The sequence below is a fragment of the Hypanus sabinus genome, chromosome 25 (genome assembly GCF_030144855.1).
Source record: "Hypanus sabinus isolate sHypSab1 chromosome 25, sHypSab1.hap1, whole genome shotgun sequence".
NCBI lineage: Eukaryota > Metazoa > Chordata > Chondrichthyes > Myliobatiformes > Dasyatidae > Hypanus > Hypanus sabinus.
The window spans coordinates 16,833,016-16,936,119 of NC_082730.1; the positions used below are offsets into that span (position 1 = coordinate 16,833,016).

The following is a 103,104-nucleotide window of genomic DNA, read 5'->3' on the forward strand; positions in this document are numbered from 1 at the left end:
CTCTTTTAATCTAATCTTTACAAAGTTTCATACAATTAACCTCAGCTGTACGTGGCATGAAGCTCCACAACTGCACCTCTACAGCCTATCTTTATGAATAGTTTTCAATAAATCACTCAAAATCAGTTTTATATATATATATATTTAATAGATATGGGAACTCAGTTCATTAAAATGTGAATCTTTTAAAATGCAGCATTTCTAAAGGGGACATGAACTCATGTGAAAAGCTTGGTACCACCATTGAATCAAGGTAGAAGGAACTTTATCAGAAGCATAGCAATTAGTGCGATGCTATTATGTATCGAGCGTTGTGGAGTTCAATTCCATCACCTCCTGTCAGAAGTTTGTACGTTCTCCCTGTGAACAGGTGGGTTTCATCCAGTTGTTTCAGTTTTCTCCTATCCAGACCAACCAGTTAGAAGATTAATTGGTCATTATAAGTTGTTCTGCGATTAGGCTAGGGTTGAATAAGTGAGCTGCTAGTCAGTGTGGCTCATTGGGCATTGCATCTCTAAATAAGTAAATAAAATAAACCTCAACTAGTTTAACTCAGCCCAACACACCTAAAATAACACATCACTGTATAAAAGGAAGGAAATTTATGTAGCTGACTGTGTCTGAAGTCTATGAAATTATTTCAGTGTTCATATCCAGTACAGAACAAGCCAAGTTTTGTTGCTTTTAGATGAACAATTAGTGAACTTTGCATACATGGTTGAGGGATGAGGTTGGTGGTGTATATACTCTAGGAGACTGCACATTACAACGGATCATTGATAGGATACAGAGCTGAGCTGAGAAGTGGCAGAGGGAGGTCAGTCTGAAAAAGCATGAAGTGTTATACTTTAGAAGGCCAAAACTGAAGGCAGAGTACAGAGTTAATGGCAGGTTCATTTCCATAGATCCCTCAAAGTTGCTGTGCAAGTTGATAGGGTTGTTAAGGAAGCGTATAAGATTCAAAGTGCATTTATTACCAACAAATGTAAGTATTCTACAATCTTGAGATTTGTTTGCTTACAGGCAGTCACAAAGCAAGGAATCTGAAAGAACCCAATTAAAAAAAAATAAGACCAACCCCAGTGCCCACAGAGAAAGAGAAAAAAAAACACACAAAGCAAATCTTGCAGACACTAGAAGTGAGCAACAACAACAGCATTCCAAACCAAATTGAGTCCGTAGATCCAAATCGCTGGAGTAGGCCCAAAACCTCGGTATTCAGTTCATCATATTAGCAAAGGCTGCAAAGTTCGCAGACACCAAGCACAGCAGCGGGGAGCAGTCTCACAGCCTTTTAGTATATTTGCCTTTATTAGTTCAGAGACGGAGTTCAAGACCCATGAGGTAAGGTTGCAGCCTTTTTAAAGCTCACTCTTCGAGTATTGTCTTCGATTTTGGTCACCTCATTATGGAAGAATGCGGTTAAGAGAGGTGCAGAGGAGATTTACCAGGACACTGAGGAGATTTATCGGGATGCCACCTAGATTAGAGAGCATGTCTTTCGAGGAAATGTTGAGCAAGCTGGGGCTTTTCTCTTTGGAGTGAAGGAGGATGAGAGCTGACTTGATAGATGTCTACAAGATGATGAAAGGCATTGGATTAGTGGATAACCAGCGCTTTGGCTAGATGAAAGGCTAGTAAGAGAGGGCATAAATTTAAGGTGATTGGAGGAAAATGTAGAGGGGATGCCAAAGATAGCTTAGTGGTGGGTTCGTGGAATGCCCTGTCGGAGGTGGTGGTAAAGGCAGATACATCAGGAACACTTAAGTGACCCTTAGATGTGCATATGAATGAAAGAGAAGTAGAGGGTTACGTAGGATAGAAAAGTTAAGATTGATCTTGAAGTAGGTTAAGAGGTTGGCACAACGTGACAAGTACCTGGTGTGCACCTGGATGACAGAGCGGAGCACCAACTCAGACGCTATGTGTGTGAAGGGCCAGAGTCGCTGCTGCTTCCTGAGGAGACTGCGGTCCTCCGGAGCAGGCAGGCCTCTCCTTCACATCTTCTACCAGTCTGTTCTCGCCAGTACAATCTTCAATGTGGTGGTGCGCTGGGGCAATGGCATCAACGTGACTGATGCCAACAGGCTCAATAAACTGATCAGAAAGGCTGGCTCTGTGATAGGAGTCAAACTGGACACACTGGCGACCGTGGCAGAACAAAGGATCCTATGGAAACTCCTGGCAATTCTGGACAATATTTCTCATCCTTTGCATGCCTGCTTGGCTGAACAGAGGAGCACTTTTAGTAATAGACTTGGATAAAGGTGCTACTCCAAAGAGCACTATATGAGGTCATTCTTACCCATGGACATTAGGCTCTATAATGAGTCAACCTATAGCCGGGGAAGAGATGACCCCCTCCTTTTAGACTGTTTGAGATAACTTATTTTTTATTCTTTCTACCTCTCTTCTAATATTTATATCTGTGCACTTGTAATACTACTGTGACACTGCAATTTCCTATGGGATCAATAAAGTATCAATCTATCTATCTATGACAAGTCAAATGGCCTGTATTCTGTTTTATTTGTTATACAGGTATATGATCTAATTTGTTATATATGACCGTGCTTTCGGTCAGCTGTCATATTATCTTCTTTGAGTTTTACAACTTTCTGAATTATTTTGTTACATTATTTTAAATACGGAAAGTCGTTTGTTGCTGTGTTCTGACATTCTCAGACTAGGCTGCACATTTCTTGCATTCTTTCACTCTGTTCCCAGGCCAAGTTTGTCACTGCAGCTTCACAATGAAATATTCAACTCAGCTTTGGTGATACCACCGTTTTAACCATTGCCATGCCACTGTGTTCCATCTATCGCAGTAGATCCCATCAGTTTGCGAATGTATAACAGTTACCTAGGCCACAATGGAACTGAATTTAGTCAGCTCCTTCATGGGCACTAGCACCCGTAGTATCCAGGACATCTTCAAGGAGCAATGCCTCAAAAAGGCGACTTCTATTGTTAAGGACCCCCATCACCCAGGACATGCCCTCTTCTCATTACTACCACTGGGGAAAGTACAGGAGCCTGAAGGAGCACACCCAATGATTCCCCTCTACCATCAGATTTCTGAATGAACCCATGAACACTACCTCACTACTTTATTATTTTTGCACTAGCTGCTTAATTTAACTATTTAATATATATACTTACTGCAATCCATGGTTATTTCTCTATTATTATGCATTGCATAGTGCTGCTGCCGCAAAGACAACAAATTTCATGACGTAAGTCAGCGATATTAAATCCGATTCTGATAATAGAATCCTAGAATAGAAACTGACCAAAAGATGTTGATTTGGTCCCATGTTTAAATGTTGAGGAATCCCATCAGATGATGGAACCTGGACCCACAAACTGGGGGAATTCAGCATCTCTGACAGGAAAGTAACTATCGATTTTTCAGGCCAAAATCCTGCAACAAGATGTAGATAAATTTTGGAGTCACCTGGGCAGCCTGGGGTCCCTCTGTCAGACATATTCCCTTGGTCCTGCTCTTCCCTCTCCCACCATCGTTACCAGTCAGAACTGACTTGCCCTCTCTTTTTCCCAGTTCTAATGAAAAATCTTCAACCTCAAATGTCATCACTTCTTCTCAACTTATTGTAGCTGCCTGACCTGCTGAATGTTTGCAGCAGTCTCAGTTCTGTTTTGGTATATACACCCAGTCGCCATTTTATTAGGTACTAGCCATAACTAATAAAGCAGCCCCTGAGTGTATGTTCATGATCTTGTGCTGTTGCAGCCATTCCAATTCTAGATTCGATATGTTGTGCGCTCAGTGTTGCTCTTCTGCACAACCTCTGTTGTCACGCGCCATTATTTGAGTTACTGTCGCCTTCCTGTCAGCTTGAACCAATTGAGCATTTTCACCCTTAGAACAGCCATTCACTGGATTGTTGTTTGTCATTCGCACCATTCTTTGTAAACACGAGAGACTGTTCAGTGTGAAAACCGCAGGAGATCAGCAGCTGCTGAGATGCTGAAACCATCCATCTTCAACAACTAATCCATGGTCAAAGTCACTTAGATCAAACTTCTTCCCTATTCTGATATTGAACCTCTTGACTGTGTCTCTATGCTTTTATGCATTGAGTCGCTGCCACATGATTGGCTGATTAAATATTTGCATTAACGAGCAGGTGTATAGGTGTACATAATAAAGTGACCACTGAGTGTGGTTGAGATTAAGAGCACAGAGAGACACCATTCATTCAACAGGTCCTTGTCGATACGGTCCCATCACTTCCACTCAGCTTATCTGCTTCAGGTGATAATCAAAGTTTCCGTTAGTGCATGAAATGTTAAGCAACATTTGGAAATAGCTTGCAGTTGTTATAACGGATCAAATTCAAAGGTTGCACCACATTGTCATCTTGTGCACGTTGTTAAATACTTTTGACAGGAAATGCCACGTAGTTACTCTCCTTCCCTTCAGCTTTGAATGCCATCCACTTGAAAATGGGTGCTGGAAAGACAGGAAGATGTCAGCTGGCAGGATGTCAGCTGTACTGGTGATGGTGACTGACCTTTATATTGTTATTGTGTTAGCAAAATTACTCAACTGTTTGCTTCCAGCTGGCTGTAGCCAACAATTATCAAGCTCAATAAGAGTGATGGACTTTACTCTCCATTCATACTGTTTCAGATTCTAGGTAGTTTGAACTTAGAATGTACGTCGAACAATGCAGCAAAGGAACAAGCCCATAATATCCGTCCCCACCTTGATACCAGTACAAACTAATCCCATTTTCTTGCACGTGCTCTACATCCCTCCATTCCCTGCTGTTCCCTAATGCTTATCTAAGCTCATAGGAAAATAGAGTGCTATGCGGTAGAGAAAGTCTAGACAGTTTCTAGAGTAGGTTACATGGTTGGTACAACACTGGGGGTTGAAGGGCCTGTAATGTGCTGTAGATTTCTGTTCCTATGCTTCATCAGTAAAGTGTTGTGGGGTAAGGGCAGGGGATTGTGGATAAGAATTAATGATTTGGTAGCATAATGCAGCTTCTATTGAGCTTGTTGATATGCTTACCGACAGAACCACTCGAGGACAGATGCCATAGCGTCTGGCCCTGACACACCCAGAAAATAATGACACTTTAGTCAGAAAACAGTCTCTGGATTTCAGATTGGCACGCAACGCTATTGTCCCACAGACGTTGGTGAACAAATGCCTACTCCTTGGTCTGAATACACCACTGTGCAATTAGTGTTGGACTTCTGGACCAACCAGCCTCAGCTAGTCAGGATGCACAAGTGCTCCCCTCTCCCCATCACCCTCAACGTGGGTATCCACCAGGGATGTGCACTGAGACATGAAAAGGCAGCTTACAGAAAGCAGGTGGAAGAGCTTGAGGCCTGGTACCAGGTAAATAACCTCTTCCTTAAAGTCAACAAGACAACAAGACTTCAGGAGAACTTAACCCACTTATATCTCCCTTCATATTGGCAGCAGAGAAGTGGAAACTGCAAGCCTTAAGACTCCTGGAAGTGCACATCACACACTAACTGCTAAGGTCGCAGAACACATTGTACACAGTCAAGAGAGCTGACCAATGCCTTCGCTTTCTGAGGAGGCTGAAGAGAGCTGGACTACGCACATCTGTGTTCACATCATTCTACAGATGCACAGTAGAGAGCATCCTAACAAGCTGCATCACTGCTTGGTGCAGAAACTGCCCTGAAGCGGACAGGAGCACTCCACAATATGTAGTCAAAGCTGCGTAACACATCACTGGTACCAGCCTACCTGCCATCAAGGACATATACACAGAAGTGTGTCAGAAAAGGGGTGGTAACGTCATGAAGAATCCCACCCACCCTGCTTATGGACTGTTTGTCCCACTCCCTTCAGGGAGGAAGCTATGTTGCATCCATGTCCAGACCACCAGACTCAAAAACAGTTACTTTGCCCAACCAGTAAGGCCAATCAACATCTGCACCCACTAACTGACCCCTCTACACGCCCCCACCACCATCATTTCCTATCAGAGTCACCTTATGTACAGACTCTCCTGTGCCTAGCATCACTTTATGGACATAAAATCAATCTATGTTTATAAACTATCTTATGTATTTATATTGATTCTGTTTTTTATTACTGTGTTCTTATTGCATTTTTTGTGCTGCATTAGATCTGCAGCAACAACTATTTCACTCTCCTTACACTTGTGTATGAGAAATTACATGAAATAATTTTGTAACTTGAATCTTGTTCTCAAGCCTGTGAAAGGTCAGTACACATTGCTACAGACACTCACCCCAAAACACATACAAACAAGCTAAAGAGCTGTGAAGAAACCCTTAACTCCAGACCAGAGATACCAGGCTTGAAATCTGTGTGTGCTCAAACACACGTAGATTTTTGTTTTCCACTTAAACATGCACACAGTAGCCGGTTTGTTAGGTATACCTGTATACCGGCTCATTAATGCAGATCAGCCAATCATATGACAGAAACTCAATGCATAGAAGTATGTGCAGACATGGTCAAAATGTTCAGTTATTGTTCAGACCAACATCAGAATAGGGAAGAAACATGAACTAATTGACTTTGACCATGGAATTATTGCTTGTACCAGGCAGGGTAAAACTGGGAGGGGATGCCCCTTTTCTTTCTTCCATGCCCTTCTGTCATCTCCTATTAGATTCCCCCTTCTCCAGCCCTGTACCTCTCTCACCAATCAACTTCCCAGCTCTTTACTTCACCCCTCCTCCTCTCCCGGTTTCACCTATCACCTTGTGTTTCTCCCTCCCCTCACCTTCTAATTCTGACTCCTCACCATTTCTTCTCCAGTCATGCCGAAGGGCCTCGGTCCGAAATGTCACCTGTGCTCTTTTCCATGGATGCTGCCTGGCTGCTGAGTTCCTCCAGCATTTTGTGTGCGATCCTAATTCTGAAACTTGAAGGGTGAAAACAGGATGGGATGTTCAGAGCCCTAACGCAATGGCAGACAAATGTTTATGAGATAACTGTGATGTTCCCGGGGTCTCTATTTTCAACAAGCATGCTGTGTACCTGTCTCTGATCCACACTTGTGTGAAGTGAGGACAGAATGGAGAATTCATCATAGAAGTCTAACTTAATTTCGTATGGCTACCTTGATAACTTTATGAAGGACGTTCCTCAACTTCTTGCTGAGATCAGGGTTACATAATCTGCTCAGTTCTGAATTCCCATCGGGAGTGAATCTCTCAGATCATCCATGATTCCTGGTTTTGAAACAGCTGGATGACCTCTTTAATACACAGTCCTCTATGCACTGCTCAAGTCTGTGACAGTGAAGACATGGTCATCTAGTTGGGCTGCCGAGTTCTTAATGATGGACCAGTCTACCAACTTGAAGCAGTCTCATAGAACCTCATCTGTTTCCTCAGACCAGCAGACTATAGAACACCGAACCTTACAGCACAGTGCAGGCCTCTCAGCCCTCGATCACCTTTCAACCTACTCTGAGACCAGCCTACCCTCCCACACGGCCCTTCATTTTCCTATCATCCATCCGCCAAATCTTAACATTGTTCTGCTGAACGTTACCATTTTTGGCTCTTCTACACATTGCAAAATGTATATTGAGGCTCCCTTCCTTTTCCGATGTTTCCACATGGATTGTCTCCTTGATCTTCATTAATGGAGAAAGAGCAGAGTGAGTGACATGTCAATAAGTCAATTCTTCAGTGTGTTGGGCTGGAAAAGCTCAAGATGATGGAACTCCGACACTAGAGCTGAGAATGATGGAGGTTCTCAGCAAGGACAGGCAGCATCACTGGGGAGTGAAGAAGACTCACTGCTTTGAGTCATGGAACCTTCATTAGAATTGGGAAAGAAAACAGGTGATTTAACATGTAGAGGAGAGGATGGGTAAACTGAATGGGGGGGGGGGGTGAGATTCAACTAAAATTATAACCAGCACTGAGCTGTCAGGTTGGAGATATATCTCTACCAAAGGAGGTGTAAGGCACTCCTTCTCTCCGCTAGCCTGCTTGTCATCCTTGGTCAAGGTGTAGTGTCTGCTTAGCCCTCCGAACAGGGTGACAGAAAGCTATGGGAGCAGGTGGTGGATGGCTTTATGAGGAGCTGGTGCATATCACGAGTCCGGCTATGCAACTGCTGATGCCAGGCAGATAGTCTCTGAAGAGTATTGGTCATGGCTGGGGTCACCTGTCTTGTAAACACATTGCCCAGAAGAAGGCAATAGCAAATCACTTCTGTAGAAAAATTTGCCAAGAATAATCATGGTCAAAGACCATAATCGCCCATGTTATATGACACAGTACACAATGAATGATTGAACTGATCAAATCTGGCATCAACAGCTAGCTTCTTCCCCCTTCCTTTCCAGTCCTTCTGAAGGACCTGGCCTGAAACGTCCACTGTTTATTCCCCTCCATAGAAGTTGCCTGACCTGCTGAGTTCCTCCAGCACCTTGTGTGCACTGCTCTGCTCTTTCAGCACCTGCAGGATCTGTTGTGTTTCTGGTCAACTACAGGAGAGCTCACCCAGTCTATCAAATACAGAACTGAGGAAAGGCAGTGGTCACACAGAAGTGCCCCATTGTTTTCTTGTGAACACTACTTATGCATGCAATGTCAACACTGGAATGTGTCGCAATACTTGTGGGCTGTCCCCAGCACAAGGTTGTCAATACAAATGGTGCATTTTACTATCTATCTCAAAGGAAGATTCATGAAAATGATTCCAGGATTGAAAGGCTTCTCATATGAAAAGCGTTTGATAGCTCTGGGCCACATTGAAACCTATTGAATGTTGAAAGGCCTCAAAAGAGTGGATGAGGAGAAGATGTTTCCTCTGCTGCGAGAGTCTAATACCAGAGGACATAGTTTCAGAATAGAGGGGTGTCCTTTTAGAATGGAGATTAGATCCTTGATTAGTCAGAACATGAAGAGATATGGAGATAGGGGCTGAGAAGGGAAAAGGATCAGCCATGATGAAATGGTGGAGCAGACTCGATGGACCAAATGGCCTAATTTTGTTCCTATATCTCATGGCTTTATGGTCTTATGGCTTTTCAATGTACACATGACAAAGAAACTTGAATCTTGAAATAGTCCTGTTTCGTTATTTAATGCCTTAGATTAATACTGCATCATAAGCCCTCTGCTGGTATGAAAACAAATTAATATTAGCCCAGAGAGAAAAGAAAGGAAACCTCATCACATGTCAGTAGATGACTGAGTCAAGATCTCGACTTTAGATCAATCAAACCAATAAACTCTTGGCAATGACTTGAGAGAGAAGGAAACAATTAATGTTTAACTAGGCTCCTGAAAACATTAAGCTGAACAAGTATAAAAATATTCAAAACTATTTTGAAATAAAGGAAAGCAGTAGCTATTTTTTTGCACTATAGCAGTGTTTCCTTTGGCAGGTGAGGGGATTCCAGGATGTTGGCTGAGGGACATCTCCTTGCTCAGATATTAAATGAACCTCACCCTCGCTCTTTGAATCAGCAACGTGGGAACTTCTGCATCCTCCCGAGGGGGTGGGGAGCATTTCAGCTGACATTCCATACGTCTGGTAATGCTAGTGCCACTCAGTACAGCACTGAGGTATTAACTTGGGATTAAGTGCTTAGCTCTAAAAATCATGTTCATAGAGTCATAGAGCACTACGGCACAGAACCAGGCCCTTTGGCCCATCTAATCCATGCCAAACCATTACTCTGCCCATTCCCATCGACCTGCACCTAGACCATAGTCCTCCATACTCCTACTCTCCATGTCCAAATTTCTCTTAAGTGTTGAAATCAAACACATATCCACCACTTCCATTTGTTCCACTCTCTCAACAACCTCTGACTGAAGAGGTTTTCCTCATCTTCCCCTTAGATATTTCACCCTAAAACATGTTCTAGTCTCACCCAACTTCAATGGAAGAAAAGCTTGCTTGCATTTACCCTATCTATACCCCTCACCATTTTGTTCCTCCCGGCCTTGAGGAAAAATTGCTACCAACGGACCCAAGTTGACATCCTATCAGAATCCACCAGAATAAGAAAGGCAGAGTGTGAAAGTCATTGGGGGAGCACAGTAAGAGAATGTTAGAGCAGGAAAGAGAAAGTGATGGACTGAAGTAATTGAGGAAGAGAGAGAGGAAGGCAGAGGGGGAAGGAGAGGGAAAGAGGGAGATAGAAAGAGATGGGAGAAGGGGAGAGAGAGAGAAAGAGGGAAAGAGAAAGTGAGAGACAGGAGGGGGGAGAGAGAAAAAGAGAGATGGGACAGAGTGGATAAAGGAAAAAGAGATAGGGGAAAGAGACAGAGAGATATAGAGTGAAAGAAAGAGAATAAAAAAGGAAATAGCATGACAGGAAGGGAAAGATAAAGCAAGAACAAGATAGGAAGAGTGACAAGGAAGATATCCAGACATAGAGTAAGTAAGAAAGAGAAGACTGTGAGGAAATAAATCCAGAGAGACTGAGAGAATATGCAGCAATACACACAAAACGCTGAAGGAACTCAACAGGTCAGGCAGCATCTGTGGAAGAGAGTAAAGAGTCGATATTTTGGGCCAAGACCCGTCTCTTGAGAGAATATGGTTTGAATTGACAGGACATTTCAGTGACTGTGTAACATCCACATCGGTTTAGGAGGTCCTGTCATTTTATAGCCAATCTTTTGTTTTCATGCTTCAGGGCTCTTGTTCATTGACAGTTGAAATGATTTGATTCAAAATAACATCCAATTATCTGCATGCAGCAAGAACTCCTGAAATAATCTATCTTTCTCAATATGAGTCATCAATGAACAAAATGTCTACAGGCAATGCTAGAAGAAAAGTCTGAACATACAGTATCCAAGGATGCTGAATGCAAGTTTCCAAGCCCAGGGCATGATCTGTGTCCAACAGCATGTTGGGTGACTCCATAGCCTTCTCTTAGAATCAGTTGTCTCGTGGCCAATGCAAAAAGTACAAGAAGGTAGAAGTAGAAACTAAGGAGCTCAGTGGACAGGATTCCATGGTCACATGGTGTCCCTGAATGTCAGAGAGCAGGGAATCTGTGGTATGTTACTTTATTACCTTTACGTGGAACTAATAGTCCAAGTAACACAGTAGGGACAATAGAACTCAAAATATTGGGCTTTTATTTATTTACAAGGACAACACTGGCAGCGCCAACACTTATTATAACTGGTTGCATCATCGTCCAGCATGCACAGGCCACTGTACAAGATCAGAAAAAGCTGCAGAGGGTTGTAAATTCAGCCAGCCCCGTCACAAGCACTGGCCTCCCCAGCATCGAGGAGTAATGCCTCTAAAAGGCAGCATCCATCATTAGAGACACCCCTCACCACCAAGGACCTACTCTCTTCTCATTGCTACCATCAAGGTGGAGGTGCAGAAGCCTAAGGACACAGACTAGATGTTTAGGAACAGTTTCTTCCCACTCGCCATCAGATTTCTAAACAGACAATGAACCAACCATCTCACTATTTTTGCTCTATTTTGCACTGCTTATTAACAGCACACACGAAATGCTCGGAAGTCAGGCAACATCTATAGAAAGGAATGAAGAGACAGCTTTTCCAGCCAAGACCCTTCGTTAGGACCTTTCACAACATATGTCAGTGATAATAATTCAGATTCTGATTGTCTACTCTAATTACATTTGGGGCTGCTCAGGGTCAATCTCTCCACTGTGACTCTCAAATTACATATAAATGTGAGCAGGTGTTTGCAAGGGAACAGACTTGTATTCTGATGGTTGAATGAATGCTTGATATTCCTTTTGCAGGACATAAAAATATGTAGCAGATATTTTAGCCAGACTGCTTTCTGCAGCTCTTGTCATCATATTGTAGAAAGGACGTGGTTTCACTGAAGAGGATGCAGAGATTTACCAGGATGTTGCCTGGTATGGAACACTTCAGATGTGATGGTGATCCAGATAAGCTGGTTCTCTTATCCTCAGCTTGAGGAGAACCTGACTGAGGTATCTAAATTCAAAAGGGTAGATAGTTGGATCATTTTCCCCACAACAGTGATGTCTAAAACCAAAATGCAGAGGTTTAAGTTGAGAACTAAGAAGATTAGAGAAGATATAAGGAAGAATATTTTCACACAGAGAGTAGTTGCAATCTGGAGCCTGTTGCCTGAGAAGATGGTGAAGGCAGGTACTCTCACAACATCTAAAAATTATCTGGAAGACCACTTGAATTGGAATGCTGTGGGCCAAGTGTAAATAATGGGATAGTATAGGTGGGTAATTAATAGAGTGCTGAAGGATCTGTTTCAATTGTGTATGACTTTGCATTGATGACTAACTCAGGAATCAAATACGATAATGTGCCGTACGAACATGGGCGATTGTTGAGGGTAACAAAGGGGGTCCTGATGATGCAGAGACTTCTGTTAACACTGAAGTACACACAAAATGCTGGGCAAATTCAGCAACCAGGCAGCATCTATGGAGAGGAAAAAGCAGTTGACGTTTTGGGCCGAGATCCTTGAATCCTGATGAAGGGTCTTGGCTGGAAACATCAACTGTTTATAGTGCTCCATGGATGCAGCCTGACTTGCTGTGTTCATCCAGCATTTTGAGTGTGTTTCAGTCTTAACAAAAGTCTCTGCAACATCAGGTCCAGCATTTTTGAGTGTGTTGCTCTGGATTTCCAGCATCCACAGAATCTCTTGTGATTAGGTCTTACTGACACAGAGTACAGTAATTCCAGCAGGCGAGTGAAATGGGAAGATTAGCTCTGGACATTTTTGATGCACTGAAGTAAAGGTTGGTGCATTCGATCATATGATAACACTTGCTACTGCTATATTAAATAATGCTGATATCATCCAAGATCTTGATTACCCTTTTGATATAATTTCATTATATCTAAGATTAGAAGGAATATGATTGGATACTTGCTTGAATAAAGTTAATTAATATCTGATGTATATTTTGATATGCCCCAAACAATTGAATTGTTTGTAGAAATGTGTCCACTTTTGTAATGTGGGAAACTTCGCAGACAATTTTCATATGAAAAACTCCCATAAGTACTGACAATGGTCAGATTAACACACACGAACAAAATGCTGGAGGAACTCAGCAAGCCAGGCAGCAATCTCTTGTGTTTATGAATGGCCAGATTATTTCCTTTGCAACTGGTGAGTGAGGGGTAACTTTTGACCCTGAACTCTTGGGATGACTTCCACTACGTTTCCGTGGATTATCCTTGGGAGGTATGACAGGATAGGTGGATTCTTGATTTAAAGTATCACTCTAGGGATAGAACCTCTAGCCTCTAAGAAATACACCGAAGAGTTATCTTAGAGTTTCATGCTGAATCAAGGGACAAATGTTACATTAAGACACAATATGGTCCCTCACCGATTTCGCTGACTGATGAGTCATGGGAAACTGAAACATTGAGACCAGAACACCAAGACAGCAGGCAGTGTGTTTGATCATCGTTGGCTGCTGTTGGAGGAAGGCCCTGTACTCAAGCGATCTCTCGCTCTCTCTCTCTCTCTCTCTCTCTCTCCTCTGATGCGAGGGTCCTGGATAAGCGACGCGGAAGATTGTAATATCGGAACAGCGAGTTGCAGGTCTCCGCTCTCACTGTTGCAGGAGCAAACCGTCTCTCCCTCGTGGAAGAAAGACAGCCTGTTTGAGATACTGAAGTGCTGGTTTGTGAACTACCATTTGATGGGCCCGGATCAATGGACTCTTTGTTGCTTCTGCTGCTGGTTGTATGGTGGGTGCTTTTGCAGCTGTTAGTGCAAAGAGAGAGGGAAGAGGGACTTCGGTGCTTCAAAGCTTCTGTGATTCTATGGGGTTTCTATGTTTCATGGATATGTGTGAAGAGGACAAATTTCAGGTTGTATGCTGTATACACACAGTATGTATACTCTGATATTAGAAGTAATTAGAAACCTTTGAAACGCTCTGCATTTCGAGAAGTTGAAATAAACATCATATAAGCACCTACAACAACTGTGCTGAGGGGTGGGATTTGATCGATTTCCCTGTTTATCATATTCATTTGCTCATGTGACTTTATACATAGTGAGCTTAACAAATTGTGAATGAGATCCAATGGTTTCTGCAGCACAGAAATCAAGGAATTGTTTAAGGTACAACAGACTCAGATTGAACAATGATGTCTTGGGAATTAGTTTGCTTTCCTCGCAGACATCTACAGAGACTTATTTTTCCGGAGTATTTTATCAAAAAGATTTTTAAAGGAGTTGACAGTGTTCCCTGTTGTTCTTGATAAAAACAGCACCAAGTTATTCAGGAGAGAAATGAGGAGATATTCTTTGAAATTCTCCTGTCCTCAGGCACCCCACCACGTTTATAAACAGCTGGGAGTAAATATCCAGTTTCTATCCTCTCTTCCCTTAGCAATCTTGTGGGATAAATTAGATAGCTGATCCAGATCTAAGTTTTCTAATATAATCCTCTGTAGTAATATTTCTCTTAAATCTGGAGAGTTTGTGAAGCTATCTAATAGAGGCATTTGAAATCATAAAGGGAGCTTTCAGACAAGCAGATTGATAGAAACAGTGTCCTTTGGCAGGAAGTCACAGAATGAAGGACATAAGATAAATGTGAAGAACAAAAAAACAAATGTGAGATATTTTACATGCAGTCAGTTAGAAAGTGAATGCAAAGAGGAGGGGAATAACGGGCAGGTTCAATCTTGAATTTCAACAGGGAATTGGTAAGTATTTGGGAGATGCAAGGAGATGCCTATGGAAGGGTATGGATCATATGCAGATGGAAGAGATATCGTTTAATTTGGCATTTCTTCAATACAGATATCATGGTTTAAAGGGGCCTGTTCCTGTGCTGTATTGTTCTATGTACTATGGCAGGGGAAAGAAACTAACTGGATTATAGAGCTAGAATTGTCTTGATGGGCAGAGTGGCCTCCATCCATAATGTAGTACTCCTGTGCACTACATTATTTATTTTTTATTTAGAGTTAACAGCCTGGTTACAGGCCCTTCTTGCCCAACAGGCCCACATGGGCCATTTACACCCATGTGACCATTAACCTGCTAATCCATGCATCTTTGGAACGTGGGAGGAAACCAGAGGAAGTCCACGTGGTTACAGGAAGAAAGTACAAACTCCTTACAGAGAGCAGCGGAATTGAACCCGGGCCACCGTGCTGTTACATTAGCTACTCCACTGTGCTGCCCTATGATGGTGTGGAACTCTTCTCCCGCCAGAGCAATAGAGCTGGCTCAACTAATCTTGCAACTTGAAACTGATAGTTATTTCCAGCAAAGTACAAGGGGTGATTGATAAGTTCGGGACCTAAGGTAGAAGGAGTCAATTTTAGAAAACCTAGCACATTTAGTTTTCAACATAGTCTCCTCCGACATTTACACACTTAGTCCAGTGGTCGTGGAGCATACGGATCCTGGACCTCCAGAAAGTGTCCACAGATGGGTTACATGCACATGCAGTTCAACTCGTTGAGTGATTATGCAGAAAGTTGGAAGTTAATAGCTCATCTCCTTCTACCTTAGACCACAAACTTACCAATCACACCTGATGTTATTATCTGATAATTAACTTCAGACTTTCTGCATAATCACTCAAAGAGTTGAACGGCATGTGCATGTAATGAGAACTGTATACCTCACCTCCTTCTGCCTTAGGCCACAAACTTATCAATCACCCATCTGTGGACACTTTCTGGAGGTCCAAGATCCGTATGCTCCACGACCACTGGAATAAGTGTGTAAATGTAGGAGGGGAGTATGTTGAAAAATAAATGTGCTAGGTTTTCTAAAATTGACTCCTTCTACCTTAGGCCATGAACTTATCAATCACCCCTCGTATATTAAGTGGAATGAGTCCTTGATTGCCCATGTTAAATGAATGAGCCTTTAGTGTCTGTACATCGTACTCTGCTTCTGTGACTCATTCTTCCATGAAGTCAAATCTCATTGAAGGAGCACTAGCTGGTAGCCAGCCAGCGTGCATTTGGCACAAGTAACCAAGTTCAATTGTCTACCTCCAGATCCACGACGTATAACTGGGGACACAAGAATGTGCAGCTGCTGGAGTCTGCAGTGATAAATGAGATGTTGGAGGATCTCAGCGATTCAAGTGACATCTATGAAAAGGACAATTGATGTTTCAGGTCAGGACTTCTCACCTAGAAGATGGGGGGGGGGGGGGTGGAGAAAGACAGTGTAGAGAGTTGAGGGGAAGGGGAAGGGCCACAGTGACTAAGTGATAGGTGGATCCAAGTGAAGAAGGCCAGTAGCTGGCTGGAGGAAGGGTTGGTCATATTGGATGGAGGCTGGGAGATCATACTGGGAGACGCCACAGGGTTGTAGATTGTGGAATCTGATAGTGGAGGAAGGTAGAATTAAATAAGAGAGGCAGGAATGAACGGAAGGGGTTTGGGTGATGTTTCGATTGAATGGGTGGAGGAGGGGGGGAAGAGACAGGGTGATGAGAGTCTGGGTGAAGGTAGTGCCTAGAAGTGCCAGGAGTGGGGTGGCATGGCAGCATAACACTTTACAGCACCAACGATCATCGTTCGGGGTGCAATCCCCTGACACCGTCAGTAAGGAGTTTGTAGGTTCTCCCAAAGATCACCTGGGTTTCCTGTAGGAGGTCCAGCTTCCTCCCACATTCCAAAGAATGTAGGGGTCAGGGTCGGGGTTAGTAAGTTATGAACATGCTCTGTTGGCATTGCAAGTGTAGTGACACTTGCAGGATGCTGCCAGGAAATCTTCAGACTGTTTTGGTCATTGATGCAAAACGGCACATGTCATTGTGTTTTGGTGTTTTGGTGTACATGTAATAAGTAGAGTTAATCTGTATCTTCAGTGAGAACTGGGTGGATCAGATGGAGTGAGAAAAGGGACAGAAGAGGGGCAATTTGACTGAAGTTGAAAAATTCAATCTTCATGCCATGATACTGTAGACTACTCAAGTGGAATATGAGGTTCAGTTCATCTAGTTTGCCTTTAGCCCACCCTGGCAGCAGAGGAGGCCAACGCCAAGGACTGACTGGTCAGTGTGGGAATAGGAAATAGAAAGAAACTGATATAAACTGAGATCTCCAGAAGGCCGTGGCAGACAGAGCATAGCTGGTCAGTAAACTGGTCACCTAGGTTGTGCTTGGCCTAACTGATGTTGAGGAGGCAATAAACGGACTTGTGGGGTTAGATTAGTGATCATCCATGAGCAGATTGTATTTGGGAGCTGGCTATTCTTGTTCCTATGGAGCCTGAGTGAATGGGGAAGGTTGCGAATGAAGCCTGTGCATGGAGAGCGGAAGGGACGAAGCTTTGAAAGATGCCTGCTTCCTCCAATTCTAACTGGTTTTGGCAACACTGGATATGAAAGCTGGCCCAAAATGGAAGAAAATAACTATTTTTCCTCTATCCTTGGAGTATGCGCCAAATTTTCCCAAGGAAAGTCTAGCCCAAGCAATCCCATTCTAGACTGGTTTAAATCGCTCTGGCGAAGCCTATCCTATTGTTCTTGTAGTCAAACTCAGTGTAATATCGCCCGATGAAGCTGGCTCCTAGGATCCACAGCGGGCCCCTGGGTGGGGGAATGTCAAGGCCACTGAAGCAGACGGTGCACACTTCCTCACCAAACTCTGATTCCTGTAAACGAGAGAACCTCAGATTAGACCTGATGTTTCACATCACGTGTGGTTTTCAACATTTTTAAAAACACAACTTCTTTTCTGTAAATGAAGTGAAAACTTTCTAGAACAGCGCACACATGAAGTTCTGGGGGAACTTAGGCAGTCGGGTAACATCTATGGGAACGAATAAGCAGTCAGCGTTTGGTGCCAGTACCCTTCATCGGGGCTGGAAGGGAAGGGAGAGAAGCCAGAATAAGGAAGACGAGGAGGGAGCAAGCTGGAAGGTGATAAGTGAAGCCAGGTGAGCGGGGGGTGATGAAGTAAGAAGGTGTTCAGTGAAAAGGTAAAGGGCTGGAGAAGGAATCTGATAGGAGAGGAGACTGAACCATGGGAGAACAGGAAGGAGGAGGGACACTGGGGAAGTTGAGGAGAAAAGCTAATGGGGTGGGGGAGGAGTCGGTAATTGAACAAGAGGGAAGGGAGAAGTTGAAGAAACTTTACTAGAAGTTGGAGAAATCAGTGCTGATGCCATCAGGTTGGAGGCTACCCAGACGCAGAATATAAGGTATTGCTCCTCTGACTTGAAGGTGGCTTCATCAGACAGTAGAGGAGGCCATGACAGACATGTCAGAATGGAAATGAGGAGTTTCCCCAGCACCTGCAGGATACTTGGTTCTTGTGATAACTTTCTAATTTGCTGTCAATATTCCGCCCTGTGGGGAGGGAGGTGGAGGGAAAGCACATGACATTCCCATGTTTAGGAGGCTCAACATATACCTCATGTTCATGCTCTGAGATCACAATACAGGTGTCCCCCGTTTTTCGAACGTTCGCTTTACGACAGCTTGCTGTCACAAAAGACCTACATTAGTACCTGTTTTCGCTAACCAAAGAGGATTTTTGCTTTTACGGAAAAAAGACGCCCGGTCTATACATGTTTTTACCCCAAGAAAGACTACCATGACCGTGAAGCCGTGTGCAGGCAGTTGTGTGCACATGTGTGTACGTACGTAGGCGTGTGCGTGCCGATTTTTTTTCTCCAAATCAATTTTGTCTCACTGTCTTCCCAATTTTGATAAGTGAAACTACACCGTACATACAATATTTCTGCTTTATATAGGCTGTATATTTATCATTTCATTCCTGCTTTTACTATATGTTCATGTTATTTTAGGTTTTATGTGTTATTTGGTATGATTTGGTAGGCTATTTTTTGGGTCTGGAAACACTCAAAAATTTTTCCCATATAAATTAATAGTAATTGCTTCTTCGCTTTACAACATTTCAGCTTATAAACGGTTTCATAGGAACACTCTACCTTTGGATAGCGGGGGAAACCTGTAAGCGTGACTGGAAAATGCCCAAAGCATCGCCAACATCCAACACAAATTCCTTTTATATACGGCCTTCTGAAGGGTGGTCAGACAAAAATGAACCAGAAGCACTTGGCATAAAAGGACAATGACCTTGAATTTGTACCAAGTAGTGCAACAGCATAATATGCTGCACAAGAATTTAATCCAAGTTCTAATCAGCTATTTTGTCTGCTGCTAGTACTCTCCCACGTTCTCTGGCTCTAATAGGCATATGACATCTATACAAGCATCACTGAAGAATCATGAGAAAAAAATGCTAAAATCCACACACACAAAATGCCGGAAGAACTTGGCAGGCCAGGCAGCATCCATGGAGGGGAATAAATAGTCGCCGTTTCAGGCCGGGACCCTTCATCAGGACGAGCATTTTGTGAGATCCAGCATCTGCAGATTCTCTTGTGTCTAAAAACCCATACCACCTGAATCTGCCAGTTTTCAAACAAGAGAAAATCTGCAGATGCTGGAAATCCAAGCAATGTGAACAAAATGCTGGAGGAACTCAGCAGGCCAGGCAGCCTCTGTGGAAAAGAGTTAAGTCGATGTTTCGGACTGAGACTCTTCAGCAGGATGGATGCTGCCCATCCTGCTGAGTTTGTCCAGCATTTTGTGTGTCAGGTTTTGCACCTTTTACACCAAAAATAAGGGCAATTATTACTTAAATCCAATCATGAAGTGCACTTTGACAAGGGTGTATGGGGGAGATCCTTATTGCTATATTAGTTGCTGTTCCTTTCTGCACCTTGTTTCGCATTGGGCGACAACCTTACCCTTTCTTTAACCATTTGCTATTATTTTTTTATGAGACCGAGTTGCTAGCTCGACGCTCAACCCAGCATGGATGGAAAGTGTGAAGGGAGCCAGCCAGGTTCGAACCGGGGACCATTCGCTTTAAGCTCCAATGCGGCTACCACTATGCCACCAGCTGGCTAGTTTGCCGCATTGTTATTGGTTCATTATGGTCGTGTGTACTGAGGTACAGTGAAAGAAAGCTTGGAGACTGAAGGTCTGACCTGGAAGCTGGAGGACTGTCTGTTTGTTTGTGTGGGTGATTGGGAGGTAGGAAAGGGGCTTGCTCCGCCATTGCTTGCTGTGTTGTGTGCTGTTTTGCGGAACATTGTGAATACGCACTGTTGGCACCAGAAATTGTGGCGACGCTTGCAGGCTGCCCCCAGCACATCCTTGGACATGCTGGTTGTTAGTGTGAATGACAATTCTCAATGTGCGTTAACACTCACATGTGATAAATCAATCTGCATCCGAATTGGATTTGTTTGTGTGCAGACCAGAAAGATCATGCCATACCCAAGTGCATCGAGGTGGTAAACAGTAAAATGGAAAATGCAGCATATGGTGTGTTGGCCTGCACTATTTGAGGAACTGAGTTCAGTGAGGTAATGTTACAGCTCTATAAAACCTTGACTAGACTACACTTGGAATATTGTGTACATTTCTGGTCACCTCATTATAGGAAGGATTTAGAATCTTTCGAGAGGATGCTGCCTAGATTAGGGAGCACGTCTTATGAGGATAGGTTGAGTGAGCTATGGCTTCTCTCATAGGAAGATGTGAGGTGAGTTGATAGAGGTGTACAAGTTGATAAAGAGGCACAGACTGAGTGGACAGCCAGAGATTTTTTCCTATGGCTAGTACCAAGGGGTATAATTTTACAGTGATTAGAGGAAAGCGTAGGGGGTATAAAAAGTAAGTTTTTCATACAGAAGGTGATGAGTACACCAGGGTGGTGGTAGAGGCAGATACCTTCGGAGAGTTTAAGAAACTCTTATACACGTGGATGGTAGTAAGATGGAGGGCATTGCAGGAGGGAAGGGTTTGATAAATCTTAGAGTAGTTTAAAGGGTTGAGATTACATTGTAGGTCAAGGGACCCATACTGTGCTGTAGTGCTCTATAAACACAAGAAATCTGGCAGGTGTTGGAATTCCAGAACAACATAACTCAAATGCTAGAGGAACTCAGCTGGCCAGATATCATCTATGGAAATTAACAAACAGTTGACATTTTGGGCCAAGACCTTTCATCGGGACTGGAAAGGGAGGGGGAAGGTGGGGGCAGAGGAAGAAGGATAGCTAGAAGGTGATAGGTGAAGCCAGGTGTGAGGGAAAGGTAAAAGGCCAGAGAGAAAGGAAAGATGTAGTGCACTACATTTGGTATTCTGTTCCAGCATCTACTGCTTTAATGACACCAACCAAATTTCTTGCTAAGTACCTCCATCTTAATTCCTTCAGTGTGTGCATCCAAAGTACTTCTGAATCTTAGTCAGCACTTAATGCAGGAAATATAACAGCCAGTTCTCTCACGGTGAGCTCCCATGCGTACAACAATGCGATAATGATCTCGTAATCTTCAATTATTGGGGTTAAATTGTGGTGTCAATATTGACCCATGGCCCATGAACAACCGCCTTGCTTTTCCTCAAAGTGAGTGCCCTGGGTTCTTCTATATTCACTTGGTTTAACGTCACATCCAGACGTAATTTCAGACCCTAAGACCCTAAGATATAGGAACAGAATTAGTTCTCTTGGCCCATCGAGTCTGCTCCGCCATTTCATCATGGCTGATCAATTTTCCCTCTCAGCCCCAGTCTCCTGCCTTCTCCCCATATCCCCATAAAGTGAGCTCACCTTCACAATATAGTCTTCACCCTTCATCAGGAAGTTCTTTCCTCCCAGGTTAAAAGAAATATGAGGCAAGATTTTGATCTGGTCGCAGTTCACAATGTACTACATGGGAAGGAAAGAGAGGGAGGTAACTAGGTTAGAATTAGAAAGCCTCAGTATAACATTCGTCCCACTTCCTTCCTGCTCTAGCCAACCCAGGCTTCTGTTCCTCTCCATCAATTGCAGAAATTGTTATTTCCCAATTCCAAATGCTCCACTTCATTAAAGCTAAATGAAATAATATTCATAAATTTGCAAATCTAAATCTAGTTCTTATTCTCTAAAATGTTGATGGCTCTCCGAGTTTTCATTTATTTCAAATCACACACACTTAAAAGAAGTTTTCAAGATGTCCTGGTGACTCTCTTCAAAGTTGCTGGGTTTCTTTCATCATTAGCTCCTTCTATTTTTGTAGGTGATTGATTGTGCTAACGGCTATGCAACCGTGCAGCCCTTTAGTTTGAACTACATCAGCTTCTGAACTATTAGAACAGCCTTCATTCTCAAGGTCTGGATTAGCCTTCATTTCTTTATTCATTCACAGCTGAGAGTTTGTAAAGCTCACCACACATGAGATGTTTGACAAACAGATAACGGTACAAAATCAACCCATAAACCTCTACCCAACATCTCACTTCATCAATGTTTCCATTCCTTTGTTCACCTACCATATGCAGCTAGTCCAGATCAACTTCAGTGCATTACTTGTGAAGCCAAGCACTCGGTTTAACTTCAACAAACTGCATGCGTGTTGAAAGTGTTTTATTCTATTTATTTTCATTTAGAGATACAGCACAGTGACAGGCTGTTCTGACAGCCCTTTGCTGTCTAATTACATCTAGGTGACCAATTAAACAGAGAGGAAAACATAGCATCCCAGAAGAAATCCATGCAGTCACAAGCAGAACATACAAACTCCTTACAGACAATGGTGGGATCTCATTTGGACACATCATGGCCTGAATGATTTCCTGGACTGCTGCTCAATGCAAAATAGCCCCTTGTGAGTAACAGAGGATGCAGGAGAAATCATTGGAAGGAGGAAGGAGGAAGGACTGGATGAGGCATTTAAGGAGGGATTGGATCTGAAGGTCTACACACTTATGGAGAGATACACCTGGATCTTAACTTTCAGCACATGGGGTGGATTGGAGAGTCAGGAGCAGTGTTCCCCCTAAGGTATGTGCGCGCACACATCTTCAGCTACTAGTGCACAAAAGAATTTAAACTGCACACAAAAGGTTGTCACCCTTTACTTCATTAAGTACACTTCATGGTCGCACACAATCACGCTTCCTTTTCCGGTTTCTGATGGGGACGGTGTTGACAATGTGGAGCTTGCGATGATTTGAAGGCAGATTTTAGAACTGGCTTATTTATATTACTTATTTTTAAGCAAGCAAATCACACATGGATGGCATGCGAAAGCTCCAGTGAGAAAGTCCTTCATTTCCCACCTCAGGCCTCCTATGTATGCTTTATGAGAGTGCAGATGAACGAGAGCAGGAACGATCAAATCCTGAGGAGTACGAAGTCCTTATTAGACCATAAGATATAGGAGCAGAATTAGGCCATTTAGCCCATCGAGTCTGCTCTGCCATTCAATCATGGCTGATCCTTTTTCCTCTCCTCAGCCCCACTCCCCGTTCTTCTCCCCGTAACCTTTGATGTCATGTCCAATCAAGAACATATTAAGCTCTGCCTTAAATACACCCAACGACCTGGCCTCCACAGCTGCCTGTGGTAACAAATTCCACAAATTCACCACCTTCTGACTAAAGAAATTTCTCTGCATCTCTGTTTTAAATGGACACCCCTCTATCCTGAGGCTGTTCTCTTGTCCTAGACTCCCCCACCACGGTAAACATCCTTTCCATATTTATTCTGTCTAGGCCTTTCAACATTGAAAAGGTTTCAATGAGAAACCCACTCATCTTTCTAAATTCCAGTGAGTACAGACCTAGAGCTATCAAACGTTCCTCATATGATAACCCTTTCGTTCCGGAATCATCCTTGTGAACCCCCTCTGAACCCTTTCCAATGCCAACAAATCTTTTGTTAGATGAGGAGTCCAAAACTGTTCACAATACTCAAGGTGAGGCCTCACCGGGCCTTATGAAGCCTCAGCATCACATCCCTACTCTTGTATTCTAGCCCTCCTGGAATGAGTTCTAACGTGGCATTTGCCCTCCTCACCACAGACTCCACCTGCAAGTTAACCTCAACTCCCAAGTCCCTTCATGTTTTTGGATTTTCTCCCTGGTTAGAAAATAGTCTGCACATTTATTTCTACTACCAAAGTGCATGACTATGCATTTTCCAAAATTGTATTTCATTTGCCACTTTCTTGCCCATTCTCCTAACCTGTCTAAGCCCTTCTGCAACCTACCTGTTTCCTCAACACTACCTGCCCCTCATACAATCTTCGTATTATCTGCAAACTTGGCAACAAAGCCATCTATTCCATCATCGAAATCATTGATATACAGCATAAAAACAAGCTGTACTAACATTGACCCCTGCAGAACACCACTAGTCACTGTCAGCCAACCAGAAAAGGATCCTTTTATTCCCACTCGCTCTTACCAATCAGCCAATGCTCTAACCGTGCCAGTAACCATCCTATCATACCATGGGCTCTTAACTTGGTAAGCAGTCTCATGTGCAGCATCTTGTCAAAGGCGTTCTGAGGGTCCAAATATACAACATCCACTGCATCCCCTTTATCTATCCTACTTGTAATCTCCTCAAAGAATTCCGACAGGTTCATCAGGTAAGATTTTCCTTTAAGGAAACCATGCCAACTTTGTCTTACCTTGTCCTGTGTCGCCAAGTACTTCATAACCTCACCCTTAACAACAGTAACCTTCTCAAGGGCTACTAGGGATGGGCAATAAACGCTGGCTTAGCTGGCAAAAAACTCATCCTGCAAATTAATAAATTTAAAAAAACTCACTTTTCTTCCCTCACACCCTTCAACATCTGGCACATGGCTAGTGTCTTCCACAGGAAAACTGATGCAAAATACTTATTTTGTCCATCTGCTATCTCCTTGTCCCCCATTATTATCTCTCCAGCCTCATTTTCTAGTGTTCCTATATCCATTCTCATCTCTCTTTTACTTTTTATGTACTTGAAAAAGTTTTTACTATCCTCTTGGATAATGTTTGCTAGTTTGGTTTCGTATTTCATCTCTTCCCTCCTCATGGTCCTTTTAGTTGCTCTCTGTATGTTTTTAAAAGCTTCCCAATTCTCCACCTTCCTGCTCATTTTTGCTTTGTTTCAAGCCCTCTCTTTTGTTTTTACATTAGCTTTGACTTCCCTTCTCTAGCATGGTGGAACTATTTTGCCGTTTGAGTATTCCTTCTTTTTTGGAATACATCTATCCTGCACCTCCCTCATTTTTACCAAAGACTTTCGCCATTGCCAGTCTGTTGTCATCCCTTCCAGCATCTCCTTCCAATTTACTTTGGCCAACTCCTCTCTCATACCACTGTAATTTCCTTTATACTACTGAAATACTGCTACGTCAGACTTTACTTTCTATCAAATTTCAAGTTGAATTCAATCATATTGTGATCACCTCCTCCTAAGAGTCCTTTTACCTTAAGCTACCAAATTGCCTCCAGTTCATTACTTAACACAGGCTCAACAACAAACTGCTCTAAAAAGCCATCAGGTAGGCATTCAACAAATTCACTCTCTTGAGATCCATTACCGACCCGATTTTCCCAATCGACCTGCATGTTAAAATTTCCCATGACTATTGCAACATTGCCCTTTTGACACATCTTTTCTATCTCCTGTTGCAACCTGTTGTCCACTTCCCAGCTATTGTTGGGAGGCTTGTATATAACTGCCATCAGGGAGTTACTCTTGCAGTTTCTTCATTCAATCCCCAAGGATTTAACACCCTCCAATCCTATATCACATCTTTCTACTAATTTGATGCCATTCTTTATCAGCAGAGCAATGCCAACCCCTCTGCCTACCTTCCTATCTCTCTGGTACAATGTGTAAACTTGGATATTCAGTTCCCAATTACAGCCATCTTTCAGCCACAATTCAGTGATGTCCACAACATTATATCTGGCTATCTGTAACAGTGTAACAAGATCATCCAATTTATTTCTTATTCTGTGCGTTAAAATATAACTCTTTGAGTACTGTATTTGCTACCCAGTTTGATTCTGCATCCTAATGTACTGATACTCACCCTGCTGGCTACAATTTTGTCCTATCATCTGCCTGCCATTTCTGACAGTCTGACTGCATGCCATCTTTGCATTTTTACCATCCATCCTATGCCGAGTCCCCTCACTCCAGTTCTCACTCCCCTATCAAATTAGTCTAAACTTTCCCCAACAGCTCAAACAAACATGCCCGCAAGAATATTGGTCCCTTCAGGTTCAGGTGGAACTTTTGCATAGGTCATATCTCCCCCAGAAGAGATTCCAATGATCCAAGAGTCTTAAGTCCTGCCCCCTGCACCAGCTTCTCAGCTATGCATTAATCTGCCATATCATCCTATTTATATCCTCATTAGTGCATGGCACAGACAGCAATCCTGAAATTATTACCCTGGAGGCCCTGCTTTCTATATTCTCCTCTTTGCTTTGCCTTTTTATGTCGTCGGTACCAATATATATCAATATATACCAATATATATCATCTGGCTGCTCTTCACCCCCACCCCCCAAAATGCTGTGGATGTGATCCAAGACGTCCCCAATCCTGGCACCTGGGAGGCAACATAGCATTCGGGTGTCCCGTTCATATCCGCAGAATCTCCTGTCTGTTCCCCTGACTATTGAGTCCACTATCACTTTGACTGTTCTCCTCTTCTCCCTCTTTCCCTTCTGAACCACAGACAGTGTCAGTAACCCAACCTCTGTGGAATTCCCCTGGGAGGTCATCCCCCACAACAGTATCCAAAGCGGTATATTATTGAGGGGAATGGCCACGGGGGAGCTCTGTACTAACTGCCCATTCACATCCCCATTTCTCCAGTCAGTCACCCAGCTACTCGCCTCCTGCAGCTTAGGGGTGACTACTTCCCTGTAACTGTGATCGATTATCCCCTCACTCTCCCGTAAAGCCAAAGGTCATCCAGCTGTGGTTCCAGATCCCTAACACAGTCTTCAAGGAGCTGCAACCGGATGCCCTTCATGCAAATGTAGTTCCCTGGGAGACTCTGGGTCTCCCAGGACTCCAACATCCAGTATGAAGAACACACAATGGCCATTTATGACACTTGGTACAGTAAGAGAGAAAAAAGGGAACCTCAACAGAAATTCTCCAGAGCCAACGCCTCTTCTGGGCCAAAGCCTGACTCTCCTTTTTTCACCAGTGGCCTACTCCCAACAATGGCCGCCCCGCCTGTTCCGTCTGTACTTTTAAACAAGTGTCGCTGACCTGTGAGAAACCTCGTCTCTGCGGCCTGCTCTCACCACTGACTGGGCTGCCGGAGCGAGACCAAACGCCTGCGAAAGTCTCCCTTTTTGAACAAGCATAGCCGATCTCTTGACAGTGTTTTGCTAGCCATTAAAATGAATACCCCTATTTATAAAATTCAGTGCGCACATGTTGTTGTCACTGGGTAGAAAATTGCGCAGTAATAGATTTTTGCACACACTGATCATTACAAACTAGAGGGAACATTAATCTGGAGATATATTCATTTAATGATGGCATTCTAATGCAGTTCCAGTTTGTACTGCAGGATCAGCTCTGAATATTGCTCTGGGGCTCTCACTCAAGCTGTTACCTAAACAGCAAGCCATCAACCTGAAAGTTGTGCAGGTTTTATTCCTAGCTAACTATAAAGTTCAAAGTAATTCTATTATTAACGAACTTAAATACCACCTTATTCTACCCTGAGTTTTATTATCTTGTGGGCATTCATAGTAAACAGAAAGAAACACAATAGATTCAATGAAAAGCACACATGACAGAGATGGACAAACAAGCAGTGTGCAAAAGACAACAAACTGTGCAAATACAAAAAGAAAATAAAATAAGTAGATAAATAAATAAGCAATAATATCGAGAACATGAGCTTTAGAGCCCTTACAATTGAGTCCATAGGTTGTGGAATCAGTTCGGTTTGGGGTGAGTGAAGTTATCCCCACTGGTTCAGGAGCCTGACAGCTGAGGGGTTATGAATGTTCCTGAACCTGATGGTGTGGGACTTGAGACTGTTGTATCTTCTTCCCGATTGCAGCAGTGAGAAGAGAGCATCGCCTGGGGTTCTTGATGAAGGATGCTGCTTTCCTGTGACACTGCTCTATGTAGATGTGCTTAAAGAAGGGCAGGGCTTTACTCATAATGGACTGAGCTGTAGCTGCTACTTTTTTGTAGGATTTTTCATTCAAGGGCATTGGTGTTTCCATACCAGCTTATGACGCAACCAATAAATGTACACTTCACTAGAAGTTTGTTGAAGTTTTAGGTGATATGCCAAATCTCCATAAACTTCCAAGAAAATAAAGGCACTGCTGTGCTTTCTTTATAATGGTAGCTACATGCTGGAGGTAGGACAGATCTTCTGAAATAATAATGCCGAGGAGTTTAAAGTTACCGACTCTCTCCACTTCTGATTCCTTAATGAGGATTGTTCGCCGGTTTACTCCTTCTACTGTCAATAGTCAGCTCTTTGGATTTGCCGACACTGAAAGGTTGCTGTTGTAGTCACCACTCAGCCAGATTCTCTATCTCCCTCCTATATGCTGATCTGTCACCACCTTTGATTCACCCAGTAGCAAACTTAAAATGAGGCATTGAAGCTATACTTGGCCTCACGGTCTAAAGCAAGCAGAGCTGGGGGCTAAGCACATGGCTTTGTGGTGCACCTGTGCTGAGGGAGATGTTGTTGCCAGTCCAAACTGATTGTGGTCTGCAAGTGAGGACATCAGGGATCAAATTGCACAATTGCACATTGAAGCTTAGGCCTTGGAGCATGTTGGTTAGTTTTGAGGGGATGACAGTGTTGAATATAGAGCTGTAGTCAATGAAGAAGAGTATCCCAATGTATGCATCTTAACTCTCCAGATACATTCCTCAGAATTTTCTCAGCTGTTTTTTGAGTCCCAGTATGAAGTTCAAAGAAAATTTTATTATCAAAATACATATATGCCACCATATACAACCCTGAGATTTATTTTCCTGTGGGCATACTGAACAAATCTATAGAATAGTAACTATAACAGGATCAATGAAAGGGCAACTAGAGTGCAGAAGACAAAAAACTGTGCAAATGCAAATATAAATAACTAGCAATAAATAACTCGAACAAGAGATAACAAGATAAAGCGCCCTTAAAGTGTATTTAGTGGCTGCGGGAACATCTCAATTGATGGGCATGTGAGTATAGTTATCTCCTTTGTTCAAGAGTCTGATGGTTGTACGGTAGTAAATGTTCTTGAACCTGGTGGTGTGAGTCCTGAGGCTCTTGTACCTTCTACCTGATGGCGGCTGTGGGAAAACAGCATGGCCTGGGTGTTGGAGATCTCTGATGATGAACACTACTTCCCTATGACAGCATTTTATGTACTCACTGGCTAGAATGGGAGCAGGAAACAGCAAAGGAGGTCCTTTGTGCTAGCACTTTGAAAGGACTTAAATAAAAATAGAAAATGCTGGAAACATTCAATTGGCTGCATCAGTGGAAAAAGGAACTGGTAGATTTTCAGCACTTACTAAAGGTCCTTGACTCAAATGTTAAGCATCTTTTCCCTGGATTGGAAAGTTTAGAAAGATATGGGCCAAACATGGACAGATGGGCTGAAGGATGCGGAACCTGATGAAAAGTCACAACCTAAAGTGTTGACTGTTTATTCCTCTCCATAGATGCTGCTTGACTTGTTGAGTTCCTCCGGCATTTTGTGTGATCTGTCATCAGAGACCTCCACCATCCATGCTCTCTTCTCACTTTTGCCATCAGGAAGGAGCCTCAGGACCCACACCACCAGCTTCAGGAGTAGTTATTACCCCTCAACCCTCAGAGGTGACAACGCCACTCAACTTCACTCATCCCAGCACTGAACTATTCTCTTTCAAGGACTCTTCATCTCATGTTCTCGATGTTTATTGCTTATTTACTTGTTGTTATTATTTTGTTTGCGGTTACTGTGAATGTTCACAAGGAAGTGAATCTCAGGGTTGTATACAGTGACATATACATACTTTGATAATAAATCTTCTTTGAACTTTGAACTTGAACTTTTTATGTTGCTCATGCTTTCAGCACGTGCAGAATCTCTTGTGTTTATGGACAAATGAGTAGATAGGCATCTTGGGGTCAGCATGGATAAGTTGGGCTGAAAGGCCTGGTTCCATGCTGTATGACTCTATAACTCTTCAAGTCTCCTTCTGTTGTCAATGACGTGCTTGCTAGGCAAAGAAAGCACAAGAGAGATACGCCCAGGGCAGGGATGGCATTGGTTAAACACAGACCAAGGCTTCTTTCAAGTTGTCTTGCTACTGGGAAACATTTCATTATCTGCATCAAAATGTCATTACTCTTTGCAGCCCTGTTTACAATGTTACTCCAAATAAAATAAAAGCAACAAAGTATTTGATATTTTAATGCAGAACTGACTTCTGCTATAATAACCCTGCTATTTGGATAAGCCATGGCATTCCATTGGCACTGGTCTGGCAAAACTTTTCAGAATGCAGCTGGCTGATCGTGCAAGCTCTTCCCCTCCTGTGTTCCGGACAGACCCGTGGTGACCTGTGGTTCTGAAAGATCACGAGCAGAAACTCAAGCTGAAGATTGCAAACCTTCAGTAGATTCAATGCTAGGTTTTCTGAGCAGAAACCTTCTACAAATAGTGCCAATTGTAGGACTAAACTGAAGCTCTAAATTGGGTGTAATTATGTGAGCAGTGGGAAAATTATCCCTCTTGTGTTTCTTGATCTTGCTGCTGGAGATTCAGTGTCACATGACCCTTCCACTTTGATCTGGCCCACGCCTTCATTAACACTTGCCTTTCTAGGGAGCTTCCTCTTCCTTGCATCCATTTTACAGTTCAGTGTTATGAATATGCTACGGTGATGGGGTTAATACTTATTCTTGATGTTGGGGGGTTGTTGTAAGGTGTGGGGACGTGAGGGTCAAGGTTCCTGCTGCTTTGATGTGGCCCACACCTTCATTAACCTGGTCCAACACTACTTGCCGTTACGGACCTGGTGTGTGCTGGGATGCATCATCAGTGACCATTGCATTTCAAATCAGGGATGATAATAGTTGATACCATCCAGACCTGGAGAGTCAGTAGACGAAGCAAGGCTCTCTATGGTCAGAGACACGAAACAGAGGGTGAACGTAGCAAAAAAGAACAGAAACAAAGATGGACAAACAGGAAAGTTTTAGATTCAGATAGGAGGTTAGATCAGATGAGCTTTATTTGTCACATGTACATTGTAACATACAGTGAAACGTGTCATTGGTGTCAAACTAACTCGGTGAGGATTGACCTGGAGGCAATTCACATGTATCACCTGCTTCCAGCGCCAACATAGCTCATCCATAACTCAGTAACCCTAACCATAGGTCCTTGGAATGTGAGAAGAAACAGAGGAAACCCACATCGTCAGGGACAACATACAAACTCTTTACAGACAACGGCAGGAATTGAACCCCAGTCAGTGATCGCTGGCGCTGTTACGCAATTGTGCTAACTACTACGCCACCCTGCTGCCATGGGTTCAGTTCCAATACTCAACAAGTTTTGAACGAGCCAGGACAAAGCAGCCTGCTTGATTGATGTACCATGCACCACTCGACACGTTCAACCCCTCCACTTCTGTTGCACTTCAGCTATAGTTCAGTAACTTGCCCAAGATGCCCAGACAACATCTTCCAAACACACACAACCTCTGCCACCAGGAATGAAGAGGATTTTAGGAGCATTGGAACACCACCACCTGCAGATTCCTCCTCTAGCCACACAGTACTTTGAGTTGGAGATATATCACCATTCTCTCATTGTTGCTAGATCTAAACACCAAATCTTCCCTGAGAAAACCATAAGATATAGGAGAAGAATTAGGCCATTTGACCCATCGAGCCCACTCTGGCTGATTTATTTTCCCTCACAACCCCATTCTACTGCTTTCTCTCCATAACATTTGACACTGACCAATCAAGAAGCTATTAACCTCCTCTTTAGGTATACCCAATGACTAGGCCTCCTCAGGCGTAAGTGACAATGAATTCCACATGTTTACCACACTCTGGCAAGTGGAAGTTTCTTCACCTGAAGAATGGTAGCAGTTCAAGGCCCACCACAAAAGCCACTGAGAACTGGCAATGGTTACTGGCCTTACCAGAACATCCAGACTCCATTAATTAAATAAAGAAATAAGTAGACAAATTGTGTTTTCATGCATGATTACTACAAAAATATTCTCATTGGTCTTGATTCTCTGTAAAATATAAGACTTCATTGTCAGATATGTTCACCCATGCCAAATTAGGAATCCAGATGAAAGGAACCACATTTCTGAATCATAACTAATAATCTGTCACAGACACAGCTTCTGAGCATATGATCTCATACATCTATTTAGGATAGCAAATGTTTGCAAATGCTAATGATTTTTTGCATATTTACTGACAAGATGAAAACAAAAGAGCCTTCGTCTATTTTGGTTGAAGTAAGCGCTTCACAGCTTAGGTAGATATTTTTAAGCTTCCACCTATGAACAACTATTACCCACCTACTCTGCAAGTGGCTTTCTAACACAAGATTTTCTTAATGCCATTGCAGTCATGATTAAACAGAGATGGAACACCTATTCCTGACTCAAGACATCCCAAAGTGATTCATGCCCAATTAAATACATTTAAAACTGTAATTTTTCTTGTAGTATAGGAGGGCAGCAGACGGCCTCATACCCACGTGAGACAGGGACATGCCTGTCCTAGCATGCGAAGTCAGCTCCAGCGGTCGAGGCGGATGAGATCCAATGCCATGAAGGCAGATCTGCAATGCTCCATGGAGAGTGAAGGGCATGACAAGGCACAGACTGTGTCACGGCGAACCGCTGCAACCCAAGAAGATCCCAGTCTGTGGCATTTCTTAATAACACTGGACCCAGACTTCTGAGGTTGACAGAGTGGAACGGCCAGAGCGCAATGGATTTTCCACTTTAAGAACTCTAGTCAGACATGATGGACGACCACCATAACAAGATGTAGCATGTTAATTGTAACACTAGTATCAGAAATGGTGAATGTGAATCTACTGGATAATCATAACAAAAAGCCCTGATGTCCCTCAGGAAAGGAGTCCGCTCACCCTCAACTAATCCGGATAAGCTTATTTATGATGTCACATCTATCATTGTAATTACAGCGTATTTTAACTGCGAATGAAATGGCTCAGCAAGCTTAAGTAGGGATTGGGGAATGTAACAATAAAGGTGAGGCAGTGCAGTAGCGTAGTGGTTAGCCTAGTGCCAGTCAGCGACCCGGGTTCAATTCTGCAGCTGTCTGTAAGGAGTTTGTACGCTCTCCCTGTGGTGACATGGGTTTCCTCTAGGTGCTCCAGTTTCCTCCCACATTCCAAAAATGGACGGGTTCGTAGGTTAATTGGTTACATGGGTGTAATTGGGTGGTGTGGACTTGGACAGGAGGGGCCCGTCCCGTGCCATAAACGCTAAATAAATAAATAAATAAATAAAGGCCTTCTTTTCAATCTCAAACATCCTATAAAAATATTAAACAGTAGCCATACTTCTACATTATTTAACGCACAAAGTATTCTTTCTTAGGTAAGGTGCCAGAACTGTTCACAGTACTCCAAGTGCGGTCTGACCAATGCTGTATAAATCCTCAGCTTTTAGATAAAAGCATCGTTTCTTTTATATTCTAGTCCTCTTGAAATGAATGCCAACATTGCACGGCCTTACTTACGACCATTGCAACCTGCTTTATTCTTTAAGGAATCCTGAACTAAGACTCCCCAAGTCCGTTTGCACCACCTCTTACCATTTAATTTAAAGCCTTATCCACTGCCCTAGTTACATGATTTGCCACTGGTACCAGCATTGTTGGGATGAAGATAGCCCCATTGGAAGATTATGGAATTGAAAAACTTACTGATCTAATCAATGACATTTATGAGACTGGAATAATACCAGAAGAGGTGAAAAAATCAGTGTATCACTCTTCCTAAGAAACCTGGAGCAATAGAATGTGAATTACATAGGACCATAAGTTTAATGAGTTATATCACCAAGATACTTCTAAGAATGTTGATGACAAGAGCTAAAAGTAAGATACAAGCTGAAATAGGTAAAGAACAATGTGGTTTTGTGAAAGACAAAGGTACGAGAAACGTGATATTGGTGTCAAGGATACTATCAGGATGAGCTATTCAAGTGCAAAAAGACTTGTTCGTTTGTTTTATAGACTACACTAAAGCATTTGATAAAGTGAAGCACAATAAGTTATTTTGAAATATTACAGGAAACTCTAGATCTAGATTTGAAAGACCTCTGCATAATCAGTAATCTGTACTGGGATCAAACTGCCGCTGTAGGAATAGATGGAGCAGTGAATCAGTTTACGAAAATCGAGAGAGGTGTTAGACAAGGATATGTTTTCTCCCCTGATTTGTTTAATGTGTACGGGGAGACAATATTACAAAAAATAAGAGACATCTTGGGAATCAAAGTTGGCAGTGAAAACATCAATAATTTCAGATATGCGGATGACATTGTTTTAATTGCAAGTCCGGAGGAAGAACTACTGAACTTAATTGATATAGTTGTTGAAGAAAGTGCAAAAATGGGTCTATCTATCGATTGCAAAGACAGAATGTATGGTGATATCCAAAAAGAAGGAGAATCCTATCCGCAGGCTGAGAATAAATGGGGAAGACATAAAACAAGTACAGAACTTTTGCTACTTAGGAAGCTGGGTGACATCAGATGGCAGGTGCGGCATGGACATCAAGAGAAGAATAGGGATGGCAAAAGACACATTTACGAGGATGAAGAGTATACTGACCAACACTAAACTAGGCATGACAACCCACCTCAGAGTACTGAAATGTTACGTTTATCCAGTTATGTTATATGGCTCAGAATGTTGGACAATATCTAGTAACATGAGGAAACGAATTGAAGCAGCAGAGATGTGGTTTTTGAGGAGGGTGCAAAGAAAAGCATGGACAAAACGAATATCTAATGAGGATGTCATGAACAGAGCAAGCACAAAAAGAGAGTTAATGTATGAGATCATGAAAAGGCAATGAAACTTCATTGGACGTGATTAGGAAAGAGGAGTTAGAATGCACAGTAATTATGGGAAAGATTGAAGGGAAGAAAGCAAGAGGAAGGCAGAGACAAATGAAGGAGACAGCAGCCAGAGAACTGGAAATGAATACCAATGAATTGATTTGCTTGGCCTGAAACAGGCGTGTGTGGGCCATGGCAGTCAAAGCTCAAATCGGGCATGGCACCTGATGATGATGAGACTTATCCACCCTGTGTCAGTTTGCTTATGGCTCAGGTCACGGTCCTGAGACTATTACTTTTCTGTTTCTATGTTTTAATTTAGTCCCTGGCCGCTCAAGTTCCCTCAGCAGAACTTCTTTCCTTTTCTACCTACATCGGTGGCTCCCACTTGGACCAAAGCTATTGCATCTTACCCCTCCCACTTCTAATTCCTCTGCAGTTCAGATGAGAGATGCCCCGAACCCAGGCACCTGACAAACAACGCAACCTTTGGGAATTTGATATTTGTGATAGAGAAATGTGTTCATTTCCCTTTCCCCTTTCTATAGTATCCCCAATTACAATTACATTTCCCTTGTCCCTCCCCCATCGTGAATGGTTTCATTGTGCCACAATTTGGTTGCTCATCCTTCCTATAGCCCCCGCTCTCACCCACACAGGGGGCAAGACTTTCAGATCTCTTGGATGAGTTCGAGGGCTGAGGTTCCTCCAGTACTACCTCTTGGATCCCCCTGCCTGCCTCACTCACACTCATACCCTCTTGTCCTGACCGCAGACCGAATTTGAAGCAGCTAATCTGATGACTGTGGCTGCCGTGAGCTACGCAGTATCCAGGTAACCCGCCCCCTCCCTGATGTGCCACAGGGTTCAAAGCGCAGATCCAGAATCAGCATTGGGCTTATTATCACAAACAGTAGAAAATCTGCAGATGCTGGAAATCCAAAGCCATACACACAAAGTGCTGAGCAGGTCAGGTGGCATCTACAGAAAAGAGGAAACAATCGACATTTCAGGCCGAGAAGAAGGCCCTCCACCCGAAACACTGACTGTTCACTCTTTTCCATAGATCCTGCCTGGCCTGCTGAGTTCCTCCAGCACTTTGTGTGTGTGGCTTTGGGTTTATTATCACTGTCTTATATGAGGTGAAATCTGTTTTTTTTTTGTGTGGCAGCAGTACAGTAGAAAAATATAAAATTACTATAATTTACAAAGTAAACATAGTGCATAAAAACAGAATAATGAGATAATGTTTGTGGATTCTGTAATATATGGATCTATTTATTTTAGAGCAGTGACCCCCTTTAGCACTAGGTATCGATCTGTTGTCTGCATATCTGCTGTTGGCTACATATGTGCATTGTTCTCTCTCTCTGTCTCTGTCTCTCTCTCTCTCTCTCTCTCTCTCTCTCTCTGTCTCTCTCTCTGTCTCTCTCTTTCTCTCTCACTGCAATGTGAATACACCAGTTAAAGCCATCTCTCCCATGCGTGCTTTTATTTAATATATAAGTAGCTGGGCACAGACACAACAAATTGGCGAGCAGTATGAACCTGAATGTCAGAAAATATATTGAACTGCACTGACAGCTATGGGATGAAACTGTGAACGTTAAGCAGCACGAGAAAGCTGAAGGACCAGTGAATAACAGTGAAAGACGCACTGAATTTAAAGAGAAATTAATGTGGTGATGGTTTCAGTCGGGAAAGTGGACAAATTTGATAGCAGTATTGTGGTGAACTATGTGCCTGTCTGGACACGCCCCCTGCTGACTGCTCCTGTGGCTCCTCCCACAGGCCCCTGTATAAAGGCGATCTGAGGCCTGACGCTCGGCCTCAGTCTCCAGGACATTGTATGATAGACACTCACTCCTGGTTCCTTCTTCCAGTCAATAAAAGCCTTACGTCTCAGTGTGAGTTATTGATGGTGCATCAAGTATTGAAGGCTGGGAGTCATATATCTAGAAGTTCGAAGAGTATTGTAACACAGACAACATGGAGGAGCAGAAGAAAGCCCCTACACTTCTTAGCTTATTGGGTGCAAGGGTGTCCAGTCTCTCGCGCAACCTGATAACCCCTGAAAAGCCAACAAGCAAGACATTTAATGAAATTGTTACAATTTTACAAAATCACCTGAGCCCTAAACTGCTGACAATAGCTGAGAGTTTTAGATTTTACAATAAGAATTAGTCAAAAGATGAAAGCCTTTTTGAATACATTGCAGAACTATGCAAACTTTCCCAGTACCGTGACTTGAGAGATGGATTTACTGAAGCATTAAGGGATGGGCTGGTATGTGGCATACATAGTCAAAGCACTCAAAAGAGGCTACTGTCCGAAAGAGACCTAACACTAGAACGACCATTGACCATTTCAATGTCATTGGAGACTACAGCAAAGGATGCAGCAGAATTACAGAAAAGCAGGTTAGAATGTGAAATATACAAAATGTCCCTGAATGGTGCAAAAAGCCAAAGATGTTGTCAATGTGGCAATTCCTCCCATGATGCAAATGTCTGTTGGTTCAAAGAAATGTCTGCAGAAAGTGTCACAGACAAGGTCACATAGAGAGTGTGCAAGGCAGACAAAAAGCACAACAGAATGGAAAGCCTCAAACACAAAATGAAGCAAAAGAATAAAGTGACCGAATCTGAAACAGAACCAGGCAACACAGAGTATGACAAAGGTGAGCTGTCTAGAATTGCATAGTATTACTGAAGCAGATCACAAAATCATATGGATCACAATAGATGTGTTTGATGCCAAATTGAAAATGGAACTAGAAGCGGGGTCAACTTTGTCTATAATTTCAGAGGATGACTACAACAGACTGTTTTCTAAGATAGCATTAGAGAAGACTTCAGTGATGCTAAGGACTTACACAGGTGAAAATGTGTCTCCCAAAGGTAAACTGAAAGTAAATGTGACATATGGAGGCCAAGTACATTTAGAGTTTTATGCATTGGAAAAGTGGAGGTCTAGCAATTTTCAGACATAAATGGTTGAGAAAAATCCAACTAGACTAGTGCTCAGTCTAAGCTCACCAGGCAATGGCAGCCCAATGGTAGCATTAACCAGAGACTGGAACAGCTGATTAATTCTAATGAAGGTGTTTGAGAAAGGGATTGGCAAACTCAAAGGCCCGAAGGCTAGAACTGAACTGGATGAAACAGCAATACCGAGTTACAATAAAGCGCGTCCAGTGCCTTACATCACTTGCTGCAGATGTGGTCACCAGGAACCACAATAGGGTCCACCAGCTCCCACATCATATAACTGCAACACATCACCTAATCCCATGCCCCTACTTGATTTAATTAGCTGTAATTGGTGTCTTTTTATATAATTCCTACTAAATAAAACATTAAATAATTCCTATTAAATAAAAGAATGGCACGGTAGCGTAGTGGTTAGTGTAATGCTATTACATCACCAGCAATCAGTGACTGGGATTCAATTTCCCAACGCTGTCTTTAAGGAGTTGCTATGCTCTCAACCATAGCCACATAGGTTTCTTCCAGGTGTTCAAATTTTCCTCTCACATTCCAAAAATGAAAGGATTATGGTTAGTAAGTTGTATTCATGCCCTGTTGCCGTCTGAAAAATATCAACATTTGTGGGCTGCCCCCAGCACATAGTTGGATGGTGTTTGTCTTTGACACAAATAATACCTTTTACTGCATGTTTCTCCTATGAACTCACTTTCAAAGACTCTTCATCTCATGTTCTCGATATTTATTGCTTATTTATTTTTTAATATTATTATTTTTTCTTTCTCTTGTATTTGCACAGTTTGTTGTCTTTTGCACCCTGGCTGTCTGCCCTGTTGCTGCAGTCTTTCATTGATTCTATTATGGTTATTGGATTTATTGAGTATGCCTGCAAGAAAATGTATTTGTAGGTTGAATATGGAGATGTAGATGTACTTCGGTAATAAATTTACTTTAAACTTTGACCTTTGATGTACGCGTGACAAATACAGTAAAAGCTAATCTTTTATCCTTAAGTTTAATCTTTATGTTGTCAGTAACCTTGTTTAAGTCTCAACTACAAGCTCACTAAGCAACTAGTCCATTTGAGTAGTTTAAAGATTAAGGGTCTCACTTGGTTTCCCTTTCCCCTGAAAGCCTCAAAGAGCCACCCGTACAAAGCTGCTCAATTTGTGCTTGTATACTCCCCAGTATTAATCACTCACGTCCGGAGTGGGATTCAAATCCACAATCTTCGGAAGCAAAGATACAGAAAGCAGCACATGAACTAACAACGACCAATGCAATCCTTACCTGTCCCTCTGCCAATGACGTGGCCCCAATGGCATTGATTATGGTAGAGACAGAAGCTGCTGGCCCAGTGATGTAGGAGGAACCGGTGTCGACAACAGCCACACACCCTTCACTGCACAGTGTTAGCTCCCCATCGATGGAAATTCTGGAGGACAAAAGGAAAACAGAAATGGATGCTGTGTAACTTCCTGTCTACTGAAGACGATAAAGTGAAAGTCCTACTGTCAGTAATTAAGGAATTCAGAAGTTGGTTTGTGGGGGACTCTGCCATTCATATTATTTGTGTTTCTGGTTACTCTTTCTTTTATTGCTATTTTGTGTGATTTTGATGGGGCAGACTGGCTCTGTGGCCTGCAGTCAATGAACAACAGTGCTAAATTGAACTGAACTGAACATTCCCGTTTCAAGGATTCTGCAGTTTGACGTTTAATATTCTGTGTGTTTGCTTATTTTTTTTTTGTCTTTTGCACGATTTGTTCTTTTTTTTACACATTTTTTCTTTGAACAGGTTCAATGGCATTTTTTTGTTTCGTCTCTGCCTGCAGAAAGATGGCTCCCAGGATTGTACACTGCTTACATGCTTTGATGATAAATGTACTTTGAATCTTTGAATGCGCAGACTGAAAACATTCCTTCACTACAATGTCCCTGTAATTACTAACAAGAATAAAGAGAGGGATGAAAGGTTTAATGTGGTTAACACCATGCTTGTTGGATTTGGCTGGCAAAGTAAATGAGATAGTTGTTGTGGTGAACTACATATACCTGTCTGGACACACCCCCTGCTGACTGCCATACATGTAAATAATTAGTGGGGGAGGGGGAGATAGCCTGAAAAGGCGCAACTTATTAAGGCCACCCGCCCCTTTGAGCGACTGAGTGTTGACTTTAAGGGCCCCCTTCCCTCCACCGACCGCAATGTCTACTTTCTCAACATTATCAACGAGTACTCGCGGTTCCCCTTTGCCATCCCCTGCCCCAACACCACTACCACGTCTGTCATAGCCCTGCGCCAGCTCTTCACTCTGTTCGGATATCCCTGCTATATCCACAGTGATAGAGGGTCCTCCTTTATGAGTGACGAGCTGCGCCAGTACCTGCTGGCTAGGGGCATTGCTACTAGTAGGACCACGAGCTATAATCCCCGGGGAAATGGACAGGTGGAGAGGGAGAATGCCACAGTGTAGAAGGCCACACTTTTAGCCCTTAAGTCAAAGGGTTGTTGGTCTCTCGATGGCAGGAGGTCCTCCCTGAGGCACTCCACTCTATCCGCTCCCTGTTATGTACGTCCACCAATGCCACCCCTCACGAGCGCCTATTCTTTTTTCCCAGGAAGTCTGTCACTGGGACCACCCTACCAGTTTGGCTGACGTCCCCGGGGCCAGTGCTGCTCCGGAAACATGTGAGGAGCAATAAATACTCCCCGCTGGTCGAGAGGGTTCACCTTCTACATGCGAACCCCCAGCATGCTTATGTGGTCTTACCTGATGGGTGGGAGGACACAGTCTCCGTCCGCGACCTGGTGCCCGCAGGAGCAGCAGACCACTACCCTGAACACTCCACAGTAACTATGAACCCTGTACCTGAGGTGACACCGCGCACACCGAGCCCTACACAGACTCTTCACGACACTCCTATACCAGGCGTCTCGTACGCGCATATACCATGTGCACATGCATGAGGGATCACTGACGCCTAGTGGGCTGACACCTCCAGTCAGACCGGAACCAGCACAACCACCGTCTCCGGTGCAATCACCACCGGCACCGGTGCAATCACAGCTGGTGCTACGTAGATCGCAGCGACAGATTCGACCACCTGATAGTCTTAACCTGTAAATATACCTGTAAGAAACTTCGCCCCATGGGGACTCTCTTTTAAAACAAAGGGGGGGGGGGGGTGAATGTGGTGAACTACATATACCTGTCTGGACACGCCCCTCTGCTGACTGCTCCTGTGGCCCCTCCCACTGACCGTGGCTCCTCCCACAGACCCCGGTATAAAGGCGATTGAGGCCTGAGCCCGGCCCTCAGTCTCCAGGATGTAGTATGGTGGTCAACTACTGTTTGTTCTTTCTTCCAGTCAATAAAAGCCGATATCTCGCCTTCACGTCTCAGAGAGAGTTTTTGATGGTGCATCAACTGGTCTCCCCAATGATCTTCCACACCCCCTTTCTGCACCTGCTGCTGTGAATGTCCTCGATGGAGGGAAGTTCACATCCCAGATGTGCTGGGCTGTCCCTACCACTCTCTGCTGTGCCCAGCGATCAAGGTTGGTGCAGTTCCCGTACCAGGCAGTGATACAACCAATCAGGATGCTCTCAATGGTGCCCCTGTAGAAGGTATTGAGGATCTGGGGGCTCATGCCAAAAAGTGGCAGGAATTGAACCCTGATCTTCCGATTACTGGTGCCGTAAAGCGTTATGCTGACTGCTATGCTACCATGCCTTCCCCCCACCCCCCTCCGGAATGCTAGTACCGTACCTACTTCCACCACTATTCTGGCAATGCACTCCAGCCACCTACCATTCTTTACATTAAAAAACTTACCCTGCACAACTCCTTTGTAATTTACCCCTCTCACCTAAAGTTATGCCCTTTAAAATATGATATTTCAAGTCTGGGAAAAAGAGATTCTGGCTATCTATCGTATCCATGTCTCAATAAGGTGGCATCCATTATTAAGGACCCTCACCAGCCAGGTCATGACCTCTTCTTATGGCTGCCATCATGGAGGAGGTACAGGAGCCTGAAGACACACACTGACTATTTTAGGAACAGCCTCTTCCTCTCTGCCGTCAGATTTCTGAATGGTCCACGAAGCCACGAACTACCTCACCATTCTGCTCTCTTTTTGCACTACTTAATTATTTTTAAAATATTTCTTATTGTAACATAGCATTTTTTTTAGTATTGCACGGTACTGCTGCTGCAGAACAACAAATTTCATGACACGCGTCAGTGATAATAAACCTGATTCTGTTTCAAAAAGCGGGATGGGAAGAAAAGCTTCGCAATGCAGGAAACAACACACACAAAATGCCAGGGGAGCTCAGCGACAGGAGAGGAATGAACAGTCAATGTCTTGGGCCAAGTGCCTTCGTCAGGACTCAAGGCTTTCAGCAGCTGCAGAATCTTTTTGTGTGTGTTATTACTGCAGGAAGTATCCCCGATCTAGTACTCACAGTGACAGCACAGTCAGTGATGGTTTCCAAGAGGGCATGGGGTAGACTTCAGGGGTAAAATAATTATCAGGGTTACATATTGAGAATGGGGTGGATGAGGATAACTGGTAAGAGACTGTATTGATGGACCTGTGCTATAACAGATCTATAGATCTGTAACATTTTGCTAGAAAGGCTCACTAAGGTCTGAAGCAGAAACATTTACAGAGACTGTAAGGACAAAAGCCTCTATCTTTTGAAGGATTACCTGTTGATTCAATGGATTGAATTGGTGACAGCATCAAGGATTTTATTATATTATATAGGATTAAAATGGGAAAGGCATATTGTCAACAGTTATTTCCTTCCTCCATAAATGCCTTTATAACTATAGAAAAGCATATTTTAACGTAATTGGAACGTCACTGTAGTGTAGCGATTAGCATAATGCTATTACATGCCAGGGACCCAGATTCAATTTCTGGCACTGGCTGTGAGGAGTTAGTACGTTCTACCCATGATTTTGTGGGTTTCCTCCGGGCGCTCCATTTTCCTCCCATGTTTCAAACACATTCCGGTTAGTGGGCTAGTTGATCCCATCGGCGTAACTGGGCAGTGCAGGCTCTCTGGGAAGGAAGGGCCTGTTACTGTGCTGCATCTCCAAATGAAAATAACCAATGCCTTCTGAGGCACACAATCCATTCTGACCAGGTTATGCAGTTAGCTAAATAAAAGAGTTACAAAGTTAAAAGTCAAAGTTAGAGAGTGGTAAGTATAAACCTTCTTTCCTTTGAGAAATGGCGTCATTCAATTGTTAACTACACATAAAGATGTGAGTACAGACTCCAAGTGCATGACTCACCCTCTAATCCTGATTTGCCAGTGACCTGTCTTGGTCAGCTCCTGATAGTGGAACTCTCCAGTGTAATAAGAAGGGTCAGTGCCCCCCAGGATAACCTCACCGCCCGGAATCTCATGGGAATCTCTGCGTGAATCAAGAGCACAGGCAAAGTTAATAAAGACCCACGAGATAACAGGAAAGAAGAAGCCGAGGGAAAGGTGGAGAGGGGTGAAGGAAATCTTAGAACAAAGAACATACATCACACAACAGGCCTTTCGACCCACAGATCAATCCAACCCTTCCCTCTGACATGGCCCTCCATTTTTCGATGATCTATGTGCCTACTTAAGAGTTTCTAAAATACCCCTAATCTATCTGCCCTCACATACGTTCCAAGCACCTACCACTCTCTGTGTAAAAAAACTTGCCTCCGCTATCCCTCCAGTGCTTTCCATCAGCCACCTTAAAATGATGCCTCCTTTATTAGCCAATTCCGTTCTGGGAAAAAGTCTCTGGTTATCCAGCCGATCTATGCCTCTTAACATCAACGTATCCCACAAAATCAACCACTTCCCTTTGGATGGTGTCTGGTCATTCATTCTGTCCAGGACTAGCCATTACGTTGACCAAACTACACTGAATAAGGATATCTAATTTAGGTGATACAGGTGTAACTCTTAGACATAACCCTAAAGGTTTTAGCACAGTCATAGAGTGATAGAGTGCAGAAACCAGCCCTTTGGCCCATCTAGTCCATGCTGAACTGTTATTCTGTCTCATGTAAAGAACCAACACCTGGACCATAGCCCTGCATACCCCTCCCATCCATTTACTTAACACTGGGGTCCTGATGAAGGGTTCCGGCCCAAAACGATGACAGTTTATTCCTCCCCATAGATGCTGCCTGACCTATTGAATTCTCAGTATTTTGTGCTCCCGATTTTCAGCATCAGCAGTATCTGATCAGCTGATCAGCATCAGCAGTATCTCTTTGGTTTAAGCTTCTCTTAAATGTTGCAATCGAACCCGTATTCCCCCGCTTCCACTGGCACACGAACACAACCCTTTGAGTAAATAAGTTTCCCTTCGGGTTCCCCTTAAATATTTCACCTCCACTCTTAACCTATGACCTCCAGTTCTAATCTCACACAACCTCAGTAGAAAAATCCTCCTTGCATGTATCCTATCTATGCCCCTCAATTTTAGTATGCCTCTATCAAATCTCTGCTCATTCTCCAGAGAATAAAGTCCTCACCTATTCAAACTTTCCCTCAAATTTGGACAAGATCCTTGTAAAATTTCTCTGTACTCTTTCAGTCTTCTATGACCTCCAGTCACCCGTTTCCCAAAGAACCTCATGGCCGCTGACCTCAAATGCTGAATGGATACTGACCAGGTTCAAAGTTCACAGTAAATTTAATATCAAAGTAAATATATCTCACCATTTACAACCCTAAGATTCATTTTCTTGTGGGCATTCACAGTAGATCAAGAAAATACAATAGAATTATTATTGGGTGATAACAATTAAAAATCATTCAAGCAACCTAATTTTTCTATTATCTCTTTTTTATGATTATAACAGTAAACAATGGACTTTTATGTGTGTGTCTCCTAGTAGTGATCACGGAGATTTGGTTACTGATGCTGGGCAGCAGGTAAGGAAAATAGAGAATTGCTTTCTATTAATTTCAACGTGGGAATCTTCTTGTTCACAGCTCTTAGACTCTCTGTAATTGATTTATGGTGAATAAGCATGCCTCTGATCTAAAAGCAATAAAGCTTATTCCATGCTTCTGCTTCTTGCATGACTTCACCCTCAGTTTGCATGCCTTTGCATCTCACACGCTATCCAATGCTCACATATTGGTCTATCAACCCGCCGCCTCTCTACACTGTCCCAAACACAAAGAGGCTCTGCAGATGCTGGAAATCCAGAGCAACACACCTCAAAATGCTGGAGGAGCTCAGCAGGCCAGGCTGCATCTGTGGAAAGGAATAAAGGGTTGATGTTTCAGGCAGAGACCCTCCATCAAACCTCACCCTGTTACATCTGTTACCCTAATGCTTGTGACAAGCTCCTCCCCACTCATCTTTCACATCCTCTCTCAATTCCTTCTCCTCATTGCTCCATTTCAGTGCTATCCCCTCACCTCTTTCTTAATCCTATTTTTACCATAATTCCAATATAAACTTATGGAGTCTTTCATCACAGAAATGGGCTCTTCAGCTGAATTGGTCCATGCTAACCAAGATTCCCATCTAAACTAGTCCCACTTGCCTACATTTGGCCTATTTCCCTCTACACCTTTCCTCTCCGTGTATCTGTCCAAGTGCCTCTTGGAGGTAAAAATTATAATGTTTAAAGATTGTCACATTGAAACATTCAGTGAAATGCACTGTTTCCGTCTAGTCAAGTCAGTGAGAATTGTTCTGGGCAACATCGCCACCCTTGCAGCACCAACATAGCATGTCCACAACTCACTAATCCTAAATGTATGTCTTTGGAATGTGGGAAGACACCAGAGCTCTCGGAGGAAACCCACATAACCGCGGGGAGTATGTATAAGCTCCTTAAACGCAGTGGCGGGGTTTGAGCTCCAATCTTACAGCTGGTGCAGTAGAGTATTCCTCCAACTGCTTACATGTAGTTAATGTACCTGCTTCAACCATTTCCTCTGGCAGCTCATTTTATGTTCAGACCGCTCTCTGGATGAAAGCGTTGCCCGTCAGGTTCCAACGAACTCTCTCCCCTCTCACCCAAAAACTATGGCGTCTAATTCGTTGATTTCCCATTCCTGGGAAATCGATTGTGCACGTCATCCTGGACCACACATTTGCAGATTGCCTAGTTCTCCGTGAGCTCATCTGTTAGCTTAAGGTTGCGTTACACTTCCCTTGCACACAACAGGTTGCTATTGGTGACTGGTTTGCTGTGGTGTCGTCACATGTACCAGGCCACAGTGAAAAGTTTTTGTCTTGCAAACCACCCGGACAGATCACGTCAGGAACACAAGATCTGCAGATCTTGGACAACGCACACAAAATGCTGGAGGAACTCAGCAGGTCGGGTGGCATCTATGGAGGGGAATAAACTGTTGAAGTTTTGGGCTGAGACGCTTCGCTGGGACTGAAAAGGAAGGGGGGAAGAAGCCAGAATAGGAAGGTGGGGGGAGGGGGGAGGACTACAAGCTGGAATGTGATAGGTGAGACCAGGTAAGGGGGAAGGTGTGTGGATGGGGGAGCCGTGGAAAGAGGCAAGCTGGAAGATGATAGAAGAGGTAAAGGGTTAAAGAGGAAGGAATCTGATAGGAGACGAGAGTGGATCTCTCCTATTAGATATACATATTATAACACTGCACTTTCCCCACAGATACCCCTGAACTCCACCCTTCATTTCCTGATCTCTTTAACCCCCAAATGCCCTGACACATTCCTTCCCCTAAAAATCTTCTCAGTTAAGACCCTGTTGCCAAAGAATAGAAAACCCCACCTACCAAGACACTATCCTGCCAAGACTAACTGCAACTTGCCACATCTCAAAATGATGTCACTTTATCCTCCCGCTAAGAAAGTTCTCTCAACGTCTCCCTTCTTCACATTACACACCACACCAGATCCTCTTATTAGTCCCCACCTCCCTGTTAAGCTGGTCGAGAAGTGGGTGGTCCCACCTGTTGTAATAAACAGAGAAAACGTCTTCAGTGAGGACGTGCTGGTCCAGGATTCTTTCAAACACCGGTTTGATGTTATCGATGGCGATGGTCCTGAATCCCAGCCCCAGGACACCATCAAACTTGGCGAAGATGAAAGGTATCGCAGGCAACGAGGTGGCCTCGGCAAAGAGCTGGATAACTGGGATATTGGCCACCTACCAAACAAAAGAATGCGGTCTTTTGAGGTCAAAGGCCAAGTTGAGATTTTTTGGCAGATGCCCGAGTGAATGATCGCACAGGCACAGTGAAAAGCTTCCCTGAAGCAGGTAAATGGCATCAGATTAGCAGCGTTCACAAGCAAAACGTAAATTAAACATAAATGCACCCATTTTTGTACAAGAAAGAACACAGAACAAAAAATACATAATAGTACAAAGCAATCAAAATGATCATAGAGTGGATCAACTGTAGTGATTAGGGTTGTGCCAGCTGATTCAAGGAGGCACTTTGAGCTTCTGTAGCTCCTGCCCAAAGATAGCTGTGAGAACCTGGCATGGCCTGGACGGCAGGGTTTAGAAGAATGAGAGGTGACCTTATTGAAACTGCTGTGACTCTTAAAGGGATTCAAAGTTCAAAGTAAGTTTATTATCAAAGTACATATATGTTACCACATTCAATCCTGAGATTCATTTTCTTGTGGGCATACTCAATAAATCCAATAACCATACTACAACGGTGAAAGGCAGCTCCCAACAAGGAGGACAAGCAGTGTGCAAAAAGACAACAAACTGTGCAAATACAAAATAAATAATAACTAAATAAACAAACAAACAGTCAGATAGATAGATAGGTAGATAGATTCTAGGAACAAGAGCTGAAGATGAAGAATCCTTAAAAGTGAGTCCATTGTGTTGGAAACCCTATAATACCTTTTTATAGGAATTGTACTTTTTAACAAACTCGTGTATTTTTCACACTCACTGGCAGAAAGCAGTATAGTAGCTAAACTAACGATTTAGCTTTCTCATTCTTTTATTTCTCATTTTTCTCATTTTTCATTGGCTAAGTATTAGCATATTACCCATATAATGTAATTGTTTTAATTATGTACCCCATTAACTAATTGATCACTATCTAAGGAATTTTCTTTGTAAGGTTTTTCAGAAGTGCCATCTTTATTCCTTTGTCTTGTACTCCTTAGCATTATGGTTGGAGGCTCTGATCATAATCTCAAGCACAAAATGGAGCTGAGAAGAAAGCTCAGCCCTCAAGGATCCTTGTTTAGTCAGGGCGTGAAGGGATATGGGGAGAAGGGAGGAGATTGAGGCTGAGAGGGAAAATTGATCAGCCATAATGAAACATTGGAGCAGACTTGATGGGCTTATGGAACAGTAGATCTCAGGAATTTTCTAGCTCAGTGGCTGTGGGGGTGAAATCAGATTGGAAATCAAAATCTAAACAGTATATCAATGTACTGTAGGCCAGTCATCTGAAATGATTGTTATATTTTTCTCTCTACACCAGGGCCAGCCAACCTGCTTAGTAACTCCCGTAGGAGATGCCTTACCTCAGTCTTTAAGTGACAATGTTTTCTGCTTTTGTAAGATGGAAGTTAGGTTGTTTTGTGCCCACTGAGCGTTTGCCCTTGAACGGAAAATCCTGGAAAAATTAGTGGCTACAGCTCTGTCCATCACGAGTAAAGCCCTCCCCGCCATTGAGCACGTCCATACGGAGAGTTGTTGCTGGAAAGCAGCATCCATCATCAGGGATCTCCACCTCCCAGGACATGCTCTCTTCCTGCTGCTGCCATCAGGAAGGAGGTACAGGAGCCTCAGGATTCACACCACCAGGTTCTGGAACAGTTATTACTCCTCAACCATCAGGCTCTTGAACCAAGGGGGATAACTTCATTCAACTCATTTTCCCCATCACCGAAACCTTCCCACAACCTGTGGATTCACTTTCAAGGACTCTTCATCTCAGGTTCTCAATATTTATTGCTTATTTATTTATTATTATCACTTCTTTTGTATTTGCACAGTTTGTTGTCTTTTGCACACTGGTTGTCTGCCCTATTGGGTGTGGCCTTTCATTGGCTCTATTATGGCTATTGAATTTACTGAGTATGCCCACAAGAAACAGAATCTCAGGGTTGTACATGGTGACATATATGTACTCTGATAATAACTGCAAAGTCTGAAGGATAAGGTGACTGGGCAGGAAGATGTGGAGGAAGACAACAAATCATCATTTAACTGATGGAACAGGATCAAAGGGTAGAATAGCCTACTTCTTTTGCTTCTACATTGCAATCTTTTAACCAAGGGTTGGTCAGACTTCAGCCAAGCCCCAGAGGCTGGGATAGGGACAGGAGCAGAGATACATGAACACTGCTGGGTTTTGGATGAGGAAACTGTTTTGCCTCCAATGTCTGTGTTAGTATCCCTCCTGTCCCAAGCTGTTCAAAGCTCCTCAATCCTGTTGTGGACGTTAGAGCCATGGACTGGTCAAAGCTGCCCCTCTAGTCTAGTCTGTTTTGCCCGCGTTTGGCTTACATCCCTCTAAAAGTTTCATATCCGATTATCTTTTAAATGTTGGTATTGTACCCCCATCAACCACTTCCTCATTCCATATACACACCACACTCTCTGCAAAGGAATCACCCCTCAAGTCCCTTTTAAATTTGCTCCTCTCTGCTCAGATTTCTACAGCCTTTACTTTTTGACTCCTTTTCCCAGGGAAAAAGACAGTGTATTTATCCTGTCAAAGCTCCTGTAAGTCCACCCTCTGGTCTCCTAAACTGAAGGCCAAGCCTCCCCAACCTCCCCCAGTAACTCCAGCCCTTAAGTCCCGGAGGGACTTAAACATTCCTTGTACTCTGTCCAGTTTAAATATTCTTTTCACTCTTTGCAGCCTATTCTTTGTGTTAATGTGTCAAAATGATCTAAGTTCAAAGTAAGTTTATCCTTAAAGTACCTATGTGCCACCATATACTGTACTACCCTGAGATTCATTTTCTTGTGGTCATTCACAGTAGATGCAAAGAAACACAAGTTACAAACTATGCACAAATAAAGATGGACAAGTATTCTGGTTATCAGGAAATAGAGTGACAAGGAGACTACATAGTCATAGAACACTATAGCACGGAAAAAGCAAGCACTTCGGCCCATCAACATGCCAGACCGTTATTTGGCCAAGTCCCATTGACCGTCATGTGGACCATAGCCCTCCATACACAGAACCAAACTTCTCTTGGTTGTTGCATTTGAACCCACATCCACCACTTCCACTGGCAGCTCGTTCCACACTCACAACACCCTCTAAGGGTAGAATTTCCCCTCAGATCCCCCTCAAAGCCTGCTTGCGTTGACTCCATCTATACTCCTCACAATTTTGCATACATCTATCAAATCTTCTCTCATTCCCCTATGCTCCAGGGAAAAATATGCCAACCTTCCCCTATAACTCAAGATCCCCACTATAGATTCTTGTTCTGCTAATGCTCAATATTGCAGTTCAGCTCTCTTTGCACATTAACAGAGCCGTTCTTTTCATTAAAAGACAGATCCTACTGACGGACACCTTCATTCAGACGGTGGTACAAGTGTGGAACAAGCTGCCAGTAGAAACCGTAGACTCAGGCTCAATTGTAATATTTAAGAGAAATTTGAATAGTTACATAAATGGGAGGGGTTTGGAGAAATATGGTCCGGATGCAGGTAGATGGGATTAGGCAGAAGATCAGGTCAGCATGGACTAGATGGGCTGAAGGGCCTGTTTCTGTGCCAAGTTCTCTATGACTCTCTACCTCAGTGGTCCCTGGCCACACAGTGAGCAATCCTGAATAAAGAGGGTTTGTTAATGACAAATTTAGCCTTTACTCTTAAAGATGGATGTTTCTCACCATTACAATATCTTGACTGAGGACTCCCTTGACATTACCAGACCCATAATGAATAGCAAATACTTTTCCATTGGCTTCGTATGTTGTCGATCTGGATGAGTCATATTTGTTATGGGAAACTACAAAGGAACAAACAAGGTGCAAGCTGGTTACTATCAAGCAATTTAATTATTTTCTCTTTGTTCTAATTTAAAATGTATTGCAATCAGGAGTTTGCCTTTTTCTTGATTGTAACCAATAAAAACAATAAAAAAGAATCAATCCAAAAAAATCTCAGTAAAGAAAATGCTGCTTATCCCAATCAATAAAACCCTCTGCCAGAAATAAATCTTCAAAGTTAAGAATTCGCTGTTCCCCTTGCTTTAAGAATACTGCACATGACTTTCAGAACCCAAGCAAATGGCCACTGGCAAATCACAAGTGTGTGCAATATGCTGGGCAGTGGCAGAGGCAGTGGCAAAGAATTGTTCAACATTAATGAACATCAAAAAATTCCAAATGCTGTACATTTGAAACTAAATCAGAAAAAGTTTCAAACAGTCAGCAGATCAGGCAGTGTTTGAGAAAACTGAAACAGTTGATGTTTCAGTTCTGGAACCTTTCAGCAGAATTGGAAGACAGAGAAACTAGCAAATTTTAAACATGTTGACTTTGCACACGATTTTATTATTATTGAAGATTTAATTGTTATTCTGTTTTATAGAAAACAACAATGGGTGCACCTCTTGACATTTCTCTTTTACAACACCCAAAAGTACTACAAAAGTATTCATAAAAATAGAAATAAAGATCTTGAACAGAACCAAGGAAAATTTAAACACAAGCTTCATGTGAACCGACTATTGGTCTATAACACACACAAAATGCTGGAGAAACTCAGCATCTATGGAAAAAAGTACAGTTGATGCTTCGGGCCGAGACCTTTCAGCAGGATTGGACAAAAAAAGATGAGGAGTTGGGGAGAGGAGAGGGAAACTGGAAGTGAAACCGGGAGGGAAAAGGATAAAGTAAAGAGCTGGGAAGCTGAATGGTGGAAGAGATACAGGGCTGGAAGAGGGGGAATCTGACAGGCGAGGACAGAGGGCTATCAAAGAAAGAAAAGGGGGAGGAGCACCAGGGGGAAGCAATGGGTAGGCAAGGAGATAAGGTGAGAGAGGGAAAAGAGGATAGGGAATGGTGAAGGGGTAGGGGTGGCATTTCCGGAAGTTTGAGAAGTCGATGTTCCTGCCATCATGTTGAAATATAAGGTGATGTTCCTCTAACCTGAGTGTAGCCTCTTCGCGACAGCAGAGGAGCCCGTGGACTGATGTGTTGGAATGGGATGTGGAATTAAAACGAGAGGCCACTGGGAGATACATCTTCTTCTGGTGGTCGGAGCGTAGGTGCTAAGTCCCAACCTATGTCGGGTATCACCAAGAGCACCAGGGGCAGTATATGACCCCAACAGACCTCACAGGTGAAGTGTCGGCTCACCTGGAAGGACTGTTTGGGGCCCTGAATGGTGGTGAAGGAGGAGGTGTGGGGCAGGTGGAGCTCTCGGTCTGCTGGCAAGGTTAAGTGCCAGGAGGGGGATGAGTGGGGAGCGATGAATGGACAAGGGAGCTGCACAGGGAGACACCCCTGCAGAAAGCAGAAAGTGGGGGGGGGAGGGAAAGATGTGTTTGGTGATGGGATCCCATTGGAGATAGCGGAAGTTCCGCAGAATTATGACAGTGGTTCCCTGGCAGAGAATTGTTAAACTTTAACAAACATTTGGTGTGTTTTGCTCGCATTTCCAGCATCTGCAGATTTTCTCTTGTTTGTGATTGGTCTATAGCACCATCTAGTGGGTAAGATGTGGTAATCCTTTAGAAAGTCACATTCCTTGAGGTGCTCGAAATCCAGAGTAACACATACAAAATGCCGAAGGAACTCATCAGGCCAGTTAGCATCTATGAAAATGAATAAACAGATGACATTTTCAGCCGTGACCCTTCAAAGCATTGCCTGTTTATTCCCCTCCACTGATGCCACCTGACCTGCTGAGATTACCTGAACATTTTGATTTTTTTTAAACATTTTGCTTCACTTTGGTGATTTGTGATTACAATTGTGTTTAGAAAAATAAGGCATTTTCAGTTATTAAAAAAAAACCTGAAGCAAATGTGTCAGATTTTGACTTCCTCAGTAAAGTTCAACCAAATTGGCAATAACAACCCATCCATTCAAAGACCCATTTCATTATTAGAACCATAGGACATTACAGCACAGAAACAGACCTTTTGGCCCTTCTTGGCTGTGCTGAACCATTTTTCTGCCTAGTCCCACTGACCTGCACCTGGACCATATCCCTCCATACACCATGTTCCTGTCCAAGTTTTTCTTAAATGTTAAAAGTGAGCCCGCATTCACCACTTCATCTGGCAGCTCATTCCACACTCCCACTACTCTCTGTGTGAAGAAGCCCCCCCCTAATGTTCCCTTTAAACTTTTCTCTTTTCACCCTTAACCCATGTCCTCTGGTTTTTTTCTCCACCAGCCTCAGTGGAAGAAGCCTGCTTTCATTCACTCTATCTATACCCATCAGAATTTTATACACCTCTAACAAATCTCCCTTCATTCTTCTGTAACTCAGAATTCTTCTATAATTCTGTAACTCTGTAACTCAGTTTCTCAAGTCCCGGCAACATCCTTGTAAACCTTCTCTGCACTCTTTCAACCTTATTAATATCCTTCCTGTAATTACGTGACCGAAACAGCACACAATACTCCAAATTCGGCCTCACCAATGTCTTATACAACCTCACCATAACATTCTTATACTCAATACTTTGATTTATAAAGGCCAAAAGCTCTCTTTACTACCCTATCTACCTGTGACGCCGCTTTTAGGGAATTATGTATCTGTATTCCCAGATCCCTCTGTTCTACTGCACTCCTCAGTGTCCTACCAATTACCTTGTATGTTCTACCTTGGCTTGTCCTTCCCCTGCCTTGGCTTGTCCTTCCTGAGTGTGTCCCTCAACTGAGGTTGTCCATCAACCTTCCCATCTCAGTCACCTCACCCACTAAAGTTTTCTGTAACATACTAGCAAGCATTTACCATTGATCCAATAACCTGTGCACAATGTTTGCACTTTTGAAAGTCACATTCTTAAAGTAAAATGAATTTATGAAATATTTTGTGGACATTTTTATTAGCACACAAAAAAGACATTAAACTATACAGTACCTACTCTGCTGTTAGTTGGCTCTTATCCACTAAGACTAAATCATTCTACTAGTTCATGATCCCCCCCCTCCTATTTCTTGCACTAGTTTTAATTTTGTATCTTTTTCTTCTGAGCACCATATTTTGTTGTTTTACATTTTTTTCTGTTTCATCTAATTTTAAAATTGTTTTACTTTAAGATGTATTGCACTTTTGGGATTGGAATTGGTCTATTACTGTGAGTGAGATACAGTGAAAAGATTGTCTTGCGTACTGTTCATAGAGATCAGATCATTACACAGTGATCTGCAGTCTTTTTTATTTGGAGGTACAGCATGTTATCAGGGTCTATCAGCTGCACTCACCATGTGACCAATTAGCCCACTAACCTGTAGATCTTTGAACTATGGGAGGAAACTGGAGCACTCACAGGAAACCCACACAATTATGGAGGGAACATACAAACTCCTTACAAGCAGCAACAGAATTGACCCTGGATCCCCTTCACTGTACTAGTGTTAGGCAAACCGCTTTTCTACTGTGCCACCCTTAAGAGACAGAAAATTTAGACTTAAAAGTGATTGAATGAATAAAGTAGGAATAATGAGTGGTTTTGCAGGGGACAGCTTGCAATGAGGTGCCATGCTCTGGCTCCATCTTGCTGAGACTGATTTCCTTCCTGCTCTGTTATTGCTGGGGTTGATTGTTTCAGTCAGATCAGGTGCTGGAAAAGACATAACAGAGCTAAAGAAATTAAAAGATAATTAATTGTGAGTTAATTGGGGGGGAGGTGTTGTATGGTAATACAGCAGCATACAGTGTTAAGCTGCCACCTATCACCGACTGGAGCTGAATTCCCGTTGTTGTCTGTAAAGAGTTTGTACGTTCTCCCCGTGAATGTGTGGGTTTCCTCCAGGTGCTCTGGTTTCCTCCCACATTGCAAAGATGTACGGGTCTGAGCTTTGACCAGTGGCCAATCCAGACTTTGTAAGTTTGGAGAGGAGGGGACTTCAATCAGGTCCACTGCCCCAGGATAAAAGGCAGCAGCAGGTCAGGGCAGCATAATAGAGCTTTGACCAGTGGCCCGTCGGCATCTGGGATCGATTGATTAGTAAGAGCAAACCAAAGGAAGGCAGGAGAAGCGCGGTGGCTGTCGTCTGATCGGACAGAGTCGGAGAGGTGAACGAGGCTTTAGCTCTTCGAGGCTTCAGTCATAGAAAGCAAAGACAAGCTCAAGTTTGTTTTCTTCTCATCTTTATATCCGCTCAGCTAGGACAGTAGAGATGCCAGGCAGGATAGTTGAATGCTCCTCTTGCGGGATGTGGGAAGGCAGGGAGACCCCCAGTGTCCCTGACTGCGAGAAGTGCATCTAACTTCTTACACTCCGCATTAAGGAGTTGGAGCTGGAACTGGATGAACTCCAGATCATTTGGGAGGACATATAAAGAGGTATGTAGTTACACCCAAGGTGCAGGACACAGGGAAATGGCTGATAGGAAGGGGAAAGGGGTTACACACCTGTGCAGAGTACCCCTGTGGCCATCCCCCTCAACAATCGGTATATTGCTTTGGAAACTGTAGGGGGGATGAACTAACAGAGGAGAGTCACAGTGGTCGGGTCTCTGGCACTGAGTCTGCCTCTGTGACTCAGAAGAGAAGAGGGGGGAAGAGGCAGGCTGCGGTGATAGGGGATTCTTTAGTTTGCGGGACAGGCAGGAGGTTCTGTGGGTAAGAACGAGATTCCTGGATGGTATGTTGCCTCTTGGGGGCCAGGGTCTGGGATATCTCAGATTGAGTTCTCAGCATTCTTAAGTGGGAGGCGAAGAACCGGAAATCGTGGACCAATGACATGGGTAGGACGAGTGACGAGGTTCTGCATGGGGAGTTGGGTGCCCAGTTAAAGGGCAGGACCTCCAGGGTTGTGATCTCAGGATTGCTGCCTCGACCATGGGCCAGTGAGGCCAGAACTAGGAAAATTACACAGTTTAATATGTGACTAAGGAGTTGATGTGGGAGGGAGGGTAGAAGATCTTTGGATTATTGGGCTCTCTTGCAGGGAAGGTGAGACCTGTACAGAAGAGACAGTTTGCACCTGAACAGCAAGGAGACTAATATCCTAGTGGGAAAGTTTGTTAATGCTGCATGGTTGCGTTTAAACTAGAGTTGCAGGGGGATGGGAACCAGAGGGCCAGAACAGTCAGTGGAGAGATTGTGGAGGCAGATGTTGGTAAGATCTCAGACAAAGTTAGGAATTAAAAGGTTGAGCATGGTGCGACTATTGGCCTAGCTGCGTATATTTCAATGGAAGACATATCTTAGGAAAGTTGGATAACAGTGCTGAGGATGAGGTAACTAGCTTACAAACAGAGGCATTGTGTGGTGAGGAGAGGCTGTTGATAAGGCATAATTGCAGTCAAGAGGATGAGTTACAAAGTAAAAGGAGGACAATAATGAAAAGGGTGAATGTGTTGTTACTGAATGCGAACAGTATGTCAAATACGGCAGATGAATTTGCAGCCCAGTTGCAGATTGGCAGGTATGATATTGTAGGCATCACTGAATCATGCTGAGAGATTATCGCTGGGAGCTTAATACCAGGGATATACATTGTATTGAAAGGACAGGCAGGAAGGCAGAGGGGGTGTCGTTGCTCTGTTGGTAAAAAATGAAATCAAATTATTAGAAAGAGGGTCAGAAGGTGTTGAACCATTGTGGATAAAACAAAGGAACTGAAAGGATGAAAAGACATGGGTGTTGTATACAGACCACCAACATAAGGATGTGGCCTACGAATTACAATGGGAGATTGAAGATGCACACCAAAGGAGCAATGTTACAATAGTCCCGGGGGACTTCAATATGCAAGTAGTTTGGGGAAATCAGGCTGGTGCTGGATTCCAGTGTGCAATGATGAAGTGCCTTGATAGACGGAATGTTGAGAGGGTGTTTCCTATGGTGGGAGAGTCTAAGACCAGAGGATACCACCTCAGAATAGAGGGGCATCCTTTTAGAAAAGGAGATGAGGAGGAATTTCTTTAGCCAGAGAGTGATGAATCTGTGGAATTCCTTGCCACAGGCAGCTGTGGAGGCCAGGTCTTTAAGTATCTTTAATACAGAAGTTGATTGGCTCTCGATTGGTCAGGGCATGGAGGGATACGGGGAGAAGGCAGGAGATTGGGGCTGAGAGGAAAATTGGATCAGGCACGATAAAATGGCAGAGGAGACTCAATGGAGCAAATAGCCTAATTCTGCTCCTATATCTTATGATCTTATGGGTTAGGCCGGGTTAGTGAGTTGTGGTTATGCTATGTTGGTGCTGGAAGTGTGGTGACGCTTGTGGGCACAATCCTTACTGATTTTACTGCATGTTTTGATGTTTCAATATACATGTGACAAATAAAGCTAATTTTTAAATCTCTTTAGTCATCCTCTTTACCCTTCCCTTGACTTGGCTGACTTTTGTCCTTTTTACCGAATTGCAATGATGTCATGGCTTTTGCCCTCTGCAATGCACTTACAGCAGGCTGCGAAGAGGGGTGAGCAGCTTGAGGAAGGGATCCAGAGGTTGGCCGATCCTGTGTCGAAGATAACTTTGAAGGTCTGTGGAGGGGTCCCGATGCTGATCTCCCCAAAGTACTGGGTCTGAGAAATATGAGACACAATAACAAAAGTCTTCCATTTATATATAATCTGTCAAAACCAAAGTTCAAATTAAATTTTAAACAGAAGAGGTTCTGCAGATGCTGGAAATTCAGAGTAACACATAGAAAATGCTGGAGGAACTCAGCAGTTCAGGCAGCATCTATGGAAAAGATTAAACAGGAAGAAACCACCTTGAAGTAAATTTATTATCAAAGTACGCATGTGTCACCATGTACTACCCTGAGATCCATTTTCTTTCGGGCGTTCACAGGAGATCAAAGGCAATTTGGATCAATGGTAAAAATACACCTAAACAAGGACTGACAAACAAAAGAAGCAAAAGAAGACGATCTGGAGAGAAAAGAGAATGTTCGGGGTGGGAGGAGTCCTTGATGAGGTTGAAAGCTTTATTGAGGTGCTGAGAAGTGTAGCCAGAGCCCATGATGGGTTGTGTCCGCAAATCTCTCTAGTTTCTTGAGGGCTGGTGCAGAGCGATGGCCATAACAAGCCACGATGCATCTGGATAGGATGCTTTCCATGATGCATGGACAAAAACCGGTAGCAGCCAAAGTGCACATGTCAGATTTCTTTAGCCTCCTGAGGACATCGAGAGGCTGCAGCCCAAACCTTGCATCAGAAAGGTTTGTTGTTCTAGATTCCCTCACCTGCAGTCTCTTGTGTCAGAACTTCCAGCTTTTGTGTTTACCGCTGTTGTTATTTTGGGAGGGGGTTCAGATTTTGGCCAAGTTTTGAGGGAGGATGGTGTAGTTTCAGGCCACTAACAGGAGCTAACTGTTCAGGCTTTGATGACATTGCAAACAGTCACAAGGAGAGGAGACAAGACAAGACCAAAGCCAGAGGGTAGAGGGTGGTGCAGAGCGACCTATGATTCAAGCACAAGCAGCTATTTAAAATATACATTAATGATTTAAATGAAGGGATTAAAAGTAACATTAGCAATTTGCAGATGACAAAGCTGGATGGCAGTGTGAAATATGAGGAGGATGTTATGAGAATGCAGGGTGACTTGGACAGGTTGGGTGAGTGGGCAAATGCAGTTTAATGTGGATAAATGTGAGGTTATCCACTTTGGTGACAAGAACAGGAAGGCAGATTGCTATCTGAATGGCGTCAAGTTAGGAAAAGGGGAAGTACAATGAGATCTAGGTGTTCTTGTACATCAGTCACTGAAAGCAGGCAGTGAAGAAAGCTAATGGCATGTTGGCCTTCATAACAAGGGGAGTTGAGTGTAGGAGCAAAGAGGTCCTTCTGCAGTTGTACAGGGCCCTGGTGAGACCACACCTGGAGTACTGTGTTCAGTTTTGGTCTCCAAATTTGAGAAAGGACATTCTTGCTATTGAGAGAGTGCAGTGTAGGTTCATGAGGTTAATTCCTGGGATGGTGAGACTGTCATATGTTGAAAGATTGGAGTGTATACACTGGAATTTAGAAGGATGAGAGGGGATCTGATTACTACCGCTGCACCTATTGTCTATCGTCTAATATAAAAGCCAGATGATATCGTGGCGCAGTTACCTCATGGCACCTGAGACTTGGGTTTGACTCCGACCTTAGGTGTGGTCTGAGCCGTGTTTGCACATTGTCCTGTGACCGCGTGGGTTTTCTCTGGGTGCCCTGGTTTCCTCCTACTTTCCAAAGACAGTGTATGCTGGATTGTTTGGTTACTGTTAACAGCCCAGAATGTAGACGAGTGGTAGTGCGAGATGATAATGTGGGGGAATGAAAAATCTATTCCTTTCTATAAATGCTCCCTGACCTGCCAAGTTCCTCCAGCACTTTGTGTCTTTGTTCCACAGCACTTACTTGAATTGTCTCTCAGTATGTAGTGAAGATCCAATTGTGGAGTTATTATTGGCCCTGAATGAGGTCTTCTGGTCTTTGGGCTGTACAACATGATCTTTCTCCATGTTATTTTTCCATGACTGTATGACTATGAAGAGCCAGAAATCATTTGGGATGAGACGTGGAAGGAGACACCAGATAATGAGTTCTCCAGCACTTTGTGAGTGTTGTTTTGAATTTACAACGTCTCTAGACTTATTTGTGTTTATGAACCACTATCTACGTTCTCTCCCCCTTCAACACCCATTGGCCACCAGTCTACGAGAGTGTGCAGCCAACATGCTTATTCTGCCATTTCCTTAAGGCAGGAAGGAGCTTCCTTCCTCGACATGCAAACTCAAAAACCTTGACAATGTAAACAAATAAAACTGCCCCTCACCACACCACAGAACATAAACACCCAGCCTAAAACCAGGGAGGCTGGCATTCTGTAATAATCCATCCCCAAAGATTAACCATTCCTGTCTGAACTCAACATGAGTTCCAGGGTTTGATGAAGTACTCTCTCCCTGCCTGGATGAAGCCAGCTCCAAGAACACTCACAAAACTTGATGCAAGCCAGGACAAAATAGCCAACCTCACCCATTATCCTAAAGAAGTCATTCTCTCCACTGTCGACAGTATGTAGCATCTACAAAATACATTGTAATTACTCTCTCAGGCTACTCTGACAGCACCTCCCAATAATGAAAAATATAGTAAACGAAATAGCACTAGATATAGCTTTTCCTCCAAGTTACACTCCATCTCGTGTAAATGTGAGTGGGATCTGGCGATGTTCCAATCCACAGGTTTTTTTAGGAGTCCAAGAATGAGTGAAAACTTCTTGCATCATGATCGTTTATTTTAATGTTTAAACAAAGAACAGATACAAAGGATATAAAAGAGTAGGGCTTAACGGGTCCTTTTCAGAATAGCAGGCAGTGACTAGTGGGGTACCGCAAGGCTCAGTGCTGGGACCCCAGTTGTTTACAATATATATTAATGATTTAGATGAAGGAAGTAAAAGTAACATTAGCAAATTTGCAGATGACACAAAGCTGGGTGGCAGTGTGAAATATGAGGAGGATGTTAGGAGAATGCAGGGTGACTTGGACAGGTTGGGTGAGTGGGCAGATGCAGTTTAATGTGGATAATTGTGAGGTTATCCACTTTGGTGGCAAGAACACGAAAGCAGTTTACTATCTGAATGGTGTCAAGTTAGGAAAAGGGGAAGTACAACAAGATGTAGGTGTTCTTGTACATCAGTTACTGAAAGTAAGCATGCAGGTACAGCAGGCAGCGAAGAAATCTATTGGCATGTTGGCATTCATAACAAGGGGAGTTGAGTATAGGAGCAAAGAGGTCCTTCTCAATTTGTACAGGGCCCTGGTGAGACCCCATCTAGAGTATTGTGTTCTGTTTTGGTCTCCAAATTTGAGGAAGGACATTCTTGCTATTGAGGGAGTGCAGCGTAGGTTCACGAGATTAATTCCCAGGATGGCGGGACTGTCATATGTTGAAAGATTGGAGAGACTGGGCTTGTATACACTGGAATTTAGAAGAATGAGAGGGGATCTGATTGAAACATATAAGATTATTAAGGGATTGGACATGCTAGAGGCAGGAAACATGTTGGGGGAGTCCAGAACCAGAGGCCACAGTTTAAGAATAAGGGGTAGGCCATCTAGAACAGAGTTCAGGAAAAACTTTTTCACCCAGAGAGTTGTGGATCTATGGAATGCTCCGCCTCAGAAGGCAGTGGAGGCCAATTCTCTGGATGCTTTCAAGAAAGAGTTAGATAGAGCTCTTAAAGATAGCGGAGTCAAGGGATATGGGGAGAGGGCAGGAACGGGGTACTGATTGTGGATGATCGGCCATGATCACATTGAATGGCGGTGCTGGTTGAAAGGGCCAAATGGCCTACTCCTGCACCTATTGTCTATTGTCTATTGAAACTCAAGAAAAGAGCTAAGGCAAAGACAAAGACTAGATGGTGATTTTTGCAGAGATTTACAATTCTATACTGAGATAAGGCCACATTTCTGAGATAAGCAAAGAGCCAGTTAAAAGATACACAGCATGTGTGCAATGTGATAACACTTAGCCAATGAAAAATGAAGAGGTGATAAACTGTTCTGTAGCAGCTATACCACTTTGCCACCAGTAGGTGAAGCCAAACACCACTTATTGTGAAAAATACAGGCTAAGAATATGTTAATAAAGCAATTGCTAAAAATCATTAATTCAACCAATACCTTATTAAAAGCAAAAAACAACCGATTCCAACATGTGAAAGGATACACTTTCCCCTTCCCAGATCGCTTAAGAACCAGGGGTCAGTTACATTTTCACTGAGATACCGCACAGTAACAGGCTCTTCAGCCCAATGAGCCCATGCCACCCAATTACACCCATGTCACCAATTAACCTACTAACCAGTATGTATTTGGGACGTGGGAGGAAACCAGAGCACCTTGAGGAAACACTGCAGTCACAGGGAGAATATACAACCAGCTTACTGACAGGTGGCATTGAACCCTGCTCTCTGGTGCTGTGATAATATTACGCTACCGTGTCACCCATGTAGAGAGACAGAATGAAAAGCTTTCTTTGCATGTCATCCAGAGAGATCATTCCACACACAAGTACATCAAGGTAATATGAAAGGAAAACCAACAACTGATGCAGCATCAGGGTGTCTGGCATAGGAACTGTACCTCCCTCAATTGCAGGGCTCTGCAGAGAGTGGTGTGGACAGCCCAGCACATCTGTAGTTGTGAACTTCCCATGATTCAGGACATTTACAAGGACAGGTCTGTAAAAAGGGCCCATAGGATCAATTGGAGACCTGAGTCACTCCAACCACAATCTATTCCAGTTGCTACCATCCGCAAAGCGGTACCAACAGGCTCCAGGACAGCTTCCTCCATCAGGCTTTCAGACTAATGAACTCACACTGCTTTGAGTGTGCTCTATATTACATTGACTGTTCTATTTATTATAAATTCTTATAAATTACTATGATTGCATATTGCACTTTTAGATGGAGACATAACGTAAAGATTTTTACTCCTCATGAATGTGAAGGATGCAAGAAATAACGTCAAATCAATTCAATACAGTACAAGGAAAGTGGAGTGCAGGAAGACAATAAGGTCCAAGGACTATGATGAGGTAGACTGAGTGATCAGAAGCCCTGTCCATTAAAGGGGCTTCTAAAATAATGGGTGGTTTATGGGGCTGGGGTAGTGGTGAAGAAAAAGCAGTGTTTAATCAGAGAATAATTGTAGTTTGGAATCAGTGGTCAATAAATGGGAATTGGGTGAACTCTTGAGAGACAATATTTTAGAGCAAGGCTTTCCAACCTTTTTTTTAATGGCATGAACCCCTACCATTACGGAGACCTTATAGAAACATATAGAATTATGAAAGGATAGGTAAGATAGAGGCTGGAAAGTTGTTTCCATGCAGCTGAGACTAGAACTAGGGGACATTGCTTCAAGATTTGGGGGAGGGGGCTAGATTTAGGAAGGAGATGAGGAGGAACTGCTTTTCCCAGAGTGGTGAATCTGTGGAATTCTCTGCCCAACGTAGTAGTGGACGCTACCTCAGTAAATATATCTAAGACAAGGTTAGATAGATTTTTGCATTGGAGTGGTGTTAATGGTTACGGGGAAAAGGCAGGTAGGTGGAGATGAGTCCATGGTCAGATCAGCCATGATCTTATTGAATGGCGGAGCAGGCCCGACAGGCCAGATGGCCTACCCTGCTCCCACTCTTATGTTCATATGTTCTTATTAACCAAGGAACCCCTAGCTTAGAAGATTATGGAGAAGGAGCATGAGAAGGTACTGATGAAAATACTCTACTAGGAGCCAGAAAGGGACCAAAAGACCTCATTTATTGTCAGTAATAAATCCACAATTGGATCTTCAGTAGAGAGAGAGAGAGAGAGAGAGAGAGACACACACACACACACACACACACACAATCACTGACTATCTAAGGCTCATGGGCAGTTGAAGGTGGGCAATAAATGCTGAGGAACATTCAAAATGCTGGAGGAACTCAGTAGGTCAAGCAGCATCCATGGAGAGGAATAAGCAGTCGACATTTTGGGCTGAGACTCTTCATCAGGACCTTCACCATTCTGAAATGCTGGCCTCGTCAGTGATGGAGTAGGAAAATCGACAAGATCTTAGGGACAGAGTTCAAGCAGGACTGTACTTACATCCATATAGTTGGTGAGGATCGTCGGCGCTGTGCCATTCTGAACATGCTCAACGGACTTATTGGCTTCCCTCAAGATGGTGGACGGTTTCAGACCCAGCTGGCGCAGTGATTGCCGGATAGATGGCATTTTATGGAGAGGAATCCTGTGGGAAGAAGTAGGCTTCAGAGGAATGAATAGCAAGATAAACCTGCGCTCAAGGGAAAGTCCGACAGCTGCAATGCCCTGCACCTTGGATTTATGTCGTATTTTTAATGTAGCAAGCCATTAAAAAGCTCTTTATCCCCACACCTTTTCTTGAATATTTTCATAATTCCCGTTTAGATTAAGGGTGCATCTCTCCCTTTTTTCTTTTGCATTTAAATCCCTTACTTCCAGCTTCTTTCGGTTAAGATTTACGGGTTTTTTTAAATGTGTAAACGTATTATAGTTCAAGTAGTAGGCAATATACCTTCTTTTTTATAAATACAGCTCTGTGGTGATAAAAGTTCTGATTAACTTTTTTATATATCATAAAGTTGGCTTGGAGTTGGGTAGTGGGAGGGTGGGTGGTAACTAACCTTATACGATTCTACTACGGGTGCTTTTTCTTAATTGTTATGAACTGTACATTTAATATGTTTGTTTTGCACTGTATAAACCTTTTTTTTACCGTTTTCTTGTTTTGTTGCATTGTAGAAACTCATTTAAAAAATTAATAAAAAAAAGCTCTTTATACCGGGTGACTCAGTAATGGTTAGCACAATGCGTTACAGTGCCAGAAATCGGGGTTCAGTTGCCGCTGATGTCTTTATGGAGTTGTTACATTCTGTACTGTTAGCTTCCACTGCAAGCTCTGGTTTCCTCCCATATTCTAAAGACGTACAAGTGAAGGTTCGGGTTAGTAAGTGTGGGCATTCTATGTTGGCATCAGAAGCATTGTGACGCTTGCGGGCTGCCTCCAGCACATCCTCAGACTGTGCAGGTCATTGGCACAAGCGGCACATTTTGTCATATGTTTCGATGTACATGTGATAAGTTAAGCTGATCTCTTTAATATTTTGTCATCAGAGTATGACGGAAACTGTGTGGCAGGACAAGCAAAATGCTTGGTCAACAAGGTTGTCAGGGAGTGACTTAAAAAAGGTCACAGTGCTGGAGAGGCTTCAAGATTTAAGGAGGGATTTTCACACTTTAAGGACTATGACAGCTGAAGATCCAGGTGCAGGATGAATGAAAGGAACCGGGGCACTGACAAAGCCGCAGTTAGAGGGGCAGAGAGATCTCAGAGCTGGTGGATGCAGCAACAAAGATTCAAGGTTCAAGTCTAACAGGCACAAAATGGTGGAGGAGCTCAGCAGGTCAGGCAGCATCTACGGGAAGGAATAAAGAGTCGACATTTCGGGCCAGGAGCCTTCATCAGGACTGGAAGGGAAAGGGGAAGAAGACAGAATAAGAAGATGGGGCAGGGGAAGGAGTACAAGGTAAAAGGTGATGGGAGAAGTTTATAGGTGAAGATTTAAGTTTATTTGTTTTGTGCAGTAATGGAGGGAGTTCAAAGTGAAGTTGATGATTTTAACAATATGAAACTTTGGTCCAGGAACCAGCTGCGTTCAGTGAGCATGAAGATGTCTTCAAAAGGCAGTTCCTCTAAGAAGCTGGCATCTGTTATTAAAGACCCTCACCATCTTACCTCCAAACGGGGTAAGACCCCGTTTGCCTTACCTCCATCAGGGAGGAGGTACAGGAGCCACACTCAACATTTTAGGAACAGCTTCCTCCCCTCTGCCATCAGATTTCTGAATAGTCCGTGAACATTACCTCAATATTCGTCTCTCACACTCTTTGTTTATTATTGTAACTTGTAATAATTTAATGTCATGCACTGTGCTGCTGCCTCAAATCAGCAAATTCCCTGACATAAGTCAGTGATAACAAACCTGGTTCTGATTCACTAGTGCGGGAGGTGAAGGGGTCTTGTTGTGTGCAAGGGTACAGGCAGTAGATTAATGGACACGCACAAGTTTACAAGGAATCCACAATATGGTATGTTATTCCCATTCCTTTGTAATTCCAAGGGAATACAGAGCTCAAAGAGCCCCATTTACAGCAAGGTTAACAGTGCCACGGCCTACGCCTAATGGCTGGACCGACAAAGTCTGCACCTTACACTGGCAGTTCCAACAGATCAAGGGTTCTCAGTTTGGGGTCCATAGACCCCTTGCTTAATGGCATTGGTCCATGGCATAAAAAAGGTCGGAAACCCCCTGTTCTGGATGGATATCCTCCATGGACAACCTGATGGGTGAAATGTTGCCACCTCTAAAGATTAAAGTGCTTGCCTCACATCTCCAGCGACTAGACACAGTTTGACCTCCAGGGCTGTCTGTGTGGAGTTCGCAAGTTCTCCCTATCACCACATAGATTCCACAATAGGCTCGCATTTCCTTTTACATGCCAAAGATGAGCAAGCTGGCAGGTTAATTGGCATCTATAAATCACCTCTCAGTGTGGGTGGGGGGGGGGAGTAGAATAAATGAGAATATGTGGGGAACTGACTACATGGGAAATTGATGTGAGTACTGATTGAGCTACAATGGGTCAAATGGCCTACTTCCATATCATACGGAAATATATAAATAATATATTTGATATCTCCTCCAAGAGGGCCCTACCCTTGCTGTGGAGTTTGGAGGCTTGTGTGGCTCAATGACCTGGAGAGCCATGTTGGCTGGAGTCAGGGATTTATGCTTCGGCTCTTGGTAGGGTCACCCATGCCAAATAGGTCAAAGGGAAGAGGTCAGACTAAGAGTGGTCCACTGGTCCTCCAGGTTCAGGGGTTCAGCTCAGGGCCAACAACCCTGACTGGTAAGACAAAACTGTTACCCAGACAGCAATGAAGAATCCTTCTACATCCGAGTGTAACGGTATTCCTGAGTCTCCATCCGGGACTTGCATGACTAACAGGAGTAAAAACGAAGAGAAAGCAATTGGCACAATGATGGAAGCCTTGAACACTGCCAAAGATGGCGGACCTTCATTGGTGCCCCAAACACCAAAGACTTTTGCACAGTACTGGATTAATTTTATGTATTGTACTGTACTGCTGCCACAAAAAAAAAACACATTTCATGACATATGTGAATGATGATAAACCTGATTCTGATCTGGGTCTCCATTGTGGACTGAGAGTGGGAAGGGGGCAGGGAGAGGGGAATCATGGTTGGGAAAAGGGGAAGGGAGAGTGGAGGGAGCAGGAAGCACCAGAGAGACATCCTGTAATGATTAATAAGCCAACTGTTTAGAACTAAATGTCCTTGCTTGGTGTCTCAGGGCTGGGTGCGTCTGCACCCATGCCACCCCTATTCCTGGCATTTCTTCTCTGCTACCTGCCCCACACCCCTCCCGCGGCACTCCACCCTCACCATTCCCAACATTCTTTGCTCCTGCCAGATTAACGGACTCCCTCTCTGCTCCATGTTGACAAATACAGTACTGTGCAAAGGTCTCAGGCACACTTGCTATATAGGTGCCTAAGACCTTTGCACAGTACTGTTTGACCTTTTCTAACATTCAGGCGCCAGGCTTTATGGAGTCATGCAGTATAGGAACAGAGAATTTGGCCCATTACCTCCATGCTGACCAGAGGGCACCCATCCACAATAATCCCATTTTACAGCACTTACAAAGCCTTCTACGCCTGGGTGATTCAAGTGATCGTCTAGACACCTCTTGAATGCTGTCAGTGACCCTGTATCCACCACTCTCTCTAGTTGTACGTTCTCTGGGTGGAAAGGTGTCTTTGCTGAACATCCTCCATGTTACCCAGCTGCCAAGTTCCTCATTAATCCCCAATCCTGGCACATCAGTGCTTAAACCCTTCATGAAATTGTGAAATTGTCTTCCCCCTCTCTCCATTGCTGGGTCCAGAGTCTCAATTAGGCAGGACTGCACATCATCAATTAAAGTTAACCTGATGAGTTTTTATAACATTCGGTCGTTTTCACATTCACTATAGCTTGCTTAAATTCTAGACTTTTTTCGCCGGAAAATTGTATTTAAATTCTCAGCTTTCCTGGTGAGATTTGATTTCATATCTCTGATCAATAATTGCAGTACTATAACCACTATATTTCCAAACCCAGGCGCTGCGTCGGACAACACAAAAGTGTATGCTCGAGGACCTTTGTTCTGTCCACAACAGGCAGAATTTCACAGAGGTCAATCATTTTAATTCCACTCCCCATTGCCTTTCCAATTGTCATGCTGAAGCCACTCTCGGAGTGGAGGAGCAAAGCCTCCTTTTCTGTCTGGGTAGCCTTTGACCTGAAGGCACGAATTGATTTCTCTAACTTTTGGCAATTCCTCTCTCCCCAGTTCCCTTCTCTCATTTTCCATTCCCCATCTGACTCCCCTCTTATTCATTTTCTCCTCACCTGCCTGTCACCTCCCCGTTGCCCCTCCTAAATCTGTTTCTCCCATAATCCGCTCTCCTATCAGGTTCCTTCTTCTTCAGCCACTTTCCACCTATCACCTCCCAGTTTCTAACTTCATCCCCAACCCCAGCCGCACCCACCTACCTTCCTCTCGCCTGAATTGTCAGCTTGTACTCCTTCTCCTCCCCCACCTTCTTATTCTGGCTTCCTCCCCCTTTCCTTTCCAGTCCTGATTAAGAAACTCCCTCCGAAATGTCGACTGCTCACTACCCTCCACAGATGCTGCCTGACCTGCTGAGCTCCTGCAGCATTTTGTGCGTGTTGCTCTGGATATGAAAATAACTCCAATTTACACAGTGGCTTCACTGTAAGATAATGATACAGGGAGCAAAGAAATAAGATAAATAAAATGATAAGTGATCCCTCCATTTTTAACTCTAGTACTGGATTCATAGAACAATTACCCAAATAAACACAAAGAAAGCATGTAAAAACATTTAGCAAGTGTTTTAAAACATCAGTAGAGATTCTTCTTACTTTTATTATTAAGACTAGTTCTTGACTTTATTTAGTAGGAGATACAGCACAGAACAGGCCCTTCCAGCCCACCAAGAAGCAGCCTAATTACAGGACAATTAACAATGACTAATTAACCTATTAACTAGTATGTCTTTGGACTGTGGGAGGAAACTGAAGCACCCGGAAGAAACACATGTGGTCACGGGGAGAACGTACAAACTCCTTACAGATGGCACAGGAACTGAACTCCAAACTCTAAACGCCCTGAACTAAATATCATCATCATCAAATGCCTGTTACACCACTGTTTAGGGCAATGATGAAAATCCTCCATCTCTGTCTAACCTTAGCCATCTTCTCTATTGTGCCCCAGGTGTGGTTCAGGGTCCTCTATGTACGGCGCCAAGTTGTCTTTAATCTCCCACGTTCCCTCTGCCCTTCAGGGGTCCAATGATGATGGAGCTGGCCTCTCTTCTCATCACATGCCCAATCCATCTCCAATGTTTCCTCACAACGTTTGCGACCGTGTCTGCTTGGTGACGCTGAAGGAGTAGGGTGTGGTTAGAGATCTTTCTTGGCCAGAAAATATGGCCAAGAAGCTCGTGGTGCGGAATGACAGCTTGACCAAGTCGATCTCTGTTTTGTGCCAGCATTCTGACCTGTACAAGAGAGTGGACGGAACACAGCTCGGGTTCAGACACACCCTGGTGTGGACGCTGTGCTTGGTTGATCCGCATATGTTGCACATTGATCTGAAGATGGAATAGCATTACAGCAGCAACTCCAACTATTGACCAATTATCCAAATAAACATGAAGAAAACATGTAATGTGTTTGAAAAGGTTTAAAACAGTCCCAGGAATTGTTCAAAGATCAGAAATGGCCAGGAATAACATGGGCTGTGTTACTACATCAGGGAGGTACAGATTAGTGCATTAGAAGTTGGACTGCCCAGTTAGATGAGAATAATAATTAGTCAGCAATATTACTTGACCAGAATGAATGCAAAATGCAAAGTCATTTATTATTTTCAATATATTATTACCCTGAGGGATATATTTATATGTTAGTTACATTAATTCAAAGCTAATTTAAATGCAAATGTGTTTTGGCAGTTAATGAACATCTAGGGGTTATATGTTAAGCTATGTGATTCAGATTATAAAGACACCAAGATCAATTTAAATGCTAATATGATGAGCTGGTTAATGATTATCCGTGGATTAAAAAGAGTCAGATTATTCTAGAGGTTGTCACTCATAAGGTACCAGCTGTTAGGCAGTCAATTTCATTAGAACAGGCCAGCACCAAGAGAGTCATACTGCTGTTTGGTCCTGTGTGTTCAAATAGACATGGGAGCAATAATAGGCCATTCGGCCCATTGAGTCTGTTCTGCCTTTTCCTCATGGCTGATCCATTTCCCTCTCAATCCTGATAATTGGCTACCAGCTTTCAGAAAGAAAGAGCAGGTTACCTTAAAGTTGGGTCACTCAGTAGTCTGGAAAACTGAAACATGCCCAGATGGAAGGTAGGGTGCAGTCCCCAACATCTCCCGGGACCGCTGGCAAATGATTATTGGACGCGCTCTTATAAGGCGCCCTAAGGCAGGTATGGAAACGTACAGCCCCGCAAGAGGCTACAGAGACTGGTGGATTGAGCCAGTTCCAAAATGAGTACCAACCTTCCCGATACTGAGGACATGGTCTACAGGCGGTATCTCAGGAAGGTGACATTCATCATCAGGACCCTGTTAGCTTGTTTACCGCCAGGCATGGGGTACAGGAGCCTGAAGTCCCTCACCTCAAGGTTCAACAACAGCTGCCGTCAAGTTCTTGAAGTGACTTGAGAAACCGTAACACTACCTCGGGCTATAATTCTTTGTCCCTCTGTCTCAGCCCCCACCTAGAGTTCTTACGTTTATTTCGTAGTTTTTGTTACACACGTGTAAGTTATGTATAATCCAAGTTAATTGAATGTTTCATGTGTGTAGTGTATCGTGCTGCTGTTTCCAGGAGCTAATTTTCATGGCATTATTACCTGGTATATGTATGCCCATGACAATGGACCTGAGAGGCCACTTTATTAGGTACACCCGTATACCAGCTTGTTATTGCAAATATCTAATCAGCCAGTCGACTCAAAGCACAAAAGCATGCAGACATGGTCAGGAGATTCAGTTATTGTTCCAAACAGACATCAGAATGAGGAAGAACAGTGATCTAAGTGACTTTGACCATGGAATGATTGATGGTGCCAGATGGGGTGATTTGAATGTCTCAGAGCTTTCAGAGAACGGTGCAAAAAAAAAAGTCCAGTGAGCAGCAGCTCTGTGGGCAAAAACACCTCATTAATGAGAGAGGTCAGAGGAGAATGGCCAGACTGGTTCAAGCTGACAGGATCTCAAATAACTATGTGTGCAGAAGAGTATCTCTGAATGCGCAGCGTGCTGAACCTTGAAGTGGATGGGCCACAGGAGCAGAAGATCATGAACATGCACTCACTGGCCACTTTATTAGGTCAAAGAGGCACCTAATAAAGTACATAAACATAAACACAAATCGCTGTATACTTTCGTTGCTGTTTGAGGATGCAATTGTCAGATTATATTTTCAGAAATTGATCTAATGCTGCGAATTGCTTTGACTGTGAAAGACTGTACAGTCAAATAGCAATTATGCTTGGAGATGGGGCACTGAGGCTTCACGCACCATTAAAGTTAGCCTCGATGCACTCCGCGTCTGAGAGAGGACTCCAGGGATGGCATGGATCAATAAAGAGCAGTATCGTCAGCTGGACGGCGGAGAGAACCGTTATAAACAAAAATAACGCTCGCAGCTCCCAGCTTTACATAGTCTTCCAAAAATAACCAACAGCAAAGAAAACCACTTCAAATTCTCCCACGCATCTGAATGGGCGTGCGTAGGTCTCGACTGTCTCATGACTTTTCTCAGCCGCAGGTTGGTGGGAGTGGGAAACAGGAGCCTGATGATTCCCAGAGAGGCCACTCATCCAGTCAGTGAGGAGGTGCTATTAATTCAATCCCTCATTAAAGACAGAAATTGGCACCCTCATCAACCCCGCACACATCAGCTCAATAGATGCATGGGCTGCCCATTGTGGAACGTACAGAGGCACCAAGCTAGGTCCAGGGTTCCGCTCCAATCCAGGATGAAGGAGATTCAGGAGAACTTGGATTCCTAACTCCCCTGCCTTACTCACCCTTCAACCAATTCTCAAAAACTTCATTAACTTTTTGAAAGTTTTCGTTAAACATTCCTTCTTTAAGTTTTCTGACTCTATAACACACAGAATCTGTTCAGTACATTCGCAGTGATAAACAAAATACTGACTTAATAAGCAGCTGGAACAATACTGACTGCTGTGTTCAACTGTTTTACTTAACATCACCAATGTGTTAGAATTGTCAATCATGGTCATCAGCACAGCCTCCTACCTTATCAACGCAAATGCTACTGATGTGCAAAGGCCACAGAGAACCAACAGTGACTTCATTGTAAGGTTCACACTGTAAGCTGCCGTCTCCTTGTTGTTCTACTTTGCAAACTTCTCTCTGGGTAAAGTTTCTGTCTCCAGCGACTTATATAATCCCTCGCCCATGCCTGCAGCTTCACCATCCATCTTCCAATTGGCTCTCTCTCATCCCTGCTGCTTGCTGCCCTGCCCCTGTCAATTTGGACTTCAGAGGACAGTCATAAATACTCCGAGTAAAGCGGCTGAGCTGAATGGCAAAGGATATTAAATATTGCAAGTTATCTGCTGAGGTTTAAACTACCTTTAAATGTTGGGTCACAATTTTTTAAACAAGGGAATCTATTTAAAATGAATGTACCAAGGTTGATTAGGGCCCTTCTGGGAAAAAGGAAAGGACCAAATGGTCATGTGAGATTGATTATATCTGTTCCATATTACTGAGACTGATCCCAAAAGCCTTTCCCTGTTTATTCCACTCAAACTGCATCTAAATTAAACAAATCTGGTAGGCTGTAAAATGATATAGACTTGCATTAAAGAGAATTGCTAAAAACAGAAAGCCTACCAGCTTGGAGACACAACGGACTGCGGACGCTGGATCCTGGAGCAGGAACAGCCTGCTAGTGGAATTCAGCGGGTCGAGCAGCATCCGCAGGGTGTAAGGTCAAAACCCCTGCTTCAGGACTTCTAATCTAGGCTTACCAGCTTGCTTCATGCAAGTTCACCACACTTGGAGTATTGTGCTCAGTCCTGGTCACCTCATTACTGGAAGGTCGTGGAAGCTTTAGAGAGGGCGCAGAAGAGATTCGCCAGGATGCTGCCAGAGTGAGAGAGCAAATCTTTTGAGGACAGGTTAAGCAAGCTAGGTATTTTCTCTTTGGAGTGAAGGAGGATGAGAGATGATTGGATGCAGATGTAGAAGATTTTAAGAGGCACAAATCATGTGGACAGCCAAAGACTATCCCCAAGGTAGAAATAGCTAATATAAGGGGTCATCATTCTAAGGTGGTTGGAGGGAAGTAGAGGGGGGATATCATGGTTAGATTTCCTTTTACACAGAGAGTGGTGAGTATGTGGAACGCCCTGCCAGGGGTGGTGATGAAGGCAGATATATTAGAACATAGATAGGCACTTGGATGAGGGAAAAGGAGAGCTTTGTGGGAGGGAAGGGCTTATTTGGTGGGCATAACATATGGGTTGGAGCATCTGTACTGTGCTGTACTGTGTCCTATGGTCTAAGATGGGTGGGAAGAAGAAAGGCAGAATGAGAAACAGATGGAGTTTACAATGCAGGACTGAAATTTCAATAATTAATGCAATCAGAAGGGCAGGTTTGGAGGTTTTTACTAAGAGGCTGGGGAATCGTCGACACAGGGAGTTTCAGAGGGGGGGGGGCAGAGGCTCCAGGGTCAAAGGTTGAAGGATGAGGATCAGAGGCCAAGACTGGAGGAGGGAGGGCTGCACTTGGTGACTAGGATCCGGGATTTGTAGTGAAGGAGCAGTAACAGAGCAGGAACTGTTAACAGGAAGGGAGTAAAGAAAGAGTTGAGTTGATCTCCGAATTCATCCCTCATCACAGCAGGGCATGGTACAACACTTCATCAACAAAATACCTTGAAGTGTTGGCATCATCCCAGGAAACACAGCAGCACTTTGCACAGTTCACACTACACATAGCAAGCTGTCACAAGAGTGAAGTAGTAATGGACAAACACATCCTTTGTTATTCTGACTGAGGGACAAATAATAGAGAGGGAGGCATTAACAGAGCTGAAAACAGAGTGTGGGGGAACTCAGCAGGTCAGGAAGCATCTGTGGAGTGAAATGGACAGCTGACATTCCAACATCTCCCCTCTGTCTTTCAGTACAGATGAAGGGTCTCGACCGTAAACGTTGAGAGCCCATTTTCTTCCACAATGGTGCTAGATCCGCTGAGTTCCTCCAGCATCTTGTTTCTTGCTCCAGCTGACAGCACCTGCAGTTTCCTGTGTCTCTGACATTTGACAGAATTATCTCTGTAATTCAAAAGCATTTTAAAGTATTAAACTTGAAGTAATACTGGCAAAACTGAACACAGCAAAGGTAATGGGATCAGAGAAGCACTCAATACCTTTAAACAAGCAGTTCCAGAATAGTACAGATCTGGGTTTTACCCAACATTGTGGAAAACTGCCTGAGAATTTCTTTTCTGGACAAATCCAATCTGCTAATTAACACCTAAGTGTCCACTCTCAGTCCAGTGATGGAAGTTGGGTGGTCGCCACAATCATGAAGTACTTATACTTCAATAAGATGCCCCCCTGTTGCCCATTTTCCCCAGAAACACCCAACTGCAGATGTCTTAACAACCTTGATCCAATTCTGAGGTGTTTAACTTTAAGGCAGAATTTGACTGAAGCTGTGGCTTTAGTTCAAGTTGGAGTCTTTCAGTTTAATGTTTTTATGTTCTATGTTTTTGCCTGTTAGTTCTCATTGCTGTTTGCATGATTTTTAATGGGTTTTTTTGCATGGGTGGAGTTGGATGTACTTGTTGCCTTATTTGTGTAAGTCAGTGATGTCAAACTCAAGGCCCACGGGCCATATCCGGCCCGGTGTACAATTATATCCGGCCCGCGAGATCATTTTAGATAGATCTATTATTTTAATTATTAATGGCCTGGCGATATGAAGCCTATGATTGTAAGTTAATACCAATCATAAAAATAATGCTTACTCAGCAGTCTTCTTCATAAGAAATGGAATTTGTGAAGTGAAACACTTTGTAGTTATAGCAGAGACTGAGACACATGAGAACAGGCTGAAAAAACGGAGGCAATGAAAGCTGCGTTCGCACGCGCCCGACTGATCCGGCCCGCATGAAGCTGCATTTTGCCCAATCCAGCCCGTGACCTAAAATGAGTTTTACACCCCTGGTGTAAGTTGCTGTATTTTTTTGCGTGAGGTGCTGTTGAATGTTCTTACTACCGTTTGTGAGATTTGATTTTTTTACCTTTGCGGGAGGGGGTGTGTTTGATGTTTTCTTTGTTTCATGTCTATCTGGACAAGATGAATCTCAGAGTCATACTTACAAAGCATGCATACATACTTTGATAATAAACACGGCTTGAAACTTGAACCTTGAACCTTAAATCAAGGAGCTTGGTAAGACTGAAGTGAATGGGAAAAACACTCAAATGATGGGGACTTGCACCAAAGAAGGACGTCACTTTAGAATAGATATGAGGAGGAACTTCTTTAGCCCAAGGGTTGGGAATCTGTGGAATTCATTGCCACAGATAGCTATGGAGGCCAAGCTTTTAGATATATTTAAGGCAGAGGTTGATAGGTTCTTGATAAGTAAGGGTATGAAAGATTATGGGAAGAAGGCATGAGACTGAGGTTAAGAGGGAAAATAAATCAGCTAGGACCGAATGGTGGAGCAGATGTGATGGGACAAATGCCTAAATCTGCTCCTATGTCTTATGGTCTCAGGTCTTATGTCTTAGGTCAATAATGACAACAAAGAATAGTACTGTAGAAACTTCTCAAGTCCAACCATCTTCAGTTGCTTCTTCTATAATGAGGTCATGATGTTCATGGATGACTACATAATTTTCAACTCCTTCTGCAATTCTTCAGTGGACAAAGTACATAGAAAGGCTTGACACCATTCAGGCATGTAACATTCCCACTATGAGCATGCCAAATAATGATTTCTTCCAACACGAGAGAGATGGATCATCTACCCTTGATTATATAATAGCTTTGCTGTCATTGTGCGCCCCTCTCTCAACAACCTGAGGATTGCCATTGTCTAGAGATTGTGCTGGCCCAGCCATATTAAATCATGGACACAGAGGTAGGGCATTCACCTCTTTTTGTTCCACTATCTACACAACACAGGAGTGTGGTTGAATATTTTTCATTTCTCTGCATGTGTGTAACTCCAACAACTCTCAGGAAACACATTACCATCCAGGAAAAGGTGATTCCATGGCTAGCATCCCATCTGACATCCAAAATATTAATTCTGTCATAGAAACATTCAAGTTGGAGGCAGAAGTAGGTCTTACTTAAGCCTTCCACTTGGCTCTACTACTTAATCTGATCTGTTTGTTACCTCAACTTCTCATTCTCTTCCCTCTGTGGTAGCATTATGCCCCCTTGCTTATCAAGTAGCTACCTAACAACGCCTTAAAATTTCAAACTGTTTCCACCAGGATATCGTGGTCACAGTATGTAAGATCTACAAAGCACATAGTAGCCACTCACCTACTCCAGCAGCACCTTGCAAAAGCACAAGGAGGAGTGAAGGAGGATGAGGTTAGCAGCTACATAGAACACCACCGTCAGATGGGTGTTGCTAAGAACACACCATCCATCTTGCTTGCTGTCTGTGCTTGCTAGATAGCTGTCGAAGGAATACATTCAGAACTTAGAACAGTACAGCACAGCACAGGCCCTTCACAATATTGTGCCGACCTTCTAATCTACTTCACCATTAATCTAACCCTTCCCTCTTACATAGCCCATAATCTTCCATTTTTTCTTTCATGTATGTGCCTATCTAAGAGCCTCTGAAATGTTCCTAATGTATCACAAGTTCCTGGACATGGGGGGCATCATTTACAATCCCTACCATCTGAACCATACCATCTTTTCTCGGCTACCATTGGGCAGGAAGTATAGAAGCCTGAAGTCCCACGCCACCAGGTTCAAAAACTGTTGCTCCCTTCAACCATTCTGCTCTAGAACCAATCTGCAAAATCTGAACCACTACAGTTTAGCAAGACTATGACCAATCACTTGTTCTCAATTGGACCTTGTTTAGCTATGTTCTAATTATGTTCTTTCTTGTCATAATTGTGTATGCGTTTAAGTTAAGATTGTTTGTGAACGCTGCCTATATGATGCTATGAGCCTATGGTGCTGCTGTAAGTAAGTTTTTCATTGCACCTGTACATATGCCAGCAAACTCCACTTTAACCTCCCCTCCTATTTCAATTCTCATCCACATCCAGGTCCTTGTCTGGAACTCCCTTCCCAACAGCACTTCACCAGATGGACTGCAATGGTTCAGGGAGGCACCTCACCACCACCTTCTCAAGAAAATTAAGGGGCAGGCAATAAATGTGAGCTTGCTAAAAATTCCTACTGCCCGATAAAAAAGGACAGTGATACAGCCAGTTAGAATGCTCTCCACGGTACATCTGTAGGTACTTGCGAGTGTCTTGGTGACGTGCCAAATCTCCTTAAAGCTCTTAATGAAATATAGCTGCTGTTGTGCCTTCCTTGTAACTGTATCGATATGTTGGGTCCAGGATAGATTAAATAACACCTCACGCTGACAAATGGAACGAGCGTTTGTGGCTGCCTTGGTCAGCATGGAGGAAGTGGGCTAAAGGACCTGTTTCCATGTGGTACCTCTCCATGACTTAAATATCATTAAAAAATTGAAGCAGCAATAAATTAAACAAAGGTCTGGTGGCACAGCCTCAGATTAAAGGGACATCCTTCTAAAACTAAGACGAGGAGGAACTTCTTTAACCAAAGGGAGGGTGGTGAGTGCGTGGAGTTCGTTGCCACAGACATTTGTGAAGGCCAGTCATTGGGTTCAGAGAGTGAAGGATTCTTGATTGGTAAGGGGGTTAATGGTTATGGAGAGAAGGTGGGAGAAAGGGGTTAAAAAAGTAATCAGGCATGATTGAATGGCAGATTAGATTCAATGGGCCAAATAGCCTAATTCTTCTCCAGTATCTTATGGTTTTACTATTAATAACGCTTGTCTCTCTAATTGCTTAACCTCCATACTTGAGCCATGGAAATTATGGCAGTGAAGAATTAGAACTTAGAACTGTCAGAGGACCTGAGAGAAGATTACCCACAAAATGATGACGCCTCACTGTTGGGCTTCTAAGCTTGTCATTAACTTGGGACTTCCATGTTTGGTAAAGCCATGTTTCTAAGCCTCACATCTACTTTATATAAACAGGTAAATATCAGGAGTCGGTGCCCCCCACCACCCCATCCAGGACAGTGAGTTCTTCTGGGTCAGCAGATCCAGAGTTCAAGGCCTGGAGTTCAGGGTCCTGTTATTAGTTAATCCAGGATCATTACCGAAGATCAAAGATGAAGGGCCAATCCAAATCCTGGGAGTCAAGGCCCAATGGCCAAAGCCTTGGGTCAGTAATTCTACTGGGGAAGTCAAAGCCCCCACGTCTGATAGTCCGCCAGTCCACTGAAGGTTGAAGGCCCAGAGACGGCCTGTCCTGATGTTAGATGACTGTATGTGTGCGTGTGTGAGCGGGAGGAAGGGGCTTATTTTGCTGTTGTTGTTGTTGCTTGTCTTGTTCTTTTGAACATTGTGGGGGGGGGGGGGGTAGGCATGCTGAGTTGAATGTATGATGACATTTGCGGGCCGTCCCCAGTGCATCGTTAGGTTGTGTTGGTTGTTAACACAAGCATTTCGCGATGTTTCAGTGTCAATGTGATAAATAAATAAATCTCAGTGTGAATCTTCCTGGGCTTGGAGAAAAGGGTGGCGATGCTGCACAATGCAGTCCTTTCAAGAAACAGCAGATGGGGAGAGAGTTCCCCTCACATCAGCCCCAGAACCAGATGAGCTCACAGCTGGCTCTCCTAACCCTTCTCGCTGTCGGCATGGAAAACAAAAATGATGGACGTGAATATACAAGATCAGACTTATTTCCAATTTTACTGCTCCACGCTTATTACCTTGCCAAAGAATGCCTTGCTACTTACTGGCCAGGAGCCCACTTCTCAAAAAATAGTGGAAGGAAGCGAGAGCCAGGGAAAGAGGGAGTTGAGAGGGTCCAAAGTCATCAACAGTCAAAGTAGTTTTCTGAACTGCAGTTACTATTAGAACATCAAGAATATTGCAGGCCGCCACAAAGATGAATGTGTTGTACACCCAGATAATTAAAATCATCTTTATAACGTTAAGGTTAAATATTGTCCAGGTTTTTAACTCAGTTGGTATTAGGTCTCACTAAATAACGCAAGCATCACCAGAATTACAAATCTGTTCTGAAATACTTCTACTGATGTTAAGCTTGGGAAAATTTCAAAATCAGAATCAGGTTTAACACCACCGGTACATGTCATGAAATGCGTTGTTATGCAACAGTAGTACTGAGTACCTTTTATGAGGGGTGATTGATAAGTTTGTGGCCTAAAATGGAAGGAGTCAATTTTAGAAAACCTAGCACATTTATTTTTCAACATAGTCCCCTCCTACACGTACACACTTCACCCAGCGGTCATGAAGCTTACATAGAACATAGAACATAGAATATTGCAGCACATTACAGGCCCTTTGGCCCACAATGTTGTGCCGACCGTCAAACCCTGCCTCCCATATAACCCCCCACCTTAAATTCCTCCAGATACCTGTCTAGTAGTCTCTTAAACTTCACTAGTGTATCTGCCTCCAGCACTGACTCAGGCAGTGCATTCCACACACCAACTACTCTCTGAGTGAAAAACCTTCCTCTAATATCCCCCTTGAACTTCCCTCCCCTTACCTTAAAGCCATGTCCTCTTGTACATAGCAGTGGTGCCCTGGGGAAGAGGCGCTGGCTGTCCACTCTGTCTATTCCTCTTAATATCTTGTACAACTCTATCATGTCTCCTCTCATCCTCCTTCTCTCCAAAGAGTAAAGCACTAGCCTCCTTAATCTCTGATCATAATCCATACTCTCTAATCCAGGCAGCATCCTGGTAAATCTCCTCTGTACCCTTTCCAATGCTTCCACATCCTTCCTATACTGAGGCGACCAGAACTGGACACAGTACTCCAAGTGTGGCCTAACTAGAGTTTTATAGAGCTGCATCATTACATCGCGTCTCTTAAACTCTATTCCTTGACTTATGAAAGCTAACACCCCATAAGCTTTCTTAACTACCCTATCTACCTGTGAGGCAACTTTCAGGGATCTGTGGACATGTACCCCCAGATCCCTCTGCTTCTCCACACTACCAAGTACCCTACCGTTTACTTTGCACTGCCTTGGAATTTGTCCTTCCAAAGTGTACCACCTCACACTTCTCCGGGTTGAACACCATCTGCCACTTCTCAGCCCACTTCTGCATCCTATCAATGTCTCTCTGCAATCTTTAACAATCCTCTACACTGTCTACAACACCACCAACCTTTGTGTCATCTGCAAACTTGCCAACCCAACCTTCTATCCCCACATCCAGGTCGTTAATAAAAATCACAAAAAGTAAAGGTCCCAGAAAAGATCCTTGTGGGACATCACTCATCACAACCCTCCAATGTGAATGTATTTCCTCCACCACGACCTTCTGCCTTCTGCAGGCAAGCCAATTCTTAATCCACCTGGCCAAACTTCCCTGGATCCCATGCCTTCTGACTTTCTGAATAAGCCTACCGTGTGGAAGCTTGTCAAATGCCTTACTAAAATCCATGTAGATCACATCCACTGCACTACCCTCATCTATATGCCTGGTCACCTCCTCAAAGAACTCTATCAGGCTTGTTAGGCACAATCTGCCCTTCACAAAACCATGCTGACTGTCCCTGATCAGACCATGATTCTCTAAATGCCCATAGATCCTATCTCTAAGAATCTTTTCCAACAGCTTTCCCACCACAGACGTAAGGCTCACTGGTCTATAATTACCTGAACTATCCCTACTACCTTTCTTGAACAAGAGGACAACATTCGCCTCCCTCTAAGCCTCCAGTACCATTCCCGTGGAAACGAGGAGATAAAGATCCTAGCCAGAGGCTCAGCAATCTCTTCCCTTGCCTCGTGGAGCAGCCTGGGGAATATTCCGTCAGGCCCCGGGGACTTATCCATCCTAATGTATTTTAACAACTCCAACACCTCCTCTCCCTTAATATCAACATGCTCCAGAACATCAACCTCACTCATATTGTCCTTTCCGTCATCAAGTTCCCTCTCAGTGGTGAATACCGAAGAGAAGTATTCATTGAGGACCTCACTCACTTCCACAGCCTCCAGGCACATCTTCCCACTTTTATCTCTAATCAGTCCTACCTTCACTCCTGTCATCCTTTTGTTCTTCACATAATCGAAGAATGCCTTGGGGTTTTCCTTTACCCTACTTGCCAAGGCCTTCTCATGCCCCCTTCTTGCTCTTCTCAGCCCCTTCTTAAGCTCTTTTCTTGCTACCCTATATTCCTCAATAGACCCATCTGATCCTTGCTTCCTAAACCTCATGTACACTACCTTCTTCCACCTGACTAGATTTTCCACTTCACTTGTCACCTATGGTTTCTTCACCCTACTATTCCTTATCTTCCTCACCTGGACAGATTTAACCCTAACATCCTGCAAGAGATCCTTAAACATTGACCACATGTCCATAGTACATTTGCTTGCAAAAACATCATCGCAATTCACACCTGCAAGTTCTAGCCTTATAGCCTCATAATTTTCCCTTCCCCAGTTAAAAATTTTCCTGTCTTCTCTGATTCTATCCTTTTCCATGATAATGCTAAAGGTCAGAGAGCAGTGATCACTGTCCCCCAGATGCTCACCCACTGACAGATCTGTGACCTGACCCGGTTTGTTACCTAATACTAGATTTAGTATTAGGTATTCCCCCTAGTTATTTTTGCACCTTTCCAAAATCTGCCTCCCAATTTGCTCCTCGGTATCTCTGCTGCTACCAGGGGGCCTATAGAATACCCCCAGTAGAGTAACTGCTCCCTTCCTGTTCCTGACTTCCACCCATACTGACTCAAAAGAGGATCCTGCTACATTACCCACCCTTTCTGCAGCTGTAATAGTATCCCTGACCCGTAATGCCACCCCTCCTCCCCTTTCCCCCCTCTCTATTCCTTTTAAAGCACTGAAATCCAGGAATATTGAGAATCCATTCCTGCCCTGGTGCCAGCCAAGTCTCTGTAATGGCCATTACATCATAATTCCATGTATGTATCCAAGCTCTCAGTTCATCACCTTTGTTCCTGATGCTTCTTGCATTGAAGTACACACACTTTAGCCTTTCTACCTTACTACCTTTACACCCTTTATTCTGCTGCTCTTTCCTCAAAGCCTCTCTATATGTTACATCTGGCTTTACTCCATGCACTTCTTTCACTGCTCTATCGCTTTGGGTCCCATCCCCCTTGCAAATCTTTGCAGAAGTTGTCCTCACCAGGGGTGATTGATAAGTTTGTGGCCTAAGGTAGAAGGAGATGAGTTATTAACTTCAAACTTTCTGCATAATCACTCAAAGAGTTGAACTGCACGTGCATGTAACGAGAGCATCTTAGACCTCCAGGTGGTCCACTGCAGGTGTGATTTATAAGTTTGTGGCCTAAGGTAGAAGGAGATGAGTTATACAGCTCTCATTACATGCACGTGCAGTTCAACTCTTTGAGTGAAAATGCAGAAAGTTTGAAGTTAATAACTCATTTCCTTCTATCTTAGGCCACAAACTTATCGATCACCCCATGCCATGGACCACTTCTAACGGTCCAAGATGCTGACTTCTACAGAGAAGGGATCCGTATGATTCACGACCGCCGGACTAAGTGTGTAAGTGTAGGAAAACTAAATGTGCTAGGTTTTCTAAAATTGACTCCTTCTACCTTAGGCCACGAACTTATCAATCACCCCTAGTATAAGTTACCAAGTTTTGTGATAATCCAAATATTTTGCTTTAAGCATAATTATTCAGGTTTAGGTTACTTATCATAGTCATCCATACCCAGGGTATAAATGAGATGGAAATTGGCTCTTTGCAGCAACAGCACAGTACACACAATCATGATATAAACTTGTATTAATGTAAATCATATACAACTTACACAATCGAATACGCAAAAACAAATATAACATTAGTATAAAGGGAGGGAAATATAGTCTGCAGTTGAATTAGGGCTTTATGGATCAATTCAAGGATCTGATGGCAGTGTCTGTAGTTGGACCTTGAGGTGTGAGTCTTCATGCTCCTGTGCCCTCTATCTGGCTGGGCAGCCTCCAACCTGATGGCATGAATATCGATTTCTCCCCACTCCCCTCTTCATCTATTCCCCACTCTGACCTTTTACCTCTTCTCACCTGCCCATCATCTCCTCCTGGGTTCCCTCCTCCTTCCTTTTCTCCTATGGTCCACTCTTCTCTCCCAGCAGATTCCTTCCTCTCCAACCCTTTATCTTTCCTACCCACCTGGTTTCACCTATCACTTTTCAGCTAGCCTCTGTCCCCTCCCCCACTTTTTTATTCTGGCATCTTCCCCTTTTCCTTTCCAGCCTGAAACGTTGGCTGTTCATTCATTTCCATAGGTCCTGCCTGACCAGCTGAGTTCCTCCAGCATTTTGTGTGTGTTGGTTTGGATTTCCAGCATCTGCAGATTTTCTTGTGTTTATCCTGTGCCTCCAGTTAATGACAGCAATGAGAAGAAGGTGTGGGCCAGATTGGGGTGGGGGGGGGGGGGTTGCCCTTAATGATGGATGTCACCTTCCCAAGTGGCTGAGGCAGGTACCGTTACAACACCAAAAAGACATTTGGACAGGTGTATGGTTAAGAAAGACTTAGCGGGGTATGGACAAAACTATCAATAGAGAGCTTTCATCAGCAGCTTCTCACTATGGCAACCCTGGCTTCACCTCTTCAGAAATGATCCCTTTGTCCTATCTATGTCCTGGCGTGAGCATTGATTTCTCTAACTTCTGGTAATTTCTCTCACTTCCCCTCTTCCTATTTCCCACTCTGGTTCCCCTATCAACCCTTCTCCTCACCTGCCCATCACCCCGCTCTGGTGCCCCTTCTCCTTCTCTTTCTTCTATGGTCCACTGTCCTCTCTGATTAGGTTCCTATTTATTCAACCTTTACGTCTTCCACCTACCACATCTGATCTTCCGACTTCGCTCCCCTCACTCCCCCAGCCACCCGCCTTCCCCCTCACCTGGTCTCACCTGTCACCTACCAGATTGTACTCGTTCCCCTCCCTCACCTTTTTACTCTGGCTTCTGCTCCCTTCCTTTCCAGTCCTGATGAAGGTACTCAACCCAAGACATTTATTATTTATTCCCTTCCATAGATGCTGCCTGACCTGTTGAGTTTCCCCAGCATTTTGTGTGTGTTGCTCTGGATTTCCTGTATCTGCAGAATCTCTAGTCACAACTATCAATTCCTGCCCTCCCCAATCCTCTCTATAATTAAAAACTAACTACAGTATTTTCACCTTTTCCCGGTTCTGACGAGGACATGGACATGTTTCCATTTCTGAGGCTCTAGCTATTTTTAGCATTTTGTGATCTCCAGAATCTACAGCCTTCACTTTATGTCTGGATGAGAAGGTTTTTCATGATAGGTTTGGGAGGGTCAAGATTCTTCTCTCGAATCCGTCAACCTCTACAACACGATGCAGTCTTTACATCAGTTCAGCTGTGTGCGGGGTCCTGAGAAATCCCAATAAAAAGGAAAGTTGGAATTCCTCCAGGTGATCTGTAAACATCTGGAGACCAAATCAGCTCCTATTACGCAGAGAGCTGGCTTTCGGTGATACAGAGGGTATGGAGTACATTCCTTTCCATACCATCTGACCCATTTCCCACAAACCCACATTCAATCACTGTTTACATCCACAGGGACTAAACAACGTCACGCCACCAGGTTAATATATTGTTGAATTTTAGGTGCCGTTATTACAGCTAGTAAAGACAATTCCCTAGAAGGCATCCCTAATAGAAATCCATCTCCTTTTCATATCCAGATTCAAAGTTCAAACTCAATTTATTATAAAAGTGCATGTATTTGACTATGTACAACCCTGAGATTAATTTTCTTGCAAACATACATAATAAATCGATAATAGAATAATAACCATAATAGAATTGATGAAAGTCTGCACCAACCTGAGCGTTTAAACAGTGTGCAAAAGATAACAAACTGTGTTAACACAAAAGAAAGAAAATAAATAAGTAAGCAGTAAGTATCGAGAACATGAAGTGAAGAGTCATTGAAAGTGAGTCCATAGGTTGTGGGAACATTTCAATGATGGAGCAAGTGAAGTTGAATGAAGTTAACCCCTTTAGTTCAAGAGTCTAATGGATGAGGGGTAATAACTGTTCCTGAACCTGGTCTTGTGATTCTTGAGGCTCCTCTACCTTCTTCATGAAGGCACCGGTGAGAAGAAAGCATGACCTGGGTAGTGGGAGTCCCTGATAATGGGTGCTGCTTTCCTGCGACAGTGCTCTGTGTGGATTTGCTCAATAGCGGGGAGGGCTTTACCCATGATATCCTGGTCTTTTTGTAGGAATTTTCATTCAAGGGTGTTGGTGTTTCCACACCAGGCTTTGATGCAACCAGTCAATATTCTGCCCACCACACATCTATAGAAGCTCGTCAAGATTTTAGATGTCATGCTAAATCTTCGTTAACACCTAAGGAAGTGGAGGTGCTGCTGTGCTTTCTCTATAATTGCACTGGAAAGATTCAAAGATTCATGGTACATTTATTATCAAAGTATACATGTCCCACAACCCTGAGATTTGTTTTCCCAAAAAAAGTACACCGTGGAACCATTCAAAGAAAATATCAAACACCCAAAGTGCAAAAAAAGAACAAATCTCAGAAACGGCAAAAAAACGAAATGAATAACACACAGAACATTAAACATCAAACCGCAGAGTCCTTGAAACAGTCTAGGAATGTTCAGTTTAGTTCAGTTCAGCTCAGTTTAGCACTACATCACTTGCTGACAGCAGGCCGCAGAGCCAGTCTGCCCGATCAAAATCGCGCAAAATAGCAACTAAAAAACGAGTAACCAGAAACCAGAAACACACATAGCTTGCACTGCAGAGTTCTTCAAAAACAAGTCCAATCTACAAATATAGCTGATCAAATCTTGCCCAAGCCCCAGGACTCTTGCACCGTTCTCCGGCCGCGGTGAGCGAGAGGGAAAGGGAGACCAGTCAAACACAAGCAGACAGAGTTTCAAAGATCCAGATGGCACTGATGCCCGCTCACCTTGAGCTCTCATCCCCACCGATTTCAATCTTACTTGATGCTTTAATCAGCAAGTTGGTCAAGAAATGAAGCCAGTCATGGATTCGCGCTCCACCATTAGGCACACCCCATTCTCAACCTCGATCTCAACCGCTCCGGATTCCCTTGAAGGTAACAAAAGCACCTGATAGCTCAGGTGGCCGAGAACACATGATCACAATGTAAATTGCTGGTTCCAAACACACACAGATTAGGAGTAGAAGTACAAATGTTTGTATATTAAAAAGAAGAAAGAGGCGAAGAAGAAGTAGCTTCGTGAAGTGTCTGCAGGAAGTCTTGTGACTAGTCATGTGATCAGTGGCATCATTTATGTGCTGGGTCTAGGACAGGTCCTCTGAAATGATGACACTGAGGAATTTAAAGTTGTTGATCTTCTTACATCTGATCACCCAATGAGAACTGGCTCCTGAAGTCAATAATCAGCTCCTTGTTCTTGCTGACATTGAGTAAGAGGTCGTTGCGTGGCACCACTCAGCCAGATTTTCAATCTCCCTCCTACATGCTGATTCATCACCACCTTGGATTCAGCCTACGACTGTGGGGACCTCAGCAAACTCAAAAATGGAATTGGAGCTGCGTTTAGCTGCACAGCCAGAATACATCCAGGCCACAAACCTTTGGAAGTCTCTTCCTCAATGATGGTGGAAACAGAGTCTTTGAATATTTTAAGGTAGCGGTACATTTTTGATAAGCAAAAGATGAAAGGTTACTAAGAGTAGATGTTGATGTGGAGTTGAATTGATAATCAGATCAGCCACGCACATTTTGAAAGGCAGAGGAGGCTCAGGAGGTTAATTCTAATCACAGCTCATATGCTATCAATGTCTGCCCTAACCAGAGACCCCTCCCAGGTATGAGAAGTGATTCTTGTTCAGAGATTGGACATGGAATTTGATTGCTAGGATTGTCAATTAGAAATCCCTCCTCCACCTCCAACGTCGTTAGTACATCAGCCTCCTCAGCCTCTATACTGGTGAACCTACTCTTTGTCTATGCAATCTATCTCCAAATGCAATACCTTCCCAAACATCCCCTTCCACATGTGCATCTTTAAGTGGTAAATCTGCAATTATTTTTTAAATAATTGAAGAGGTGACCAAGAGGATTGAAAAGGGCAGCATAGGAGACATGGTGTAAATGGACTTCAGTAAGGCTTTTGGTGAGGCCCCATATTGTAGGCAGGTTATATCGTATCCAGCAACATTCACTATTTGAATACAAAGTTTTCTTAGTGGGTGAAGCCAGGAGGTTATAGTGGACAATTGTTTATCAGGTTGGAAGCCCGTGGCCAGTGGTGTCCCACAGAGATGCTGTTATTTGTCGCTTACATTGATACTTTGTAATGTGAACTCAGTTGATATGGTTAGTCACTTCGCGGCTGATGCAGAAATTGATGAAGATTGTCCAAAGTCACTGCGGTTTCAAGATCATTTGGGATAATGGACCAAGAAATGGCAGGTGGAATCTAACACAGATGTGTGCAAGGTGTTGTGCTTTGGGAAGTTAAATTAGGACTACTGGCCCACAATCTTACTGACCTCCTACTGTCAGACAGAAGGTACCACAGTATAAGAACAAGGATTGTTATACTGGGTAGCAGCTTCTCTCGCCAGGCTGTGAGACTTCTGAACACTCTGCTGCTACCCAGTACACATTATTGATGACAGCACCTGTAATATTTGTTATTGTACATTTAACTATATGTTGTATATGCAGTACATGTCAACTTGTACATCCAGAGAATGTTTTTATCTGTTAATATTACTGCGCTAAATTAGTTTTGGTGCTGTACTGTGTTTTGCACCTTAGTCCCGGGGAATGTTGTGTCATTCAGCTGTATTCATGTGCACTGTTGAATCACAAAATGTCTTGAACTTGCCAAGGATCCCATGGCAAACGGCAGGGACCCTGAGTGTGTTGTTGAACAGAGAGAGAGAGAGAGACGCAGGGGAACAGGTATGCAGTTCCCCGAAGTTGGTTACACAGACAACGTGGCGAAGAAAATATTTGGCACACGTACCTTCATCAGTTAGGACATCGAACACAGAAGTTGGGACATTTGCTCCAGGCGTGTTGTGTACTGCTCTGTTCACTTAGTTACAGGACAGGCAACATTAAGGTTGTTACAGATTCTGGAAGGCTTAGGTTATAATGAGAGAATGGATAGGCTGGGGATGTTTTCCCAGGAGTCCGGGAGGCTGTGAGGCAAACTTATATTTAAATAATAAAGGACATAGACAATGTGAATGGTCACTTTTTCCAAGGGTAGTGGAGTATGTCCTGCCACCTTTCTGAAGAAGGCAAATCTGTAGAAAAATTTGCCAAAAACAATCATGGTCAAGCCCACATCATACGACACAACGCATAATGAATGAATGAGGGGAGTCTCAAACTCAACTTAATGTGAGGGGGGAAATATCTAGGGGGACCTGAGGAACAACTTTTTCCAGATCAAGAATGGTAGGCACATGAAAATGCCAGAGGGAGTGGTAGAGGAGGTATAATGACAACATTTAAAATTTATTTAGACAGGTACGTGTATAGGAAAGTTTTACGGTATAAGAGTCAGACACATGCATATGAGACTAGCTCAGGTAAGGAGTCTGATTGGTGTGGGTAAGTTGGGCTGAAGGATCGATTTCTGCGCCATATAACTCAGGGGCCACTTTATTAGGTACACCTATGGATCTGCTCGTTAATGCAAATATCTAATCAGCCAATCATGTGGCACCAACTCAATGCAAGAAAGCATGCAGACATGGTTAGGAGGTTCAGTTGATGTTCAGACCAAACATCAGAAGGGGGGAAAACTGCAATCTTAGTGACTTTGACCGTGGAATGATTGTTGGTACCAGATGCGGTGATTTAAGTATCTCAAAAACTGCTGATCTACCTGGGTTTTCATGCACAGCAGTCTCTGAGACTTACAGACAATACTATGAAAAGAAACATCCAGTGAGTGGCAGTTCTGTTTGCGAAAACACCTTGTTAATGAGAGAGGTGAGAGGAGAATGGCCAGACTGGTTCAAGCTGACAGGAAGGCAACAGTAACTCAAATAAACACACATTACCACAGTAGTGTTCAGGAGAGTATCTCTGATTACAGGACATGTCAAGCCTTGAAGTGGATGGGCTACAGCAGCAGAAGAACATGGACATACACTTACTGGCCACTTTATTAGGTAGAGGACGTAGCTGATGAAGTTGTTACTGAGCGTATGACGCTGATTCCAGTTCCTTGTGAACTACCCACTCATCAATCTGCCTGCATCCCATCAGTGTTTGTCTAGAGAAACATCTCAGAATTTGTTTTCTTTGACCCATGAACTGCACTGAGACCGGAGAGTGGATTTTGGCAGAGACCAGAATGAAGAAGGTTTAATAGATTTGCATTCTTTGCCAACATAACAGTGATATGTTCATACCCACTGGAACGTTTATTTTCCCACGTTTTCAGAAGACCAGGGCACAGGGAATTTAAGGTTACAGTGATGAAATCTGTGAACCATTACACAACAGACATGTTGAAGGCTCACAGATACCGGACCAGATGAAGAACTGGTTTCCTTAAAAGGGAAGGAAGATGTTGGCGCAGAGGCCCCTATAATAGTTCATGCATTTTGGCTAATTTTCCAAGCATGCACTTACGGTAGCTGGGAACGAAGGCAGATAGGTTGATGCGATCATTCTGAGGGAAACTGCTTGTGGATGCACAATGGATGTATGTGCAAGTAAGGAAAGGCGTAATTCATTCTCGTGATAAACCTGCAATAGATCCTCACAAAGAGAAGGCTCCACAGTACTTTGATTCTGTTGAACAGCAATGACCCTGGCTCTATTTCCTTAGCTCTTGTCTCACTTTCCTGCATTTTCTCACAAGTCATTCTAAGACCTGGACTCAGTGGCCACTTTATTAGGTTCCTCCTGCTCTCTGTAACATGTGATTACTTGTGTTACTGTCACCTTCCTTGTCAGCTCAAACCAGTCTGGCCATTCTCATCTTACCTTGATCATTTACTAGGCGTTTTCAAACAGAACTCCTGTTCACTGGTTTTTTTTTTCTGTAAGCTCTGGAACAGGAGTTCTCAAACAGGGGTCCATGGCATAAAAAAGATCTGGAACCCCTGCCCTAGAGAATGTTGCATGTAAAAATCACCGGAGATCAGCAATGTCTGTGATACTCAAACCACCCCATCTGGCCCCAATAATTATTCTACTGTCAAAGTCACTTTGACCATATTTCTCCCCCATTCTGATGTTTGGTTTGAACAATAGCTGAACCTCTTGAGTATGTCTGCATGCTTTTATGTATTAAGTTGCTGCCACATGATTGGCTGATTAGATATGTGCATTAATGAGCAGGTGTCAAGGTGCATCTAATAAAGTGGCCACTGAGTGTACTGTATATTCACTGTCTTTTCAAGCGAGGTGTACTGAACCCTAATTTGGAGCTTCAAAATGCTTTTCTCAAGCATTACCTCTCTTTCTTTTTTCAGTTACCTATCTTCCTTTAGTCGATGTCGAATACTTCCTGCATGGTTTTGAACATTTCTGTTACATTCCCCGTTAGCCCTCTCCAAACTAAATGCGTAAACATAATCCCTCTTTCCTGGAAAATACAGTGCCTATAAAAAGTATTCACACCCCCTTGGAAGTTTTCGTGTTTTATAATATTACAACATTGGATCACAGTGGATTTAATTTGGCTTTTTTTTGACACTGATCAACGGGAAAAAAAAAACTCTTTCATGTCAAAGTGAAAACAGATCTATACAAAATGATCTAAATTAATTACAAATATGAAACAGAAAATAAGTGATTGCATAAGAATTCACACCCTTTCATATGACACACACAATCATTACTGGTGCAGCCAATTGTTTTTAGAAGGTACACAATTCGTTAAATGGAGATCTGTTTTTGGAGACCTGTGCACAGTCCAGTTGCTTCAATTGACTGTAGTAGAAATCAAGTCAAGTCAAGTCAAGTCAACTTTTATTGTCATTTCGACCATAACTGTTGTTACAGTGCATAGTAAAAATGAGACAATGTTTTTCTGGACCATGGTTTACATGACACAGTACAACAAACTAGACTGAACTACGTAATAATTAAAAAAAACACAGAGAAAGCTATACTAAACTACAGACCTACACTGGACTGCATAAAGTGCACGAAAACAGTGCAGGCATTACAATAAATAATTAACAGGAGAGTAGGGCAAGATGTCAGTCCAGGCTTCGGGTATTGAGGAGTCTGATAGCTTGGGGGAAGAAACTGTTATATAGTCTGGTCATGAGAGCCCGAATGCTTTGGAGCCTTTTCCCAGATGGCAGGAGGGAGAAGAGATTGTATGAGGGGTGCGTGGGGTCCTTCATAATGGTGTTTCCTTTACACCTGTTTCTGGAAAGTCCAACTGCTGGTGAGTCAGTATCCCAGCAAAAGCTAAACCATGAAGACAAAAAAACGTTCAAAGCATATCCACAAAAAGGTTATCAAAAATCACAAGTCAGGGGATGGAGCCACAAAAATTTTCAAGTCACTGAATATCCCTTGGAGTACAGTTAGGTCAACCGTTAAGAAATGGAAAGAATATGGCTCAGCTGTAAACCTGCCTAAAGCATGCTGTCCTCAAAAACTGTATGTCCATGCAAGAAGAGGACTAGTGAAGGAGGTCACCAAGAGAGCTATGACAACCCTAGAGGAGTTACAAGCTTCAGTGGCTGAGATGGGAGCGACTGCACATACAGCAACTGTTGCCCGGGTGCTTCACCAGTCGCAGCTTTATTGGATAGCAGCAAAGGGAAAGACACTGTTGCGAAAAACTCACATGAAATCTCAGCTGTGGTTGGCCAGAAGGTACGTGAGAGACTTTGAAGTCAGTTGGAAGAAGGTTCTATGGTCTGATGAAGCCAAAATTGAGCTTTTTGGCTACTAGAATAAACACCGCACTGTCATCAAAGACACACCATCCCTACTGTGAAGCATAGTGGGGGCTATGTCGTGCTGTGGGGACACTTCACTACAACAGGACTTGGGAGGCTTGTGAAGGTAAAATGAATGCAGCAAAATACAATAAAATCCTGGGAAAAAACCTGATGCAGTCTGCAAGAGAACTGGGACTTGGGGTAAGATTTGTTTTCCAGCAAGTCGATGACCCAAAGCTTAAAGCCAAAGCTACATAGGAATGGCTTAACAACAAGGTGAATGTCCTGGTGTGGCCAAGTCAGAGTCCGGACCTCAATTGAATTGAGAATTGGTGTAGCTGGACTTGAAAAGGGCTGTTTGGTCATGATCCTCGTGCAATCTAACAGTGCTTGAGCAGCTTTGTAAAGAAGAACATGGAAAACTTGCAGTGTCCAGATGTGCAAAGCTGATAGAGACCTATCCACACAGACTCAAGGTTGTAATTGCTGCCAAAGGTGCATCTACTAAATACTGACTTGAAGGCAGTAAATACTTATGCAATCTGTTATTTTGAGTTTTGTATTTGTAATTCATTTAGATCACTTTGTAAAGATCTGTTTTCACTTTGACACAAAAGTGTATTTTTCTGTTGCTCAGTATCAAAAAGAAACAAATAAAATCCACTGTGATTCAATGTGGTAAAACAATAAAACATGAAATCTTCCGGGTAGGTGAGGCAGTGTGTGGATACTTTTTATAGGTACTGTATTTTCTGTCAGTGCACTGCTTCATGTTTTCTTCTCTAAAACATTGTGCTCACTCTTGTACCTAATAACTCTGTTGGAATTGGTTTATTATTGTCATGGATACAGAGATACAATCAAAGATTATCTTGCATACTGCTCGTATAGAACAGATCATTACCACAGAGGTTAAGATTAAGGATTAGGTTTATTTCTCACATGTATGTTGAAACATCTAAACGTACAGTGAAACGTGTTGGTTACATTACCAACCAACACATTCTGAGGAAGTACTGGGGGCAGCCAGCAGGTGTCGCCACACTTCAAGTGCCCACAATTTGCTAACCTTGTCTTTGGAATATGGAAGGAAAACTACACAGTCAAGGGGAGAATGGACAAATTCCTTACGCCGAGTGGTGGAATTGAACTCCAATTGCTGGCCCTGTAATGGCGCTACGCTATCCAGACAAGGTAAAATAATAACAATGTGGAATAAGGGTAGATGAGCCATGGTTCAGCATGAAACATAGTGGGCTGAATGGTTGTAACCCTCTTACGATTCCACGTCTTGTTTCTCCTCTTTCGTCCAACCACACAGGATTGCCTTTGACGTAACCAGATTGAATTTTGTCTAGCCTATGTCAACACAACTTTGCTTATAACGTCACTGGTGTGAAGGTCAAGAAATAGATCACAATGCTGATGAGACGTCCTCTCTTGTAAATGTCTCAGGAAGAGTGTATGTGATCAAAGCTGAGGTCCGGGCAATGACGATGGGCTGGGTGCTCAGCCAGAGTCAGGGTCAGTTACTTATTTTTTTATATCTCTATTTCTTATTTTAACTTTTATGTATTGAGCTGTACAGCTGCCACTAAACAATAAATTTCACAACATAAAGTCATGTCATTGGCAATACACCTCAGATTCTGACTCACAATCACTGAAGCTCCATTGGATAGAGGAAATAAACGTGCAGGCTATTTTCTACACAGGGAGAAAATCCAAAAATCTGAGATACAAAGGGACTTGGGAATCTCTGTGCAGAACACCCTAAAGGTTAACTTGCAGTCTGAGTCAGTTGTGAAGAAGGCAAATGCAATGTTGGCATTCCTTTCAAGAGATCTAGAATATATGAACAGGCATGTGATGCAGAGGCTTTATAAGGCACTGGTGCAGCTTTACCTTGACTATTGTGAACAGTTTTGGGCTCCTCATCTCAGAAAAGATATGCTGGATTGGAGAGGATTCACAAGGATGACTCTGGGAAAGAAAGGGTTATCATATGGGGAACATTTGATGGCTCTGGGCCTGTACTCACTGGAATCTAGAAGGATGAGGGGGAATCTCACTGAAACTTTTCAAATGTTGAAAGGCCTAGACAGAGTAGATGTGGAAAGGATGTTTCCCCTGGTGGGTGAGTCTAGGACCAGAGGGCACAGCCTCAGGTTGGAGAGGCATCCATTTAAATCAGAGATGCAGAGAAATTTCTTCAGCCGGAGGGTGGTGAATTTGTGGAATTCATTACCACAGGCAGCTGTAGAGGCCAGGTCGCTGGACGTATTTAAGGCAGAGATTGATAGGTTCTTAATTGGCCATGGCATCAGTGGCTACAGGGAGAAGGCTGAGGAGGGTAAAAGAAAGGATCAGCCGTGATTGAATAGTGGAGCAGATTCAATGGGCCAAAATGGCCTAATTCTGCTCCTATGTCTTATGGTGTCATACAATGAAGCAAGCCCTGAACACTGCCAGATTTGGAGGACCTTCACTGCCGCCCTAAATGCCAGCAGCGTAACAGATAGTAAGTAAATACATGTCCTGTGAATGTATTATTGAATAATTATCACCACGCTAACCTAAAGTCACAGTAGACTCTTCAGTAAATCTATTAGAAATGAATAAATAAACTAATATCTCGGCAAACAGTGAACGACACTTCAAATAAATTGCTCCATCTGCTCAATTATCCAAATGAGCAATTATAATGCTTCAAAATTGAAAATCATTAAAAAATTGTTTTGTAAAAATTTAGATAGACTTTTTAAATAAAAAGAAAACACTTGTAGAAACAATTTAATGTCAAAAAAAAGGCTCGGAGTATTTCGATACTGTGAGCAGAGACCATATAGGCCATTTTATTTAACACTAAATGCTTGTCAGATTGATGAAGGTGACATTAATTGTACGTTCAATATTGAACATTTGTGACATAGAAGAAGTTTATGAAAATCAGCTTTATAATTTGATTAGGTGACTTTACGTTGAAGTTGAAATAACATTTCATGCAATAATTAACATGCTGGCAATTTCACCCCTCTGTTATTTGAAACATTTGGTCTAATGCCCTCATTAAACTGAAGAGAGGAAAGAAACGTGAGCCCAATACAAATCTTAGAGCCAAAGGGTGCTTTAGATTGTCACTAAATAACAGCAATGATGAGAAACTATGGTACTGAGCAGGGAATGGAAGGAAAAGAAAGGTCTCTTTGCATTTGACCAAGTACAGCAAGTAGATTTGGCAGGGGATTTTTTGAGAAGTTGAAAAATTCCATAATCGTATAATGTTTAAAAACCGAGTCCAAGAGTTTGAGAATTTTTACCCTACACTTCTCTGCCAAGACGTAATATCATTTTACTGTAATAACTTATCATATTTGGATCTTGTGGTTTTGTTTCCCACAGAGGTATTTTGAATGTTGGTCTTAGCTCTTGTGATCCTGATGATAAACTGAAGAGACTTGATTGGCTTGGCCCATTAAAAACCCCAGCTATGCGGGCTTTCATGCACAACACACACAAAATGCTGGAGGAACTCAGCAGCTCAGGCAGAACCCATGGAGATGAACTAAGAGTTGACGTTTCAGGTCGAGACCCTTCTTCAGGACTGAGAAGGAAGGGGGAAGATGCTAGTGTAAAAAGGTGGGCGGGGGGACAGACGATGGCTAGAAGGTGATAGCTGAAGCCAGGTGGGTGGGAAAGGTAAAAGGCCAGAGAGGAAGGAATCCGATAGAAGAGGAGAGAGGACCGAAGGAGAAGGGGATCCGGGGGAGGTGATAGGCAGGTGAGAAGAGATAAGAGGCTGGAGTAGAAAGGAGGAGGGATTTTGTTTTTAACCAGAAGGGGGAATCTATATTCATGTCATGAGGTTGGAGGCTACCCAGCTGGAATACAAGGTGTTGCTCCTCAATCCTGAGAGTGGCCTCATTTTAGCACAAGAGGAGACAATGGACCGGTGTCAGAACGGGAATGGGAATTGGAATTAAAATATTTGGCACGGGGACGTCCTGCTTTGGGCAGATGGAGCAGAGGTGCTGCCATTGGGTTCACTGACGCTCTTTAGGAGAGGAAATCAGCTCTCCTCACCTGGTCGGGCCCAGCTGTGACTTCAGATGCTAGCGGTTGACACAAGAGACTGGAACTGTGGGGATTATGCAGCATCTGTGGCAGGGGTAGGACTTGATAGTCTAACGGCTTGGCTAGACAATTGCATCAAAGGGCAATAAATCGTCAGCTTGCCAGGGAAATAGACAGGGCACATTTAGTAGAACTGCTGCTCATTGCACCACAGACTCAGGTTCAGTCCAAACCTCTGCCTGTGTGGAGTTTGCACTGTCTTCCCGTGACCATGCAGCTTTCCTCTGGACGCTTAGGTTTCCTCCCACATCCCAAAGACGTGCAGGTGGGTAGTTCAATGGCTACTGTAATTCGACCATCGTCTGTGGGTTAACGTAGAATCTGGGGCTAGGGTGTGCGGGAGTGAGTGGTTGAAGATGAAAGTACAGATATGTACTTCCTGTAAAAAAAATCTTCTCTTTCCCCTTCTGTCCACCCACTTCTCCATTCCCTGTACCCTGCCGATTAACAGTATGTACAGTCAGATAGTCAGGTATGTAGAGTACAGATGAAATAGACATGTTTCAATGTCATCCACTTTGATGACTTTGCAAGTTGGGGGAGAAATTTCTTTAATTTGCCAGAGTTAAGAATAGGAAATTTCTATCAATGATGTGACTACGGGAAAGCCAGAATAGGAAATAGAGGGGGACTCAAGAGACAACAGATACTGGAATCTGGAGCCAAAGAAATAAACAAATTGGTTCAGCAGAACAATGTGGGCCAAAGGGCCTGTTCCTGTCCTGTACTGTTCTATGTTCTATCTTCTATGCTCTAAATTGCTGGAGGAACTCAATGGCCTGGCAGCTCCTCTTGAAGGGACATGGACAGTTGAAGTTTTGGGCTCTGGACTGAGAGGCTGAAGGGAGATATTAGCGTAAAAAGATGAGGGGAAGGGTTAGAGCAAAAGATTGGTGGATCCAGGTGATAGGCAGATTGAGGAGGTTGTTGGACGCAACAAAGGGCTGCTGATGATAGAATCTGATAGAAGAGGAAGGTGGATCACGGAACCAAGTTAAGGAGATGGACAGGAACAGCGGGGGAGAGGAGTGTGTGGGTGATGGGCAGATGGCGAAGGAGGAAGAGGGGTAAGAAACAGGGTGACAAGGGGGTTTGTGGGTGTGGGAGTGAAGGAGTAACTGGGTAGTTCAGAAGGAGAGAGGAAAGAGTAGTTGTCCTGAGATTGGAGAATTCATTGCTCATGTCACTGGATTGTAGACTACCTAGGTGGAATATGAAGTATATGAAGTGTTGCTCCTCCAGTTTGTACTTTGAAACAAAGTTAAAGTGACAGGGAGACGTGCTGGAAGACAACTGCTGAGGAAATTAAATACCAACATAGGACAGTTGGACCAAATAGACTGTCCTCTTCAGTGCAGTCTTTATAATCCACAAGTTGCTTCTGTAAAAAAAAGATCTTCTCGTTCCCCTTCTGTCCACCCACTCCTCCATTCCCTGTTCCCTGCCGATGTACAGTATGCAGCCTGGATCACATCCCACATCATTCTGAGACTAGTTAGTTTGTCTTATGGGAAGTTAGTGAGGAAGAGGATACGCATAATAATGTGGCTACTGATCTCTCTATTTGAACCTTTCCCAGGAGTGGGAGGCATTTTAAGGACCAAGGTCTAATCTGAAGTGAGCATGAACACCAGTGGGGTTTTTATTCTCATCCTGGGTATACAACCAGTGTTACCATTCTGTCATGTGAGATGTCCAGGGTCTTGATCCAAGCTGAGATACTTGAATCCCCTGGGTGCCCTTACTCTATCACTGTTCCCAGTCCTGTTACTCCCTGTTGCGATCCTGTTCCAGCAGAAAGCATGAGGCAGCTTCTATGGAAAAGGTAAACAGTTGACGTTTTGGACCAAGACCCTTCAACAACACTGGAGAAAAAGATGAGAGGTCAGAGCCTGGCCTGCTGAGTTCCTCCAGCATTTCGTGTGTGTTGCTTGGATTTCCAGCATCTGCAGATTTTCTTGTGTTAGCACAAGCCATATATTTACCTCATGTGAGAGAACAGATTGTGGAGTGAAGAGCAACTTGGCTTGATCCAGAACTGCTAACGATGAAGAGTCAAACACACTCAACAGTTACATCAGTGCTTCAGCTAGTAGGGCTGATACCTCACCACACCAGAGACTAAAGTTTAGTTCTGACCTCAGGTACTGTCGGTGTGGAGTTTGCAAGTTCTCCCTGTGGCCACTTGGGTTTCATCTGGGTGCTCCAGTTTGTGCCCACATTCTAAAGAAGCTTGGTTGTGCAAGTTCAATGGCCACTGTAAATTGTCCCTTATGTGATTCTGGGGGACGGTGGAAGAGAATAAGGGTGGGATTAACGTAAGATTACTGTAAGTAGATGGTTGAGGGTCAAGCCACTACAGCCAGAGTTCAGAATGTTCAAAGAGTTAGTTTGTTGTAGCATCATTTAACGCGTTTAGCAAAAAGAACAAGAAAACACAATTTGTTAATATAGATTAAAACAGATTTTAAAAAATGAATGGAACATGCCATCTCACAATATCATCTACTCAACCATGCACATAAAAGATGAAAAAAAACACGTGTCCATAAAAATCTAAAAGGATCTATTTCAGTGTTGTCTGCCTCTATGATTCTTTTCTCAAACTGAAGTCTGACACCAAACTGTAGAGAGACATTATGGGACGTGGACAAAGACTTAATCAGAGAGGTAGGTGTTAGGGAGCATCTTAATGAAGGTAAACATATTGGAGGGGTTTAAGAATGGAATATCAGAACTCAGTGAATAACCAGCAGAAAACATGTTTGCAATAGTGATTATAGTCAGCAGGGCCCAGTAGGCTAGAATTGTAGAAGCAAGGAGATGTTGAAGGCTTGTAGGCTTGAGAAGGTCAAAGGAATAGGGTGAGGCTGGGGAAGGGAGAAAATAAGCTACGGAGGAGCATCAAATCACTGGCCTTAGAATGGAAGGAAACGGTCACATTGACTGTTCATTTCCCTCCATAGATGCTGCTTGACCCATTGAGTTCCTCATGCAGTGTGCTGTTGTTTTCCTCTTTAAAATACAAGGACTAATTAAACGCAGGAGTCATAGCTCAAAAACGTAACTCAAGTGCGGACATTTGGTTTCATATACGGAAGGCCAGTGCTGGAGGGAGCGTATGAAAACCCTATTTGAAAGTCAGCAATACAAAAAGTCAGGAACAAAATGGGGAAAAGATTTAGATAGCCGGTCTAAGGAATAAGATCACTATGGTGACTCAAGAGGAAGTTAGCATTGATATATTCACAACCAAAGTAAATAGATTTCTTCAATTAAAGATTCTGGTAAGAGGGTGGTGATATCAGTCACAGTGGCTTCTCTGGGTTCAAACAAAGTTGTAATTGTTTGTCCTTTCTGTTTTTTTTATGATCGTGAGGCACTGCTGGATATTAAGAGCATTGAGTACTGCAGTTCCACCTCACTAGTGAGCTGCTTGATAACATTGGAGTTGGACTTGGTGTGTGCCACGTTGCAGCCTGCTACAGCTATCCAAGGAGGAAAGTATCAGAGGCTATGTGCGGAGGCAATGTGCAAACCAACGATTGTCTTAGATGCTCTTCTTGCGATCGCAAGACCCTGTTGGATATTGGTAAAGTAGAATACTGCAAGTCTGGTTCACTGGTTCATTGGTGAAACTGACGACAGGGTAGCTGCCTGGCCTCAGTTTTTGCACAGAGGACAGAGGAGAGTGGCCAGACTGGATCAAGCTGACAGGAAGGTGACTGTAACTCAGATGTCCACGCATTACAACAGTGGCATGTGGAAGAGCATTTCTGAATGCAGAACACAGCGAACCTTGAAGTGGATGGGCTACACCCGCAGAAGACCAGAAATGTACACTCAGCGGCCAGTTTATTAGGTAGGAGGTAGCTAATAAAGTTGCCACTGTCAGCTTGAACCAGGCTGGCCATTCTCCTCTGGCCGCTCTCATTAACGAGATGTTTTCACCCACTGCCGATCACTGGATGATTTTTTCACACCATTCTCTGTACACTCCAGAGACCAAATGACGTGGTTACAGAGCGTAATCTGGGATTGGGCCAGGGTCATTATAAGGTTATCTTCCACTATGTCCCCCCTCCCACATCCCCAGCCCACACAGAGAGTAGAGATTACAGAAACAGACCATGAACCCAAGAGGTCACTGTAAGTGTTTTCAGGCTACCTGAGCTGTTCCACACTCTGCTGTCTCAGTGTATTTTGGTGCAGGATTTCCTTTAATGCATGAGATTCTGCAAATGCTAGAAACCTTGATGAAGGGTCTCAGCCTGAAACACCAGCTCTTTATTCCTCGCTGTAGATTTGACATGGCCTGCTGAGTTCCTCCAACATTCTCGCTGCTGCCCTCAGGAAGAAGGAGCAGGAGCCCCAGGACTCACTTCAGCAGGTTTGGAAACAATCGATGCCCCTCAACCATCCAGCTGTTGAACCCGAGCGGATAACTTCACTCTCCCCGTCACTGAACTGTTCCCACAACCTATGAACTCATGACAGCTGGGGATCAAAGCCTCTTCATCTCATGTTCTCAATACTTCTTGATTATTTATTTATTATTATTTTTTCTTCTGTATTTTCACATTGTTGTCTTTTGCACACTGGTTGTCTGCCTCCATGGGTACAGCCTTTCATTGGTTTTTGAATTTACTGAGTATGCCTGCCAGAAAATGAATCCCAGGGTGACATACATGTACTTTGATAATAAATTTACTTTGAGCTTTACTTCCTTTTCTCTGGCTCCAATCTCCCTTTTATTCTTGATTTCAAGTTATTTTTCAACCGGCGAACACACCAGGCCTCCCGCCTACCACCAATGAGTTAGCAATACAGCTTCTTTTTCTGTTACCTGCAGCTCGCGAGCCATTCGGTCTCCTTCCATTTTTCACTTGATGGGCTGCGCAGCGTTAATTCAAAACACGCAGCTACTATTCAGCAACAAGTGTGGGTCACCTCAGACAGAAGAGAGTTCTCTGCTCAGCTGTTTATTACACTGCCTGTTTACACCCTGCACTTCAATTAAACCCAATGGGCTCCCAGTAACAGCTGCAGGAAACTGGAGGGCCGCATATGAATGAGTAATTAATTATTCAGGGACCGAAATGAGGGGAAAGCTAGAGTTGTAAAGAGTCTCTAGAAAAAGTCTTGAATTATTTCTGTCTTAATGCCATCAGTATCTACAATCTTATCCCTTGGGGCTTCCTTGCATTGAGTTCAACTGATTAAGAAATGCCTATTTTTCTGCTTAAGACTCTGGTTATAACATTTTTTCTCATTTATAGTTATTATGAGGGCTTTTCAAATGAAGTGAGATAATAGCAGATCATTAAAGGCCATTTTCCTCTATCAGAGCATGGACACATCAATTGCTCTTTGCTGAATTATTCTATGTGTTCATTTAATGAGGCTATTAACTCAGAAAGTTAAGAAGACACCCTCGTACCAACAACCTTCGATGTGAATTCACACCCACTGGAATCTTATCTGCATTAAGCCATAACTTTATCCTGGCAACTTTCACTCTCCAACTAATTAAAGCTGGAGCTGACTTGGGGATATTTAATATCCATAAAGGCATGTGAAATAGAAATTAGTCCAGTGTCTGACAAATAAATGATCTTGCATTGATTTGTATTTTGAATCAACAAAAATATCAAAAGCAGAATCATGTACAAATAGGGTCCATTTTGATGGAATGGACATAATCGGCCAAGCAAACTTGTTCTGTGATGTAAATGTTATTGAGGCCCTTCTGGCCCTTCGAGCTGCTCTACCAGCAATCCCTCGATTTAATCCTAGACCATTCACAGAACCAATTTACAATGACCAATTAAAGGCTGATTTATACTTGTGTGTCGCATCTACGCTGTAGGTATCACGTACCCTATACCGTACCTACGCTGTACCCTACGCCGTAAGGTGACATACACCTCCCCAGAAAAATAACTCACGCGTTGTGGCGACTGTGGTGAACTACATATACCTGTCTGGACACACCCACTGCTGACTGCTCCTGTGGCTCCTCCCACAGACCCCGGGACAAAGGTGATTGAGGCCTGAGCCCGGCCTCTCAGTCTCCAGGATGTAGTATGGTGGTCACTCACTGCTTGTTCCTTCTTCCAGTCAATAAAAGCTGATATCTCGCCTTCACGTCTCAGAGTGAGTTATTGATGATGCATCAGCAACGCAGAACACAATGACTGATTGGTCCGCTTGGTAGCATTGCATTTCCTCCTTCACATTTCTGGTTGCTTCTTCTCCGCCATGTCTGTAAGCTGTGTGTACACTGATGTGAAATAGATGGACCAAATCGTCAAATCTACCTGCCGACATGCGAAAATGTTTGAAATGCATTTCCTCGTCCATGTCTCTCACGAAGAAACTCAACACAGTGGTATAGAAACCCCACCGCCAGCTAGTGTTTTGGCACACACGAACACATGCTCGCTATGGCGTAGAGCGACACAGAATTGAAAATCAGGGCTATGGCATAGGCTGTGGCGCAGCCCGTACACGCAAGTATAAATAGTATAAATCAGCCTTAACCAACCAACCACTACCAGTCTTTGAACTGTGGGATGAAATCAGAGCACCCGGAGGAAACCCACGCGGTCATGGGAGAACGTACAAACTCCTTAAAGGCAATTGCAGGTTGCCAGTACTGTAAAGCATTGTGCTAACCGCTACACTGCCTTAATTTAAATTCCCTCTTACCACAGTGAAGTCAGGGGTTCAGTGCCCGTGAGTCCAGGTCAGGGCTGGAGGTCGGAGGCCTGGAGGAGGTCTATCCGGGGGTGGGAGGAAGAAAAGCAGCTTGCTTCAGTGTTATCGTTTCGTTTTGTTGCTCATGTTGTTCCGCTGAACATCCTGAACACGCTATTTTGGCACAGGAATGGGTGATAAAATTTGCTGGATATCCCCAGCATATCATTAGGTCATGTTGGTTGTTAA

At 43.4% G+C, this 103,104-nt stretch overlaps 1 protein-coding gene across 1 annotated transcript; it reads right to left on the reverse strand.

Moving 5' to 3' along the window:
• Window positions 1–15,431: 15,431 nt before the first annotated feature.
• ren (renin) lies at window positions 15,432–101,035 on the reverse strand. Its single transcript, XM_059949821.1, has 10 exons — window positions 101,003–101,035; window positions 72,046–72,143; window positions 63,658–63,802; window positions 57,458–57,581; window positions 50,750–50,868; window positions 46,861–47,057; window positions 43,208–43,330; window positions 39,183–39,327; window positions 21,619–21,717; window positions 15,432–17,617 (listed from the first exon to the last, which is right to left on the reverse strand). The coding sequence occupies exons 1-10, from the start codon at window positions 101,033–101,035 to the stop codon at window positions 17,456–17,458; spliced, it is 1,245 nt and encodes a 414-aa protein (XP_059805804.1). The 3' UTR covers window positions 15,432–17,455.
• Between the last annotated feature and the right edge of the window lie 2,069 nt (window positions 101,036–103,104).

What these genes read in the sequence shown, in the direction of transcription:
- ren (XM_059949821.1), bottom strand. Translation starts at nt 101,035, where the DNA reads ATGGAAGGAGACCGAATGGCTCGCGAGCTGCAG. An exon ending in ACCCCTCTTCGCAGCCTGCT is followed by an intron (nt 50,869 to 57,457) that starts GTAAGTGCATTG and finishes GTTCCTTTGTAG; the next exon opens with TTTCCCATAACAAATATGAC. An exon ending in TCAGTCAAGATATTGTAATG is followed by an intron (nt 47,058 to 50,749) that starts GTGAGAAACATC and finishes TTTGTTTGGTAG; the next exon opens with GTGGCCAATATCCCAGTTAT.